The following is a 144,179-nucleotide window of genomic DNA, read 5'->3' as shown; positions in this document are numbered from 1 at the left end:
GAACTTAACATTTCATGTCATACTGGCTCAATGGTTGACCTCAGTCAGCATTGAAAGGCCCTTGTTGAATTAAACAACAGGCTGTTATTAGTGAATTTGTTTTTACCATGGTTATAAATGATATATACATTGCTTTTTAAAATTTTTATACTATTTTATTTATTGTTCGTTGCCCAAGGTCATGAATCTGTTGTAGACAACCAAATAAACTGAAATGATAATGATGATAAGATAGATAGATGGTAGATATGGATTTCGGGATTACAATATTTGATGGGAATTTTTTTTGCAACGCTTATTCCATCCCTCTAAATCTAAACTTAGATTATGACCTTATTTCGGATTAAAATATTTATATTAGTTATTCATTCTTTGATCAATCAAACATATGAAATAGGAAATCCCCCCGCCCCAAGAACTAAATTTTCAAAAGCTGGCAAAAGTATTTAGACTTTGATACTGTATGTTTCATATTTCAACTCTACCTTGTGATGTTGAGGGATACTTGAAAATTTTAGTCTATGATCTTTTTATGGTACCGCTATTCAGCTTTTCAAATTCTTTTTGTTGCCAACTAATTTATATTGATTTTTCATCAGGGACGGAGATCTACCCATGACACAGAAGGCAAACTGTTGGAAACCTTATAATACACCTGCATAGATTGTCCCACATTGAAAGAGATGAGAAATGGGTTATATTATGACCAGCCATATATCTACATTCCCTAGCCCCCGGTTCCAGACACCTCACCCTAGCCACCCAAAACAACCCTCAAGTATATCAATCTGGAAATAGCTTTTCTTCCTATTAATTGAAATGTATAAGTAGAGTTAATATCCCCTTGCTTTTACATATAATTATTTCCCCCTTTTGCAGATTGTAGAAACAAGTAGCCTTCCCAATACCACCCACCCACTTAGAATCACTGCAGTGCTAAGACTACCTTAACAAACCATCAAGGTAGTTTTAAAGGTGATGCAAATAAGGAGTAGACAGGTTTATGTTTCATCAACTGTGTCAGAAGTGATTCTTCCAGATCAGAAAGATTCAAAAATGCATCTGATAAGGAAGTGAAATTCAAAGAAAAGACAAACACATAAAGCTTTAGAGAATGATTATAAAATACTGGAAAAAGAGCTACAGAGATCTCCATTAAAAAAGATGTTAAAATAAAAATGGATACAATTAAACATAAAATGGATCTATTGGAAAAGGAAGAACTGACACAAAAAAATTAGAGGAACTAAACAGAACTACTTTGAAAATGCAAATAAGCCAGGCAGATAGTTGGCATATAAACTAAAAAAAGATACAGAAGCAATGAAAATATTATAGCTAAGAGATGAGGAAGGACAAATTCAGTATGAAAAAGCTGAGAAGAAGAAAATTATACAAGACTACTATGCTAAGCTGTATGAACAAGAGAAAATAGAAGAGGGAGGAGTTAAAAAATATTTACAGGACGCAAATCTTCCCCAGATATCAGATGAAACTAGAACAATGTTGGAAGGTAAAATAACAATGATGGAGCTAACGGAAGCACTTAAAAAACAAAATAATGGAAAGGCCCTGGGACTGGATGTATTACCAGTGGAATTCTACAAAACATTTGAAGAATCCTTGTCTCTCCCATTCTTCTAATGAAGTTATGAATGAAGTGATGTCTGAGAGTAGAATACCTAAATCATGGTCAGAAGCATACATTGCATTGCTACCTAAAGAGGAGACTGATTTAACACAAACCAAGAACTATAGACCAATCTCTTGCTTCACAGAATTTTATTTTATTTCTTTAAAAAAAAACACAAATATGTCATCATTTGTCAATCATTAAGACATTGAAGTACAATTTTTTTTGTGTGTGCCCCTCCCTCCCTCCACTCCCCACCCCCTCCTCCTTCCCCCCCCCGACTTCCCAGAACCCATACACGGTATGGATTTTTAACTAACACAGTCTAAAATCTATTGAGAAAAAAGAAATAAAGAAATTAATGACATTCTAGATTGACCTTAGCTTCTTCTTACTGAACTAACTTTTAACAGTTTAAATCATTTCTGATCTTAAGCATAGGCTAACTGGAATTTCTTAGTCCCGTATTTATTTTGTATATAGTCAATCCATTTTTTCCAGTCTCGTTTATATCTCTCATTTGAATGATCTTTGAGATATGCCGATATTTTAGCCATCTCGGCTAAGTTTGTTACTTTCAATGTCCATTCTTGGATTGTAGGCAAGTCTTCCTTCTTCCAATATTGTGCCACCAACAGTCTTGCTGCAGTTATCAGGTGCAGAATCAAATTAGTCTCTACCACTGTAAAGTCAGTATATATACCTAGTAAAAATAACTGAGGAATAAACTTTATCCTTCTTTTAAAAATATTTTGCATGACCCACCATATTTTTATCCAAAATGCCTTAACCTTTTGGCAGGTCCACCATATATGATAATATGTAGCATCGAGAGAACCACACCTCCAACATTTAGGCTGTACATTCGGATACATAGAAGCGAACTTTTTAGGATCTAAATGCCATCTATAGAACATCTTGTAAAAATTTTCTCTCAGATTTTGAGCTTGTGTAAATTTCACATTTCTTACCCAGATTCTTTCCCATGTATCCAACATTATTGGTTCCTCAATATTTTGAGCCCATTTTATCATACAATCTTTAACTAATTCTGTTTCCGAATCCATCTGTATTAATACATTATATATCCTCTTTATATGCATTAAGCTTTGATCTCTTATTTGTTTAAACAGATTATCCTCAACTTGGATAAAACCAATTTTTTGATCTATTTTCCACCTAGCCTGTAATTGCCCATACTGGAACCATGTTTGAACTACCTTCTCCTCTTTTAATACCTCTAAAGATTTTAATTGTAATACCCCCCTTTCCGAGGTAAAAAGCTGTCTGTAAGTAATTCTGTCCTGTTTTTGTGCTGTATTCATATTTTCAATTGCGTGTCTAGGAATTGCCCACATGGGTATCTTGTCATTTAATTTATATTGGTATTTCTTCCAAACCCGCAATAAAGCATTTCTTAAAATATGACTTTTAAAATTCTTATCCAATTTTTTGTTGAATAACAGGTAAGCATGCCAACCAAATACCAGATCGTGTCCCTCAAGACACCAATCTCTTTATTAAATTCAGATTATAAGTTATTTGCATCTATATTAGCAGAGAGACTTTAAAAATACCTAAATTGTTTTATCTACTCTGATCAAAATGTTTTTTTTTTACCAAAGAGACAAATTAAAGACAATATGGGAATGATTTTGAATACTTTGGAGTATTATGAGGCCCATCCTGAAAAACAAATGACTTTGATGTTTCTTGATGCACAGAAGGCTTTCGATAATGTGAATTGGCAAATTTATGTTCTTACAATTGGAACAGATGAATTTTGGTAAGAAATTTATTCAAACAATACAAATGATATATCATAATCAAACAGCAAAGATAAAGTTAAATGGAGAACTGACAGACTCTATTGAAATAAAGAGAGGTACGAGATAAGGCTGTCCACTATCACCTTTACTGTCTTAATTTTAGAAGTTTTAAACAGAAAGATTAGAGTAGAAGAAGAAATAAAAGGAATGAAAATTTAAAAAGAAGAATACAAGCTACAAGCGTTTGCAGATGATTTGGTTTTTATTCTTGAAGACCCACTAGAGACAGCACTCAAATTGTTAGAACAGAGGAGTACGGAAAAGTAGCAAGCTTGAAAATAAACAAAGATAAAACAAAGATTTTGACAAAGAACATATCATTAAGACAAAAGGAAGAGTTGGTGGAAGTTTTGCAGATTCAAGTCACAAACAAGGTTAAATACTTGGGGATATACCTATCAGGTAGATGCAGCACTCTTAAGAAGGACAATTATACTAGACTGAAGCAACAAATTGCGACTGACTTGATGAAATGGGAAAATCTTCAACTATCAATGATAAGAAGAATCTGTAAAATTAAAACGAACATTTTACCCAGAATCTTATACCTTTCCAGACAATCCCAATCAGATTGGGCAAGCACTTTTTTGAAGATCTAAACAAAATAGTTTTGAAGTTTATCTGGCAAGGGAAAAAAGCAAGAATAAAACTCAAATTGCTACAAGATGCTAGAATAAGAGGAGGATTGGTCTTACCTGACTGGGAGCTATATTACCAGGCAACAAACCTGATGTGGAGGAGTGGATAACTCTAAAAAATTCTAGATTATTGAATGTAGAGGGTCATGATTTACTGTTGGGATGGCATGTTTTTTTATGGTATAAGTGAACTAAAGCACATGGTTATTTTAGAAGACATTATATAAGGGAGGCTTTGTTATTAAATTGGGGAAAGGTTAAAAGATTACATTACTTAAAAACTCCAGTCTGGGGGAGGAGCCAACATCCCTATGGTACAGATGTGCGGACTCGATGTTCTGAGACCTCAGCCGATACTTTTGCCACTGGGTGGTCCAATCGGACCTAAACCGTCCCGAAGAGACAGTGAACAGGAAGACCACGTCTTGCTGATATCAGGGACAAAGCAAATCTCTGATTGATACAAGAGAAGGACTTCAAGCTGGTGACAAAAGGCAGCCTAGGCTGATGAAGTGGGGACGGCTAAGGAACAGAAGGAAACAGAAAGAGAAAGTGTGATCATCTAGTGAATCCTTTCTGTTTTGAAAAAAAAAATGCCCAAAAGAACTTTTTTATGTTTTTTCTTGCTTTATTTTTCAACTTAAGGATCAAAATCTTACTCCCTACTCTAACTAAAATCATCTATTATTTGCTATTAAACTCCATTTAAGAACTTTGTCCCTCTTAAATCTGAGATAATTTAAGAGAGTGAAGGAAAATAATTGAATTCTGCTACTCGGAGGCTAGAGGCTAGAGTTTATTTTTTGAAACTACACATTTATTCCTGCTTCTCCTTGGATTTCACTGTCTTTGTACTTCAAAGCTCCATAACTAAAAGTGATAAGAGTCAAGGGCACAAAGTGTTTACCACAGCTGTCCTTTGAGAGCCTTGTCGGCACTGTGTGTATGGGGGGGGGGAAATGGAACCTCTTTCTTGTGAAGATTGCAAATGATTTTGTGTTTAAGATATATATATATATATATATATATATATATATATAGATAGATAGATAGATAGATAGATAGATAGATAGATATAGATATAGATAGATAGATAGATAGATAGATAGATAGATAGATAGATAGATAGATAGATAAATGTAGATGTAGATGTAGATATAGATGATATAGATATAGATATAGATATAGATATAGATATAGATATAGATATAGATATAGATATAGATATAGATATATAGATATAGATATAGATATAGATATAGATATAGATATAGATATAGATATAGATATAGATATAGATATAGATTAGATAGATGATAGGTAGGTAGGTAGGTAGGTAGGTAGGTAGGTAGGTAGGTAGGTAGGTAGGTAGATAGATAGATAGATAGATAGATAGATAGATAGATAGATAGACAGATAGATAGATAGATAGATAGTCTTGAAAGCTAGAGTGGCAGTAATTTACAATTTGGAAACATGGATCAATTCAGAAGAGGAAACTTTAATTTTGCAAAAGATTTGGGATGCAATTCAAAAGTTATTGGAGGTAACTTGGGGAATTGACAAGAAGATAGAGTTTATATCAGAAAAAAATGAGGGAGATGGAGCTCCAAAAACTGAAGAGAAAAATGAACACAAAGATAAGAAAACTAATGATTTGATTTCTGAAGTGAAAGCGGTTGAAAGCGAAAAAATGGGAGTATCGAGAGGGGAATTCGATGGTCCGGAGTTCTACCCCAAACTTCAAGGCACAAAAGAAGAAGAAAGAGAAAAAATGATGGTTTTAAAGAGCAAAATTTTATCAGAAGCAAGATTGATAATCAAAGACAAATCAATTAAAGTAGCAAAAGGGTGCTGAGATTACCAGAGAGATCCAACAAACAACAAGGTGTAGACAGATGTCCATAAAAACTTTACCAAGGAAATAAACAGAAGATTAACTCCACAAATGGCAAAAGAAATAAGACTATATGCCTTCTGGAAGGACACAGGTTGATATATGAAAATTGATAATAATAAAAAAATAATTGCTTGGTTAAATAAATAGTTGATAATGGTAACAAGGTATATTTCTATGTTGGCTGGAGGTGAGGAAGCTGGATATAAGTAATAAATGATTTCGTTAACAAATATTAATGATAACAATAATAATGAAATGATAAGAGATATAGTTAACGACATATATATGTACTGGTTTAATATAAGGAATTTGGATATAAATTGTAAAGAGTGACTTGGAAAAAAGGCTTAGAAATGTTGTTAACTAATAATAAGAAATGTGTGTGTGTGTGTGTGTGTGTACATACGTACTAGTTTAACATAAGGAATTTGGATATAAATTGCAAAGAATATTTTGGGAAAAAAGGTTTAGAAATTTAATTAATTAATTCTTACTTTGAATATGTTATAAAGGTGTAATGTTATTGGATATATAAAAGCAGATAACAAAAATTTTTATAATTAGTAAGTAGTAATTTAGTAATATAGATTGTTATGTTAAATAAATAATTGATAAGGGTAATAAGGTATACATATATGTTGGTTTGATGAGAAGAAAATAGATATAAACAGTAAAGGGTTTTTTGTTAACCAATATTAATTATAATAACTAACAATGGAATGATAAGGATAAGGGATACAGTTAATGATATACCATAACAAAAGGAACCTGGACACAAATTGTAAACAGTGACTTGGGGGGGGGGCAAGGGCTTAGAAACTTTGTCAATTAATCTTTGTTTACGTTATAAAATATGTTATAAAGGTTTAAGGCTATTGGATGACTTTGTAATAATTAATGAAATGCCATTAGGTGGTTGTGTTTTTAACCATGGATTATTTTAGGCAAAAGGACACTAAAACAATCTCAGTCAAATGAGAACTATGATATGTTGATAGTAAGACTCATTAAGAATTTTTGACATTTGATATGAATGTAAGTAATGACTGTGGAAGAGATGCACGAAAACTAATTGTAACCAATTGACACACTTTCTACAAGATGTAATGTAAGATGATTATTTTGTCTGTGTGTTGTTTGTTTAATAAAAATAAAAAAATCCCAAAAAAACAACAACTCCCGTCTGGATATCAACCATTGAAGCATTTTCATATCCAATAATATATAAAAAGGAACGAACAGATATGTTGAAATATTGAATGCAGAGGGTAAACTCAAATCTATCCAAGAGTTGAAACAAGAAGGAATAGAAATGAATTGGTATTCATATGTGCAGATACACTCTAGATATAATGAAGATAGAAAATCAAAATGTCTTTAGAACAAAATAACTGAGCTAGACAAAATTTTAACAGGTACTGATGAAAAAATAATAAAAAAACTATATGGATATTTATTAGAGGTCAAACTACAAGAGGAACAAGTTAAAGAAACTATGACAGCTTGGGGGAAAATTTTTGAACATGGGATTGAGTTAGAGAAATGGCAGAAATTGTGGTCTCAAAATTATAAAATGACAATGTCAACTGCATATAAAGAAACTTTGTATAAGATGTTTTATAGGTGGCATCTACCCCCAACGAGAATTGCAAGAATGTCCAAGAATAAATCGGAAAAGTGTTGGAAATGTCATCAGGCACCGGGCTCATATTACCACATGTGGTGGACTTGTGCTGAAGCCAAAAGATACTGGACTAAAATTCACATGTGGTTGGAGAAAATGATACACAAACACATAGACCTTAAACCAGATATTTTTTTATTGGGAATCATACCAGAAACTTACAATAAAGACTTGAAATTTTCTGATTGTAAACGGTTTAACAGCAGCTAGAATCGTATTTGCAAAAAACTGGAAAAATGAAACAATACCAAAACAGGAGGAAGTTATTCGAAAGATAATGGAGTGTGCTGAAATGAGTAAATTGACATTTGAAATTAGAGAACAAGAAGATGAGTAATTCTATAAGATATGGGATTTGTTTTATCAGTGGCTTGACAAAAAACCTTGGAAATGAAAAATATTTTATTTATGTTTTAATTGAAGGAGATAAATGATAATATAATCATGTTGTTAAATACATTAATAATGATACAATGAAAGAATGACATATATATGAATTGAATAATTTAGAATAATTTGTTTTAAAATGAAGGATAAGGATAATAACGAATCTATGTACATTTGATAGATGATTGGTGATATTATGCATAACTCTGTAGTGATGTATATTATAAAGATATCTTATTGTTGATAAATAGTTTAATAAGGAAGTAATGAAAGATTGGTACATGTATGAAGTGAGTATTTAGAATACTTTGTTTAAAAATGAAGGAATAACATTTTTGCTTGAATGTATGATGTACAAGGACAACAATGAACATAAGCATAGTTGATGGATGATTGCCGGGATTATGCATAATGGAAAGTAGTGATGTATAAACATAAACAATTGGTAAATTCTTTTACACTGTAAAAATAATCAGAATGAGATAAGTGATTACATAAACGTATATTGTTATTAAATAGATAGTCAAGGATGCAAGGGAATTAGGTTTGCTGAGAAGAAAGAAATATTAACCGTAATTGAATATCTGATGTACAATGAAAGTGAGGTACTTAGTTATATTAGATGGAAATTTTGTGATTGTATACGTAATTGAAAATATGGATGCACAAATGCTTGTAACCAAACAACATGCTGTATGTAATGGATGAGAATTTTTTATGTTGTCTTCTATGTTTAAAAATAAAATAATTTTTTTAAAAAAATGCATCTGATTATGGGCCACACAAAATACTGGAGTGAAGAGTCATTGCTCTGAGCAAGATGTTTCCCAAGCTCTCATTTTTTTAGGAGTTATTATAATTCTATTTGTTTGTTTGTTTGTTTGTTCATTCGTTCATTCATTCATTCATTCATTTTATTTGTTTTATTTATTTAATTTATTTTGTTTGTAAAATATTTATATATCCATCTATTGTAGTGGTAGTTCTTGTTAACATTTATGTATTTATTTTGTTTTGTTTTGTTTTGTTTTATTATTTGTAAAACATTTATATACTGTCCATCTTTCAAGCAAGTCTGTTCACGTTCTAATATTAGAGTGATGATGGTAAGGATTAAATACAGCGAAAACAGAAAAAACAGAACAAGATCTTCTTCATCTGAATCCTTAGGAATGAACTGGGGCGGGGGGGGGGGAACCTATCCTTGCTACAGAAAATGGCTTGTATAGAAAGAAGTACCTGAAATTAATCACCCACTCTTTTTTTCAGTGTAATGCTTTTTACAGTATCAATTTTATTGCACAGCTTCTGATTTACCCTTTCAATAGTTGCACCTTTTTCTGCAAGACATTAGATGTAAGGCATCTGTATTAGGTAGTTCATTATGGTTTAGTGCACATCAACCCACAGCATCAAAGGCATTGTATGCTAAACACATGATGCAATTTTTTAAAAAAGGCAATGTGTGAAAAGTGCTTCAATTTTTTAAAGATCTCATTTCCTTAAAGAATGCTATAGTGAAAAACAAGGAAGTGGTTTTTAGCAACACATTTGGAATGATTCACGCACACACAGATACGCAAATGCTGCTTTGACTAAAACATACCCACCCTGCTCCTCATGCCATGGAAAAATGTTCCAAGGCAACAAACATACTTTAAGCTTTGCAAAATGAATACAAAAGGTACAGTAATGGAAAACAAATTTTGCCCAATAATTAAACCATTTAAGATGAACTCACAAATTGCTTTCTATAGAACAATATCGTTGGGAAGGTGGCCAAAGCCTAATTTAGCCAGGGCTTGTTTCTTCTCTTTGATTTTGCAGATAGATGCCCTCCCACCATCTGAAAGCATTAATGAAGTTGTAATTTAAGAAAACCTGGAGAAAAAAACCCCCACAATGATATACTATATAAGACCGTGATGGTGAACCTATGGTGCCTATGGAACCTATATTTGGTGACACGTCAGCACCGGCACGCACCGTTCCCAGGCTTCAGGAAAGCCTCCGGAGGCTGGGGAGGGCGAAAAATGGCCCCATAGGGCCAACAGGAAGCTTGGAAATGATTTGTTTCCGTGGGCCTCTGGGGGAGGGCTGGGGGAGGATATTTTCGCCCTCCTCGGGCTTCAGGAAAGTCTCCGGAGCCTGGGGAGGGGGTTGCACATGCATGGCCAGGGGGGCAGGCACATGGGCAGGTGAGTGGGGAGATTGAATGGAAACACGCATGTGTGCAACAGTGCGCACGTACACAATTTTGGCACGCCATAAGAAAAAGGTTAGCCATCACTGGTATAGGATGTTTGTTACAATCACCTTTGATTTTTTTTTAAAAAATGAATGTGGCTGTAACAAATAGATCTGATCTCAAGATCTCCAATCTTTGTTTGATCTAACTCTTATGTTGCTGAATTCAGCATAAGTATTCTATAGTATTTTAATAAAGTATATAAAATCATAGAGAAGGAAACCAATGTGTACACTGGGAGAAACTGTGTGAGGAGTAAAATGATATGGTTGCTGTTTATGTGATGGGCAGAATAATCCTATACATGCTTACTCAAATCCTATTTTATTCCATGGTCTTCCTTCTTTAGGGAGTATATTTAGGATGGCAACCTAAAACTACTACATAAGCTTGCATGTTTTGAAGTAAATAATGAGAGTGCAATCTGTTTACAAGACCTAGGAGAGTATTGTTTCTGCTTCCCAAATTTTCCCGGCCATCATTTTGGATACCATTATTGCCTCCAAAACCTGCAATTGTAGTGCCTGGAGGGGACAACATACCAAAACTAGATAGAGATGGGGGGAGGGTAGGAGATAAATAATTTCTAGAATTCTCCATGCAAGGTTCTAGAAAACTTGTGTGAAATTTAGCTAGCTTGAACCAGAGGGGGGGGGGGGGAATAAATCAGTGAATTCTTTCATCAGCATATACAAACAGATGCTAGGTGCTCCTTTTGATCTAGATCAACATCCTGGAGAGCAAATTGAGGAGAAATTGGATACACACTTGGATGTCCATAACAGATGAACAGCCACTCTGACCCAGGAAGAGCTTAATACACACTTTGTATCTCTAGCATATATGGATGCATATTTGGCTCAGAAAAACATGGTGGCTCCTTCTACTGGCTCTCAGGCTCTTTAGACTTTTTCCATCACTCCCCGAGGCAAACTCTGGGGAGAGTGCAGCTCCATTGATTGCCTCCTGCGAACTTCACGCTCTTCCCAGTCCTCTTCTGGCTCATAGCCTTTGAAGATTGCTAGCCTCTCTGACAGAGACTTTCTGTGAGGGAAGAAAGCATAATTGTAGAGCAAGGAAGCCACCACTGCTCCAACCATGGGCCCCAGCCAGAAGACCTGCACATGGAAATGACAACATGAGAGAGACTCAGAAGCTGGTAAGACAGCATGATTACTCTTGGTTAACACATACACACACAAAAACCAAAATAGCAATAGCAATTATATATCACCCCATAGTGCTTTACAGCACTTTCTGAGCAGTTTACAATGTTAGCACATTGCCCCCAACAATCTGGGTCATTTTGTAATCATCTCTGTACTTATCTGTTATCTATTTCATGCTTGATGAAATAAATAAAAAAGAAAGAAAGCGGGGTAAATCAGGATCCAACCCACGGCTGTGGGCAGAGTCAGACTGCAATACTCCATTCAAAGCACTATGCCACCAGCAAAGACAATTTTTTTCCTTCTCCTTCTAGTTTTTATTTTATTTTATTTTTATTAAATATGTTTGCTGCCCATCTCACCATTTTTGAAGGCCTCTTTCTACTTATTTCTCCAAATCACTTGCCTTCCTAGGTTTCTCCAGCATTTACAAAGCCATATTTTTTGGAAACTCCTGATAACTTTTCATCCTTGCATCTGGAATTCCTTCTCTGTGACCTCCAAACCTTTCCGCTTGTCCTGAGATATGAGTAACTCGATCAATAACAGCCAGAGATCCTTCTGCTCATAATTCAGCTCTTGGTGACAATGGGGCAGCTAAACTAATGATTACTAGTTAATATCTATCTATGGATAGATAACGGACAATGGGATTTATAGTTAAGCCCTACATTTGGAAAGCACCAGTTTGAGGAATGCGGACTATACAGAGTGCCAAAGTGCATCCAATGTATTACTGGAAAAGCAAACGAGGTATTATTTCTTATTATTCAGATGTCAGTGCTGAGTTATTTCATACCTTCCAACTAAAGCAACATAACTTAAGATGCTAACAGTACAGTTCCTTTGGTGGGGAGTTCATGGACAACTGCCAAAGGATTTTGCTTCCTTCATTCTTTCACTTCATTGAATATGAATGTTAAAAGTCTCCAAAAACATAAAACAAGAAATCCAAAGTCACGTCCAGTAACAAAATGGCCTGAAACTGGTTGAAACAAGACCCTGAAACATTCACATAGAACTGGAATGGGGTGCTAAACCATTGCCAAACCATTGAAACTTATCATTAAAAATTGTGTGCCAATTGCAGCCTTTCTTGGAAGGGGAAGCTCTGCTTTCAATCATTCATACCTTAGTTCCTTCCTACTTTGACTATTGTTGCTATTAGTTGTAAAGTCATGTCCAACCCATCACGACCCCATGGACAATGTTCCTCCAGGCCTTCCTGTCCTCTACTATCCCCTGAGGTCCATTTAAGCTCACACCTACTGCTTCGGTGACTCTGTCCAGCCACCTCATTCTGTCGCCCTCAATCTTTCCCAGCATTAGGCTCTTCTCCAGTGAGTCCTTCCTTCTCATTAGGTGGCCAAAGTATTTGAGTTTCATCTTCAGGATCTGGCCTTCTAGAGAGCAGTCAGGATTGATCTCCTCTAGGACTGACCGGTTTGACCATCTTGCTGTCCAAGGGACTTGCAGGAGTCTTCTCCAGCACCATAGTTCAAAAGTAATGTAATCTAAATCGGGCTGTCCTTGAAGAACATTTGGAAGCTTCAGTTGGCCTACACGTAACAGTACTGCACCGTTTAGGATGCACCTGGTCCAGGTAGCATCACTGCTTCATAAACTGCACTGATTTCCAATATGCTTCTGGATACAATTTAAATTGTTAGAGATCACCTGTAAAGCCCTACATGGCACTGAGCCAGATTATTCATGGCACTGCCTATTCTCCGTTATTTCCACTTATCCCACTGGATCCAATAGCGTAGGCATACTCTGGATCCTTCATCTGAAACAGCGCCATCTAATGGAATCTAGACAAAAGTACCTTTCAGTTGTGGTGCTTGCCACCTCCAAGATCTAGATGGCCCCGAGACTATTAGACATCTGCAAAGTCCTGAAGACTTGACTTTTTCTTCAGGCAAAGGAGCATGTATGGTTCTGGCACTGTTATTTTATTATTTCTTCTTTTTATGTTTTGTTTTGTGAATTGCTGAGATCACAACAGTGAGATAGGCAGCAATATTGTAAGGTCCTGATGACATGGTTTTGCCAGTGGGCCTGGGGAACCCAGAGTGGGATGAAGCCCATTAAATGGCTGATTTGAATGTGTGTTGTCACCAAGGGGAGTGTGTGAGGGTTTATTATTTTATTATTTTTTTATTATTTTTATTTCTTTCACATTGTGCTGTAAGCCGCAAAATGTTTTGCACGCCGAACCGGTAGTAATGCCGGCAGGAACCCACCCCTGCATTCATCCCTCTGTATTCAATCATTCCTGTGCACAGGCATGAATAAACCAAGACAAACGTCAAGTCTAAGTGAATCTGGAGACCTTGGTAGCAGAGGTGCTATTCAGCAGGTTCTGATGAGTTCTGGAGAACCAGTAGTGGAAATTTTGAATAGTTTGGAGAACCGGTAAATACCACCTCTGACTGGCCCCCACCCCCATCTCTTTTCTGCCTCCTGAGTCCCAGCTGATTGGGAGGAAATGGGGATTTTGCAGTAACCTTCCCCTGGAGTGGGGAGGGAATGGAGATTTTAGAGTATCCTTCCCCTGCCATGCCCACCAAGCCACCAAGCCATGCCATGCCCACCAAGCCACGCCCGCAGAACCGGTAGTAAAAAATTTGAATCCCACCACTGCTTGGTAGCCTTGTAATACTGTGGTGTCTCCTACAGTAAACAATATATCCCATCCTTATCTTCCCATCCTGCTCCTCACTTCTATTGGCACATGGATGTGAGAAGAGGGAGATTGTATTCTGAGGAATCACATCCATGTTCCCTGGTGTGAAAAGAAGGGCAGAAAAGATGTTTATTCATCACATTCTTGGTCACACTTGGCTAGAGCAAGGACATGGATTGTGTGGAATCTTCAGCTTCGGCCTCTAAGGCCCGCTTCTTCTTACATAATTTCTTTGAGACTCAGAATCTTAGTAAGGATTTGTTGGGGTAGGAAATCTTGATACTTCCATCTAAGAAATTTTAGCAAAAACAAAAATACGTTTTTTCTCCATCATTAATAGGAAGAAAGAAAATGCAATTCCCCTTTTAAAAAATTCTGAGGGAAGAGAGGATATAAGCTTGGCTTGTTCCACAAGAAGTTAGAGAATATCTGTCTATGTACATATGAGATGTAGGAAGTTAACACCTGGCCCTCTCCTAGAAAAATGAAACATCCTAGGAAATATTGAAAAGCCAGAATATTATATTTCTCTGGATGTGAAAAGGGAGAAACATGTTTTAAAAACAAAGTAGCTCCCTGCAGTTTCCTGTCCATCCCCCTTTGTCAATGAGCCATTAAGATGCCCAAGCCAGTCTATTCTACATAATAAAGAGTTTTCCCCTTCAGCTTCAGGGTGATGGGATCAAGGCATGATAATATTAGCCCTTTACCCAACTCACCACATGGCATCTGAGAACTCAATCAAACCTGGACTCAGCCTAGAGTTGCCCCTGCATGGCCTCATGGGAGTCTGACAACCAATCAGGATACATTTCTTACACAGGAACAGGAAACAGAGAGGTGGGACTGAACAGAGTATTAAAAACCCTCCTCTTGCTCTCTTCTTCTTCACCCAACACCTGGAAGCATGTGATCATCTTTTCCCCCAGGACCTCATGTGGTCCTGTCCCCCATTAAACCATCTTTCTAAGCAGCCTCCATATTTCCAGTGTCTTTTTCCCCACTTGGAACTGAACCCAGAAGGACATTTCTTCCAACAGAGAGACAAAAGAGAATATGCAAATATGTGAACCTGTCAACGATCAAGTTAATGAATATGCTTGCTTTTATGGATTATGGAATGTCCCCAATGGTTGAGTTCCGAAAGATCCCCCAATCCCCAAACATTGATATCCCTTTTTAGTGGTCTGTTGTAAGTATAGATTATCTGGAGCAGACTTTCTCAACCTTCTTACCCTGAGAAAAACTTTGAAATAATGTTTGGGTTTGCTGGAACTCCCGCATTAAAAATAACAAAAAATGTGATTACAGTGGATTTAATAGCATACACTATGTTTTCTGGTTTGCGGTGAGTAGAAAATCCCATTATTCCAAGTGTTAGCATTGCACTGTGTTTGAAATTAAAGAAAATATGTTACCCAATGGTGGTCAAATTCACCAAGAATCACAGCTGGGGCAAAAGATCTAGCAGGATTCATGGAACAGCCAGTGTAGTAGATCTAGGTAGAAAAAAATAGGATGAAATTAGTGATATATATGAGTCAAATGATGAAGAATGGAGGCTGGATGAAGACTGTTACTGAAGGATACAGAACGTAATATCATCTTCTGGTCCACTATGAGTTGATGGGGTGGTGGTGGCAAGTTTTTTGTCTGCCCAATCTAGGGCTGAGAGAGTCCTGCCAATGTCATCCAGCCAGCTTCCGCATTTAAGAGTGGACTACTGTCTGAGTTTTAGTTATTCATTTATTTTTCACATTTTTCTACTGCCCATCTCTCTCAGAGTTTTGATGCTTATGGTCGGCACCTTTACTATACTGCACTGCCGTGTGTATGCGTGTGCATGTGTGTGCACATGTGTATGTGTAGTTAATAGTAGAAAGAGATTGGATTAGACTAGTGGTCCCCAAACATTTGGGCGTCAGGGACTGGTTCTATGGAGAGAGGTTTTTCCACAGCTCGGAGGGGACAGGATTTTGCATACTGCCAGCATCCCGCAGATGGGGTTTTACTTTCTTGTGTGGCCCAGTTGCTAGAATGCCATGGCCTGGTGCCGGTCCACAGATCGGAGGTTGGGGACACCTGGATTAGATAATCTCCAAGATCCCTTTCAACTATTATATACTTCAATTCTTTATAGAAAAAAATCTAGGTTAAAATCTCAATTCAACTTGAAACTGATAGAAATATCTTGGACTGTTGATTTACTGCACAGCTTTATATAACAGGATTCTAATGAGGATAAAAATGAGAGAGAGAAAATCCATGTCTGTTGCTCCAAAGCATTAGGCAAATTAATGTATGAAGTCAGATCTTTGACAGTTTTCTTTTCCCTTATTTGTTTTTCCTGAGAAGAAAATAGCAGTGATATATGTTGATTAAGCAAATGATCTGAAGACCTTGAATACAGTTTAATTCAGCACAATGGCGTTAATGAAAACTGACTAACGGTAAGGAACATCATATAAATATGTGTCCAAAGCATCACTGAGACTGGGCAATCAGCAGAAAATGAGGAAGAATGAAAAGCAAGGGTGAGTAAAACTGAAGGGGATAAAAAAGTTTTAGATTTCAAGACGAGCCAAAATAATCAGGAAAAAAATAAAGTCTAATCACTCAGGAGGACAGGACTGAAACAAAAAATTAACATATACTTGAATGATTCGCCTATCTATGAACAGGATTTTATGCTGGGTAATTATATGAATATCTCTATCTTTATATGAATGTCTCTATCTTTAATAGAAGCTTGCATGCTTCTATTAAAACCAACATTTACTGTATTATTTTTTCAACTGAAAATCATATTCTATTAGACTTGTAATTCTTCTGTGGCTTATCTTGCTATCTGTAAATAGCAATAGCACTTGGACTTATGTACAGCTTCATAGTGCTTTTACAGCCCTCTAAGCGGATTACAGAATCAATCTATTGCCCCCAACAATCTGGGTCCTCATTTTGCCCATCTCGAAAGGATGGAAGGTGGAGTCAACTTTGAGCTGATCAGATTTGAACTCCTGGCAGTGGGAATACAAAGTTAGCCAGCAATACTGTATTCTAACCACTGCGCCAGCGTGGCTCATGGTGGCAATAAAGCCAGGATAGCAAAAGAATATAGAGTGGGATACTTGTTGGCAAAATGAGAGGACAATATCCTTCCTTGTAGCCACTTCTAAACCTATAAAATCTACTGCAGAGGACTGGAATAATCTTCGTGGGGAATTTTTTGAAAGTACAGGTTGTTCTTGACTTACCCATTGATATAGCGACTGTTCAAAGTTACAACGACATTGAAAAGAGTAACTTTTTTCATTTGTCACATGATGATTGCAGCGTCCCCATGGGCATATGACCAAAATTCAGATGCTCGGCAACTGGTTCATATTTATGACAGTTGCAGTGTCCTGGGGTCATGTGATCAACTTGTTCAATCTTCTGACAAGCAAAGCCAATGGGGAAGCCAGATTCGTTTAACAACCAGTGTCCTTAACAACTGCAGTGATTCACTTTAACGACTGTGGCAAGAAAGGTTATGAAATGAGGCAAAATTCACTTAACAGCTGTCTTGCTTAGCGATAGAAATTTTGGGCTCAATTGTGGCCATAAATTGAGTACTCCCTGTAATTGGACAGAATTGGGAAAGGAGGAAGGAAGCCCTCTTGTGCAAGCAAAAAAGCCACATTTTATCACTGAGATTGGCTTATAACAACATATCAGCGAGGGCAACCATTATGAGTACCACTGAACAGATTGATGCACTGAACTATTCAATTTGATCACTTGTACTCGCTGATCTAAGGATGATTGAATCCCAACTGATGACAACATCCTTGTAATAACATGATCTCAGATTGATTGCTATCTAGAAAAATGAGGGAGAAGCAACCACACAAACCCATTGAATCATGATTCAATGAGTAGATTCCTTGTGTGTCCAATCACACACTTGGCCAATAAAGAATTCTATAGGGGGAGGGGGGGCGAGCCATTAAAAAATGCTCTGATTTTCAGCCATGAGAAACTTCACCTGAAAAGGGCCACTCCTTCAACTCCAAAATTTGGGTTTTATTGACAATATTATCATCCACACCCCCCCAACCTTATTACATTTCAATTTAACATCCTTAATTTTGCACAGCAATCTGGTTACGCACCCCAATGAGGTGACCCAGGACGACAGAGAAACCAATGGACAAAGCTGGGGATCCCAGATTGTCGGTCCTATTATCATCAGTGGAAGCAAAAATGCACAGGACCAATTGAAAAGTGAGGAAAATCTCCATGGCGACAGCTTGTCCTGATGTTGTGTTATTTTGCACCTAGAAGAAAGCAGAAGAAGAGTAAAGCTCTTTTTCTGAAATCAGTTGCTTTCATGACAGCTGAAACACTTTTTAAAACCCTCTTCAGGATTTAGTATGTTGTATACAGTACTGTGCTCTTGAAAATTGAATTTGTTTATTCATTTATAATTTGTTTATTTCTTCAACATATATAAAAGCCTATCTCACAATTGTGGTTCTGGATGGCTTACAACAGGAGTGTCAACTCAATTTCATTGAGGGCTGCATCGGGGTTGTGTTTGACCTTGGGGGATCAGGATGAGTGTGGCCAGAGTGGGTAGTTCAACATCACTTGTATGGTGGCCCGAGCACTTTGCCAGTGAAAACGGGCTCCTGAGCTCAATTTTCAGCTGTCACAGCCTCCTGCAACCCTCTGGCAGTGAAAACAGTTTTTGCTGGCAGAGGCACCATAGGCCAATCCTTTGCTGTTTTCAGAGTGGTCCTGCGGGCCAAATCTAACCATCCTGAGAGCAGGATACGGCCCCCAGGCCTTGAATTTGATACCCCTGGCTTACAACATTAAAAAAAAAGAAGTACAGAAAACCTTAATACAAAACTTAAAAAGCAGGTGAGGAACCAAACCAAGATAAACCAAATCATAACCATATCATGAGCTTTCACTAACATTATTATTACTAGTTAAAATTAACTAGTATTCAGCAGGTTCTGACCAGTTCTGGAGAACCGGTAGTGGAAAGTTTGAGTAGTTTGGCGAACCGGTAAATACCACCTCTGATTGACCCCGCCCCCATCTATTCTCTGCCTCTCGAGTCCCAGCTGATCGGGAGGGAATGAGGATTTTGCAGTATCCTTCCCCTGCCACGCCCACTAAGCCACACCACACCACCAAGCCACACCCACAGAACCGGTAGTAAATTTTTTTGAATCCCACCACTGCCTCACTCTCATTGATTCAATACTATATGACTTCCCTGAGAAGAAATAATTGAATGAACTGAACAGATAAGATATCTATTGTTTGTTTCTGTTGCCATTCCAACTGCAGTTTGATTACATTTGAATGAATCTAATTCCATGGGGGAAGTGGCATTCCAGTAATAGCAGAGACACACCTAAGCAACTGAATATATCCATTGGGATCCACTTTGATGTTTCACAGTATCACACTTGGCCCTCTTGGAAATGGTGACTCCACAATGTACCAAAGATGCTGTACAAAAAGCTTCTTGGTTTGAGAAGTGAGCGTTTTCAAGGCAAAAAAACCAAGAAAGTCCAGTTGCCTTTTGAACAGCACCATTGGGACAACCATGACCTGGACGGTTGAGAATCTCCATAGATCTGTCTCCATAATGCAAGCCCGTAAAATCAATGATCCATCAATCAGAATGCAGCTCACTAATCTACTCTGGGTGGCAAAATATATGCTTCAAAGTTTTTAGTGCCCTGCCCAGCACACAGCAAAGAGGCCAGTGTTATTTTATCTTTGGTGGTCCAGAGATTGTGTTTGATCATATTTGACTTGCTGGGTTGTGATGTGCATCTAGGTTTTGTTGTAACTCCCACCTGCTTGATCATTGAAGGAAGTGGCCTCACAGAAGCACCTGCTTGATCATTGAAGGAAGTGGCCTCACAGAAGCACCTGCTTGATCATTGAAGGAAGTGGCCTCACAGAAGCACCTGCTTGATCATTGAAGGAAGTGGCCTCACAGAAGCATTGCAGTAAACAAATCTCCTTTGGTCTGACCAAAGCATAGTACATAAAATTATCTGCTACAATATCCTACCTGTCAATGACTACTTCAGCTTCAACCACAACAATACATGAGCACAGAATAGATACAAACTTAAGGTAAACCACTCCAAACTTGATTGCAGAAAATACGACTTCAGCAAGAGAGTGATCAATGCCTAGAATGGACTACCTGACTTTGAGGTTTCTTCCCCAAACCCCCAAAACTTTAACCTTAGTCTGTCTACTGTTGCCCTCACCCCATTCCTAAGAGGTCTGTAAGGGATGTGCATAAGCGCACCAATGTGCCTACCATCCCTGTCCTAATGTTCGTTTTTATTCGTATCCATTTCATGTATTCATAATCATGTTTATACTTATATATGTTATCTAATACATGCTTGATGAAATAAATAAATGAAATAAATAAATAAATAAATAAATAAAATAAATTAGGGAGTTTGTAGAAAAAAAACCCTTCTATTTCTCTCAAGGGCTATATTCTCTTAAGATAATCTCCTGGAGGCCGTGTGGTACATGGGCCGAAGTTATCAGTAAGTTTGTCAAGAGCTAAATGTGGGAGGGACATCAATTCTTTCTTGGATGTCATCGTTTTCCTCTTTTTGATACCTTTTCCCCCTAGAGCCGAGCAACTTTCTCTCCAGAGAAAGAGACAAATAACTAATAACTTCCACAGAGCAGGCTATGAGGAAGAGACAAATAACTACGACAGCAAAAACTTATCTCTTGCATTAAAAGTTAGGCTGAGGGCCATGAGAAAAATCAATTTTGCCTCTCCAAATGGCTTGTGAAATTCTGTTAAGGGTTATCTCTAGGCCGTAACTTTGTTATCTATAGAAAACATTACTGGAGAGTTTTAAAATGCAGCATCTGGTGCAGGTGTGTCCGCAGGAGGGTGAAAAGCTAAGATGGTGAGTGTGACTGCAATTAAAGCCCTACCCTTGCACATTAAAAGAGGTACGGCTTCAATTGCATAGTTATACCAATCGTCTTAACTTTTTAAATCCTCCCTGTGGTTGCCCTGATCTAGGACTCCATAACAAAAACCAGTTGCTCAGATACAGTTGCCGTCCATAAGGTGTATGCATAATTCCTGCTTTCAAGGAGCATTTCTCTCCCTCCTTCAAGTGCAATTCCTGTGGTTTGGGTCGGAATCTCATTAGGCAAGTAAATAGAGCCCATGGGGAAGAAAAGTTAACACAGAGCATTGCATCAGCATATATTTTTTCTTGACATGGTAATCTATCTTGATAGGCATTTCGCATTGGAAGACTTTTCAAAGCTGCATGCTTTTTTTTTTTGCCTCGTTTGACTGAGGAGCACATGAATCTCAAAAGGGTACTATGACATCTTTCATCAAAAAGCTGACATGGTGGGTGTGATTAATTATAGTATAGTGTACTTACTTATAAAGAGGCAAATGGAGGAAGGCCTCCCACATACCCACTTATCAGCTCTATTTATAATATCTTTGCCTTTTGCATGAAATTCCTAACCGGGCGAACTGGGAGTAATCCACCTCTGCTCTAAGTCTATTTAAGGAGCAACACAGTGAGATATTCTCCTTTATTAGATAGTTTGTATTGAACCTGGAAGTTATTATCCTGTTTCCCTCAAAATAAGACCTCCCTGGATAATAAGCCCAATTGGGCTTTTGAGTGCATGTGCTAAAATAAATCCTCCCCAAAAATATTGCAACACAGCAGCAGCCATGAGGTGACCATGCTCGCCACCTCCTGCACCCCAAAAATAATAAAACCTGCCCAAAAATAAAGCCAAGCACTTATTGGGGGGGGGTCAAAAGAAAATAAGATCCTGTTTTATTTTTGTGAAGGACCCCAAGGTAAAGCAATTCCATGGGCGTGTTAAGTTAAGGAAGATCTGGTTATTGTATATCTATTTTATCATAATTGATCTTTCTCTTGATCTAATGGAAACCTGTGGTAAAATAAATTTCTGTCTGGGGGATATTTATTGTCATGCAAAAGGCTTTCAACTTCTCCTTCTGGCTTGTAGAATGCTCTTTTTATGGTCTTTTTTTCAGCCTCTTTGTATAAGATAATTATATATCTATATCTATATCTATATCTATATCTGTATCTGTATCTGTATCTGTATCTGTATCTATATCTATATCTATATATGTATCTATCTATCTATCTATCTATCTATCTATCTATCTATCTATCTATCTATCCATTTTCGTTTATTTTCTGTATTCATTAAATCTTTTTGTCTGTGTACTTATTCATTCCGTGTACAGTGCCACTGTTCTTCCCAGACCTAAAAGTGGCATACGGTATTCTCAGCTTCCACCCACTCTTGTGTATCTACCCACACTTTTGCAAGGAAGGTAAGTTGGAGGATGGAGTTGGCTTATTAGATCATTTCATGGCTTGTGAGTTAGTTATAGTTGTACTATTAATCTAGAACCAAGTATTAGTGTACTTTTCTAACCACTGATGTTCTTTCTCATTCTTTTCCCCCTCAAAGGTCCACAAAGGGCAACATAATCTTAAAGAATGAACCAAATATAACAGCTAAATATATTTATTTTCATAGTTTCATACCATAGTGGTATCATGACATTTTCCTTTTGTTAATGCCAGTAAATTAAAATACATTTCTATAGAGTCACAAAAAGTTACAACAGAATCAACTAACTTTACCTAGTCACTCTAGATGTTGTATATCTTTGTTGCTTGATTGAGACTATACCAAATGAAGAATATTCTCAAAACTCAGATGAAACACCTAGTTGTTGAGCTGCAATATTAAGGGATCATGACAGTTAAGTTTGAATTACTCTCATACCTTTTTGCAAATCAGGCCTAGGTTTAACATTTTTATTGGGTTATAAAATAAAATAAGACATAAAATATCAAAGTAAATATCATACATCTGACCAGCCAGATTAAAACATAAAATCCAGTATCCAAGTAGGTCTTTTTATTATGTTCAGTCATTTAAGTATTTTTATGTGCATTTAAGTGCAGATAAAAATCTGATTATTGTTACAATGTTACTGGAATTTACAAATCAGTCTCTTGCCCTGTGGCAGAGATCTATTCTGCTATATCTTACACAAGATTTTGGCAAATAAAAATGCAGCTGACAATGCTAAAAATGGCAGATGGAATTGTCTCATCTTTGAAGAATGCCTGTCAGATTACCTAGCTAAATGTGCATTTAGATTACACTTGTAAAAACCTAATTTTATACAATTAGAAGTATGCAAACTTTCCTGTTCTTCTCCTGCTTGTGTGTTGTAAAATCACCAATAATTATGCATTAATTTAATTCCCAATAGGCAACTGTACTTTAATGGTTCTTGGAGGATGCCTTGATAGTCACATATCTCCAGGGGCTTGTAAATTATTCCTGAGCTTTATGACCTATGGAATGTTCCTGCAAACAGCTCCAATAAATCATCTTAGTAATCTTATTAGAGTAAATTGCCCTATTGGTCTTTCCCAAACTGATAAATTCCACAGAAATTGAAGGGTTCCCAGAATTCCTAATCAACAAAGTTAAGAAGTCAGGCTAGCAGTACAAATGATTTTCATGGTGATTAATGCAATCTTTTTCAAATACTAGCAATAGCAATTAGCAATTAGCAATTAGCAATAGCACTTAGACTTATATAGTGCTTCACCATGCTTTTACAGCCCTCTCTAAGAGGTTTATAGATTCAGCCTATTGCCCCAAACAATCTGGGTCCTCATTTTACCAACCTCGGAAAGATGGAAGACTGAGTCAACCTTGAGCCTAGTGAGAATCAAACTGCTGGCAGTCAGCAAAATTAGCCTGCAATACTGCATTCTAACCACTGCGCCACCATGGTTCTTTTTAATAAATTAGAAATTGCTGGATATCACTAATTCTTAAAAACAGAAGGAAGTTTAATTAACTAGATTAGTTTATGGATAGGCAAATGGAAAGGAAACACTCTTTGTTTATAAACAAAAACATCCACAATACAGTATTATAATAATTAATACAACCATTAAAATATTTTCAATTATCTTCAATGTGGATCAAATAAATATTTAAAATCATCTTTAAGGTGGAGCTGATTTAACTAACTAAAAAGGGTCTCTAGAATAATGGTAGCTTAACCTTAACCATAGGACGCAGTGGCTCAGTGGCTAAGACGCTGAGCTTTTCAATCAGAAAGGTTGGCAGTTTGGTGGTTCGAATCCCTAGCACCACCTAATGGAGTGAGCTCCCCTTACTTGTCCCAGCTTCTGTCAACCTAGCAGTTCAAAAGCACGTAAAAATGCAAGTAGAAAAATAGGAACCACCTTTGGTGGGAAGGTAACAGCATTCCGTGCCCCTTTGGCATTTAGTCATGCTGGTCACATGACCACAGAGACGTCTTCGGACAGTGCTGGCTCTTCGGCTTTGAAATGGAGATGAGCACTGCCCCCAAGAGTCGGGAACAACAAGCACATATGTGTGTGGGGGGGGGAACCTTTACCTTTACTTCACCTGCTTCTAACCAATAGGATCAGGGCAAACCTGGTTCCTTGTAGTTAGTATACAATATAAAAACCCTTATAGAAAAGCATTTTGTCCCATCTTCAGCAATCCTAATCTCCTGGTAGTAGGGAATTACTGTATCAGCATTTTCCCCAAGTTGCTCATGTTGGATGAGACAAATCTGGTTGATGGAGGTGATCTTTAGTACCAAGCCATATAGGGCTTCATAAATAAGCCTTTAAATCGCACCCAGAGAAGTACCTGCAGCCAATGCAGGGCACGTACCTCAGGTGTTTTATGTTATCCTGTGCCAGTTAGCACAAGGGATACTGCAATTACAGTTCTTGGGTGGTCTCCACAAAGTGCATTGCAATGAATCAATCAGGTGTTGATGACAGCATGAGTTGCAGGTGCTAGTTCCTGCTCCAGCTTATAATTGGTACACTAACTGGAGTTGGGCAAACACTCTCCTGATCACAACATGTATCTGCCCACTCAGCAGTAGCCATGAATTCAGGAGGAGCCCCCAAGTCACAGACCTCAGAGGCAATGCCACCCCTTCCAGAGACATCCCTGGAGTCCATAAAGATCTTCAATGTACAACCAGCAACTCTGCCTTCAATGAATTCGATTCCATCTGCTTGATCCTATCCATGTCTTAACAGCGTCTAAACACTTGGACCAAACCTTGATTGCATTTTGAGTGTTGGCCAGGGTTGCAATGTATAATTGGGTATCATGAACATATTGATGATACCAATTCAAAGTCTCCCATTAGCTTTATGCACATATTGAAAAGTTAACAGGGGAAGCTCAAAGTCTGCTGCGTGCCATACATCAAAGGCCACTGAACTGAAATTTCTTCCTCGAAGGCACAATGTCCTAGTCCCCAACCTTTACAAGTAGTCCAAAAATAGTCCATGTTTGATGGCATTGTAAATCCACTAGAAGATCTAAAAGAGCCAGAAGGCACACAAACACACACACACACACACACACATCTGCTAAGTTCTAATCTAACAAAGTAATCCATTATCACAACTAATGTGGTTTTTGTGCCATATCCATGCCTGAACCATGGACAGATAATCCATTTATTTAGGGTTTTATACAATTATTTTTCTACTATTGCCTCAAAAATTTCCCTAAAAAGGGAAGTTTGAAAACAGTTCAACAGCAGTCTAATTCATCTGAACCCAGGGAAGGCCTCCTAAAATACAGGTGCACTACAGTTTATTTCAAGACAGCCGAAACACACACACTCTGCAACAAGACATTGGCCTATCTCCTGAATCCAGTGATCACGCAGCTAGGAGGACGGAGATTCAGCCCAGAAGGGACAGGAGACGTACCCTAGCCACTTCATTGGTGTCCACAGGCCAAAAGGAAGACTTCGCAAGATATTGCCCTGATATTACTATGATCCCATCCCAAATGAAGACTGAAGACTTGAGCCAAATGGCACAGCTGCCAGCTGTTAGTCAGGAGCACAAAATTCTAATAAATAAAATTCTGGCTGACAGCTGGCCAATACAGTAAGAGATCAGAAGCCACAGTCTTATAATATTACCATTATAATTATGTTATCTATTTTTCTACGATCCCAGTTTTCTATTAATGACCAGCAATTTCAGAAATGGATAATACAATGCCCTTTGGCATTAGGGTGCCCATCTGTCATGCTAGTAACCTTGCTGGTTTAATGTTTAAAACTATTTCAATTTTATATATTAAAATATATAAAGGAAAAGTATGCACACTGCGAAGTGCCTTTATCTCCAAGAAATATCCCTGGCTCACTGGAGGCATTTGAAGAAAAAAAAGATGACTGCAACTCCTTTTTTCCCGTTGCCTAGAGAAGACCTTTCAGTGTTGGTAAATTGAGAGAGCCCATCCATGTGGGGTGGAGACAGGGGATTATGGGCTCATAGGAAATATCTTTAAATAATTATTATATCAAACACGTAGATCTTCTAGTATTTGACACAGCATGTCAAAAGATACCAGGCCCTGGAGCTTATGAAATGTACAAATAGGTATTTACAATGAAGGGAGGATCTGCAATATTTAAGCTGCCCAGGTGCCATTCTTTGCAATAATACGTGGCATCAGGAAGTACTTGATTTTTTCTGAACAAATAAATAAACAAATTGGCAATTGGGTAGCAATTTGTCATGCCAGCATCAACCTGGGCTTAGCACTGCTTTCACAGAGGAACTGGAATATGACAGGGAAACAAACCGCTCATCCCTTAAATAGCATATGGTTCTTGTGGGAGAATAGAAACCAGAAAGGTTAAGCAAGGAGTAAGCTTTCAATGCTAGAAACATGCAAAGATCATTGCTAGATTTGGAATCCATGTTGATAAATATATTATATTTATAATAACTAGCTTGCTCTAAAATGGATTGAAAAGATCTGTAGTAAAAGCTTACATGTCTTTTTGTGTGTGATGGAATCTATGTATCTTAAATATCTAGATAGTGGTCAGGAAGATCTGTTGGTAGATTTTTGGATGATTAACAATAGATCAGCCAAGTGATTTATCCATTAGAAAAGCAAAAGATAACCTTCCTCTTCTAAGTGAGGTTGCTAAACATCTGATCGGTTATGTCCATCAAGTCTTAGCAATCACATAGATTTTCTCTGTGATGACATGATCCTAACATAGTATTTCAGACCTTCCAATGATGCACTCATATTCTGCATCAGGTTCCAGAGAATGGAAAGCAGAATTCTGGTGAAAATACAAAGTCTTGCAAGACTGAAATTTCCACCATCAGTTTAATGGCAGTTCTACCCAACAAGAAAGCACATGTTTCATTACTGGCATCTTTAGTTAAAATGGTGTCAGTTGGAAGAACTGGGTATGGGGAGACCCAGAAGGATGAGCTGGTCCAATAGCTGAGTACCAATACCCCACCAGATCAAAAATTACTATTTACCAAATAGTAAATAGTAATTTACTATTTACTACTATTGGAATTTCACAGTGCGGTAAATCATAAGCAAATTGCCTATAGCTTAGCATGAATTGTGAACCATAAGCCACATATTGAGTCCTGCATAACATTAGACTATGATGAGTCAAGATGAAATCCAAATCCCATCCATCTCTTCTATGGGCCAATCATAGTAAAAATCTGGGTAATATCAAAAGCTCCAACTCTTTCCAACCATTTAGTGATAGTCCAGATTTTTGCAGTCTTGCTAACTATTATGCATGAAGTTTGGAAGAAAGGTACAATAAAAATCAACAGTAAGGGAAAGCAAGATTGCTGACCTCTTTTAACATAGATTTGCTTTCCTTTACCCAAGTTTCTCAAAAGGAAAGACTGTAATTCAGTAGATGTATATCTGCTTTGCATGTAGAAACTGTTAGGTTGGGAAAAATTCGATTTATCGAATTAACCTATCTTTCAACACACATAATACTATTAGTAATATACTTCCTATGATCCATTGTGAGGACCCAGAAAGCTGGAGTCCTTCAGCCCTTCCATTCCTAAAGACAGTAAAATCCTTACCCTGTTGATGGCCAAGCTGCCCCGAATATGAGGCGGCGTGATTTGATGCAGGAGGGCAGCCCCCGTCACAGCTCCTAGGATCTGTGCCACTATGTAGAAGATGGCCCTGAGGAAAGAGACTTGAGAGCCCACCAGGCAGGCCATGGTCACTGCAGGGTTAATATGGGCTCCGCTGACATGACCCACCGCTTGAACCAAGGTACCAATGGCCAAGCCAAATGCGAAGGAGATCTGGAGGACATTTGGTGGGGAAGCAGGCCAGTTCAGAGCTGAGCCCAGGCCGAAGAAGACAAAGAGAAGCGTGGCTAGGAATTCAGCAAGGATAGCTCGAGTGAAGGCCACAGAGCGGAGTTCCCACATCACGGATGACAATTGCACAGATTAGACTGGATTGAAACCTGTAGTTACACTTTTCCTTTCCAATGATGATACTGTATCCTGGAAAGATGGTGGGATAAAATCCGTTTGTATATGTGGACGTAGGCTTAGAGAAAGAGAAAGGGGTATATAGGTGTGTGTATATATATGTGTGTGTATGCATCGTTACCTGCGGAGCAGGTAAAAGTTATTTAAATGGAGGTGGGGTTTGGAAATCTAATGCTTTTTCATTCCTGTTCCAGTTGAGTTGTTCCGGTTTAGATTCTGCCTTCTCTGATAAACTGAAAAATTAACATTTGCTAGTTTTTCCTTCCCATTAGATCTTAACCTTTAATTTCATACTTTCAAACATATTTGGCAGCATGGTGGATTATTTTGACATTGCCTTTTTGACCTCTGCTTTCCTTTAAAAAAAAAAGCTAATAGTTTTTATCTGAATTTATTTCAAGTAATCTAGTGGGATATTTTGTTTGTTTTTTTGGCTCGGCTTTGAATTTCTAAGCAATGCCCAATAGTTGCACTTCTCTTGTATCCTGTACTCTCAACTGTTTAGATCTCCCAGTCTCTCTCATCATTAGCCATGCTGGAGCAGTGGTGAATTCTGGGGAACCATAATCTTTCCAGTCTGATGTGCCTAGAAGTATTGCATATACAGATGCAGGGAGAGGAAGGACTGGAATGTCCTCTTTCAAGGTTACTGTCCATCTTTGGAATTTTCTAACAAAACGTATTCTTTCTGGAGCCATACCACAAACTCCTGCTAAGCTTCTGTATCTGCAATAATATTCTTTAAATGGGAGAAACCTGATTGCTTGGTGCCTATGGCATCAAGCAACTGCTATTTCAACTTTCCCGCAGTGCAATTCTCTACAATAGGAAGTCTCCAAATATCTGACAGCATCTCGGGCCTATTCATAGCAGTTTGGCATCCTTGACTGATTTTGCGATCTCACCACATTGGCACCTGCGCCTTCATCTGCTATGAATCTACCTTAAAGGTAAAGGTTCCCCTCGCACATATGTGCTAGTCGTTCCCGACTCTAGGGGGTAGTGCTCATCTTTGTTTCAAAACCAAAGAACCAGCGCTGTCCGAAGACGTCTCTGTGGTCATATGGCTGGCATGACTAAATGCTGAAGGTGCACAGAACACTGTTACCTTCCCACCAAAGGTGGTTCCTATTTTCTACTTGCACTTTTACTTGCTTTTGAACTGCTAGGTTGGCAGAAGCTGGGATAAGCAATGGCAGCTCACTCCATTATGCGGCGCTAGGGATTCGAACCGCTGAACTGCCAACCTTCTGATCTACAAGCTCAGTGTCTTAGCCACTGAGCCACCGTGTCTCACTATGACTCTACCCTAGGTATGAACAAATTTTGTTCTGCCAGTAGCTGCATTTACACAATAATATTCCCATGTGGATTGTAGTTCATGCCAATAGTCGATAAACTTATAGAAAGATTTGAAAAGGGGATGAAAGTGTATGAAGTTAAAGTGTATGAAGACCCCCAAATTGAGGGTCTATTCCACAAGTAGGGATGATGATCAGGATAACTATAGAACAATGTTGCAGTGAATATTTGCTTGCTCTTTCACTTCCATCTTTTAAAATTCCATCTCATTGTCCTTGCTGGATCATAATCTACTCTTACCATTGTTAACCTCAGTTACAATTTTAGCATTTGTAGCTTTAAGCGATGTGCTTTTTATGCTGTTTTTAAATTTGAAAATGTTCTGACCAGTTCTGGAGAACCAGTAGTGGAAAGTTTGAGTAGTTCAGAGAACTGGTAAATACCACCTCTGGCTGGCCCTGTCCCCATCTATTCTCTGCCTCCCGAGTCCCAGCTGATTGGGAGGAAATGAGGATTTTGCAGTATCCTTCCCTTGGAGTGGGGAGGGAATGGAGATTTTACAGTATCTTTCCCCTGCCATGCCCACCAAGCCACACCACGTGCACCAAGCCACACCTACAGAATTGGTAGTAAAAATTATTGAATCCCACCACTGGTTTCTAGGGTAACTTTGCTACTCAAACTCTAAGAATGTTATCCTTTTTTCTTATGTTTTTAATTATTACTCCCTTATTCACTTTAAAATGCTTGTAATGTCTATCTGTCCCACCTGAGATCAGGCAGGCTTTCTCCATAATCCCTTGATCATAGATCGTAATTTCAGGGAATAGAAATGTTGGCTGACATTTAGAGGTGCAGATATGTGATTCTTAGCACAAGATCTTCCTAAGTATGCTTTACAAACATGCTTGCCCAGGAATCCCTACACCTGAGGGCTCCTGTATCTATATCAGGGGTATCCAACTGTGGCAACTTTAAGACATATGGCCTTCAGCTCCCAGAATTTCCCAGCTAGCCAAATTTGGCCGCTTAGCAACTGGCATGTATTTATGACTGTTTTATTCCTGGGGTCAGGTGACCACTTTTTGCGACCTTCTGACAGGCTGAGAAAGAATGATTGGCCCAAAGTCACCCAGCTGTTTTTTTCTATGCCTAAAGTGGGACTCACCTTGTCTGTTTTTAATCTGAGTTATGGATTTGAGGAATTGTATATCATTAAATTTGGTTGATTAGAACAATTTATAAGCCCTGTTTTATATCTGCATAGATTTTCTATGTAGCTTCCAGTTTTGGACTGCTACTTCTCCAGCATCTCATTCAATAAATTACAAATTCTTCTTGGATGTCCAATTATTACCATATTATTAAAAGTCTTACCAACAAAATTGTTTTGTCTTCTAATGGACCTTTAACCACTATAACTTTCAGTCTGTCCTCTCATACTACAGAACAAATCTATAGTATTTTTTCCCTTATTCATCACAACAAAATGGTTCTTCTCGTCAGAGTCACAACAATATCATCACAACAAAATGGTTCTTCTCGTCAGAGTCACAACAATATCCTGGTAATTCCTAAATAAATACTTAGCATTCCAGTTCATATTCAAATAAAGGACAATGGCAGAATAAATCCTTTTAAATGCCCACCTCTGAATAGGTGCAGCCTGCTGTGGACCATGTGGCTTGCAAACTTGCTATTAATTCTTTCCCTTGAGAAGATAGCAGTTTATTTATTGGAGAAGGTAAGCTTCATTTGCAACTGCCTTTTGTCCACAGAATTTATGGCAAGAATTATGAGATCATCTTGTTTTGATTGGGAAGAGAATGAGGTGTATTCTCATGTATGAGAAGTTTTTTGCAATTACTGCTATTACTTGACTTGATCACTAGGGGATGCTGGACTTAGCTACATTTGGGTGAAGTCAGATAATAAACGTCCTTGCTTAGATTCTCTACTTGGATGTCCTCATAGCTGTCCATCATATGGGATCAGAAGCAGTGGTGAAATTCATTATTTTTTACTACCGGTTCTATCGGCATGGCTTTGTGGGAGTGGCAGTAGAAGGACATTGCAAAATCCCCATTACCACCCCACTCCTGGGGGAAGGATATTGCAAAATCTCCATTCCCACCCCACTCTGGGGCCAGCTAGAGGTGGCATTTGCCGTTTCTCTGAACTACTCAAAATTTCCGCTACCGGTTCTCCAGAAACTGTCAGAACATGCTGAATTTCACCTGCTGAATAGGACTGACAGAAGTCCTGTTTCTAACTACAAATCCTCATTTGGATAATTAAAATATCAACTTGGAGGACTTCGGTTTTAATAAACTAGCACCATGATTTCATTGAGAAGGCGAGGAAGGATTTGCTGCTGTTGCTTGGGCATCAAGATCTGGTTGCTTAATCTTGACAAAAAGTGCTGCCATTTGGTTAAAGCCACTGCCCTCCAAAGTATTTTTGGAAGATTAAATCTGAAGTGTGTGCTAGTTAACAATACTGGGTTAGCCAGTTGGACTCTACATAAATCTGCTACCTGCAGTCTTAAACAGGAAATAAAAAACCACAGTCATCTGAGGACACTCTGTTACAACCTGTAAAACAAACATTCTTTAGCTAATTAGTTTAATCGGGGTTAACATCCGGGCTTAGAGATGAAAGATCAACAAGTTGATCCTTCATTAGCCCTGAATGAATTTAATTGACAGAAGGAATGAAATGTATGGGAAACCTTCAGCTCTGGTTTTTGTCAACCAAATCTGGTGAGGCTGAACCATTCCTTGGAAATAAGGTTGTTCGCCCATCCCGTTCAAAGAGGACCTTGACATCTAATTGAAGGGGTGTCAAGACTTGTGCGTGAATTGGATTAAAAAGAGGGAGAGGTGTGCAGAGTCAGCCTCACCCTCACTTCCCAGATTCCATCTTACTTCATTAGTAGGACAAGGGTCGAGACAGTTGGAGATGGGCTGGGCACAGTGGTTGACCAGGGCATCTTTCGTGTCTTAGAGTACCACATTGCTGGCAGAGACCGCCTTCATGACCGTTGTCCTATTCTAGTAGATTTCATCCGCTCAATCCACCAGAATCTGTCTTCTCAAGCTCGGGATAGACAAGTCCCTATTTCACCGAAGGTCAATGACCCAACGGCTACTCTCAACTTGGTTTGGCCAGCCTGTCAATAATAGAGGAAATAATAGAGGTTGGGAAAAAGCGAATACAGTGAGAATAAATTTAAAAAAGATAAGGATTGTGTATTCATGCTAGGTGTACAAAAAGTGGTCAGCTGAGCAAAAGAGAAGGTCTTCTCAGACCCTGCTTATCAAATCTCTTATCCAAGAGCCTCTCCTTGCTCTCATGACTATCGATTTTCCTCACTTAAGAATGTTAATTAGGATCTACAACTCCATTACTTAATAACACGATCAAAATGTGCAACATAACCTAAGCGCCGCCAATTTAAGATGGCAGTTGTAGTAGTCCCAGTTGACATCATTAAGGGAATCCCTTGTGTTTGCAACATCCTGGATTGTCATTTGTGACCTCCTGCCAGCTTCCCCATTGACTATGCTTAGAAATTGACAGTGAAGGACGCAAATGGTGATCATGTGGCTCTGAAGGTTGTTGCATTCCTTATAATTAGGAGCTGGTTGCCAAGCATCCAAATTGCAATCAGGTGTCCAGGGAATATGGCGATAGCTGCAACTACAAGGAGTCATCATAGGTCTCCCTCATTCAGCACTATTGTAACTTTGGTCACTGAACAAGGGGTTGTTCAAGGAGGACACCTATATGAGTTGTTTTGTCTCATACATTGTTGTTGAATTTCAGTATTGGAGTTCTCAGTTTCTTTGCATTTTGTCTTGTTTTTAACATTATTTTATCTAATATTCCCAGTGACTATTCAACACTGAACAAATGAGTAGAAGAATGGATAGATGAATGAATGATGGGTAGGTAGATGGGTAGATGAATATATATATATATATATATATATATATATATATATATATATATATATATATATATATATATATATATATATATGATATCAATATAGATATAGATATTGATATAGATATTGATTATATATAGATATAGATATAGATATAGATATAGATATAGATATGATGACAAGAGCCGAGGTGGCGCAGTGGTTAGGGTGCAGTACTGCAGGCCATTTCAGCTGACTGTTATCTGCAGTTCAGCGGTTCAAATCTCACCGGCTCAAGGTTGACTCAGCCTTCCATCCTTCCGAGGTGGGTAAAATGAGGACCCGGATTGTTAGGGGGCAATATGCTGACTCTGTAAACAGCTTAGAGAGGGCTGAAAGCCCTATGAAGCGGTATATAAGTCTAACTGCTATTGCTATTGCTATTGCTATTGCTATTGCTATTGCTATTGCTAGATAGATAGATAGATAGATAGATAGATAGATAGATAGATAGATAGATAGATAGATAGATAGATAGAGATAGAGATAGATAGACAGACAGACAGACAGACAGACAGACAGACAGACAGAATTAACTCTCAAAGTGTCTTGATTGGGATTAGTCTCAGTCTCCACAGATGAAACCACTTGGACTGAGTGAACATTCAAGTTTTTGCTTTTTGTTATTATTCCACAGACTCAAAAAATGAGATGTAAAAGAAATCTGAACCTGTACTGCTGTGCACACAAGAACAGATAATTCATACCCCTAGTATTTAAACAATAAATTAGACGGGAATAATTTCTAATCAGAATTTAAAAACAGAAGATGCTGGTAGAAACAGATCACTTCCTTTTTCTTCTAAGTAGTGATGTTTAGCTACTTAGTTCACAGGAAGAAACATCATCACATTATGGGATTCCATATTGTGACATCTTGCAGCCAATGAAGGGAGTATATGAGAAAGTTGAATTCTTTTTGCATTATTAAATGCTTTATAGGGCATTTTTATTTAGAAGTATAATGGTGTTTATTCCCTGGGAAGTATTAGACTAAGATGTATGAAGGGAAGGGATGTTTTGAATAAAGCGTCACTTCAGAATGCCTTTGCATAGCAACTCTAGGTTATTTCTGAGGTGAAATATTTATATAATCTGAAGAGAAACCAGAGGCTCCTCAATAGAGACCTCAGGAACAATGCAAAAAATATTGGCAAGATAATTTCTCTCACTGTTTTCCCTCAGTGAGGCATATGTTGAAGCCTCCATAATGTGAAGTGCCTTTTTGAGGCAAAATGAGGTGACTCTTGAATAGGACCTTATCCTGGATTGTAGCAAGGAAACTGCAGAGAAGGATTTAAAAAGTTGAGATTAAACACATGACTGCTTGATTGATGCCCTGCTCTTTTTGATATATATATGATTAAGGGGGGGGGCTTCAATTGGACATGACCTGCCATCTTGACTTTTATTTGACTTCTTGGACTCCCCCTCCATGGACCCTGCCCCTAGAATGGTGGAACAGGAGCAGAGCTATTTTTAATTGCACTGGTTGTTTTTGTAGAAATTTGAATGTAGTAGGAAGCCTTGTTAAAGAGTAGTAACATGTTGTAGCCTGCCAGTGGCCAGCAGAGCTGGCAACAGATTTGGACAGTGAGGAGGTTGGGGAGGAACATGGGCCAGTCCTGGAGTCTGGGGAAGCCTCTGATGACGGCTCTGTGTCAGAGGCAGAGAGGGAGCCAGGGCTGTCTGACAGTTATCAGCTGCCTTCAGAGTCAGACATCTGTGAGGCAGACAAACAGCTGGATCCTGTTCCCAGTGTGCGCATGTGCAGAGTTGCCAGACAAAGGGAACAGCAAAAGAACAGGGGTCGACTTGAGAGTAAGGTCACAGGGCTATGATGAATGGCCCTTCCCAGAGGAAATAAAAGAGAAGCGAAAGAGGAGTGGAATTTGCAGGAGACAATTAGTTCACTTAATTGATTTGTGACTCTCCGAAACTCCTTGCCAAGGAAGGAAGGAAATTTCCTTTGTCTCTTTAAACAAATAAGATTCATTTGACCAACCATAAGCTAGGTGAGAGATTGTAATGGTACGGGGATTGACCTTGGGTGACAGGTGGATGAGTCACAAACTAGACTCTGGTCTGATAAGAGGCAGTCAAGACTTTAGAAGGAATGTGGGCGTGGAGATTATCTCTAAGGGACCCTCCCTAGTTTCTCAGGCTGTAAATGCACAGAGGGAGGGGGAGATATTGTTTGACTTGCAAAATTCTGTTAATATAACTTTACAATAAAACAGTGGAAAGAGCTGGATCATTCCCAAGATCCCCAACTGGTTCCAGATGGAGAGGAGTAAAAGATTTAATCAGGGGGCCAAGTATGGTGGTGTCTCATCCTTCTATCACCACCAGTCTTCTTCTCAGCCAAAGTCACAACTGTGCCATGCCAAGCACCAATTGCAGACCATGTTGCTGGAAAACTCAATCAAATTGTACAACACCAAGTCTATTCAGTGATTGTCTGGAGACAGCCTTTTCTTTTCTCCACCTTCTTCCAGAAAACATATACATACCATAGTTATGTTCACAAAATGACTGTTCTCTCTCTCTCTGTCTCTCTCTGTCTCTCTCTGTGTTAAAATTACAGGACAAATTGAGAAATGGGCAAACTCAAAGGGCTTGAGCAGAAGTAGATGCAGTGGAGCAAAACAAACTGTCAACCCCATGATGAATTGTATGAGTGAGTTTTGCTTGAAGTGAAGCAGACATTCTCTAGCAGAATCAATAGAAAAATTGGTTCAATAATGCAGGAAGAACCATTCATGAGCTGCTGGGTCAAATCTATGGGACTTGTATGTCCAGCACTTGATTATTCAGCATGCTGTATTCTGAGTATAAAGACAGAATCGGTGATTTATACTATCTATCTATCTATCTATCTATCTATCTATCTATCTATCTATCTATCTATCTATCTATCATCTATCAATCTATCTATCTATCTATCTATCTATCTATCTATCTATCTATCTATCTATCTATTTATCTAACCACATACAGTATATATATTTTGCTGACAGTTTTGACAATAGTAAGAACTAATACCAAATGGAAATAGAATGAAACAAAAGAGAAAAGGAGAAATAAAAAAAAGCTAAAAGTGAAAAAGATATAAAGAAATTGCTTCTGATCTTCTTCCTAGCAGTTATAAGTACAATGATATTTTAACCTTTCTTTAGGTTACATCACATTGCTCTTCTTTCTATAATCTATCTCAGTGTTTTTCAACCTTTTTTGTGCAAAGGCACACTTTTTTCATGAAAAAAATCACGAGGCACACCACCATTAGAAAATGTTAAAAAAATTTAACTCTGTGCCTATATTGACTATATATAAAGTAATTTTCCCACGGCACATCTTACACTATGTCACGGCACACTAGTGTGCCGCGGCACAGTGGTTGAAAAACACTGATCTATCTTGTCTAATCATGAGAAACATAAATCACAAATTCATTTCCCCCCTTTTTATGATATTTTATTTATAAAGGAGAATATTTGTAGCTCAGGGTTGACATGAAGGGTCTTTGGTGCTCTCTGAGCTTTTCTTGCAGACGTTTCATTACCCAAACTAGGTAACATCATCAGTGCTAGTGATATCACTTGATATTTTATTTACCAAGGGACCACTGGAAATGTAGACCTTCTGTAAATTTCCATCATTTGCCTTGTAGGCTCTGAAATGAGGCACCTTGCCAAGACGCTGGATTGCAGTTTCAGTCTTTATGTAAACATCACACCAGTCCTTAATACTTGAAAGGAATGTTGGATGTCTTTCAATTTGGAAGTCAGTGCCTCCAATTACCTCAGGTAAAGAACACTATGCAGGCCATTTGACTATTCAATTGCTGAGTCATCGTGCTCTTGACCACCTTGGGTATGACAATATGATCAGTGCTAGAAGACAATATGAAAAGCTGCTCCAAAGTTTCAGCTTCTCTCCTCTGCTTAAGAGAGGCAGGTTTTTCTTCCCCCTTCTTAATTCTTCCCCCTTACCACGGAAAATGAAGGAAGTGAGCCAATGTCTAATGTGCTTTTGATGGTGGTTACACAATTCTCACTGATCAGAATCAGGTCAGGGAGACATCCAGGCTGCTCCAGCTCAAAAGGAAGCATAAACATCCACTGCCTCTAGCTGTGCTCTGCATAAACAGCCTGGAGAACCTCATTAATGCAGGTAAGTTCTCGAGTTACGACCACAATGGAGCCGAAAATTTCTGTTGTTAAATGAGACATGTATTACGTGAGTTTTTGCCCTATTTTACAACCTTTCTCGTCTCAGTTATTAAGTGATTCACTGCAGTTGATAAGTTAATAACTTGGCTGTTAAGTGAATCTGGCTTCCCCATTGACTTTGCTTGTTCAGAAGGTTGCAAAAGGAGATCACATGACCTTGGAACACAGCAGCGGTCATAAATATGAACCCGTTGCCAAGCATCTGAATTTTGATCACATGATCATAGGGATGACACAAAGATCGTAACGGTGAAACATGGCCCCAAGTCACTTTTTTCAGTGCCGTTGTGGCTTTGAACAGTCACTAAACATACTGTTGTAAGTCGAGGACTACCTGTATTATAAAGTCACTGCCATTTGAATTTGGTTTCTGGGATCTGTTTTCATCTATTCAGAGGCCAGTGGGGATCCACGGAGTTAGAGACCTGTCATGCTAGTTCTTTGTAAAGCAGTGTAGACACACCCAGATGATGTTATGTTGATTATGGTGATAGAGTTGTTTGAGAGTCAGGCTGTGACAGATAAGATTCCCTTTAAACTCTGCAGTCATTGAGATGCAAGATTCTTGCGATTAGAGCTCTTAAAGTGGGTGACCTGAGGCAATCAGGCCTTTTAAACCCGACAAGCCTTTATGATTCGGGAAAAGGACGCAAAAGAAATGGGATGGCCCAAGAAAAAAAAGGTAACAGATGGAAATGATTCTTTCCTCTAAATCAGGGGTGCTAAGACCTGGCCGGCAGGGCTGCCCTGGAAACAGCAAAGGACTGGGCCGCCGTGCCTCTGCCAGAGAAAATGGGCTCATGAAGGCCTCATGCAGTCCTCCTGCTCACTGGCAGAGGGTTGCAGGAGGCTGTCACAGCTGAAAACGGAGTTCAGGAGCCCGTTTTCTCTGACAAGAGTGCTTGGGCTACCACAGGCACCTCTGACATGAGTGACATCGAGCTGGCCATGTCCACCCTGGCTACGCCCACTCCGGTCCCCTGAGGTCAAGCAAAACCTTGATGCGACCCTCAGTGGAATCAAATTTGACACCTCTGCTCTGAATGGAAGAATAAGAATGAGAATGAGAATAGAATAGAATAGCAGAGTTGGAAGGGACATTGGAGGTCTTCTAGTCCAATCCCCTGCTTAGGGAACAAACCCTATGCCACTTCAGGTAAAGAGCCAAGGTGGCGCAGTGGTTAAATGCAGCACTGCAGACTACTTCAGCTGACTGCAGTTCAGCAGTTCGGCTGTTCAAATCCCACCAGGCTCAAGGTTGACTCAGCCTTCCATCCTTCCGAGGTGGGTAAAATGAGGACCCGGATTGTTGTTGGGGGCAATATGCTGACTCTGTAAACGGCTTAGAGAGGGCTGAAAGCCCTATGAAGCGGTATATAAGTCTAACTATTGTTAACTATTGCTATTAAATGGATATACAACATCTTAAAAACTGCCAGTGTTGGAGCATTCATGACTTCTGGAAGCAAGCTGTTCCACTGATTAATTGTTCTGTCAGGAAATTTTTCCTTAGTTCTAAGCTGCTTCTCTTCTTGATTAGTTTCCACCCATTGCTTCTTGTCCTGCCCTCAGGTGCTTTGGAGAATAGTTTGATTCACTCTTCTTTGTGGCAACCTCTGAGATATTGGAAAATTGCTATCATGTTACCCCTAGTCCTTCTTTTCATTAAACCAGACATACCCAGTTCCAGCAACTGTTCTTCATATGTTTTAGCCTCCAATCCTCTATTCATCTTTGTTACTCTTCTCTGCATTCTTTCTAGAGTCTCAACATCTTTTTTACATTGTGGTGACTAAAACTGAATGCAGTATTCCAAGTGTGGCCTTATCAAGGCATTATAAAGTGGTATTAACACTTCATATGTTCTTGATTCTATCCCTTTGTTTATGTAGCCTAGAATTTTGTTGGCTTTTTTGGCAGCTGCTGCACACTGCTGGCTCATATTTAAATGGTTGTCCACTAGGATTCCAAGATCCCTCTCACAGTTACTAGTATTGATCAAGATCCCACCTATACTGTACCTGTGCATTTCGTTTTTCTTGCCTAAATGTAGAATCTTACTCTTTTCACTATTGAATTTCATTTTGTTAGATAGCGCCCAATGTTCAAATCTGTCAAGATCCTCCTTATCTTAAGCCTGTCTTCTGGAGTGTTGGCTATTCCTGCTAGCTTGGTGTCGTCTACAAATTTAATGAGTTCCCCCTCTATCCCATCATCCAAGTCATTGATGAAGATGTTGAAGAGTACTGGGCCTAAAACAGAGCCTTGGGGTACCCCACTGCATACTTCCCTCCATGTAGATGCAGTTCCATTGAGGACTATACGTTGTGTGTGGTTGGTCAGCCAGTTACGAATCCATCTGGTGATGCTGTCTAACCCACATTTTTCTAGGGAAGGAAATGAATGAGATGGCTGTTTATATTGGCTCTATGCCTCGTGTCAAGTCAAACCCCTGATTTGCCTTGATTTGAGGCTCCAGCATTCTGCTGTAAGTCTCAGAAGAAGGCCAATAGGTTAGAATCCTGTGCTAAATAAGCTCACTGGTTATTATAATTGCATGCATATTCATTAGATATTATGGAAAATGTCTTCCGTTCCAATCAATTCCTTCAAAGGAAATCTAAAACTGGATAAGCCAGGTACCCCTGATGTTTTACACCAATTGACAGTGGTGCACAAGAATGTGCAACATAAATATAATTACCTACAACAGGTATATTCTTGATGGCTTCCCATTCTTTTAAGTCACTGTTCCCTTGACTCATATTTTCTATTTTTTTCCTCAGATGCAGTACAGTGTAGTGCAATGAACTTTATCTAGGATGTGCCAATCCATACATAAATGGGAAAAGCCCAAAGATGTAGCTTCCAGCCATGACATTAGCTACTCATTGGCTATATGTACTGTGTCAGAGATGGTATTCTATCAGTTCGTACTGGTTCACCAAAACCGGTAGCAGAAATCACAGGTAGTCCCACCCACCAGCTCTAGCTCCAGCTCTATAGCATCCTATTTAGGCCCTTTTTAAAGCCAAAAGTGCTTGCGTAGAAGGCTTAGTGCACGCTCACATTTGTGAACTGGTAAGGAAGGTAAGTAAAAACCACCCCTGCTCAATGTTTCTCCTTTCTCCTTTAGGACATCTCATGGTCTGAGTCTTTTTGTGTGTATGCTTCATCTTCCTCACTTTGACAGCACCAATGTTCTTGGAAAGGAAATGGAACCTTTTGGGATCTTGCCGCACAACTATCCAGTAAGCGCACCTGATTTATAAGGTAAATTGTGGTATACATGATTGCTGCAAGTTCCAACAGGTAACAATATTGTCTAACCTAACTGGTTCCCTTTGGGCAGGGAGGATTCAGTCTTCTTTGTGAAAAATTATTCTGGGTCAAAAACATAAAGTTGAACCGGGTAATCGGTTCCCATCACCACATGCCAAGTTTTGATCCATGCCAAAACTCTCAGCAGCCTTTATTTTCCCTAAATAATATCTGGCATATTTCCCAAAAATGTGCTTTTTAAATGACTGACTTTATTGTAGCTGACTTTAAACAGCACACCCAGTGTTTGAACGTGTTTTAAACGTTTCTTTTATATAGCCAACTTTATGATAATTGTTTATATATACTCACGGCACATCAGCAAATAAGGAATATTTTGCATTCATAAAACTTTTTTTGGTGCTATTGGCCACATATAAAATCTAAGACCTGATGAGAGCTCTGTGTTGAAGATTTCCTGAAGCCTTTCCTCTAATTGGTCTTGATTTGAAGTTTAAGGTAAAGGTAAAGGTTCCCCGCACACATATGTGCTAATTGTTCCCGATTCTAGGGGGCGGTGCTCATCTCTGTTTCAAAGACGAAGAGCCAACGCTGTCCAAAGATGTCTTGTGGTCATGTGATCGGCATGACTAAACGCCGAAGGCGCACGGAACACTGTTACCTTCCCATCAAAGGTGGTTCCTATTTTTCTACTTGCATTTTTTACATGCTTTCGAACTGCTAGGTTGGCAGAAGCTAGGACAAGTAATGGGAGCTCACTCCATTACACGGCACTAGGGATTCGAACCGCTGAACTGCCGACCTTTCTGATAGACAAGCTCAGCATCTTAGCCACTAAGCCACTGAATCCCTATGATTTGAAGTTTACTTTATCTCTATCTTCAGCTGTGCTATTTCAAATTTCAGGAAAAATCTCAATTCTTTGCTTTTCCATATACCCACTTCCTTCCACTTAGAAAACACAACTGAAGGGAAAGGCATGGCAGCATAGTCTTATTTTCTGCTAACATCCCATTTTCAGCATGAAACCCTGGCCAGGGAAAAGGGCAGAAGGGAAAGATATGGAAGACCCTGCTATGATATTTCCCTCTACTCATCATCTGAAGTGATTAGCTTAGGTTTATCTCTATGGTTATTAAAATAACTGTTCATATAATGATACAGATTTTGGAAGTACCTGTAGGAATGATTATGGATCTTTAAAAATAAATCTGCCTGCTGTGGCAACACTCTACAGTTGTAGACATCCCGAATGGGAATGTTTTTAATGGAACATTTCTCCCCTCAACACACATACACAAACATACACTAATGCCATCCCACATGATTTGATCAACTAAATGTTAAGGATGTTTTTTCTGCAGAAGCAAAGTCAACTAAAAGTCTGGCCAATGACTAGGAGAACAGCAGACCCTGAAGAGACACAGTAACTCCATTTCTCTTTGTCTTTCCCTTTTCGAAGGGTTCATGGAAGGAAAAGCAGGTCAGGTCAAACTAAGGTATGACACAAACCAAGAAAACCCTGCTTGAATGCAGCATTCCCAGCCAATACCACCAGTAGTTATACTGACTGAGAATTGAAGCATAGCAGGAGAGAACTGGGTTAAGGAAGGAGTGATTAGAGTATTGGCAAGACAACTGTGCAAAGGCTGGGGGAAGAGAGAGAAACAAGGGAAGGAAAATCAGAACAAAGTACTAGGAGCTTTTACTAAGAGCTTTCTTGAAGACTACAAATTTTACCTATAGTATCCAATAACTACTGTTATTAATTCTGGAGAATTGAATCTGGTGGACTGGAAGATAACTACGCTGTATTCTCAGCTATGAGGCTGTTACTTGTGCATATCCTCTATGGAGTTTTGAAAAGTTCTGAAAGTTCTGAGTCAGGTTTTGAGCATTCATCATGTCACAGACAATTCTCCCTTTTCAGCTTTAGGAGTCCTTGCCTCAGGACTTCCAGGCAATACTCGGCTTACTGAAAACTTAGACTCAAAAGAGACCTGACTGATTCTGAAGAATTTGTATTTCTGTTATTCCTCTTTCCTCTTTCCTGAGGGGGCAGTCCCAGTCAGTGGTAGTGGAGATGAGAGGTCTGCGTGGACACCTCTACTCTGTGTTCAACATTCTCTGCTCTCCCCATTTCTCCAAACATCTACATGAAACTGCTGGGAGAGGTGGTTAGTCAGCACGGGGCCAAATATCATTAGTGTGCTGATGAGATCCAATTCTGTATTTTAGTCTTACATCAAACGTTCTGTTGTCCACCTGAAATGTCATACTTTTCCATCCCTTTCCCCAAATATATGTTACAAAATAATATAATTTGCTGTTGCTTTATCTAACAACTGGTTCTGATATGTCGTTTTCCATTTTAGTTCCCTTTAAATAATGAAACAGATCAGTTTAGAGACAGCAAGTGCCATTGCAAATGGGCCCTGTCAGAAACAGATGGGAAATCCCCACATTGAGAATTGCCTCATGTGTGGTAATGTACACTCTTTTGCACTCTTGCAGTTCTGTGCTGTTAAACCTATAATTAACATGAGGAATATCCAGGAGTGGGCTTCAAAAATTTCAACAACAAGTTATCTGCCCGGTTGCTGGGTAGGTGTGGCCATGGTGGGTGTGGCCTAATTGACCTCCTGCATCATGAGGGGGGGCATTTTCACCTTCCCCAGGTTCCGGAGGCTTTCCTCAAGCCTCTGGGAAGATGAAAACTGCTTCCACTGGTCCTCTGGGAGGCCTGTTTTCCCCCCTCCCCTCTGCGCAAGCCATGCACTTACCTTGAATCAAAATGGGCTGCGTGGAGACTCCTGGGAGGGGTGGGTGGGTGGGGCCAGCCAGGGATGGGATTTGGAGGTTCTCCGAACCGGCAATAATGTTAGGTATGGGTTCTCCCGAACCCAGGCGAACCCAGAGCAAGCCAACCCTGGGAATAAAGACAATTCGACTTTTTTTTCCTTTGAAAATGTTTTGTTTCTTATCCGAGAAACTTTCTTCAGTTCTTTTCCTTACTTTACAGTTGCCATTTGGAAATAGTACTTTTGGGATAGTCAACTTGAGGACAGAGATCCATGCTTATCAAAAAGTTGGTATGAAAGGCAACCGCATACGGACTCATTTCTATAACCAGAGCAGACTCCTCTATTTCCTTCATCCTAATAATATTTGTATACATCTTTCCTCTGGGAAGCCAAGGCAGGGCCTACCATGAGGTAGACTGAGCTGAGGAGCTCTATGGTCAAATGTGGTCTTTTTGGCCCATAAACTGTGATCACACTGATACTAAGCATTCTTTATTTACTGTATGGCATATCATACATGCACTAGCTATATGCGACAAGCCTAAGGGGTATAGGAAGTTATCACCCAGCCCTCTCCCAGAAATATGAAATATCCTAGGAAATATTGAAAAGGCAGAATATTTCTCTGGATGTGAAAAGAAAGAAACATGTTTTAAAAGGCAGAATAGCTGCCTGTAGCTTCCTGCCCATCCCCACTTTGTCAATGGGCCATTAAGAAGGCCAAGCTAGTCCCTTTACATAATAAAGACTTCTCCACTTCAACTCCAGGGGGGATGGGATTAAGGAACTTTACCCAACTCACCACATGGCATCTGAGAACTCAACCAAACCTGGATTCAAAATACAGCCTAGAGAGTTGCCCCTGCATGGCCCCATGGGAGTCTGACAACCAATCAGAATGCATTTCTTACACAGGAACAGGAAACAGAGAGGTGGGACTGAACAGGGTATAAAAAGCCTAGCAAGCCCCTCCCTCAGCCCTTATCTTCTCCACCAACATTGAAGCATGTGATCGCCTTTTCTGTTCAGGACTCAAGCCATGTGGCCCTGTCTACCAATAAACCATCTTTCCAAGCAGCCTCCATGTCTCCAGTGTCTTTTTCCCCACTTGGAGCCGAACCCAGAAGGACATTTCTTTCATCAGGGGGAGATTTGGTGCTTTGGAGCTGTGGTGGCACAATGGCTAGAATGCAGTATTGCAGGCTAATTCTGCTGACTGCCTATTGCCAGGAGTTTGGCAGCTCAAATCTCATCAGGCTCAGCCTTCTATCCTCTTGAGATTGGTAAAATGAGGACCCAGATTGTTGGAGGCAATGTGCTGACATTGTAAACCTCTTAGAGAGGGGTGAAAAGCACCGTGAAGTGGTATATAAGTCAGGGTGGGTTGCTGCCAGTTTTACTACTGGTTCGCAACCCGCACACAATGCGCTCGCGCACTTGCTTCACACTCACTTCATAATTTACAGTGAACTGCGCACGCGCAGTCACTAAAAACCAAAATGGTGGTGGCCCAGCGGCAGTGAGGGATCCAGTTTGGGGGCGTGTCAGGCCTGGGTCACCGTCGATTCTGCGACCCAGGCCTGAATTCCACTACCGGTTCGGCTGAACTGTGCCGAAACAGGAGCAACCCGCCTCTGATATAAGTCAAAGTGCTATTGCTATTGCTTTTCAGTTCTTATTTAGCTCAAAAGTTCTGCTTAGGGGCACAGCTAAATAATTTGGTTATATCTAAAATTATACGTGGAAGTTGACCAAGCTGTGGGAAAGACTGTGAAATGTAGGAATCTATATACCTATCCTCTATTTTCTAAGTTGAGGATGGGCAACCTGAAACCATAAGAGTACATGCAGTCTCCAGATGACTTTTTGAAATCCCTTCTGATCTTAATTGCAGCAAAATCTTAGTTTAACAAGCTTGAAGTAAAAGAGTCACAGACTTGGTTTAGACTTCACTGCCATTTAATAAGCTAATGTCCATTAAATCAGGAATTTGTTAAATCAAAGTTTTACTACAGATGGTGCCAGCAATGTCCATTACATAATTATACTATCAAACCTCTTATAGTGGGATATAATCCAGCAAGATGATCATTAGTTAGGTTTATTATGCAAAGTAAGAGATTAATACAGATTCTTGGAAACTGAATAAACACTAATTGATTAATGAATTCATTTGGGCTGAATCTCTTAATGCTGTGAAACTGCCCTTTTCCGGATGCTAGAGACTGAAGTGTTGTTTTCCGATAGAAGCTTGAGGGGAGTAACTTCTTGCTTCTCATTAATAATTTTATGAGATGCTCTAATTTCTTAGAGGCTTCACATAAACAAACGATGTAAATTGAAACAATCAACCAAAAGTTGGATTTAATAACCATTCAGATTTAATTGATATTCCTGTGGGAGATGATCTTGATAGAGATATGCAGGGATTATTATTTAGGCAAAAGATGAGCAGCATACAAATCTAATAAATAAAATAGAGCTGCAGCTTTTTAAAAGTCCAGTATGACATAATATTTGGAAGTGATTCAGGCTGATGTTTCCCTAATTCACTGAACTGTAAGGAGGAAGTATAGCAGAACAAGACCTTCATGATTCTGTTATTGTAACCAATCTCAACGAAAATAATTTTAGCCTTCCTGTGAACTTGATTTCCTGGTCTGGTCAACCTAGTGACCGTGTGTTGTTGCCCCAGATCGGGCGAACTGGTAGTGGCGGTGGCGGGAGGCTCTGCCCACCCACCCAGACGTTTCTGCGCATGCTCAGAAGTGTCGGGCAATTGCACTAGCGTGCACGTGCACACAAGCAAACCGGTAGTAAAATAAATTGCAACCCACCAATGTGACACTTCCTACTAAACAGTCCATTAAATTATATTATATACTGTACTAAAAATCAGATTACTTTTTAATTTTGTTCTACTTTCTCAACACAGGAAACACACAACACACTAGTGCAGTGGTTCTCAACCTTCCCAATGCCATGACCCTTTAATACAGTTCCTCATGTTGTGGTGACCCCCAACCATAAAATTGGTGTCTCAGTTGCTAAGACCATCGAAAATATGTGTTTTCTGATGCTCTTAGGTGATCCCTGTGAAAGGATCGTTCGACCCCCAAAAGGGTCCTGACCCACAGGTTGAGAACAACTGCACTAGTGTACATTGTTAAACTCCCCGTATATAGATCCCCCAAAATACAGTCTCACCTACCGTACTTGCTTCCATCCATTGCAGTCCTTTACTTCTCAAAAATACAGCCTCGACCATCAGAAATGTTTTTACTTCATCCTAACCACAATTTCTTCCCTAACCATTTTGTGTGGAATACTTGTTTTTATGTCTCTATGCGAAGTTTCACTCAACAACAGTTCATTTCATTTACAACAGTTGAAAGTTACAACAGTCTTGGAAAAAGCAACTTAAATCTGCACTTTCATTTACAGTCATCACCTCACCTCCACAACCATGCAATTGCCATTTGGGTGGTTACCAAATGGCTCACATTTATGATCTGCTGCTACAGAATCTTGCAATCACATGATTACAATTGTGATTTTTTTCCCCCTGATTTCCAGCAAAAGGCACCCGTTAGAAAAGCTGGATTTGCTGAACAACTGCATGATTCACTTAACAAATGCCATAAAAACTGTTGCGAAATTGGGTCCAGCAGGATCTATAACTACAATGATTTACAAAAAAAATTCCAATCTCAGATATGGTTCTAATGCCTGTAGCTTTAAAGCTGCCCAAGTTAGAGCTGTATTGCTCTGAAAGGGTTTCTCCACTCATCCTGCTGCTTTTGAGTACAAGTCTAGTATTCTTTCAAAAGCGCACTAAAGGCATTCTTTAAAAAAAAAACAATTCTAATGCCATTTCACAAAAATCTCGTGCCCATATATAGAAGGGGCTCTTCTAATGCCCGATGGGTGTTTTCTGAAATATCAAGCACCTAGTACATATCCCTGCAGTTGTTCAGGCAGAACCACAGGTCAGCCAGTCACCTTTTTCTCTGGGCTGTCAGTTTAATGATTCAGTGTGTTTTGCCATCCTATAATACTGGATTAATTGAATGCAAACTATGGTTTAGTTCACAGAACTATTATGTATATGTGGTACCTTGTTCAATAGTAGTAATTGTGAGAGGGATCTTGGAGTCCTAGTGGACAACCATTTAAATATGAGCTAGCAGTATGCAGCAGCTGCCAAAAAAGCCAACACAATTCTAGGCTGCATAAACAGAGGGATAGAATCAAGCTCACACAAAGTGTTAATACCACTTTATAATACCTTGGTAAGGCCACACTTGGAATACTGCATCCAATTCGCCATGATGTAAAAAATATGTTGAGATTCTAGAAAGAGTGCAGAGAAGAGCAACAAAGATGAATAGGGGATTGGAGGCAAAAACATATGAAGAACAGTTGCTGGAATCGGATATGTCTAGATTAATGAAAAGAAGGACTGGGGTGACATGATAGCAGTGTTCCAATATCTCAGAGCTGCCACAAAGAAGAGGGAGTCAAGCTATTCTCCAAGGCACCTAAGGGTAGGACAAGAAGCAATGGGTGGAAACTAATCAAGGAGAGAAACAACTTAGAACTAAGGAGAAATTTCCTGACAGTTAGAACAATTAATTAGTGGAACAACTTGCCTCCAGAAATTGTGAATGCTCCAACACTGGATGTTTTTAAGAAGATGTTGGATATCCATTTGTCTGAAGTGGTGTAGGGTTTCCTGTCTAGGCAGAGGATTGAACTAGAAGACCTTCAAAGTCCCTTCCAACTCTGTTATTCTATTCTATTCTATTCTATTCTATTCTATTCTATTCTATTAACAAATTCCTAGGGGCAATTAAGAAATGAATACAAAAGGCTTCCCAAAAGCAAAGCATGGACGAAGCTTGTGAAGTTTCTACTGTCCCTACCATGTCATGATGTGATCAACGTTAACTGATAAGAGCACAGTGAATGTATAATTAATGGGAGGAGGAAAACTGATATGGAATCCTGCTAGAAAGTGTCATTTTTCACTTAATGGTACCTTTCCACCTGCTGCAATTGCACTGGGTGGAAAGGCCAAATTCTAACCATGAGCCTTTGCCCTAAAGCAGGGGGTTTCTCAAAATACTTTGGAGAAAAAGTAGAAAGAGGAATGTGTTAATTCTCAGAGTCTGTCTAGCTCAGAAATTCTCAGACAATAGTTAGCCAAGTGCTACAGGAAATTTCACCCAAAGGCATAATCATAATTTGATTACACAGAGCCCCCCCCCCTTTATCAGAGGTAAAATATTATAGCTGCATACACGAAATGGTTAAAAATTTCTTGTGTGTGTTAACGCAACTCTATACACAGGATTTTAATTGGGTTAACTAAATTGGTTTGGAAGATCTTATTGGAATCTGTGATTTTGATTCAACCCCCCCCCCTTTTGCGGCTTCCTGTTCTCACTGTGAAAAGGATGGGCAGGAAGTAGTGACAGTTCCCTTGTTCAGGCACCACCAGAGGAAGAAAATTGTGATAAACAGGATAGATCAGAATGCTTCTTGGCTATCATTCCACTAGCATGACAAAACCCCAACCACTTTTTAAAACAAAAGCATCCTGCTTGGAATAGATCCACCTACTCACAGTACGGTAAAGGTAAAGGTTCCCCTCATACATACAGTATGTGCTAGTCCTTCCCAACTCTAGGGGGCGGAGCTCATCTCCGTTTCAAAGCCGAAGAGCCAGCGCTGTCCAAAGACGTCTCCGTGATCATGTGGCCGGCATGACTAAATGCTGAAGGCGCATGGAACGCTGTTACCTTCCCACCAAACATGGTTCCTATTTTTCTACTTGTATTTTTTACATGCTTTTGAACTGCTGGGTTGACAGAAGCTGGGACAAGTAAGAATAGCCCTTTGGGCTCAATTTTGGTCATAAATTGAGGACTATCTGTACAATCAGGAGCATTAGCTCTTTCTTTATTGTAAGGTTATAATAACATAATCTAGCAAGATTGAAAATACCTCTCCCCACCCTTTACTTTGGGGAAAACTAGAGAGGGTCCCTGCGGAAGTGTTTCCCATGCCCTCCTTCCTTCCTTACACACTCGTTATACAATCTGGGTTCTCCTTCCTGTCTTCCCCAGACCGTTACAGGATTGTGTATATAATGATGCAGGAGGTCAATTAGGCTGGAAATGTGTATACCAGTCTAGATCATAGGTCGGCAACCTTAAATACTCAAAGAGCCATTTGGATCCGTTTCCCACAGAAAAGAAAAGATCGGGAGCCACAAAAACTACTGGGGGTCGAAAAAGCTCAATAAATTGCATGCCGGTGGGTATTGCACATTGGCGATTTTGATACAAATTTTGAGCAACAGGGAGCCACAGCAGAGGGATGAAAGAGCCACATGTGGCTCCAGAGCCGCAGGTTGCTGACCCCTGCTCTAGATAAGTGTGCATGTGATGTGGGGAGGGTTTCCCGAATGATCATAACAAAGCTTGATTATGCTGTGTAGATTTGACAGTAGATTGATATACAGGTATCTGTCTTCATTGAACAATAAAGTGATTAAAGTTCTCATTTATTTCCCATGCATTGCACACATTCATTCATCTCTTCGTTCTGACTTTTAGTATACAACCTTCCAACCTGTTATGCCCAAGGTGATTCACAACAAAATGATACATTGAGATAGGATGAATCAGTGCATACACAGAGAGAGACGGAGAGAGAGAGAGACAAAGAGTCCAAACCTATAAGCCTAGGGAGAATAAATAAAATAAGGAGGCACAACTTGCAGGGCATTCTTCAGGAGTGATGCAACAACTAAAGCTCAGCTTCATCTTTATATTCAAGAATGGCAATATTTAGATAAAATCTTACTTGATCACTTCAAAATGTAGGAAATGTAATCAGAGATGTTATGTTACTTTGAATCTTATACCACTTGGAGTTTTGACAATAAAACTCGACATGAGAACCAATGAAGAAGCAAGCAATGCAGTTCTTCAAGCATGGGAGAAATATGTTCTCAGCGTCATTTAATAATTGAATAATTTTTGACAAGCAATTGGTAATCCCAAAACACTTTTAGTGCAGAGGAAAAAAGATGAATAATTTCCAAAGCAATCATCTAAAAAAATGTCTGAACTACTGAAGCACCATCTAGGAATAGTCACTAGATTTCATGAATAACAAAGCAACAGGTATCCCATATGCATTTGGCAGAGAAAATGGCATTAAAGTTATGAAAGCAATATATTTTAAATTAACCCTTTCTGATGGACGATTCCTTAAAATCACAAGGTGGCCTTGCTGCCAACATCTAAATTTTGTGGCACATCTTTCTTTAGCTGAATACCTATCCTTGATTAATTGTATCTAATTTCAAGGTTTAATCACATGAAGTCGGTTAGGAAAAAGTGGCAGAATAATTAATTTTGGGGAGTGTCTTGTTTTAAGAATGAGGTTATATCATATGATACTCCACCTCATTCACTACCTCACGCCCAATCTGTCAAAGAACATTTATGTCTAGTTTTGATTTGGTGTATTGGAGTGGAATTAATATTCAAGAATTTAAAATGTCATCAAACAGCTTCTGTAAAATGAAATCTCTACAGCTAAAGTTTCTTGATTGAACAAAAGAGTAATGTTGATTGGAAAAGAAATTAAATACAACTAACAACATTGCACAGGTAGGGTGGAGATCAGGAAATGTTAATCCAGATTTTAGAAATGTAGCTATTAGAATCTATTAAAGTAAAAACAGCCAAGACTAATTAAAGACTAACAGATCTATTATGACTTACTGAAAGAAAGGCCTGTTCCCCATAGCTGTATTAAAATATTGTGAAATTTTCTAGTCCTTGAGTTGGCAAAAATCTGTGTTAGCTTAAATTGTTCTGCTTTGCTTGCTGAACCCTACATCATCTTGGGATGAGGCCGACAACTCCTGTTGTTCTTACAGATTTAATTCAGGACAAGATTTAAAAAAAACAATTTCTTCTTTATTACCTGAAGAAGATAGGGCTGGAGAGGAGGTGACAAGATGGTCAGACTTATCTGGTTTGCCAACTGTCAAAACCTTGAATACAGGACAGCTGATCCTCTGATGCTCTCTACCTTTTGCTCCCTATCTGGCTTAAAGGTAAAGGTTCCCCTTGCACATAAGTGCTAGTCATTCCCGACTCTAGGGGATGGTGCTCATCTCTCTTTCAAAGCTGAAGAGCCAGCACTGTCCGAAGACGTCTCCGTGATCATGTGGCTGGCATGAATAAAGACCGAAGGTGAATGGAACGCTGTTACCTTCCCACCAAAGGTGGTCCCTTTTTTTCTACTTGCATTTTTACATGTTTTCAAACCGCTAGGTTGGCAGAAGCTGGGACAAGTAATGGGAGCTCACTCTGTTACATGGCACTAGGGATTTGAACCTCCGGCCTTTCTGATTGACAAGCTCAGAGTTTTAGCCACTGAGCCACCATGTCCCTTACACTGACTTATTTCTCATTCTGTTTACACGTCTTGCAAGTTGTCTGAACATCAGGTTGCAGATATGGAGGTGCTTTGCACCGCTGACTTATTTGGCTATATCTCTCTTTTGTACCCCTTTTTCTCATTCATCATATTGTATCTCTGTTGTTTTGCTTCTTCATCCTCTCTTTGCCTCGCTCACTTACAATCTTTCCCTCTTTCTCTTGTGAAAAACCTGGCCCTTCTCCAAATCATTCAATCAGTTATTATCTTGGGCTGAATTTTTGTATTCTTGTGGTTTCATAAATTATTCTCAATATACTCCATGTGGCTGATTTGTGCAGTATTCATGTGGGTGACTTATTATTTGTCATTTCTGGTATAAGATTGTGGCCGGCAATATAGAACTGGTCTAATTAATAGTATGTACCAATCTCCTTTCCACTACTAATGGAAAAGTTGTAATCCTGGATTACACAACTAAATTTAGAATGAGGACAAAGCAGAAGTCTTCTTTATATCCTCTCTTTGTGAGGATTGTAAATTCAAGCCCTGTGTTTGATGAGGGGTGAATCGTGGTTTTTCCTTGGAGCATACTCTATGATTAAGCAAAATAAACCCAAGGTATATTCTAAGAAACACATTTTTATTGTAAAATAAATAACAAACAAACTTACTGGCTTTACCAGAACTTTACATTCTGGTAAAGTTCCTAGCCTACTCCTTGTGGCAGGCAAACAGAAAGAGAAAGGCAAAAAAGACATACTAGTAAGCTTACAGAGAAGATTCAGACTACCGTATGTCTTAGAATATAAGCACAGCTGGCAAAAAACAACAACATTGTGACACTCTTCTCCTCTCTATTTATTTATTAAAGCATTTCTTAAATGATCTAGGTCAGTGGTTCTCAACATTTTCTTCACCGCAGACTCCCTCTTATGGCCATGGACCTTGGCCACAGACCACTAAGACTTAACTCATGATTTAAATAATAACATTTCTTCAATCCTTTATGGATTTCCTCTGATGACCTCATGGCCCCCCAGTGGTCCACATACCACAGGTTGAGAACCACTGATCTAGAGCTATACAAGACATCCTTGGAGAGGCAAACCCTTACTTTGCCTGCATAGTCAAACAAATTTATCCTGAACTGCACTGAAGGACAAGGTGCTCTCTTGAGGGACAACTGTTGGGTCTAATGAATTACTGTTATAAGTGGTTAGAGATGTTGGTTTGAATATGCATTGGGTTGGATTCTGTCCTTGATGTGTGGCTAGCTTACACTTCCTTGCCCAAGGTTTCAACATTTAGTTCTGTAGCTTGTGGTGATGCACTGGATATTTTCCTTTTACTCAGAGGTGTTTCCTCTGGGAGGCGAGGCAGCCACTGGCTAAGCTTTTGTGTGTGTGTCTGTGTTTGTGTCTCTGTGTGTGTGAGTGCGCGGGTGCCTTTGAGTCAGTTTTTGACTCCTGGTGACTGGACAAGTTTTCTGCAATTTTCTTGTCAAGATTTTAGAAGTGATTTCCCCTTGTCTCCTTCTTTCAGAATGGGTGCATCCATCTGCTCATCACACATTCTTCCTCCTAACTAATTATGTGAGGATTTTAAAAAGTGTCGCTCTTCTCACCTTCCCCATTCTCATGCTAATGCTATAATTTTTCTAAGATGAGGAAATGAAATGCTTTCTCCATTTAAGAATCAGTCCAGACACGCAGCTGTTTAGTGGGCTGTGGCAGGAGCCTGATCCTGCTGTTGGATGGGTATCAGGGCCTGTAATTAAGCTTCAAAAACAGTGTGCAGAAGACTCTAGATGGCCTGCAAATTGCTCATAAGTGGATTCTCTGTCTCTGGAGCAATAGCAATAGCACTTATATACTGCTTCATAGTGTTTTACAGCACTCTTTAAGCCATTTACAGAGTCAGCTTATTGCCTCCAATAGTCTGGGTCTTCATTTTACCGACCTCGGAAGGATGGAAGGCTGAGTCAACCTTGAGCCGGTCAGGATTGAACTCCAGGGTGTGGGTAGTGAGTTAGCTTGCAATACTGCATTCTAACCACCGTACATAGCTTCATTTGCAACACAAATTTTGGAATAAAAATGAGGGAGCAGGTGAGATTCCACCCCCCCCCCCTCAATTGCTTGAAAAGATCTTTAGAGGGACAAGGATTCACAAATGGACTTTTGTATTTGTAATCTCCAAAACCAGTTTGGTAAAAAAAAAAAAAAAAAAAAAAACAACTGCTGGTCTAGAAACTGGGAGATTACAAGTTCTAGTCCTTCCTTAGGCACTAAAGCCAGTTGGGTGACTTTGGGCCAGTCATTCTCAGCCCTATATTAAATTATTGTTTTAAAAGAAACACTTTAGGAACATAGGTCGGCTTTTCATCCAACTTTCCATCCAACCTAACAAAGAAGTGCTCCTGTCCTATTTAATTTTACATAAGGGTCTTACAACACAGGAAAGCTTTCCTGGAAGAAAGAGATAGACCAAAAGGAAAAGAAATAGCTGTCACTGGCGTTCAAAGGCAATATAGCAATATGCCTATTTTTGATGGGAAAGTTGGAGTTTGAAAAGACAGCGTAACTACTCTTTGAGCCCCTTTCTTCTTTACTTTGACATCTTTTCATAAAGATGGGAAGGTTGACATAACCTCCAGAGGGAACACCATTCCAGAAAGGGGAAGCCATCACAGAAGAATCCCACTTCCAAATCCAAATTTCCTGAAGAGCTATCAATCTTCTGTGATGGAATGGGAATACTGAATGAGTTATTCTGACTGGAGAAAGCATGCCCGCAAGTTCCCTGGGATTAAGTTACTTTAAAGATAGACAGAAAACTTCGAATGACATCCAGAAATCGAAGGGAATCCAATGCTTTAGGTGTCACATAGCTGTAATGGCTATTACCTAACAATAAGAGTGGGTGAGGGTAGAACTGTATTCTGTACCAATTGCAGTTTATGAGTACTTTGCAAAGGAAGCTTCAGATAGAACCCGTTGGAAGAGAACAGCCTAATGTGGATGAAGATACCTCTTTATATAATCTAGTTGATTACTGATATCAGCTTAATATCAGCCAGGACTACACAATTAATTTAATTGCAATATTGGCAACAATTTTGCCTTGTCTCCAATTAAAGGCAGATCTGAATAACAGCCAGATGTTAAAATTTCAAAAAAAATATTGTTCGTTTGTTTGATCCCTGAAGAGTTACTCATTGGTTAATCATCACACTACCCCCAAAAAAGATAATGTTACCATCTAGCACTTTTTTGCCTTCTTGGTACTGTTCATGGGGTTTTCTGACTGCTCTTTAGAAGGCCAGATCCTGAAGATGAAGTTCAAATACTTGAGAAGGAAGGACTCACTGGAGAAGAGCCTAATGCTGGGAAAGATTGAGGGCAGAAGAAGAAGGGGACGACAGAGAATGAGGTAGCTGGATGGAATCACTGAAGCAGTAGGCGTGAGCTTAAATGGACTCCAGAGGATGGTAGAGGACAGGAAGACCTGGAGGAACGTTGTCCATGGGGTCGCAATGGGTCCGACATGACTGTCCGACTAACAACAACAAGCACTTTTTCTGCATTCCATCAAGTCTAAAATTCCATTGTTTTTGGCCTCAGTGGTTTGTATCTCTGCCTCATTAATTTGTTTGCTCTGTTATCTGTGAAGGTGAAGAATTTGAATGCTTGCAAACTGTTTTATGCCACTCTTTAGATTCTCTTCTTATGTCATTTTATGCTCATGTTGCTCTATTATATTGTTTGCGCTGCAGTTCTTTGAATGACATTAAAATTCAATGCGTAGCTACCACTGATAAGATCTCTGTTTAAATGTAAATAAAACACAGTCTCTATCTTTCAAACAAGATAACATGCACCAGGGAAATGGAAAAAAGGTGATGGAAAAAATAGGTATCGAAGAGGTCAGACTATATTGTTAACAAAGCACCTTTACACAAAGCTGGAGAAGGAGAAATTGTCTGTTGGAAGAAATATCTAGTTCCAGTTCTGAGCCAGAAGAAAGGTACTAGAGACAAAATAGAGGCTGGAGGCTGATTGGAAAGAGGGCCAATTTATTGATGAAGCAGAACCACCAAGCAGGTGTGATTCTGGGCAGCTGACCACATGGAGTTGAGAGTGGTGGGTATTTATGCCTTCTCTTGGGCTTTGCACTTGAACTTCCTGTTCCTGTACAAGAACCTGTATTCTATTGGCTGTTATCAGACTCCCATGGGGCCATGTGCAAATCCTAGGAGTTAGAGCTAAGTTTGGTTGACGTTTGCTGGGGTGGTGCCACTGAAATGATGCAATGAAGGGGCTTGTGTTCTGATGGTGTGTTGAGCAATTCCTATTGTGGCTGAGGGCTAATCCCACCTTTGTTGGATCTTGCTGCAGGGAATTTGCTTATGAATAGAGCTAGCTATCTCTTTAACTCTTAAGTGCTGACATCTGCTGAGGGCTATTAAGAAAGGTGGGGCTATTAAGAGTAAGTCCCCTTCCTGCCTCTACAAAAACATGTTTCCAGGGAAATATAATATTCTTTTTAAAAAAGTATTTCTCAAAATATTTCATTCTTCTAGGAGAGGAATGGGTGCTAACTTTCTACACGTCTAATAGTGTATTGCCTGAGATAGTACAGCAGTACTTGCCAACTTTTATGAGAACTGAAATCCATCACATCTGGTTGGTACCCTGTTGAAAGAGGTAATTCTTGACTTACAACAATTCATTTAGTGACCATTCAAAATTATAACACTGTAAAAAGTGACATGACCATTTCTCACACTTATGATCATAGTAGCATCCCCCTGGTCATGTGAATAAAATTTGGATGCTTGGGAACTGGCTCATATTTATGACAATTACAGTGTCCCCGGGTCATTTGATCGCCTTTTGTGACCTTCTGACAAGCAAAGTCAATGGGGCAATCAGATTCACTTAACCACATGATTTATAATTTAACAACTGCAGTGATTTACTTAACTAAAGTGGCAAGAAAGTTTGTAAAATGGAGCAAAACCCAGTTAACAAGTTTCTCGCTTAACAACATAAATTTTGGGCTCAGTTGTGGTCGTACATTGAAGACTACCTGTATAGAATTCATATAATCCCAATGATTTGGTGAAGAAACACTCAAGAATAGGAGCAGACTTTGAAAGCATGCTGGTCTTTCTCTTGTTGGATGGTGGATTGCTGGATGGTGATGGCTCACAGTGAAAGAACAAGCATAACAAAACCTACATTGTGAAGGCTAGGACACTTTGCAGTGCTACCTTTCTCCTGTCATTTTAGTTTGCTTCATCAGTTCAAGGAATTAGGACATGCTCTGGATCGCTTCTAACACATAATGTCACCTTGTTGCACTTGGATTTGCATCTTCTCAGTGGCAGTACAGTATCTGTTCTATGGAATAGCATCCTCCTGAAGATTCAGAGGCATCAAAGACATGGCTGTTTCCATAGAGGTCAGCAGGCTAGATGAGCGCTGTTGTTGAGGAAGTATGGTGTGGTGTTTTTTTGCTTTGGATTTTTTTTTTTTTTTTTTTGTGAGTGGGGTTATTGCTTATCCATGGAGACCAGAGGGTTATTTGTTGTGGTTTTGTGTTTCTAACCCTTGCACACCACCCTGAATCACCTGAGATGACAGGCCACTAAAGCTAAAGGTAAAAGTTCCCCTTGCACATATATGCTAGTCATTCCCGACTCTAGGGGGTGGTGCTCATGTCCATTTCAAAGCCGAAGAGCCAGTGCTGTCTGAAGATGTCTCTGTGGTCATGTGGCTGGCATGACTAAACGCCGAAGGTGCATGGAATGCTATTACCTTCCCACCAAAGGTGGTTCCTAATTTTCTACTTGCTTTTTACATGCTTTCAACTGCTAGGTTGGCAGAAGTTGAGACAAGTAATGGGAGCTAACTTAAGGTGACCAGACGTCCCGATTTCAGCGTGACAAGCACGCTTTTGTAACAATTTGTCCCGTTTCCCACCGCGTTTTAAAAAAGTCCCGATTTTCTGGCTTCATATTGAAAGCCCAGTGGATTTGCTTAAGAAATCCTAACCGGGGCAAGACAAAAGATAATCCCTCTCTCTGTCTCAGTACTTTCATTGAAGATATTAAAATGTTAAAGCAACAAAATGGACCTCCCCCCCCCGCGCCGCTTTTACCTCATTTTATAAGAAAAAAATGATCTAGTACCATAGAGCTGCAGGAAATGGCTAGAGAGGTTACTTCCTGGATTTTCCAGAGAGGAGGGCCACGGAGGTTGGAGGTCTGCTCCGAAAAATGGTGGCATTTTTCCCTGACTAATTTCACCATTTCAATTTGCTCAGTTCTTTGTATTAACATCTATATCATTCTGGGTTTACTTGGAGTGCAAGCCTGCTGGTAAGTGGGTTTTTTTCTTTTATTTTTTAATGTATTTTAAAATAATATTTTATTTTTGTGCATAGGATTTATTAAAACAATTCTGTGTGGATTTAAGTTAAGAACTCCCTGTTATTAAGCTTTCCTCAATTAATCTCTGAGTAGATTCCCACCAACTTCAAGATCCCAAAGGCACATCTTGGAAGCTACACCTCTGCTTAGTTTATAGATGTCTTTCCTTAAATATGAAAATAAATACATTTATTGTTCAAATGTGTACATCTCAATAGAAATGACTCTCAGGGGTGACAACAATCCACTAAAATAATAATAAAAAACAGTAATTACAAAAACAGGAGCAACTGTTATGAAAATTATTATTAAAAAATAAAGAATAAAAATGGAGTTATTAAGTATATTAATTGCAGCAACCACAATACAATACCTCGGCCCTTCTTTTCATTAAACTAGACATACCCAATTCCAAGGAATTAAAAGACGCTTGCTCCTGGGGAGGAAAGGTATGGCAAATCTAGACAGCATCCTAAAAAGCAAGGTGACCAGATTTTCAGTAAAGAGGGACATCTTTGACTGGGGGTGGGGGCTTGATTAAAAATTTTATACGGAGCAACAAAAATTTTCATACAATGCAAAAATAGTATTGTAATATTTTTTTTTATTTCAACATAACTACAATTTACAAATATAAATTGTAACTGTTGCCAAACATGAAAATTTTGATCACGTGACCATGAAGATGCTGCAATGGTCGCTAAGTGTGAAAATGGTCGCTAAGTGTGAAAAATGGTCATCAGCCACTTTTTTCAATGACATTGTAACTTTGGTCACTAAGCCCATTATACCACCTTTCTTGCCACAGTTCTTAAGTGAATAACTGCAGCTGATAAGTTAGTAACATAAGTGAATCTAGTTTCCCCATTTAACTTTGTCAAAAGGTGATTATATGACCCCAGGACACTGAAATCATCATAAATATGCATCTGTTGCCAAACATCAAAATTTTGATCGTGTGACCATGAGGATGCTGCAATGGTCACTAAGTGTGAAAATGGTCGCTAAGTGTGAAAAATGGTCATCAGTCACTTTTTTCAATGCCATTGTAACTTTGGTCACTAAGCCCATTATACCACATTTCTTGCCACAGTTCTTAAGTGAATAACTGCAGCTGATAAGTTAGTAGCATAAGTGAATCTGGTTTCCCCATTTGACTTTGTCCCCAGGACACTGAAACCATCATAAATACGAATCTGTTGTCAAACATCAAAATTTTGATCACGTGACCATGAGGATGCTACAACGGTCACTAAGTGTGAAAATGGTCACTAAGTGTGAAAAATGGTCATCAGTCACTTTTTTCAATGCCATTGTAACTTCGGTCACTATACCACCTTTCTTGCCACAGTTCTTAGTTCTTAAGAATCTTTTTTAAAAGATTCCATACAAAATACCAGCTGCAGTTATTCACTTAAGAACTGTGGCAAGAAAGGTGGTATAGTGACCGAAGTTACAATGGCATTGAAAAAAGTGACTGATGACCATTTTTCACACTTAGTGACCATTTTCACACTTAGCGACCGTTGTAGCATCCTCATGGTCACGTGATCAAAATTTTGATGTTTGACAACAGTTACAATTTATATTTGTAAATTGTAGTTATGTTGAATATTACAATACTATTTTTGCGTTGTATGAAAATTTTTGTTGCTCCGTATAAAATTTTTAATCAAGCCCTCCCCCCCACCCCGGTCAGAGGTGTCCCTCTTTACCAATCTGAAAATCTGGTCACCTTAAGCTAACTCCATTACGTGGCGCTAGGGATTCGAACTGCGGGCCTTCTGATTGACAATCCTAGCATCTTAGCCATTGAGCTACCACGTCCCTTAAATGTACATAAATGTACATAAAGTACATTGCTTATTTTATTTACACAATTGTAATGGTTGGCCATTACAATTGTATAAATAAAATAAGCAATGCACTTTAAGGGATTGGAAGTGAGTCCCAGTGAAGGTTGCCTGAAAGGAGTTGTTGATGAATCTAGGCCACAAAGCAATTGACCTGCGATTCTACAAATAAAAGGAGATGAATGTAGCTGTAACATTTAAAAAGGACTCCAAAGGAATCAGCTGGTCTGTGTGAGAGAAAGGGGGAGATATTTACTGAACTGAGCAGAGCAACAGGGATCTCTCCCCTGTCTCTGATGAGCAAAGCTTTTTATGTGCCAGAGAAATCTAATAGTCCCCGGGGCTGTGCTGGCAATTGCTCCCTAGGCTGCTGTTAGTAACACAGGAAAGCGGTGCCTCTCTGCGCATCTCATTTCATCTCACTCCCTACATCATCGCCTCCTCCCCTCCAGTTCCCGCTGCAAAATGCTGGACCTCGACCGTCTCCTGCATCCTGGCATCCACCGGGTTCTACCTTCGCACTGCGATTCTGCAAAACCAGGCCCAGAAAAAGCCTTTAAAAATAAATAAATAATAACAACGACTCCCCCCCCTCTATTTCTTCCTTGGCTGAGTCTGGTCTCCTCAGCATCACCCCCACCCCACCCCCGTTCAAAAGCTGGGCAATGGTATCGCCCCAGCTCCATCGGAGGGGAGATATGCTCTAGAGGTTGCTGGAACGTAGGAGAGTCCTCGCAGGCTGCGGCAAAGGCAGAAGCGGAGACCGCCCGTGAGAGCAACTCAGCTGGCTGCTCAAAGAGGAGACTGAATTGCCTCCCCTCCATTCCTCCTCCCTGAAGGGGCTTTATTCGAGCCGAGTGAGGAGCGTCACTGAAGGGGAAAAGATGACGCAGGGGAAGGTAGGTTCAAGCTGGACGAGGACCCTGTGCCTTCATTCACGTGGCTGAATGACCTCTTTAGTCGATTTGCCAATTTCCCATCGCTCTCTTTATCTGGAGGGCTTGTAAGCTATCTGCTTTCTCTGGATGCTGGGTGTATACAGATGGAAAAGAGATTTTTTAAATTATTCAGTTAATACAGGGCTGATTGCCCTGTCTCCCTACTCTCCCATCAAGATTAAGTTTCACAGCAGCCCCAGAAAAAATTACCCTAATTTAGACTACTCATAAACCATAAAGCATCTTTATTTCCCCAAGCAGGGAAAGGAGGGGAGGGAGTGACTTCCGAATCCATAAGAGATGCAGTTTCTCTATGCTTGCTTTGGTCCCCTCTCTCCCCCAATTAAAAAATCTGTTGCCCTGGAAACTTAGCAATAGCATCTAATTGAATGTTGAATTTTAGCCCCTGATTGGTATTAGGATTCCTGGATGGCAAATTATAGTATGAATGGTGTATTTAATAATGGTCTAAAAATCCTGTTGGTTGCAAGTTATAGGTGCTCCTTTATCGGGAGTCCCAACTTTGTCACTGGGGATGTCATAAGGACTAGGCATCAGGTCCTAAATCCAGAACCTGTAATTCAGGAAGCAGCATAAGTCTTCACTCAGAGAACTGCAGATTATGGATTCAGCAGCAAACATCAATTTTTGGACTGATATGCTGAATTCTATGTTTTCTTTTTTCATTTTTAAATTTGTTTTCAATCCTTGGGCTAGATATATACCGGTTTGCAGATGTCCAACAATATATCATTTTCTTCTTTTAAAAATAAATAATTCAACCTATTACATTATCAAATCAACAATTCAGTAACATTACTTAGGGTCATAATATGCAGAAGAGGAATTAGGTAACTTTGGCTTGGGCAACAGAATGTGTCTGGGGGATGTTGAAATTGTGGATTCAAATTGCATTCCTCTGGCTACCCATGGCATTTGGGAGGGATATGAAATGATGGTGTGTGTTCTTCACTACACAAAAGCAGGTCATTTTGGCTGGAGAGATTCTTTTTTTGTGTGTGTTGGCAACAATCCCTATTCATGGTTCTTCCCAATTCCCACCTTCCAACTCTCCTTTTAGCCAACCTGAGACCCTCCAGATGTTATGTAACTACAATCCCCGAAGGGTCTGATGAAAGGGAATTTTGGTTATTGTAATCCTGGTGAGCACCAGGGTATGTGCGTGTGTGTGTCCAAGAGCTTGTTCCTTTGCATTATATCATCCCTGCCTCAGCAGCACCACAATGACGCAGTTCTGGGCTACCCTCTTGTTGAGTTTCTGATTCTGAATATTTACTGATTGCCTCATCTTGTTCAGCTAAAATGTGTTTAATTATCATAATCTATACAGAATTTGTCATTTCATTGCTAAAAGTGGCTACAGGGAGGCTTTATGCAATCAAAAGCTTTGTCTGTCTTTATGCGGATGCTAAGTGATGGACAGTAGTGACTTAACCCAAACTGAATGACAAGCTTACAACTTTAGGCAGACTTAGTACTACCGTGTTTTCCCCAAAATAAGACAGGGTCTTATTTTTGTTTGACCCCCCCCCCCCAAATAAGCACGGGGAGGTCTTATTATTTTTTAGGTGCAGGAGGCGGCAAGCATGGTCACCTCATGGCTGCTGCTGTGTTGCAATATTTTGGGGGAGGGCTTATTTTCAGGAGAGGGCTTATTTTAGCACATGCACTCAAAAGCCCTATTGGGCTTATTATCTGGGGAGGTCTTATTTGGGGGGAAACAGGGTAGGTTTGAAGTCTGATTGAGATTAACAGGGATTTCTAATTTGAATCAGTTATTTACCCTGGAGATATCAAGGAGCACTGTCTATATTTTGAGAAATATATGGGTGTGTGGCTTTGCTATCCAAGGATCATTTTTGGACTGGCTGAAGAATCAGGTCATTTGTGTGTTTCCCAGCAGGCTTTGTTGAGCTATAACTCCCAACATCCTTAGCTAAACTGGAAATTGTTCAGTTATATGCAGAGAACCATTGTTCCCCCTTTTTGGGCCAACCTATAAGACACATTATGACATTCTCTTGGTTTCTGTTGGCTTTCTGAAAGGAGGAATAGAAGAAAAGACTCTTATGACTTTATAGCAACAGAATTTTGCAATCCAATCTGTTCAACTTTTTAAGTCTCTCATAGAATACTAAAAGCAATCTAGGAAATTAAAATACGAGCACTTTCACAAATTAAATGACAGTTGTCAACAGCAGTTTTATTCTGACATTCATATAATAAGCTGATTTTAACCGTGTTATTGTAATGTAGGTACTGATGAGGCAATGTAAGATTCTTGCCTCTACCTCCGTTCGTCTTTTAGCTGTATTGTTTAAATTAGTATAATAATAGAATTGATGCTTGGGAAGCTTATTTAGTCATAAAATAGCTGCCTTTGGAGATATATACACCTGCAAAGCTGCCATTTAGTAGATTATCAGATACCCCCCTCCAATTATTCTTGCACAATCTTCCACACTACCCCTTCTTTTGTTATTTTCTTGGCCTAAAGCCTTTTTTCCCCCCAAAGCAAGCCCTGGACTATTTTTCTTTCATTTTGTTTCCTAAAACAGTGTCTATGATTGAGAGGTGGGTTTGGGGTTTTTTGGGGGGGGGGGGGATTAAGATGATCTTGGAGGCTGACATTTTTCTTTGAGGCATCTCAGCATCATCATCCCTGACAGATAAACCAATTGTGCAAATTAAAATTTATCCATTACTGGTGTGTTTCAAATGGTATTTCGGTTAAAAAGTCCAGAGATGTTTTATCCAGAGGTGGCCTTATCTATGAGTCTATGTGGTATATTTCAGTGTAAGTTTAGGCATTAATTTATTTTTTGAAAAGTACCCATGGACACTATGATACTTGGGGCATTATTTGGAGACTAATATCTACCAGATTTGGCCTTTCTTTAATAAAAGCTTCAGGAGCTCCTTGAAGAAAGACATGAATTATGTCTAAAAAATAAAATAAATAAATTGCAATTTTCATGATTTATGTGCCTTCATTCAGCTGCTGTTGGCTGAAATAATTGACAAGGAATCTTATGAAAAGTTTTGTTTCCAGAAGGTACAGTGCAGTAGTGAGAAAGAAGCTACTGTAAATATCTATATTTGATTTCAGTCAGTATTTGTTCATGGTGATATATTGTCAGCAGTAGGTGAAATAATGTATTTATTTGAAAGGAAGGCAAGATATATATATATATAATATCTGTAAAATAGGACAGTCATTCCTGATAATCTCAGCAATGGAAACAGGGTTGTTATTTCAATTTAATCTTCTCCTTTGGAAGTATCTTGAATTTAGGCTTGTTTCCTGTCTGAAGCTAAAATTACAAGTCCAATTTAGACTTGGAAGCAGAGGTGATATTCAGCAGATTCTGACCAGTTCTGGAGAATTGGTAGCGGAAATTTTGAGTAGTTTGGACAACCGGTAAATACCATCTCTGACTGGCCCCACCTCCATCTATTCTCTGTCTCCAGAGTTCCAGCTGATCGGGAAGGAATGGAGATTTTACAGTATCCTTCCCCTGCCATGTCCACCAAGTCACACCCACCAAGCCACACCCCAGAACCGGTAGTAAAAAAAAATATGAATCCCACCACTGCTTGGAAGATCACTTGCTTGAGATCCAGACATATAGCAGCTGCTGTACATTGTGAACCACTTTGTGCATTACTAACCTAGATGATTTCAGGGATTTTCAATACACCAGAGGATTTTTTCTTAAAAATAACAAGTAACTAAGGAAAACAAAAGAGAAATTGAGATTGAGGAGCGAGAGAAGGTAGAACTTACCATGCAGGAGATGTTTCTCAAATGTTACAGCTCCAGAAGCAATAGGCCTTAATAGCTCTAAGCCAGGAAAGGAAGAGCATCACTGAACACCAAATCATATGACCGTGTCTTGTCTTGAGAATGCCCACTCCTAATGCCCATAGTCAGTGCATTCTGCTGGAATGCTTGAAGCAATGTAGATAAATTAATACAATATTGCTCTGGACATTCTTGCAGAATGCACTCTGGGCATTAAGGCTCCCCATTCCAAAGACAAGACAGATTGATTATTGTAAACCTCCATGTAAGAAGATGTATGATGGATCGATCAAGTGAGGGAAGGGCAGGGAAATCAAGAGCAGGTCAGAAAAACAGGGGGAAAGGTTTCTGCTCATGCATCCCTCCCCTGCATTTATTCCAGGCTAAGAGGTTTATCACCCACACATATACAGTTAGTCCTCGACTTACAACCATTCATTTAATGACCATTTGAAGTTACAACAGCACTGAAAACAATGACTTACGACCATTTTTTGCATTTTTGACCGTTGCAGCATCCCCATGGTCATGTGATTCACATGCGGATGCTTGACCACTGACTCACATTTATGTGATCATCTTTTGTGACGGGGGAAGCCAGATTCATTTAACAACCGTGTTACTAATTAAACAATTGCAGTGATTCACTTAACAAATGTGGCAAGAAAAGTTGTAAAATGGGAGCAAAACTGACTTAACAATCTTTTTTCACTTAGCAGCGTAATGCGGTCGTAAGTTGATAACTACCTGTACCTCAAACCCTGGACCTTATCTGCTTTTGATTCTCTTCTCCATCTCTCCCCATGTAAAATTTATAAGAAAAAATTATTATCTTTTTTTTTTAAAAAAATATTTTTTTCTTTCCCTTTTGCAGCTCTCTGTGAACAACAAGCCTGCAAATTCTGAAGGGCAGCAAGGAAATGCCGAACGAAAGGAACCCAGTGCCCCCGCAGTGCCACCAACCTATGAAGAGGCAACCTCAGCAGAAGGGATGAAAGCGGGGGCCTTTTCTCCCCCCCTGAATGTCCCTCTCCATCCCACTTGGGCGTACGTGGATCCCAGTGAGTTGTCTGATTCAAACAAAATAAACTCACTTCGTTTTGAAATTTGGCGACTTCTTGCCCCATATCATCTGTTCAAGTTGTAGTAGATCTGAAATTCAGATCAAAAAGTTTTTTTCTGTCTGAGAAGTCACACCCCCACACATAACCCCCACACATAACCTTTTGTTTGCAGGACAACCAAATATCTTTTCCTCTCTAAGAAAACAGAACCGTGTGGAATAGAAATGGGAAATTAGGAGTGTCCAGAGGGAAAGTCAAAAAAGTGATATGGTTGAAGTCCTTTGGATATGTTTAAGGTAAAGGTAAAGGTTCCCTTCGCACGTATGTGCTAGTCGTTCCTGACTCTAGGGGGCAGTGCTCATCTCCGTTTCAAAGCCGAGGAGCCAGCACTGTTCCAAGATATCTCCGTGGTCATGTGGCTGGCATGACTAAATGCTGAAGGTGCAGGGAACATTGTTACATTCCCACCAAAAGTGGTTCCTATTTTTCTACTTGCATTTTTTATGTACTTTCGAATTGCTAGGTTGACAGAAGCTGGGACAAGTAATGGGAGCTCACTCCGTTACACAGCAATAGGGATTCAAATTGCCAAACTGCCAACCTTTCTGATCGATAAGCTCAGTGTTTTAGCCACTGAGCCACCGTGTCTCTTTGGGTATATTTATACCTATACAAAAGGAGCATGACTGCAGTTATGAGGTCATAATTGACATCTTGACTATTCTGAAATACTCTCCACTCCCTCTACCTTGCTTAAGTTACCAGACTGGAAATAAGGGGCTTATCATCAGCCATGAAAGCTCACTGGGGCTGTGGGGTCTGGTCACTAAGATTATGTACTAGCTTCAAAATATGATTTGGAGAAAACGTTTTGGATTCACTCAAGCTCAACCCCCTCTCTAATGTTCATTAAAACAGCCTGTCTCTTTCTGGGCTTCTCAGTTGATTTCAGCAATGGTGGGATTCAGCCAGTCTGCACCTATTCGGTTGTTAACTTTCTAAACAGTTTGGAGAACCGGTTGTTGGAAGAAATCTTATTTTGTTTTTTTCCACTTTATAGGGCTAATCTTGTAAGGAAGGCAGGAAGGAAACATTCTGGTATTATTTGTAGCTTAATCTTTATTGCCCTGCTTACAGAAACTGCCACTCCCGTTAACCCTTATTACATTGTAACAGCTAAGGCGAAGCGCCCATCGACGTGAGTGATGTTGAGTTGGCCACGCCCACCCAGTCACATGACCACCAAGTCACACCTACCTAGCTGGCCATTAGGGCAGAGAACCGGTTGTTAAATTATTTGAATCCCACCACTGGATCTCAGAAATAGACAATTACAGTCTTGGAGGCAGCCTACAACCTACTTATAAGCAGGGGTGGGATTCTGCCAGTTCGGATCAGTTTGGGCGAACTGGTAGCTCCGATGATTAGCTGGGAGCGAACTGGTTCACCTCGACGATCAGATGGGCTCCTCCAACCGTGCTATTTTCCTACCTTTATCTTCTCAGCTGATTCGTGTGGCAGAGCAGATAGCCATGCAAGTCAGCTTACTCCTCCAAAGAAACCCGGAAGTGAAGATTTTTTTCAAACTCTGCACGTGTGTGTGAAGCGCAAGCTCACATGCAAAATCGTGTGATCACTGAACTGGTTGTTAAATTGGGAGGATCCCACCACTGCCTATAAGATTTTTTTTCTTTAGTAAGAGAGATCTCAAGAAAGTGAAAAATGGGACATGTTTGAACATGAATGATGGTAGAGAAGAAGGAGAAGCAGTGGGTTTGAATCCCAGATAGAAGAGGCTTTAAATTTCACCTTGTCTCACTCCTTGCTTCATGCTCCGCAGGGCCTTAGTAGAAGCTTGCAATGGAGGAAAGGAGGAAGCAGTGAAAAATGTACCATTATCTTCTCTGCTGCCACTATAAGCTACCACCTCAACATCAGCAATAGCAGCCTTTACCCAGCCCTCTTCCCCTCCATCCATCTTAGATGGATCACTTGGAAACTGCACAAGGAGAGGCTGGATTATTTGGTGGAAACAAAATACTCAGAAACCCCAGAAGCTTCCTTGATGCTCATTCCCTCTCCTAATCAAGGAAGAACCAACCTAGAACTAAGGAGAAACAATCAGTGTTAGACCAATCAGTGGGATGATTTGTCTCCAGAAAGCCCCAACAACTGGATGATTTTAAGAAGACATTGGACAACCATTTGTCTGATGTGGTACGGGTTTCTTGCTTGAGTTGGGGGGTTGGACTAGAAGACCTCCAAAGTCCCTTCCAACTCTGTTGTTCTGTCATCTCTCCTGGCTTGAGAAGGAATCTATGTAGAAAGACATCTAAGTCATCAACTGGGGGTGACTTTCTAAAGGAGGGAGGCATGTAAAGTGGATACATGTGCATCTGCATTCTAAATAGAAGTGGGGAAAAGGGTCCCCTGAATCGAACAACAAAGCAGAATGGAGAAGACATACTTTGTGTGATGATCAAGGAGATGAGGGAATATCTTGCAAGGGAAGAAATGACTGTAGGTAGGGGCTTCTTCCTCTTTATCTTTAATCACTGTAGCTTGGAGAGGGATCCTAAGGGCTTCTACCAGCTTCTTCCAAATCATTGCCAAGATGTGACTGTGGATATCTAGTCTTACTTGGGGGTCCCCATCTGAGATGGCCTGTGTAGAAGAGCAAATCAAAGTTCGAATGCAATGCGAAGCAAGCCAGAAGAAGTTCCATGCAGTTACAATACCAGAAAGTCATGCTGAAGCATTTATGAACAAATCATCTTATTATCCTAGATTTTTTTTAGTACATTAAATAATGAATAAGACACAAAAACAGTGCAAGAGCTTCAATACTTTTTCATGGTGCTATATGATATTCTTTTATTCCACTTTTTTTGCTGATTAGGAAACACCGGATCAGTACATTTATATTGGAAAAACATTGCCCAAATTCTTGTTTATTTTATCAATATTACATGGTACCATAAGTACTAAATCAGACTCCAAAAGCAGTAAGTATAGATACTGACCTAGTATTTTCAATCCCCTAACCTTAGTTAAGGAAGAGTGAGCATCTTATATATTTGTTTCCCTTCATAATTCTTTTTCTCATGCATTAAAGTCTGCTACAACTTTGTGCCAATTTTATAGAACACAACTCTGCAATACAAATATTGGTCAGCATAATAATATTGTAAATAAAATTAAGTACCCCTGCTAATATGTTGTGATAATATCTGAAAGGGATATCCAAAGAGCCGAGGTGGTGCAATGGTTATAATGTGGTAATGCAGGCTACTTCAGCTGACTGCTTTCGGCAGTTCGAATCTCACCAGGCTCAAAGTTGACTCATCCTTCCATCCTTCCGAGGTGGGTAAAATGAGGAGCCAGATTGTTTGGGGAAATAGGATGACTCTGTAAACTGCTTAGAGAGGGCTGTAAAAGCACTGTGAAGGAGTATATAAGTCTAAGTGCTATTGTTATAATGGCATAATGAATTAGCCAGTATGGTTAGTTTACTTTTGGCTGAACAAATATACCAACCTTATGGCCTGCCATTATGTGTGAATCCAGCCTTTATGGTTGCTTAATTTTTTTAAAAAGCAGCTTAGCTTTGAATATTGCCATGCCAGTGGCTATAACTACGCGGAGGAGAGCCTTCTCTGTGGCAGCTCCGACCCTATGGAACGAACTCCCCGTGGAGATTCGTACCCTCACCACCCTCCAGACCTTCCGCATAGCCCTTAAAACCTGGCTGTCCTGACAGGCCTGGGGCTAAAGACCTTCACCGTACCCGAATTGTATGAATGTTGTGCTTTTAATGATGTATTGTCCTATATGTAACTCGGTTTGTCTCCCCCTCCCCTTGAACTGTGAGCCGCCCTGAGTCCCCTTGGGGAAAAGGGCGGCATACAAATATTAATAAATACTAAAATACTAAAAAAAAAATTGTTTAGCTTATAGAAAAAAGGTTTTGTATTGTTTTGAAGATGGAAGGTGGCTCATCAGGAATAGAAGATCTGGAGGTGAAAGGGGCATTGAGAATATACCAAGAAGTTGGGGGTGGATGCTGAAGTAGACACTGGGAAAAAGCAGTGTGGGTTGGAAGATACCAGAAAGATTTGAGGAAGGGTAAATCCAATGCCTGCTTGCCTTTTTTAGATAACACCTTTGAGTCATAACTGACTAGAGAAAAGAAATTGAGCCCCTAAAAATCATGGCAACAGTGAATGGAAGATCCCATCAGTCTCCTGAAGATTACAGTCAGTTCTGTGTCATCACAATGCAGTGACTTGGAGGACAGGACAACTTTGCAGCAAAACTTTTTTCCCATTGCTCTTCATTGTTTTTGTTTTTATTTTAGCCGTTGGAGCCTTTCAATGCCTGTGGAGAAGTTTTTTCTGCGTAAAACAAACACAAAGCTGGAATCCCTACAGAAATACAGTAAATGCAACTGATCAATTAATTCTTAGCTTAGCTATTACTGTACAAATGGGCATTTGGAAAGTGGATTTAAAGTTATGCCAAAATGGAATTGTTGCCCAAAGGCCAAAATTATTGACCATTACCACAATGGCAAGTTGTGATGCTTGATTCTCTTAGCTCTTTATGGGAGCGATTTAATTTAATCAATAACTGTTTTTATAGGATATTGATTTTGAAATTTTATAGTAGCATAAGATTTTAGTAGAATTTGCTGGCAAATCTAGGCTTATTATATTTTGAGCAATAACGTGGATAAATCAGAATTATCCCTCCCCCTCCCCATACCCTGTTGCTTCCCTGACTAATAATGGTTATGTGAAATGTATCATATCAAGTAGATGGTGGGAATATTCAGTTTGGAGTTTTGATAAAAACGGGTAGCCCTAAATATGTGTCTGAGATTCCTACCTTGAGATATGTCTATATTATTATTAATATCTGTAATGTTTAGAGCAGTAATAGCTAACCTTTTCCAGACTGAGTGCCCCAAAAAGAAATGTGCATGCAGCCCCTGTGTATGCGCCCTGCCCCCCCACATGCATGCATGGCCCCTGCTCACGCCCCACCCCACACATATGTCCATACATCACCGCATACCCCCCTGCCGACCGATTCGATCGCACAGACTTGGCCTCCTCCGGATTCCTTCTGCCAGCCAATGCCGGCTGGCAACCCCCCCGGGGGAGAGCCTTCTCTGTTGCAGCTCTGGCCCACTGGAACAAGCTCCCCGTTGAAATCCGAACCCTTACTACCCTCCCGGCCTTCCGTAAAGCTACTAAGTCCTGGCTGTTCCGGCAGGCTGGGGGCTGTTGAAGTAGCCAGCCCCACTTCATCTGTGAATGTTGTCGTATTTTAAATTGTTGTATTGTCTTGTATTGTCTTTATCCCCTTTCCCTGTTTTATTGTAAGCCGCCCGGAGTCCTTCGGGAGTGGGCGGCATACAAAACCAATAAATGAAATGAATGAAATGAAATGCACCCCCCCCCACACACACCCGCAAGCACAGCAGAGATCTAACAACCAACTGGCCAGTGGGAGGTGCGCATGCATGCGCGGTGGAGCTGAACTAGGGCGACAACTTGCATACCCAGAGAAAGGTTCCTTAGGTTTGCCATCACAGGTTTAGAGGATAAGCATTGATAGAGCATAGCATTGATTTGGTCATTAACGTAGCATATATAGCAGCAAATGAAATCATCTGAGAAAACTTTTACATTTGTTTAAAGACCAGGAAATGTAATTCCCAATGTCTTCCTTATGGTAACTTATCCTGATACCAGAGGAGAGAGAGAATGACAGCTTACAGGCTAAAGATTAATTTCAATGATGAGTATTGTTGGAGCAGCCACTCCCAACCTTTTGGGCACCAGGGACCGGCTTTGTGAAAGACAATTTTTCCACAGACTGGGCGAGGGGAGGAGGAGCACACAACATAGATCCTTCACATGTACAATTTACAGTAGGGTTTACTCTCCTGTGAGAACCTAATGCCTGATGATCTGAGATGGAGCTGAGGCATTAATGCTAACACTGAGAAGCAACTGCTAATATAGATGGAAGCTTCACTTGCTCACCTGCCGTTCACCTGCAGCTGTGCGGCCCGGTTCTTACAGGCCTAGGGCTGATATTGGTGTTGGCCTGGGGTTTGGGGACCCATGTGTTGGAGCATAGATAGATTAGTCTATGTTTTAAGATAAGATGGAGCCACGTCCCTACTGAAGAATCAATTTTTGGTTTGTTCCTGTTCTCAGAGGAAACAGGGCTCGTGCGTGCTTAGGTGAAGCTATAACTTAGAATTTTTTTGCTCATTTCATCGGGTCTACCTGCCTGATCCTTCCCTAGGGCAAGTGCAACATGTCCTTGTTAACAGGTGAAATGATCCTGCATTGAGGGCAAAAGAAGAAGGGGACGACAGAGAATGAGGTGGTTGGATGGAGTCACTGAAGCAGTAAGTGTGAGCTTAAATGGACTCCAGAGGATGGTAGAGGACGGGAAGTTCTGGAGGAAGGTTGTCCATGGGGTTATGATGGGTCAGATATGACTTCGCAACTAACAATAACAACAATAAAATTCTGTTTTGTTTCCTCCTGTTTTTTGAGATATAGGTATATTAAGTGGAGCCTTTTTGGTGACAGAAATCAGCCTGGAGATCTCAGGGAGCCTTACTAAGCTGAATTCCCCCATGCATATTAGGACCAGATTTCCCAGAATTCCAGACAAACCTAGTTACTGGCCACGTAGCTAAGAATTATGGGAGCTCAGCTATAGTCCCAATTCATACAGAAACCATCAGGCTAGAGAAGAGTGCTGTAGAATAATACCCTCTCCAGTTACCTTACATATGTGACTGAGAGAGGCTTTAAAAAAACTTTTGGCAAGATTTTGTTGTTCAATTTTGTAGCAATTTCTTTTGAATGGCATTTTTATTATAACTGCTGTGCTTGAACTGGTTACTTCATTTTATTCATTTTATCTTGCTTTACTGGGGTTGTTGATAGCCACTTTGAACTACTGGGATAAAGTGTTTTAAAATGGTATATGTCTAAACTCCATAGGAGTCATCATGCTATACTGTATTACAGAATGTTTGTAGACTTCAATTATTAATTGAATATGTCATCATTTTAAATTGGGGGCTATGCATCCTACAGGATGGCCCTCTACTTGAAGGTTTCCTTTCATGATAAGTAGAGAGAAAAGAAAGAATCTTATCATTGTCCATCAATACCCAGTTCTATACCTAATAGAACTGTGTTTTGCAGGTGCAATTTGGTTTAGATTAGTATTATTATTTGAAGATCAGTCTCTCTCTCCCTGTTTCTCTCCCCCTCTATCTCTCTCTCTCTCGCTCTCTCTCACCTGTCTCTCTCTCTCTCTATTATCTATCTATCATCTATCTATCATCTATCTATCATCCATCCATCTATCCATCCATCCATCCATCTATCTATTTATCTATCTAAATTTGTATATATGTATTTTAAACAAAGAAATGCCTAGTTTTCTTCTTAATTGGATATGGTACGTGTAGTAGCAGTCCGATTGTTTATGAAATAATTCAGACTGTTATTGTAATTCAGAAGCTTGGGTAATGTTTTTCTTAATTGTCAGCTTAAGCAAGATACAACTGTTAAAAAAAATAAGGCTTGTACAGTGGAGACACACCTGTCTCTGGAGGGACAGAGTTTTCATCATAAGTGATGTCAAGGTGGATAATCTCAGGCAATTAGCTAAGGCCAAGGGAATCCATCTGCAGAAGGATTAATTATATTCAGGAGCTTAATATTCAAGAATAAGGAAAGCATTTGACCCATAGCTGAAAAATAAAGGCCGATCTAATATATATATATATATATGTGTGTGTGTGTGTGTGTGTGTGTGTGTGTGTGTGTGTGTATATATGTATATGTATATGTATATGTATATGTATATGTATATGTATATATATTAGATTTTTACAACCCCCGGTATACCCAAATATGGGAGGAAGATCACTACTTCCATTCTCTATCCTTCGGCTTGTCACAAGAGACCATCCAGGCAGAAACCCAATATTTTTACTGTTGCCTTTTTGTTACATTTTGAAATAGATCTATACTAGTCTCCCTTTATTTATTTATCAGCACAAATACATCTATCTATCTATCTATCTATCTATCTATCTATCTATCTATCTATCTATCTATCTATCTATCTATCTATCTATCTCTATCTCTATATCTATCTATCTATCTATCTATCTATCTATCTATCTATCTATCTATCTATCTATCTATCTATCTATATTTCACCATTTCATTTTATCTTATTGCTAGCAAAATGCTGCCTATTTGCTTTGGGAGATTATTTTTTTTACAGTTTTCTGGAGGTATAGGTATGGACGTACAACTATAATTGGTACTGGAATTTCTGTCATTAAGTCAATATGGTCATAAAATGAATCATCATCTTGTGACCAGTCCTGATTTTATTACTATTTTTTACCAAGTAAATCACACAGTTGTTTAGTGAACCGTGTGGTCATTAAGTGAATTCACTTTCCCCAATTGAATAGACTTGTTGGAAGCTGGCTGAGGAGGTCACAAACCCCAATTACGTAACTGTAAGACGCTGCAACTGTAGAAAATAAGATCTAGTTGCAAAGCACCTAAGTTGTGATCATATGACTATAGACATGTATGTGTCTGTGTGAGAGAGAGGAGGGGAGGGAGAGATGGTTGTAAATTTGAAGATAGATTGTAAGTCACTTTTTCGGAGGCTGTTGTAACTTTGAATGATTGTCAAAGAAATGGTCATAAATCAAGGACTACCTGTCCTACAATTTGTTTCTGTATCTTGCGCACCATCATATCAGGTGGTTGCTTGCTTGTCAGTCTTCCATTAGGGTTCCTCTTGCTGGATAAAGGATTTCCACTGAAAATCACTTATGAAACATATTTAAAAGCAGAGATTTCAACAAAAAAGATCCCTGGAGATCAGATAACAAACAGCTCAATAAAATTATCAGCCAAGCATGGAGTGGCAATCAAACAGACTATTGGGAAAAGGAGTGAAAATAAAAGAGAGTATTGTCATACAACAGTGTTATCTGTAGTGCAATTCTACAGTGCATTTTCTACAGTGGTAACTGTGTTGGCCTATGGCAGTAAAAACAGCAGAGAATTATATTTCACCTTACAAAATAATACTTTCTTTATGGCAGAGGCTATGATCCATGATAGATCATGTTATGATAAATGTTTGTCTTAAAAATATTGGAAATTCTTGGTGGTGGTAGTGATGATGGTGATGTTAATCTCCAATGCACTGCTTTTGGCTTTCTGTACATCACCCTAGACTAGCAACGCAACCATCCCTACAATTATATTGAGACATGATTCCTGAACATGGGTCTCCTAATATTGAGCCCCAATATGGGAAATTAATCAGTTGGTTTTGCCAACACCCCGGTATGTTTTCTCTGCCTAATTTCCCAGAATCCCTCTTGCTTCTTGACACAGAATTGTGGAAAAAGTTGTGGTGGCACCTTTTCAGATTAACAAATTGCATTACAAGGCATACATTTTAATGAGCTATAGCTCACTTCGTGCAATGGAGTGAGATGGAATCCCTGCCAAATGCCAATAGTTGAGGATAGTGACAAAAGAGGGTTATTGCTTCAAAATTTATTTGTGACATTTAATACATATAAAACCAACCCTCCCATCCACCCTGATAGCATTACGGATAGACCTCAGGTTACAACTGGTCACTTAGCAGCTATTTGAAGTTACGACAGACCTCCCCAGAGCTACTTACAAGCTAATATTGAAGTTCCAGTGGCTGCCAACCTCCTCATGGTCATGTAATCACATTTTGGAGGTTGGCAGCCGACCCTCACATCTCTTTGCATCATCCTGCAGTCATGTGATTGTAATTTATAATGTCTATTGCCGGAAACCAGTATTTCTAGCAAAAAATGCCCATTGGGTACATTGCCCATTTCAATGAACAAGAACACACATTCAGTTTTGTAGCTAACCAAGATTGTTGGATGAGCAGGCACAAAAACAGCCAGAGAAGTGATTGAAGCTGGGGAAACAGGCCCCTTATCAGTTAATAGGAGTGCTGAATTATCACCAGCCTATCAAATATTTAGGAGCTGAGGGCTTGGCAGCACAAGGAAATGACAGCCAATAGCCAGCCATCAACACACCAATCAGCCAATAAAAGACACCATGTAAACACAAATCACAGAACAGCCCAAAGCACGTATTCTGGTAGAGAAATTCCCTAAAGATGGGCTCCAGCATGAGTCCGAAAGTGCAGAAGAATAAATCTCTGGTCCGATGACCAACCCAAATTTGATTTCACACAATGGGTTTGCTTCATGATCACCATACTTGTTTAATGAAGGCGGAGTTTGCTCAATAACTGCCACAAAAAAGACCATAAAATAGAGCATGACTTAACAACCATAATTCCAGCCTCAATCACAGTCATAAGTCAAGGACTAGCTGTTTAGTGTTTCAATAGATAGAATGTAAATGGAATAGTTGAAATAGAAACGTGATTTTTGTGATACCAATCACATGACCGTGGCATGCAGTACTTGCAGTGTCACATGTCACCGGAGCCTAAACAAATTACGAAGCTGTTGCTTTTCTGTGATATTCTGTGATATTCACATGATCCCAAGAGGACAACATTGCCTTGTGGCCTTTTGATCCTGCTTTATAGTTCATGGGTCAGATCTTTCAGCAGAACTGGAACATGCAGTTTTCAAAGTCATTCCAGGTTCATCTTTGACATTTTTCTTTTTCATTAGATCTTTGACCTCTCATACTGTCGCCTGTGACATCTTTTAAAATTGCCCATCTAAGAGATGGGAACTTTCCATGCACTTCAGCCTCAAAAGTAAATTAAAGTTTGTTCTGTCTCTTTGTCTCTCTTTCCCTTCGTATGTCCAGGATTCAAATGTACACAACACACATAGCCCTGAAGCAAGCTATAAAAAAGGGAGTCTCTCTCTCTATATATAAAAAACTTCTAAAATAGACTTAATAGAATGGCAATTCATTAAAAACAACCTACATATCTTTCTTAGACAATACTTTTTAAAATATGTGTTTATCTCTTCAGAATGGTAAAATAGTCTTATTTATATAGAGATGATCAGTGGTGATTCTTTTTCCTTGCATGACTTCATTATTTTCAAGACATGTTCGTTCTGTCCTGTTTCTGCCTCAGTTGGAAAATAGCTGTTCTTAAAAATTCAAACAGTCATATATGTATCGTCAGAGGTGGGTTTCTGCTGGTTCGCCCCAGATTGGGTGAACTGGTAGTGGCAGCCGTGGGAGACTCCGCCCACCCACCTGGATGCTTCTGCACATGTGCAGAAGTGTCACATGAGAGAACCGGTAGTAAACATAATTGAGACCCACCACTGGTACATGTGCATGCATATTTCCAGGTGCAAAATATATCTCTCTGCAATTTCCCTTCACATTTTCTATGCCATTTCACTAGTTCACTCACGTTATATAGTTTTAGGTAGGCATTTTATATAAATTTGTGGGAGTTGGTAATCTAAGTTGCCGCAACTGGAGATGTTTGGAAATCCAAGTTTGGTTTCATTTGCACTCCTACCTGAATATAAGAATGGCAGATTCACCCAGCTCATACTGAAATGAGTATATTTTTCTCCCCTTCCCTGTTTATTACATTTGTTAGATGTTAGTACAGTATTGTGTGATATCCAATTTATAGGAATGAACATCTAAAAATAAAGTTCAGTTTTCTTTATTTGCCGCTTTTATAAGGTTCCTCACAGTCAAAAGACTCATGGTAGGTGAGATTATAAAAATAAAAATGACAGAAACGCAGCTAATGAAACTGCTGAAGTTGGGACAGCTCCGGAAAGGGAAAAGAGAAAGTATGTCGAATTGGTGAGGAAATTTTATTATTAGAGGAAGAGACTACCAAGAAAAAAAAAAAAAGTTAAGATTGAAGACAGAAGACTGTAGGCGGTGAGATTGATCTGCATTGAACTTAGTGTGTTATCCAGTTTCTAATTTTTTTTTCACGGATGGAACTTTTGCAGGGGCTCCCTATTTTTTAAACCAAATGGATTAATTCTTTCTTCTTCTTTTTTCACTTTTGCTTATACCTATGGATAAAAATTCTTCTTTTTTTAATAATGCTGGATTTGATTGATTGGATTGTTTTTGATCTCTATTTAAGAGCTTTTTTTCCTTTCTTAAGCTTGGAATATAAAGAAGATAATAAGAAGGATTATAAAGAGGGTTGTAACAACAGGAGGAAAAGCAGTTATACTGCCACTTAGAGGCTGGAGGCTGGATACATTGTTTTTTCTTCTTTCTCTTTGGTCACTTGCAATTCAAGGTTATTTCAGTTTGTTTACTGACAGTGATAGTAAGAAGAGCACAAGTTGTTTATAAAGGTGCCTTTTGGAAGGTCTATCACTAGCTATTGGAGGGAAGACAATATTTTGACTTGAAAGATAATAAATGAACCTGTTTGAAGTTTATTAAAATAGCCTTGAACCCTATAGTGGCAGTGTCTGCAAAATTGAAAGAACGGCTCACCAGGAAAAAGAAACTGTAACATTGCAAATGATTATGTTTGAAATTCAAAATCTATTAGTTGTGACATAGAGAATTGAAAAGCGATTGGAGACTATGGAATATAAAACAGAAAAATCTGAGGGAGAAACTTTACCAATGTTTACCAAATGAAGAAAGTGGAGGACAGAGTTCAAAAGATGGAAGAAAAAAATGAGCAAAGAGATATGAAAACTCTGGATACTGACAACAAAGTGAGTGTGGTTGGTAATGGCAAGAGCGGAATATGGAAAGGGGAGATAGATGGATTGGAACTCTACCCCAGACTTCAAAGCACAGAAGAAGAAAAGAGAGAAAAATTGACAGAGATAAGGAGAGAAATCTTGACAGAAGCACTAGTGATGACCAGAGATAAGCTGATGGAAAGAACAGATGTTGGGTTTCAAGCTTTTATGAGATACAAAAGGAATAACATGTTGCCAAGAGAAGTTTATACAAGATTTATTAAGAAAGTAACTAGAACATTAATGCTACAAATGGCAAGAGATATAAGACCGTACTATTACTGGAAAGATACAGGTTGATGCAATGAAAATGTATAATAAAAAATTAAGCTAAATTTAGTTTACTAGTAGTATGTATAAAATGAAGTGACAATAGCTATAGTTAAATAATGATTAATAATGATAACAATACATATAGATATATTAGTTTGATAATATGAAATTTTATATAAACAACACATGGAGATTATGAGGAGGTTTAAAAGTTATCTAGAATATGTTATAAAGATGTATTGTGATTGGATGATTTTAGAATGATTTAATGGAATGTTATCATATAATCCTATACTAGATTTTGAATATTATATATAAAATGACGTAAAAACAATTATAGTCAAATTAAGGTTGAGATATAATAATTGTGATATACATGAATATAGGTGAATTTATAATATGCGATTTGATATGAAAAGCAGGTGGTGACTATGGAAGAGATGCATGGAAATACTGGAGCCAACTGGCACACTTTCTACAATTTGCAATGGAAGATGGTTTTTTTAAAATTTTTATGTTTGTTTGTCCTTGTTCAAAAACAAATAAAAATTGCTTTTTTTAAAAAAAAAGAAGAAAGAAGAATGGCGTGTGGATGAAAGGAGGGAAGTTTTCATCAAAGCTGTGTTATGTAGTGGATAGACATCCCAGAATGAATGTGAGCTGCTGAAACCTGCCAGTTAACCAGCCCATAATATAGACGTCTATACTTTCACGGTCCCTATGGATGTATAATTTGCCTCCAATATTTTCTTTGATTAGCTCAGAAAAAAAAGCCAGATAATAATTCAAATTAAATCTGAAATTTTGTGTAAAATAAATATTCAGACCATAAATTTTAGTAGGGAAGAGCACAGTTCTCATCTTATATGACATACCCTTTGCTTAGACAAATTCTTTATTTTCCACCTGTTTCAGATTCCAGTCCTAATTATGGAAGTGGATACTCGGGGGAAACTGAGACCCTCACAAGTTTCAGCTGGGATGACCAGAATGTGCGCAGGGTATTCATCAGGAAGGTAATTTTAAAGCAATTAAGACCAAACCAAACTCAACGCTTAATCAGTAGTGAGGAAGAATGGTAGGTTGCAAGGGTTTAGTTCTTTTTATGCAGGTCAGAAAGAAGGACAAGATCAAGAACAGGTGTTAGAACAAAGACACAACATCACATAGAATGAATCAGAGGCTAAAGCAGATTCCAGAAGGAGTCCATCCTGAAGTGGGGCTTCAGAAATAATAATCAATGCCAAGGCCAATTGTCTACTGAATGAAATCACAACTGTTAATTTACGCTCAAACGTCAGCCCTCAGGCCATCTAAAATTCCTACCTCTTAGTTATAGATCTGGACCATCAGTTTCCTCCAATTTCTGGGACTTGAAGGTATTCCAACTAATTTTGACAAACTAGCCAGATAAAGCTTTGAGCCTGGAATTGTGTCTTGAGTTAAACTCAGGAATGTTAGACCTAAATTCCAGACTTTGTAGGCTCAGTGGCTGTCTGGGAGTTTCTGTCAGGCCCCAAGAACCAGGAACAACACAAGGAGTTATTTCTGAGTAGTTTTTTTTTATATTGTTGTTAGCCTACAGACATAAATCTTGATGGACTAAACCAATTATAACTATAGATGTACTCTGCGAACAGTTGGGGGGCGTCCATCTTCCTGCCTAACAGACATTTAAAGCTCCACCGGCTCTGGGAAAGAGCCTCTCCTTTCCTCCCTCCCATGAATCTGGATTCCATTCCACTATAGATTCACAGTGTGTTCTCTACTGATGACTCTTCATAGGAGGTAGCACCATCACCCACGGATCATGTTCTCAACACATAAAACAGCTCCTTCGTGTGGACACTTGTCCACATGAGCAACTCAGTATTGATTACATGGCCCTTAATGGAGATGGCTAAAACATGATAATCTAAGGAGATTACAGTACAATGCATGAACTTCCCCCGAAAAGAGTGAGTGGTAGAACTAGATTCAGATTCAGATTCAGATTTAGTTTATTTGTATGCCGCCCTTCTCCAGGAGGGACTCAGGGTGGCGAACAACTCAAAAGGGGGAAAAGGGAACATAAAACACAATACACGTAATTAAAATATACAAGAATCATACAGCCATACAAGTCGAGAGGGGAGGGGAACTCATCAACCCCAGGCCTGCCGGCACAGCCAGGTTTTGACAGCTTTCCGGAAGGCCTGGAGAGAGGTGAGGGTCCGAATCTCCGCGGGGATTTCATTCCAAAGGGCCGGAACTAGGTTGATAGGGTCTGGTTTGCTTTTTAATTATCAGGTCTTCAGAATAATTGCTGAGCATTAGCCAGGCTGATATTTATTCTGTTTCTTTGATATTAGGTTTACAGCATCCTTTTACTTCAGCTCCTTGTTACAGTCAGCATTGTGGCTTTCTTCACTTTCTGGTAAGTCTCTGTCCTAGTAACCCTGCCTAGCAACAAACCATTTGTCGCTGCTTTTCTTTTCTGGTCTGCTATTTTTTCCACTTATTGATGTTACTCCTCCCATATTCTTGTATTCCACATTTTACAAATGAGGAATTAAACGTGCAGAATTTTCTTATAAATATTATGCCCCTGATCATACATCTATACTGCATGACTCAATCATGTTTTAGTTTGGTCCATATTTGAAGCATTAAGGAAGGCCACTTAGAAATACTCAGATCATAGTATTTTTAATCAAGCACTAACATGCAAATTTGTCTTGATTCTTTCATAAATCAAACATAGTGAGTGTTCTATTTTGTTTTCTATGTTAGCCATAACCCGCATCAATTAATATCTGTTGTTCCTAGCAGGGTAGTATTTTATCATTTATTAAAGCATTCTTAGAAGGACAATTAGGTCAGTATTAAATACCTTAATCAATGGTTTTAGTGCTCCATATTTTGCTCTCATTCTTCTAATCTCTTGTGTTTTCCATTGCAGTAAACCAGTTCAAGGATATATCCAAGCAAATCCAGCCTGGTACTGGGCTTCCTAGTAAGTACAGATTTGATCTCAGAGATTATTTGTATGTCAGCCATCAAAGTTAACACAGCATCTTATAGAATAAGAAAAAACAAAAACATTATTTGCAAAATTACCATGTAGCTTCATTTCATTTTTTCCCAAGGATAAGGTGATGTAGACCAGCTTAGCCAACCAGGATCAAAGTGTAAAAATGGTGGTAGCCAATTATATTTATTTATTGTTCAGTTTGTTTGAAAGGGTTCAGTCTGGTCATCATATCTATACAGGTAATTCTCAACATACAACCACAATTGAGTGCAAAGTTTATGTTGCTAAATGAGAACTTTGTTAAGTGAGTTTTGCCCCATTTTACGACTTTTCTTGCCTCAGTTGTTAAGTGAATCACTGCAGTTGACTAGTTAATAACTTGGTTGTTAAGTGAATCTGGCTTCCCCATTGACTTTGCTTGTCAGAAGTTCACGAAAGGGGATTGTGTGACCTTGGGACACAGCAACGGTCATAAATATGAATCAGTCGCCATGCATCTGAATCTTGATCACATGATCATGGGGATGCTGCAAAGAACATAACTGAAAAACGGTCATAGGTCATGTTTTTCATTGCTGTTGTAATTACGGTCATTAAGCAAACTGTTTGTCAAGAATGATCAGTATTCTTTTATTTTACCTGCAGTCATCCATACTCAGTGCTTAAAATAGGTGAGGGAGAAGGAGAAAAGGAAATAGGACACATTTCCCCACTTTTTTTGCTATTTTTGTTTTGCTGCAGATTCTTTTTTAACACAACAAGGCAAAAGGGCAAAAGGACTAAAAATCATAATTTCAGAGGATGAACCTTGCGCTGTTCAATATGCCCCCCCACATCTTTCTTCTGTGCATACTTTGGCCACTCTTTCTAGGATCCTGTAGGGCAGTGATGGCTAACCTTTTTCTCATCGCGTGCCAAAAGCAGGGGAGAGCGCAGGGGGGGTCGTACACGGGTGTGTCCACACCCATAGTTCTATGCCCGTGACCCCTGCCCTCTCCATGCTTTTGGCACATGATGGACCCATTTTTCGCCCTCCACAGGCTCCAGAGGCTTTCTAGGAACCTGGGGAGGGCGAAAACGGCCTCCCCCGCCCGCCCTGGAGGCCATCCGGAGGGTGAAAAATGGCCCTACGGGCAACCTGGAAGTTCAGGAACGGACGTCCAGTTTTCCCATAGGGCCGTTTTTCACCCTCCAGAGCCTTCAGGAGGCTTCCCTGAATCCTCCGGAGGGCGAAAAACTGCTGAAAATGAAGGCCAAAGTAAGCTGGCCACCGCACCCATGTGCGCTGGAGCTAAAGGGCAACGCATGGCGTGCCCTAACAAATGACTCCATGTGCCACCTGTGGCATGTGTGCCATAGGTTCATCATCATGGCTATAGGGAATGGAACAGGATCATGCCCCTTTTGCATAACTGCTTCCTGTGATTAGAAGCCTAGGAAATCTCAACGCTGCCCCTGTCCAATTTGCAGGGCTTTTTTCAGAAGCTGAAGAAGAGGCCGAGCAAATCAATAACTAACAACAAACACTGGGGCACAATTTTGGCCCAAATTCATGCGCCCAATTTAAGCCATAACAAGAGCATGTTAAGAAAGGATAATGTATTTAAGCAAAGTGGGTCCCTACCAGTGGTGAGATTCAGCCAGTTTGCACTTATTCGGGAGAACCGGTTCTTAACCTTCTAAGCAGTTCGGAGAACCGGATGTTGGAAGAAATCTCATTTTGTCGTCCACCCCCCCCCCCCACTTTACAGAGCTAATCCTGTAAAGAAGGCAGGAAGGAAGCATTCTGATGTTGTTTCTAGCCTAATCTTTATTACCCTGCTTACAGAAACTGCCTCTCCAGTTAACCCTTGTTACATTGTAACAGCTAAGGCGAAGCACCCATCGACCTGAGTTATGTTGAGTTGGCCACGCCCACCCAGTCACATGACCACTGATCCCCGCCTACCCAGCTGGTCATCAGGGCAGAGAACCGGTTGTTAAATTTTTTGAATCCCACCACTGGTACCTACACTCTTTAGTCCTATTATTAAATGTTTCAAATAGTCATGCATGTGGGCCCTCAGAAGTGCAACTACTACCATTTCTGATCTATGTGAAAGAGGGATGCTGGGAATTGTAGTTCAGCAACATCTTCACTGCTCACTTGACTTTTCCTCAGATAAGAAAGGGGCCTGAAGAAGAACTTGTACAGACAGCAAGTGCAGCTTTCATCAGACCAGCTCATATGGAAAAACCAGTTCTTGAGAAGTTTTCCTTCCTAGTTTGGAAGTCAAAAACCCTCGTATTGGTCCGCATAATCTGGTCTAGCAGATCCATCTCCACAGACAAGTGTTTCTCCACTCTAAGTGCAAATTTAGATGCAAATGGATGATAGCTATGTAAGAAAAATGCAAACTCGGAGAAATTATAGGAAGGCTTTGCAGTATGAAAGAATCTTAAAAGGAAAGATCTCAGATCGGTCATAAATGAGCATACTGGGAAAAGAAAAGTGGGAGAGAAGAATTGAATGGCTTACTCTGGAACACACATGTTTTGTTTTGCTGCAAGCCTTCATCGTTTAATGCCAGATCAGGTATTTTAGCTTTCAGTGGAATCAGTCCCCGTGATGACCCAGGAATCTCAGAATCTCATGGACAAGGCATTTCACCTGAACCCTGATCGAAATTAAGCTCTGTGTGCAAACTTAGAATGCCAATAATTTTGGGGTGGTGGGCTCTTTGCCAGCTTTGAAACGCTGGCAGACACCTTGAATGGCTACAGTTCAGTCCCAGCCACCCAGTCATTTGGCATATTCAATTGCCAATCATCAAGAGGAAATCAAAGTTAGGGAAATGAAATGATCAGTATGAATGAGAGCCCTGTAAAATGATAGAGAAAATCCATTCCAGCAGGAAAAAGCTATGCAAGCCATGAATCCATTATCAAAATCCAATAGTAGCAATAGAAGATGGAGAATTTCTTTTACTATGAATAGTGGCCTTGAAGAGAGAATTTAGGCAGGTACGCATCTATATAGACACAAAAAGACTTATTTATTTGTTTTTTTTTAAAAAAAATCCTGCCTTTATTACTTCATTCCAAGATGACTGATACTTAATACTTCTCCCTCCTACTATTTTCTCCACAACAACAACTCTTGGACAGCCACTTGTCTGGACAGTCACGTGTCTCAAATTGTATAGGGTCTCCTGCTTGAGCAGGGGATTGGACTAGAAGACCTCCAACGTCCCTTCCAGGTCTATTCTTTGATTGAAACCCTGTGAAGTGGGATAGGGAGAGAGGGAGAGAGAGGGGAGAGAGGAGGGAAGGAAGGGAGGGAGGGAGGGAGGGGAGAGAGAGAGGAGAGGAGAGGCTGGCTCAAAGTCACCGAGTCAGCTTTCAAAGTCTCCTGATTTCTAGGACCTTCATCACTACACCCAACTGAGGTATTCTCTTCATTTCCCAAGACCCAATAATATTCCATTCTTCTCTGGATAGGTTTTAGGGTTAGGGCGAGGGAGTCAGTTAAACGCTCAAGAGAAGTGTAGGGTGGGATGGGGCAGAGCATTAAAAACCTAGGTTGCTGGATGCAAAAGAAAAATGACAGCAAGACTAGCTTGCGTGACAAGAGGCTTGCTGAATTTTCGTGTTCTGCATAACTATTTAAGGTGCAATACTTTTGTCCTCTTCAGCGAGTGCCAACTTTTCACAATTGCCTTGCTTTTTCAGCCTAATGGCATACCACCTGACTATTGCAAATGTAACTGGAAACCTGCCCTTCCCATTAACAAGCCAATTTCTTCTTTACCAGGCAGATGTTGACTGTCTGGGGAGCAGTTGAAGGTTACATTCTATTAAAATTTATCTCGTGGAAAAGTACCAGTGGAATGCTTAGGGAGCAAGGGTTAACTTTAACCTCCCATTCTCTTTTGAATCAGAAGCCTTGAGTCCTTAATAAATCACCTTTGCATTCTGCTAGTTGGCTATAGTACATAGATGACCTATTAGAATTGAATTGGGGATCAGAAATATCTATTTTCCACCTTGAGATGGGGTCTGGAGATTTCAACATAAAACTTAAAGGACTGAAGGCTAATTTTCTTTAGAATGATCAATAATCTCTTTTGGGCAATATATTACATAGAGAAATACATACTGTAGATGATAGATAGGTAGGTAGGTAGGTAGGTAGGTAGGTAGGCAGGCAGGCAGTGATAGATAATAAGTGTGTGTATGCCTTCTAGTCAGTCTTCACTCCTGATGACTGCCTGTTCCAGTCCCTGCAGTTTTCTTGGCAAGTGTTTTGAAAAATGGTTTGCCATTGCCTGCTTCCTAGGGCTGAGAGAGAGGGACTGGCCCAAGGTCACTCAGATGACTTTGTACCTAAGGCAGGACCAAAACTTATGGTTTCTGGTCTCTAGCCTGATGGTTTAGCCACTGCTCCACACTGGCTCTCTATATAGATACTTGCACATTCAAGTCTGACAATCTTTTGCTAGACTGTCTACAGATCATGGAAATTATAATCTAACACTTCTGGAGGACAGCTCAGTACAAGAAGCTGATATAAATGTATAGTATCCTCTAGAGCTGAACAAATCATTTAAAAGGGGTATTTTGGAATACCCAGGCACACATATAGTACAAAGCTCTTCTTTTCAACTCATGAAAGCAGCCATGTCTTTTGTCTGCCTTGTTCTGGAAGCCGATCCTGTTTCGGTTCTGTTGAATGTAGAGCCACACAGCACTTTCTCGCGGCTGTGGGGTCACATGTGTGGGAGATACTGGGAACAGGTTCCCAAAGCATGGCTTTTCAAATTGCTAAATTGTTCCAACACCTACATTTGAAAAATCTGCTTTGGCATGTTCCAACGCATCTCTTTCCAAAGAATTGTGCTGCCCTAATATCCACGTATTGTGGAACAATGCTGATCAAAATTGCAGAACTTGCTTGGGGTTCATAAACTGGATGAGAAGGAACACTGTTATTTTCTCCTCTACTATCACACAAGGACCAGACTTTGCACAGGATATATTTTCAGACCTGTTCTTCAAATATCCATCTTTGTTACTACAGAAAAAGTACCACAATGTTCACAGCAGTAGAGGACAACATTGTAATAAAAGGCAACATATGGATGTTGGGAAGGGCTTGTTTAATTTGAGGCACAGGAAGATATTGCTTCCTTCCTCTTTCCTAGAATTTGGTATCAGGACTGCAACTGGGCTAGGTGTACAAAACATCTGATTTGGTGGAAGGCCATTGTTGGATAAAAGGCTGAAAGCATCTATGTACTTAATTTTATGAGAGAAAGCACAGTGAAGTATTTAAGGACACTGTTAGGGAGGGGAACTTCTTGATCTTGGTGACACTACCCTATTTATGGGCTTTCTCCCTTGTTCGCATCTACATAGTTTCAACTTGGAATCTGTTTTACTGTGTTCTAGCAGTCACAGTAGATTGTGGTAAAATATTAGAATGTATTCTTGCCTTTGAGTATTCCACATGTTTTCCACAAGTTTCCAACCAATGCAATCCCGAGAGAGGGGCGTTTTTGAGATTATATTGGCCTGTGGAAGAAACAGACCATAATTTGCCATGCTGGTCCAATGCAGGTTGGCAGATATGATTGGTGTTAATCTGGGATATCTATCAGGGCTATTCACCTTGGAAAACCCTTCTGGACACATAGATGCCCAACAGCATAGTCCATACAAGCTCCTTTGTCTTATCAAGGTCCCGATCATAGAAGGAATTATTATGTCTAGCATTTATACAGTGCTTTTTTCCTCAGAATTTGTTAACCAATGATCATCTAAGAGAAAAAAAACTCTTAGAATTCAGAGTAACAGCAGCCAGGATTTTGTGTCTTCCTCTTGGTTCATTCTCTTTTTCTCTCTCTCTTTTCTCCTCCTAGTGCCGTTTTCTTTATTACCTATTTGATCCTTGCCTGCTGCTCTGGACCAAGGTAAAATTACACAGGGGGTTTGGGCCATTTGTGGGGGGTTGATTCTGTTTGTGGAAGAGACCGTGCGATTGTGGGAGTGTAGATATTCTAACCTCACTTGATCTAGCGTTGTTGGCCTGTCCAAAGAACCAAATATGGCCACCAATTTTTTATGGATGTGCTTCCTTCTGGGGGTTAGAATGTATTGTTGTTAGGATGGTTAAAAATGCAACAAATAGTGTTTGCTTACAGATGAACATGTTGAGTATAACAGGAAGAACAAGAATATAGACAAATGAGTCCTGAGATTTTGTTTTTTGATTAAATGTTTATGCCACCTGTCTCCACTAGAAGGTGATGGGCATCAGTTTTCAAAAAGGATGTAATTTTTTCTTTGACCAGCTTTCCTTGGCCTGTTAACCATAAACTCAGCCATCTGCCCTTGAGGGGTGGGAGGGGGGGATGAATCAAAACCATTTTATTGGTTTATCCCAAATTCTCAGAGTAGCAGTTGAATGCATCCAATGCATAGTTAGCAACCAATGCTCTTTTCGAAATGCCCCTTGTATCCATTCATGTTCAGTGAAGAAATGCTCTCATCTTTTTAATTATGAAAACATTTAACCAAGTCATTATCTTTTTCATCTGCATGTCTAGAATAAAAGTCACAATTCTACATGGTTCATACTCAGGACTTTGTTCTAATATATACACAAAGATATTCTGCAAAAGGGAAAATGGGATGAAAAAGGGAAATTTTTTTGGGGGGGAAATAGCAAAACAGCTTCACATAGTGAACATGACTAGCTCAGATTCTATCTTACAGTTGCATCAAAAGACATTTTCTATATTTCAATGCTACGTCTTGGCATGTTATGGTTGGGGGAAGTTGTCTACTGTATATGTCCACTGTTGATTATATATATTATATGTTATACAGCTGGTTTAGAAAGGAAAGGAAAAGTTCTCATTCACCTGATTACCGTACTTTGCTTGAAAGGACTGATATATCTCAATGCTGTAATATCTTGGCTAATATTTGATCCAAATTAGGGTCGCTAGCTATTAAATCAGTTCTAGTTGCCTCTTTAATAGCTGCCCAGCTCCATCCACAGCTATTAGGAGGTGAGAGTTAATTTTCATGCCATAAAAATGTTTCACTCAGTAACTCCTGTACTTTTAGGCTTAGCCACAATTGAAATGAACCCCGTGCCTTGATACCAGGCCCTTTTTTAAAAATATTTTTTTTTATTTACAAACATGTAAATAAACACACACACACAAAACTTAGACGTACACCACATTTACACAATACAATACAAACAGGAGCTTCCTGTTCTTTCTAATAGCAATTATCAATCGATACCGCTCACCTTATATTATTTTCCCTTCTATTGTATTTCATTTGGTTTTCACCATTCTTAGCCCTCTTATTTTACACATAACTATTATTTTTGAGTTTTGTTGTATTCCTTCATTGATTCTTGTTTCTTTCCTCCATCCACCTATACCATTTATCCCATATCTGGTAAAATTCTCATTCTTCTTTTCCCTGATACCAGGCCCTTTTGTATAACCAGGATTCTTGCAAAATTGTACAAGCTGTGGCCTGATTGTTTTAATTGCTCTGTTGTTCTTTAATGATCATATTATGCAAGTTAATGATGTACAGCTTTCTTTTCCCAATGATGCACTTTGGATAACCTGGTTCACTTGGCTCCCTTTCATTTAATTCACAGGAGGTATTTCCCATGGAACATGATCCTTCTCAGCATCTTTGTAAGTAGCCTAGTAGTCAGTGCTGGGACTTTTTATTTGCCCACTTAATCTGCAAATTCAAAAGGCGAAAGGTTTCTCACCCATCTATTTCCAACCACAAGTTATTATGGCACCCACTATCATTGGCACCCATCCAGTAGATCAATAAGGGATAGATTGTCAACTCCTAAAGATTCCAGCTCCTCATTGGTGCAGTAAATAAACCAAACACACCAATAAAATTAACAAGAATAGTAAGAGTTTCAGCCTATGAACCTGGCCTGCATGTAGCTGTTCAGTCTGAGTTGTCTGTGCAACACCTTCATTAACTTGCACAATTATCTAGTTAACCACAACTCAGGCCTCACATGTCCAGGTTCTTAGAAGAACCCCTTCTTTGTCTAAAACCTCACTTACTCTCTTCCATATTTTTCTACCACGAGATAAACCATAAAATGGTCAGATGGTTATGGAATATGGTGGACTATAGAATGTGGTCTTTCAGCTTAGTTGTGAAGTCTTGTCTTGAAGAATGAGATCCAGAAACATCCTTGTTTTACATCCTTGTTCCTTCTTAGCCTCCAGCTTTTGCTTCTGCAGTAACTAAAGATTTTTATTTTTATAGACGCTGTCCATGGCTTACCTGACAGGAATGCTCGCCAGGTAAATGTCCATACTAAGCACCTGAATAACATGCTGAGTATTTGTGTGTGTGTGTTTGTGTGTGTGTGTGTGTGTGTGTGTGTGTGTGTGTGTGTGTGATTATATTTTTTCCCTGGCATTCTGCATTTTTCTGCAATCAGTAGAAAATCAAGACCTATATCAAATGTATAATTTGATTTTAATTTCTAGACTTTCTAAGACTATTATTCTTCAGTTCTCCAATTGTAGCCCAATTCTGTAGCCAATAATCAGTTGCCTATAATTAGCCAACTTTTCCCAATAGGGTTGAGCATCATTTATATTGCATCTCCAACATTAGGGAAAGTGATATTTACTTAACCTAGCTGGCATGTAGTACTGTTGATGCACGACATTATGATACAATATTCTGTTTTCAGAAGTAAACCCACCCTCTTCCTCTATTTATCCCAACGCCTTTTCTTGAATTAGACTCAGCATCCAATGAACTGCAGTTGTTTGGCAGGCAGGAAGACAATCTATTAAAATAAGTCAATGGGACAGTCAAGCCCAATTTTCTGCTAACATGGACTCTTTTTCTGATTTGCACAGAAGCTAGCAAGATAGGAATAATAATAAGGTCTAAATACTAATACTATGCTTATTTATTAAATTCTCGATAAAACTCCTCATGGTTTGATACTGGTTAGCTAAAGTAAAGTTTTAAGATTAAGAGTATTTCTTCTTAATTGAAAAGAAAGGAAAATGCTACAGTGATTATTTTTATTTTTGTTCACTTAATTTTTCTTAGTATTTGAAATCATACAAAATTGTTTCATAACTTGAAATTAATTTAATCTTATTGATATAACTGGCAATGAATAATGATTGAAATTTTACAAGATTACTAAACCTCATACTATTTTGATGGACTATGTTCATTTTAAGGTACGATCTTGAGAACATTTAACCATCTTGAAAACCAGTGGTTTTTAACGGACTGGAGTACTTATGCATTGCCTAAGATCACCCAACCGAGTCCTCAAAATGTGGTCAATTGTTAACTTACAAATTTATTTTCTATAATAATATTTTTCTGGGAGCTCTGTCTGTCTGTTTGATAATGTACCTGTGCAGATGGGCAAAACAAAATAGCCAATGAACCAAACATCTACACTACTATATCTATATATACACTTCTATGTATATTCTGCTCTATAGTACAAGGTTTATAGCTTCACAATGCATGTCTTAAAAGGCTATAATGAGTGGAGAAGAAGTGTTGGCAGAAGGACTGTTCCAGTGTTTTACTCTTCAGAATATCATCATTTCAGGGAACCAAGATCAGGCTGATAGCATGCAACTGCTGTACAGTAGCTCTAATTCTGCCCAGAAATGAATAGATTGAAGTGGAGGAGAGGGGGAAGATGCTAGAAAGAGTCTTCTTTTTCACTCTGTCTCTGGTTTGGGTCTTGTATAATCCTCTCTTTGTTTCTGCTGTAACAATCTCATGTAGAGCAACATGATGAATTTCCATTGTTCCGTATTTATCAAAGGCCAACCAATAGTATGGGGAAAGCAAATGTGAAGAGCAGATAAGCAAATCTGTCACTCAAACATTCCAGATAATTGAACAGGGCAATAACCACTACGCTTCCCCTACCTATTCAGCAAGCGTTTGCAAAAGAATATAAAAGTAAATTGGGAGACTCAAAATACTGAACATATTTTTCTAGGAGCAAGTTCTATTAAAGTCTAGAACTTTGGATATAATATACTGATGGAACAGTGGGAAAATATGTTTTCAATTAAATGTTAAATATGTTAAAAAAATTGGGGTTTACGTTATAACATTGGAATTTGCATTGCTATAACTTAAACGAGATTTGTTACAAAATGATACACTCTTGATACATATACTGTATGACTGCAGAAAAATTGTCTTAGAATGTTTAAAGGTACTGATAGAAGACAATATTTGTAGATTAGGGTTGAACTGTTCAGAAAGTCATTGGTACTCTCTGAGCTTGGTGGTTTTCTTGCAGATGTTTCATTAGCAACAGGTAACTTCATCATGATGTTAACTAGTTTGGTAATGAGACCTCTATAAGAAAACCACCAAACTCAAAGAGCATCAAGGTCCCTATTGTATGAAATTACTTCAAATTTATTATGTGAACATGATGCTAGGTCATTTTATCATGCCTGGTGGACTTGTAAAAAAGCCAGAAAGTTCTGGATTTAAATACATATAATGATATAAAGGAGGTTCTGGATTAACATTCAACTGAAATTAGAACTTTTCTTGCTGGGATTAATTGGTGGTCAATTAGAAAAAAGTCCCACAGATGTTTTTCTATGACCTTGAAGATGGAAATTGGCCATTAGATTAACAAATGATCCATAGACAAATTTATAAATTTTAAACAGATTTTCTTATGATGTGTCTGATCTTGACTGCTTGACTCTTCTCAACAATGTCATGTCATTACTTCTTTTGCAGCTACTACAACACCACGTCCGTCCTCCTCTGCCTGGGGATTACAACTTTGGTTTGCCTTTCCGTCACCCTATTTAGCTTCCAGACCAAGGTGCATACATGCATTTATACCATAGTTCCCTGATTTTACCATTTCCTATGTAAGCAGATAAGTTTTTTCTTTGTTAAAATTAGCAGGCTGCAGGGATTGCCATTGCCTATTGCAGCCTCCGCTTGCCCCATTTTTGACCTCCACATCCCATTTTTGGCTTCCGCGTGCCCCGTTTTTGGCTTCTGCGTGCCCCATTTTCCATCCATTTTAATCCCTGCTGCCTGGAAAGGGTAGAAAATGGGGCACGCGGAGGTGGCAATAGGCTATGGCAATCCCTGCAGCCTGAAACAGCTGAAGTTTGGGAAGCCTGACAATCAGCTGCTTGCGCTAATCAGGCTGTGCTGAAACTGAAACAGGCTGTTTGCTGTATGCTGCAAGGAGGCAAATTTCTGGGAGGCAGATTTTTTTTCCTTGTGCTAATCAGGCTGTGCTAAAATTGAAACTGAAATGGTTGTTTGCTGTTTGCTGCAAGGAGGCAAATTGCTGGGAGGCCGAGACAGATTTGTTTTTCTTGTTTTTCTCCCCAAAAGTTAGGTGCATCTTATACTTCGAAGCGTCTTATATTCTGAAAAAATATGGTATTTGCAGTCTTAGCAAAAGGAAGATTTTACTCTAGAGCTGCGTTTTTCAACCTCAACAGCTTTACAATGTGTTGAAGATTCTGGGAGATGAAATCCACCCATCTTAAAGTTGCTGAGGTTTAGAAACCCTGCTTTAGAACTTACACCATTGAGCAAACTTACACGGCTTCTCCTTCCATGCAGGTAATGGTAGCTTTCAAAAAGCAACTTTTCCATGGAATTAGACTTGCCCCTCTGCCCTCCCCCCCTTTCCATATCCAAATTTGAGAATTGGCTCAAGAATTGCCAACCCAAAAGTTAAAATAAATTTTCTCCCACTGGGAATGAAATTAATTGGCAACTTTTTAGATGGAGAAAAAAAATGCTATTTGAGACCTTTTCAAACAGTATGATGAGTTTAAGAAAAACCCACTCCATCATCTTTCATTCAGAAGGACTTTATCAGGCAGGAACAGCAAGAAAAACTAAATATAATAGAATACTTTGAAAGAGTCTTTTGCCCTTTCCACATTGCAAGTCAAACATTTTCTATTTTTTGGCAGGGTTGAGTTCATGCTATGTTGACAGCTACTCTTGATCTGATCTCTATTTATGATTTTGCCCCTATGATTGGTATTGAGGGCTGCGTTGGAGTTTATAGAAAACATAAAAGGGAATATACAATATATAATATACATTAAGTTCAGAGAACATGTGGTAAAGGCTATAAATAGCAATAGCAATAGCAGTTAGACTTATATACCGCTTTACAGGGCTTTCAGCCCTCTCTAAGTGGTTTACAGAGTCAGCATATTGCCCCCACAGTCTGGGTCCTCATTTTACCCACCTCGGAAGGATGGAAGGCTGAGTCAGCCTTGAGCCAGTGAGATTTGAATCGCCGAACTGCAGCTAACAGTCAGCTGAAGTGGCTGCAGTACTGCACTCTAACCACTGCGCCACCTCGGCTCTTAAAGAGTCGAGTAAAGAATGGAAGTATGTCCCATATGGGTGCTAAATGAAGCAGCAAATATTTGGGGAAATTTTTTATTCATTTATGGGAGCCCCCTCAATCGTGTGACTTGAAGATTTGTTGGATATCAATTTCATTGGTGCTCTAAGGTGGCAGATTCAAGGCATCTGGTCAATATTAAGTTGGGAAAGGCAGATGTGGGCATTACTTAGGCCAGGGATCCCCAACTCCCCGGTCCATGACATGCCAGAAACCAGACTGCGTAAACAAGCAAAGCCCCATCCACGGGATGCAGGCAGCACAAGAAGCCTTATCCCCTCCGGTCCAGGGGAAAAAACCTCTCTCCCTGGAACTGGTCCCTGGTGCCCAAAAGGTTGGGGGCCACTGACATAGGCTATCCAGGAGCTAAGGGACTTTCAACTTTTAATCCATGCATCTTATACCTGTTTCCTCTTGTTTTCTCCCACAGTATGACTTTACATCTTGCCAGGGGGTGCTCTTTGTGATGCTGATGGTGCTGCTGTTTAGTGGGATCATACTGGCTTTTATGCTTCCTTTCCATTACGTAAGTTTCCTATTTTTGCCAACCGAATCCATAAATGCATCCTATCAAGTGTTATTTTGCCATGTCTAGCAGCAGAGGAGATGCAGAACTATCTTTCTATGCTCGTTATGCCATTTAGTTAGAAACAACAAAAAAGCACACTACAGGCAGTCCTGGACTTACAACAGTTCACTTAGTGACTGTTCAAAGTTACAACGGCACTGAAATAAGTTACTTGTGATCATTTTTCACACTTATGACCATTGCACCATCGCCATAGTCACCTGAATGAAACTCAGATGCTTGGCAATTGACTCGTATTTATGACAGTTGCAATGTCCCGGGGACATGTGATCTCCTTTTGCAACCTTCGGACAAGCAAACTCAATGGGAAGCCAGAATCACTTATCGATGGTGTTAACTAATGTTAAGAACTGCAGTGATTCACTTAACAAATGTGCTATGAAAAGTAATAAAAAAAGCAATGGGCCAAGCTCATTGAACAAATTTCTCACTTAACAACATAAATTTTGGGCTCAGTTGTGGTCGTAAGTTGAGGACTACCTGTATCTTAAATTTTTTCTGTACATTAGTTTTCCGTATCTGTATTACCTTCACTAATCAAACTACAGAAGGATCCTTTGAAAGAAAACATGATTCAAGAATGTGAACCTCACTAGATATTTGGGAGGGAAATCATTTCCTTTCTCCATTTTCACTAAACTCTTTAGGTTTGATTTATTTTTCTCCTCTATTTTTTTTTTTTTACTTTTATCACAACTGCTACTGGCATAGCTAGTGTAAGGCAGAAGGCTTGGGACAGATTGTCAGCCAAAAGGAGAAGTGTCAGTTATATGGAGGTGGTAAACAGTTATGGAAGATCTTGTTGAAGAGAGGAAAGTAAAGATGAATTTTTAAAAAAACTCTGCTGATCTTTTGTTCTGCTGTTTGTAGAATCTGTTCCGGGGGCTGCTGATTGCTTGGTATCTAATTGCCGTGTTCTCATCCTTTTTTCTATATATTCTCACCAGAGGTGGGTTGCTAGCGGTTCACACCAGTTTGAGCGAACCGGTAGTGGACATTGGGACTGGGTTGCTGAACCGGTAGGGAGGGCCAACTTGCCACGCCCCCCTCACCCATGCTGTTGCATATTTTTTATTCAATTTATAATGTTCTGCGCATGTGCAGAACAAGTAACAGGCAACTACGCATGTACAAGCCACACGCGGTGGGCTGGCGCATGAAGCGAACCGGCAGCAACCCACCCCTGATTTTCGCTCAGTAACAGAATAATACAGTAACAGACTTGGAAGGGACCTTGGAGGTCTTCTAGTCCAACCCACTGCTCAAGGAAACGGGAAACCCTATACCATTTCAGACAAATGATTGTCCAATCTCCAGTGTTGGAGCTTTGGGAGGCAAGCTGTCTCACTGATTAAATGTTCTAACTGTAATTTCCTCCTAAGCCTTATCTCAGTTTGTTTTGCCACATCAATTACCTGTGTTTTAGGCCTTATTATCACTTTAGCAGTAGCAGGTTGTGTTACTGGGTTGCGTTTAGTTTTGAGTTGCTTATGGGGCAAATATTTATTATGGGAGGGAAAGAAACAGGTAGAATGCAGGCAGGGAGGAAGGTTAGCATCTCTCCAACAACAGAGTTTTTATTCTACCATTTGTTATCACAGGAGCCTTCTAGATATTGAGAAATACTGATGGGGGGAAAAAGCGGGGGGTAAGCTTACGTTGGGCTGGCCTACATGGTGAGGCTCCTTTGATAAGCACACTTTGTTTGCTTGTTTTTCGGCTGGGTTGGGCTTCCCATTAACTTGGTTGGCTGGGATCATTTGTCATCGCTAATTGTTTCCCTCTGGAAACCATTTTGAACTTCCATTTACATTCTTCTGTTATCATTCTGCAGTAGCAGAAGACGTCATCTGCAGTGGAGGATTTTCTAATCTCAGTATAACATATCTAAAAAAAAATGCCCATAGGCTTCCGACAGTGTGTGGGAGAAAAGAGTTACATTATTTTATTGCTGGGATTTTTGAGTTCTGGGAGAAACAATTTCTTCTTCTTCTCCCCATAGATGTCCATTAAAAAAAATACTCAGGGATGGGCTGCTATGGGTTCACCCGGGTTCGGAAGAACCCATAGCTAATGTTATGGCCGGTTCGGAGAAACTCCAAATCCCACCACTGGCTGGCCCCTCCCACCCTGCCCCTCCTCTCCCCGGAGTCTCCACACAGCCTGTTCTGGATGTGAGGTAAGTGCAGCAGGGCCTGCGTGGAGGCTCAGGGAGGGAGGAAAACGGGCCACCCAGAAGTTCCGGAAGGCCAGAAACGGGCCTGTTTTCAGCCTCCGAAGCCTGGGGGAGGCAGTTTTTGTCCTCCCGGAGGCTTAAGGAAAGCCTCCAGAGCCTGGGGAAGGCAAAAAGGCCCCCACCGTGGTGCAGGAGGCCATGCCCACCCAGCAACCAGCCAGAGAACCAGTTGCTGAAATTTTTGAAGCCCTGAAAATACTGATGGATTGGAAATAGCATTTACCAACTCCTTTCACCATATCCAAGCCATTGAGTGTGACCGGCTTTCCTTTTCATTTGTTAGAATTAAAACAGAGTATGGAGAAGTATGCCACCCCCCAGAGGAAGCAGCAGACAAGTTGGGGGTTAGCAATGGTTTTTAGCCTGTTCCTCTAATCTTGGACTTCTGTATGTCTTAATTTTCTAAAGTCTAAATCTCTGATAGGAAAGACTTATAAGAAAACAAAAATTGGCTAGATGAAAATGCATTGTTTTATTTTCCTGGATGTTGAAGATGACAGTTGTTAAAAAAAAGACACACACCCCCAAAATGATTTTAAAAAAAAAAAAACCTTGCGTGTAAAGAATTGCCAATATTTCATCTTCTCTAAATGGCTTTCAGCACATTCTTGTTCTCTAGTTGTTTTTCCTGATCATAACTGTCTCTTTGGGCAAGTCTGCAGATTAGAGCAAATCATGACGTGAAGTTAGTTTCAATTGATCACAAGATGATAAATGGTATGCTTGAATGCATTCAAGAATGGAGGTTGAGAAACAGACAGGATACAGTGAACTAGCTTGACCCAGAGAAAGTTGTCCTCTTCATTAATGTGATTTCTGCTTGAAGAAAAGGTAGCAAGTCCCATTTTTATTTGGTCTTTGACCTTAAATAAATCTTTCTATAAAGATTTTTTATATAAAAGAGTTCCACTCATGTGATCCCCCATTTATAGTTGCTGCCTACCAATGCAACAAGCTGATAAAACCTTTACCATGTGATCTATGCAGATCCTTTTTACTATCCCTATAAAAACAACAAAAGGTTTCCAAAATACACACACACAAACCAACAAACACCCCCCCCACACACACACACTTATTTGAACATGTTTTAAAAAGTGATAACTATTCAAAATCTGATTGAGGGGAATGTATGCTTCCGTCATCTACACGAGGCCTGATAATATACAAATGAGATATTATCAGCTATATACAAATATATAACATTCCGGTCATACATTCATCTTAAATATTAACAGAAGCAAAAATGGGAAAAATAATATTGCTTGCATGCCTGAATTATTCAGGCCCAAAGTGAATTTAGTGGTGCTTTTTAATTACTGAAGAGAAGGACCAGGGGAGACATGATAGCAGTGTTCCAATATTTGAGGAGCTGCCACAGAGAGGAAGGGGTCAAAGTATTTTCCAAGGCACCTGAGGGCCAGACAAGGAATAATGGATGGAAACTGATCAAGGAGATTCAACCTAGAAATAAGGGTAAATTTTCTGACAGTGAGAACAATCAACCAATGGAACAGAAGTTGCCTTCGGAAGTAGTGGGAGCTTTATCATTTGAGACTTTCAAGAAGAGATTGGACTGCCATTTGTCAGAAATGGTGTAGGATCTCCTGCTTGGGCAGGGGATTGGACTAAATGACCTACAAGGTTCTTTCCAACTCTGTTAATCTGTTAAAATCTGTTAGTCTCACTATATGAAAACAATAAAGCTCCTTAATTACATATACATACTCACAGAAAGATAGAAATAGTAGAGACTAGATAGTGAAAGATGTAGCCTTAATTTGTTCTATTTGGATGAGAAGGCCACCAGTAGAATTCTGGAGGCACTCGTCCATAAAGAGATCCTGATGTCCTACAAGAGGCAGAATAATTGAATGACTAGAAAGATAATGGTTCCATCAAGGCCTCAACCCCATTAAATGCAGAATATCCAATGCAGGATGAACTACAGCATCCCTAACCCTGTTTGCTGTGTTAATCAGTGAAGGAAAGATTTGCGACTATTTCAAGAAGAAAACTCTAGGGCCTACCCTTAGTTAGAATCCGCTTCCCTATATTTTTCACCCAGAAGGCTACCTGTCATTATGCTCACTAGGTTCTTTTCCTTCTTCCAAAATACATTTCTATTTTGGATAATATACAGGAGACACATTCCTTTTATGTGTCCAATCACATTTGGCCAATAAAGAATTCTTCCTCTTCTCTTCTTCATTATTTGGGAATCAACTAAACCTTCCTTCTTTCAGCAGTCATTTGGATATTTCTGTCCTCACATAGATTATATTAAATTCTGTCCTATTAGGTTGACCCCAAAGCTCTGTCTCTTTCTCTGTAGGTGCCATGGCTCCAGGCCATTTATGCTGTTCTGGGTGCAGTTGTATTTACAATGGTAAGTCAGCATTGCTTGTATTGCCTAGGATCCTAGGGTCCTTTCAATGGATATGGGTCGTATGTAATTTTGCAGAGGGAGGGGCAGCAAAGGGTGAAAGTGGACTTGGTGATGATGCAAAGTGATTGGAATTACATCATGCACATAGACTAGGAGGTTCTGTTTTATGTGGGTTGTCAAGTAATTTTTAAAAAAACATTGTGAAACTTAATTTAATGTACATTAAAAAAGCGATAGGAAATTAACTTGGTGAAAAACGTGGGTTAGGGGCATTCTGTATCCCTAGGGCTAACGATTTATGGAGATTCTCAGTCATCCAGGTCATGATTGCCCCAAAGGTGCTTTTTCAAAAGGCAACTGGACTTCATTTGCTTTCACTTCTCATCCAAGAAGCTTCTTCAGTTCTTCAGTCCTTTAAGTCAGTGACTTAAAGAAAGAAAGCCCAGTTGCCTTTTGAAAAAGCACCTTTGGGACTGAAGTCTGTCAATATTTGGGTTAAAGTAGTGAGACCTGCAGGTCCCTTTTATGATATTACAATAACCTTATAGAAATTAGGTAGAATATTTTCATCATTCTTCAACTGCCTTCAAAAAGAAGATGAAGTCCTTGGACAATGTTGTTCTTCAGTTTAAGAATCTAAAGCAGAGTAAAGCATCCTGAAACATGCAGGCCAAGGAAAGCTAAAACAATATAGGCTACAGTGTGCCATAGACATAAGGCAGGGGTCGGCAACCCGCGACTCTGGAGCCGCATGCAGCTCTTTCATCCCTCTGCTGCGGCTCCCTGTCACCAGTCTGTTCCTCAATTGATAGGGTTTTCGGTTAGGACAGATAGAGGAAAAAGGACGCCATGCTAGGAGGAGACTCTATGGTGGAGGAACCGGACTTCCGATTGGCGAAGGAAGAAGGACGCTACTCTAGGAGGAGGCTCTATGGTGGTGGTCAGGAACAAGAATTCCGGTCAGCAGAGTAAAAAGGACGCTTCACTAGGAGGAGACTCCAGAATTGAATGGGGGGCTTCCAGTTAGGACCTTTGTGACTCTTCAAGTGTTTAAGGTTGCGGATCCCTGACATAAGGAAATTGTGGAAAGTATACTGTGTCAGTGATCAGTTTTAAGATGGTTGGTCCCAAAATAGGAATCTGTGGGTGGAAAGTATGCTCAGCCTGATTTTTATCCCCATAAAAAGCCAATATCCTCTCCTAGTCATGTTTTATTGTTTGGATTTCTGCACCAATGCAAAAGAACCAGAAATGTGAACTATTGTCAGGTAGATGAATGAATGAATGAATGAATGAATGAATGGTCTCAATAAAGCCATCAACTTTTTAAAAGGCACATGCTAGAAGCTTGTAGGCCACATACATGTATTGAAGGGATGTATAACAAGTGCATTTGTTGCAGCAGATTTGAGGTTTGCAATCTACTTACAAAAGGCAAGGAGCCAAGACCACAAAGGTTCCGAGAGAAGACAGGTTTATTGGACGCGTCCAGAGTTCAGTGAGATTGACACCAAGACTGAACTGCCGGGGCTATCCCCTGGCAGAGATTTTATACTTTTTAATTAAACATTACAAATCAAGAGGTGTTACAATAGGCGGATAGATTTTAGGGTCAAGACCCTTGCTGAGATCAGTAAAAGATATTTTTGGGAAAATTACAAATACAAGATTCTCATAAAGTTCCAAGTTACAATAGGGAAGCGAATCTTGGTTACTCATGAAGCAAGCAGGATATATTGCTAAAATATTGCTAAAATATCGCTGATTGAAGGTTAAAATATTGCTGACTTTAAAGCACGCAAAAGGCTGTCATGATTATTTTTGGTTTGTTCCTTACACCCATGCTTCCTGTTTCACTCTTGTGCAAAGCTTGCATTTACGTTCCCTTAATTTTTGCAATAGGAGAAAGAGGAAGTTTTAGGCCAGTAGTTCAAAAGTGAGCTTTGATTTTTAGTATTAAGCATTTTAAAGGTTATAATATTTAGCCTGTTAGAATCACCTAACCTGGTCAACCATTGGTAGGTTTACCTGTGCACCCCCTCCTGCATCACATTCATGGGATAAAACTGGCTGTATAGACTTTGCCCCTTCCCTATTCTGGGCTCTCCCAGGCTGAGAGAATGCAACATAGTCAAAGACCAAAGAAAAAGGCAGCAAGGCAGTGAACATGTTGTAGGCTGGTCTTACACCAGATCCTCTTCCATGTACCATTTCCCTGTCCACTATTATATTCTAAGGACAGATTCAGCCCACTGGGTCAGCAGGATTTCACGTCTCAACAGTTCAGCCCTATTTCTTTGTTCAGTAATCCATCTGATGGGAATAAACCTCCTTATTTGAGATATGTGCCTTTTGGGTGCTGGAACATTTCTCTCTGTTTGTCAGGGTTCCTGAAAAATCTTTCTGTAGATTTCTCTGCACACTTCTCTGAGCCACCAAAAGGTTTTCTTTTTTCTCTTTTTGGCCCCAACCCTCCCTCTGTTTCCATTTATCTTCTCTGCTCCTGATTCTGGACCTTTGAATGTGGTTCTTATGCAAATACTCAGCGATAGGAGAGATATACACATATCAGCTAAATGGGCCAGTGCCTTAAGCCAACAAGGTTATCCGGCCTATTCCTGTAATCCTGTTAACAATACTGGAATAAACCAGCTTACCACTTCCAATTCCAAACAAAGAAAAGCTGTTCCCCTTGCTTTCTGATCATGTCACTTTGCACCTTTGATAACCCAGGATTGCTCATGGCACTAAACCACAAATATAGAATGGTGGCTCCTGCCAAGCTTCATGAATGAGGATTTTAGGAAACAATCATGAAGCAAAGGAAAGAGGATGGAAAATAATAGTATTAGAAAATTAGTTTGAGGCTCCACTGGGTTGGTGTTGGAATGATGCTAAAATACAATTTGGACTTAAGCCTGTCTCATATACCATCTGGGATGAAGCAAAAACAAAGGGGAAACAGCATAAACAATTGCCAGGGCATGTTTTTGCAGCAGTTTGGTATTGTGGTTAAGGCACCAGGTTGGAAACTGGGAGACTGTGAATTCTAGTCCTATCTTAGGCACAAAAGTGACCTTGGGCCAGCCCCTCTGTCTCAGCTCTAGCAGCCAGGTAAAGGCAAACCACTCCCAAAATCTTGCCAAGAAAACTCACAGATGCAGTCTGCCAGTTGCCAGGTGACAAAGCCGACTTAAAGGGCTCTAAACCAAACCAAACCAAACCAAAAAAAGAGGGTTCAATGGAAAAAGCAGGGGCCTGAAATTTAAATCGTCTAGGCTTGATATGATTAATACCACTGCATTTGCAGCTGTGAAATTAGCAGCACCATTTCATGAAGCTCGTGTGGAAGTGACAGTAATGTGAAGAATATAACTCACAGATTCATTTCTAGCTTGAATTTTAAACTAATCCTCACCAGCCAACTTTTTGCCACTTCTGCAAACTACTGGGGAAAAAAAAGAGACTTTTATACCTTCTACCTCATAAGCTTAGGAAAAGGAAAAGTAGAAGAACGGTAGAAGTCCCCAGCTGGGATCCCAAAGAAAAGTTAGGATGTAAATCTAGTGCAGGAGTGTCAAACTTGTGTCATCACAGCAGGATCATGTGATGTATCTGGACTTTCCCCCCCTTTGCTAAATTGGTCCTGCGCATAGCTAGTGTGTGACTCATCTGGCCCGCAGGCCGCATGTTTGACAGCCCTGCTCTAGTGAATAGCCTACTCATTTTTTATTTAAATATTTAAATTCTGTCTTGCCAATAAATATACATCAGCCATAGTGTGCGGTTTGATTTTATTTAGCATATTGTGTGTACCTAGACACTCTGGCTTGTTTCGACAAACCACAGTAAAACTAAGCCTAGCTCAACAAGGCTAAGGAAATCAGGACACATCTACTGGACAGGATGATTCCTTTTCCATGTTCTTGCTCTGTCACTGAACCATACTGAAGCTCCGATTAGCCTATGGCTGGAGAAGATCCACAATTTATAATCCAAGCCAAGGGAACCTCCATAGTGAAGAGCAGAGTTAGGTAGGAGATGCTGAATATTCACGGATGTGAATCCAGCTGCACTTCCAAGAGAAGCATTTGGGAACACCCATGCACAGGACTATAGGTTTTGCACACATTTTTTCCCCATACATCTCTGTCAACTCTTTTCTTCTTACTTAACTTATGGGATTGGGGAGTAGGGATTGGGGAACCAACAACTTTCCAATTTTCTCCACCCAACGCCTTGGATACCAAAAGATTGCATTTTAATCACTGTCTGCATTTGCTTTTTTTTCTCCTTAGTTCCTGGCCTTTGATACCCAGCTGCTGATGGGGAACCGTCGCTATGCTATGAGTCCAGAGGAATATATTTTTGGAGCCCTCAACATATATCTGGACATCATCTACATATTTTCTTTCCTCCTTCAGATCTTTGGAAGCAGTCGGGACTGAGCCTCTAGGCCCTGTGTCTGATAAAACAGAAATATATTTAGAAAGAGAAAGAGAGAGATTTATAATAATACAACAAGCAAGAAAGGAGAGAAGGAAAGAGAAGTAACCTCTCTGTCCTTTAGCAAGCTTAATTGCTTCAAGAGAGCATTTGCTCACCCACTGGTCTACCTGAGCTCCCGATACAGTCGTGTGTGTGTGTGTGTGTGTGCGTGTGTGTGTGTGTACACTTGTGTGTGTATTTATATACACATGCTCTTAGGATAAACCGGTATATATGCTAGGCTTTCCCTTGCTTTCATAACTGCTTTCAATATGTATACTGAAATTAGAGTAATAGAGGAAAGAGCACTTAGGAGAGAGAAAAAAATACTATTGATTTTAACTTAAAACTGAACAAATGAAGAAACGAAATAGTCAGAAACTTAAGTTTGCTATATCCAAAGTGAGCAAGTTGTAAAAACGCCCGAAATGTATGTAAAGTTCATTTTGTTATTATGTGAATTGTTCCAAATTTCAGAGTTCTGGCACAATCCTAGTCTGTATATTGTTGTTTCTACTTAGATCTGCTCCCCCACAGAGAGTTTAGTAGGTTATATATAGTTCTTCTTGGTTATTTTTTTAGCCAATTGAATAACAAGATTTTATCTGCTGAAATTTCTTAGTACTCTTTCGGGGCCTTCATTTTGGCTAGATCATTTTTATCTGGCCTACCCATTTAATTTCCCGATTTCTAGCTGAAGATATCTTTTTTAAAAAAGAGTTATTTTGCAGATTTTTGTTTTGGCCCTAATCTCAGGCTAGCCAAAAAGGGAGAGAAAAGTGAACCTTATAAAAAATGAACCAAGGGCAATGTTGGAGTTGGTTATGCTCTGGTCCCAACCACTGGTAGAACCACCATTTGCTTTCCTTGCACATGTGCTTCTGCTACATCACATCTTCCACTTGTCCTTACTCTCTACTTCCACCCAAATGTTAAGTTCCTTGGGACATTGGTGGTAGTGCAGAGGAGATCTTTTCAAGAGCTTATCAGAGCCCAGAAGATGACAAGGCAATCAGCAAATAAGAGAACCATCATCGATTTGAGCACATTCTTATTATCCCATTATTTTGTGAGTGGGTATTGAGTGGGCTTTATAGAAGAAAGAGACACCTTTTGGCAGTTTCATAACATGTTGTAAATAACTAAATCTAAAGAGGATTTCTGAAAAGGGTTTATTCATTCTCTGTAAGAGTCTTCAATAACTTTGCACTCTCCCCATAATAATCCTTATGAAGATGAAGAGACATAGATGGCAACCTTATTTCTCCTACAAGACATTTTTGTAACCCTGATCACTTTTATCCATTAAAAAGTATCTTGCTACTTGTCCTGTGCAATAGTCCAGAACTACTTTTTCTACTTTGGTGTAATCATCGAGGCCTAAAAACATAATTTGCAAGTTGTCACTTAAAGCTACAGGTATGCAGGTCTTGGCGTATCACTTGCCATCTTCAGGCTGGTGCTTTCGGCTTCGTGCTCGTACGAGCTGCCGAAGGCACCAGCCTGAAGATAGTGAGTGGGACCTCGTCGAAAAGTCACCAAGATACCCTCAATCTTACATGGGAAAAGACCTGAATACGCCAAGACCGTGCTTTATTCAAGTATAAAGTATAATCTTTATTGTCATTGTACTTAAATACAACTAAATTGGTTTTAACCTCACTGGTGCAAAATTGTAGCAGAAACGAAAAAAGAAAGAAAAAGAAAAAAAACTAGGGTGTGCATGGAGTGATTGTGGTTGTATTTAAAAGTCTGACAGCCCAAGGATAGAAACTATATTTAAAACTATTTGTTTGGCTAGCTATACTTTGATGTCTTGAAGAAAGGCTTGCCACAAAAGTAAAAAATAACAAAAAAAAGCTTCTTCCAACATGTTAAAAACAAGAAAAAGGTTAAGGAAACAATTGGTCCATTGCTGGGAGAAAGTGACAAAAAGGTGACAAGCAACAGGGAGAAAGCAAAACTATTTAACTCATGTTTTGCATCTGTCTTTACACAAAGGGATAAAACAGTCCAACCTATCAAAAACAGCACCACAAAAATCAGATTAGGAACACAAATTGAAATAGGGAAGAATATGGTAAGTGAGCACCTGTCTACCCTAGATGAATTCAAATCACCAGGACTGGATGGATTACACCCCAGGGTTTTGGCAGACCAGATCTGAACCACTGAACTATATCTTTCAGAGATCTGGAGCACCAGGGAACTACCAGAGGATTGGAAAAGAGCTGATGTGGTTCCCATCTTCAAAAAAGGGAAAAAAGATCCAGGAAACTATAGACCTATCAGCCTGACCTCAATACCAGGAAAGATTCTGGAAAAGATATTCAAGCAACAAATTAGCGAACACCTAGAAGCAAACAAAGTAATAGCCAAAAGCCAACATGGGTTTGTCAAAAACAGATCATGCCAGACTAATCTTATTGCATTCTTTGATAATGTGACAAAATTAGTGGACCAGAGGAATGCCGTCGATATAGTTTACTTGGACTTCAGTAAGGCATTTGATAAGGTAGACCATAACCTACTACTAGATAAAGTAGAAGAATGTGGGTTAGACAGCATCACCACCAGATGGATTGGTAACTGGCTGACCAACCACACTCAAAGTGTAGTCCTCAATGTAACTGCATCTTCATGGAGATGCAGTGGGGTATGCAGTGGAGTATGCAGTGGAGTACCCCAAGGCTCTGTTTTGGGCCCAGTACTCTTCAACATCTTCATCAATGATTTGGATGAGGGAATAAATGGGGAACTCATCAAATTTACAGATGACACCAAACTGGCAGGAATAGCCAACACTCCAGAAGACAGGCTTAAGATACAGAAGGATCTTGACAAACTTGAACATTTGGCACTATCTAATAAAATGAAATTCAATGGTGAAAAAAGTAAGGTTCTAAATTTAGGCAACAAAAACGAAATGCACAGGTACAGTATAGGTGGTACTTTGCTCAACAGTAGTAACTGTGAAAGGGATCTTGGAGTCCTAGTGGACAACCATTTAAATATGAGCAGCTGCCAAAAAAGCCAACACATTTCTAGGCTGCATAAACAGGGATAGAATCAAGATCACGTGACGTGTTAATACCACTTTATAATGCCTTGGTAAGGCCACACTTGGAATACTGCATTCAGTTTTGGTCACCACAATGTAGAAAAGATGTGGAGACTCTAGAAAAAGTACAGAGAAGAGCAACAAAGATGATTAGGGGACTGGAGACTAAAACATATGAAGAACGGTTGCAGGAACTGGGTATGTCTACTTTAATAGAAAGAAGGACTAGAGGAGACATGATAGCAGTGTCCCAATATCTCAGGGGTTGCCACAAAGAAGAGGGAGTCAAACTATTCTCCAAGGCACCTGAAGATAGAACAAGAAGCAATGGGTAGAAACTAATCAAGGAGAGAAGCAACTTAGAACTGAGGAGAAGTTTCCTGACAGTTAGAACAATTAATCAGTGGAACAGCTTGCCTCCAGAAGTTGTGAATGCCCCAGCACTGGAAGTCTTTAAGAAGATGTTGGATGGCCATTTGTCTGAAACGGTATAGGGTTTCCTGCCTAGACAGGGGGTTGGACTAGAAGACCTCCAAGGTCTTCCAACTCTGCTATTGTATTGTATTGTCTTCTGCTCGATGGTAGAAGTGCAAAGAGACACTGACCAGGGTGTGAATCATCTCTGAGTATCTTCCTTACTCTGCTAAAGCAGCGAGATCTGGCAATGTCATCCAGTGGTGTCAGAGGGCAACCAATGGTTTCTTGTGCCGAATTGATCACGCTCTGTAGTGCCTTCCTGTCCGCAGCTGTTAAACCAACATACCATACTGTAATGTAATATGTGAGGACACTTGCTATGGTGGACCTATAGAAAAAGGTCATCAGCTGCTTTCCACCTGATTTTTTCGCAGGACTCTAAGGAAATGAAGTCTCTGTTGGGCCTTTCTAATCACCAGAGACATGTTGTTTTTCCAGGAGAGATCTTGACTAGTAAGCACTCCCAAGAATTTAAAAGAGGAAACCTTCCCCACACAGCCCCCCTTGATATATAGTGGGGCAGGCTGCTCTCTGTGCTTTTGGAAATCTAGCACCATCTCCTTTGTTTTACTAGTATTTAGTTATAAGTTGTTTCTTGAGCACCATGCGGATACCTTCTGGACTTCTTCCCTGTATACTGATTCATCCCCTCCAGTTATGAGACCCAGCATCGTTGTGTTGTCTGCAAACTTTATTATGATGTTGGATGGATCAGAGGATATCGACAAATTTTGGCACTATAGTTCAGATGGCTCTTGCTGATTGTTAAGAAAACTATTAAAATTGAACGTAAATGGTCTGGAGGAAAAATGGACTCCCTCTGGAGCCTGCCATGCCTTACCCTACTCCTCTCCCAAATATTTTCTGGTCAAATGACAGTGTTGATACTTAGCTTTGGTTTGGGTGGGGGTTCTAAGTAGCAGTGTTTCCCAATTTGGAGCCTTTGAGTTGTGTTTATCTAGACCGGGGCTGTCAAACTTAAGGCCCAGGGATCAGATCTGGCCCGCAGGGTACTTAGATCTGGCCTGTGGCGCCACTCTGGAAACAGCGAAGGACTGGCCTGCAATGCTTCTGCCAGTGAAAACTGGCTCCTAAGCTCCATTTTTACTAGTAAAGGGTTGCAGGAGGCCGTGGCAGCCAAAAACGGAGCTTGGGAGCCCATTTTAGCTGGCAGAGCGCTCGGGCCGCCATAGGCACCCCTGGCAGGAGTTATGTCAAGCAGGCCATGCCCACCCTGGTCCCTCCACCCCCTTAGGTCAAACAACCCTGATGTGGCCCTCGGTGAAATTGATTTGACACCCCTGATCTAGACTCCTATCCTTCCCAGCATGAAAGGTGGGCATTGGTGACCCATGAATCTGGAGAGCACCAAGCACAATCAGATTATTTTGAATGATTTTACAACAACAATATTTGGCGTTCCTTAGTGAGCTGAGTTCCTTAGTGAGCTGAGAAAATCATGTGGTTGAGAAAGAGCTGAAACCAGGTCTCCTTTACCACCTGGAATCTGCAGACAGATGCACTGTACGGGATGTTATGGTGCCTATTTCATGATTTGCTCACTGCTTTTCTTTTTAGACTGTCCTGCTTAGCCTCCGAGGATCTCTGCACATGAGGCAGAGCTCACCAGCAGCCTGTCATCCAAGCTGTGTTCAATTAGAATACCTGCTCACCTTTCCCAGTGTTTATAGCATATTGTGTTCCCAGGTGGCTCAGTTATTCAAGCAGGACATTCTGTCCCAGGTTAATGTATGCCTTTGGTTGCATTGCTTGAGTGCATCAGGTCCTGGTGCAGAGACATTAAGTTCCTTCGGCTCCCCCCTCCCTCCACAACTTGCAGGCTGATTTCAAGACTGGAATGAGCTCGTGTTTGTAGTCTCCATCAGAGCTCTTCGTGCCAAGTAAGGAAGTGTGCCAATGCTCCCTGCTCTAGAAAAAATACTCCCTGGTATCTAAGTGGCATGACCTGGAAGCCCAGGAAATTACACCTGAGGGTGGGGGGAGCGATACCAGAGCTGAGGTCAGCAACTAGCCATCCCCTTCCAAATTTCAGAAGCTAAAAGAGAAATGACAGCTGTGAGGTGTCAGTTGGATTGAAGAGATGAAGAAGACCTTTGAAGAGCTTTTAGCAAAAAAAAAAAAAAAAAAAGAGTAATTGTGACCAGGGGTATTTAGAGCAGAGGGATTTGGGGAGTGGGGGGGGGAGCAGGGGATGAGTTAAGAGGACTTTTGTTGCTAACCAGAGGGCAATCTCGTTTGGAAGAGCAGAGAGATGGTTTGCTTTACATGCCACCTCCCACCTCTGCATGTCTCCAGGCTACAGTTCAAATGAACTCAAGAGAGTAGCCAGAGTATCTTTTCATCTCCATTGGGCCCTTAATGTTCCTCATTTGGAAATCATACCAGTTATTTTCTTAACTGTGGGCTGAAGGCTAAGACCAACAGCCTGAAACTATTATTTAAAAGGCGATGCTTCCAGTTGATAGGGGTGGTTTATCTGAGATCTCCCTGAGAGCAGAGAAGGGAGTGCGTCATTGGGTGGTGTGTGGCAATTCTGGCCCATGAAGAAAAAAGGATTTCGCCAGCAAGGGCCCAAATCGCCTGTCCTGAGCACCATCCAATTGCAGCTGCTCTTCCAAGCACTCCTGCTTCTGCCATCCTTGTATCTCAAGCAATTGGCCAGTTAAAGCCATGGAAGGACAGAAAAAGAGAATTGCCATGCACCTACCAACAAAGGCTTTTTGTCCCGTTTCCCCCTCCCCCTTTTAACATTTCTATACAATTTGTGTAGGGAGACGGTGGCTCAGTGGCTAAGAAGCTGAGCTTGTCGATCAGAAAGGTCAGCAGTTCGGCGGTTCAAATCCCTAGTGCCACGTAACGGAGTGAGCTCCCATTACTTGTCCCAGCTTCTGCCAACCTAGCAGTTCAAAAGCACGTAAAAAATGCAAGTAGAAAAATAGGAACCACCAGGTAACAGCGTTTCGTGCACCTTGGGCATTTAGTCATGCCGGCCACATGACCACGGAGACGTCTTCGGACAGCGCTGGCTCTTCAGCTTTAAAACGGAGATGAGCACCGCCCTCTAGAGACGGGAACGACTAGCACATATTTACATTTCAAAGCCAGGCTGGAAAGTTGAAGATCAAAAGCACCTCCATAATAAAGGGGTGAAGCAGTGTGACTTGTGAAAGCAAACACACACAGCCAGTTGAGGAAATGGTCCATACTGATATTCTGACATGGGCAAACACTCATTTGTATCAAATGTAGGAGAGGTTGTTCAGGTGTGAAGAATTCTGTATATAGCCATGTCTACTTGTCTTTATGATGTGATTCTCAAATATTTGGCTAAAGTTAAACATGTGATTTATTATTAAATGAATACAGATCCAGCAAAGGTAATAGCTGATTACCACTGAAGGAGTAAGAGAAAAAGGAGAGGCACACCTGCTGCTCCAAACGGCTTGCCTCATCTCATACCTTCCAACCAAATTTTGCTTCCAAGCCCCCTAGAACAGAGGTAATTACTTCATGACCTGCGGACTTCAACTCCCAAAATTCCCAAGCCAGCCATGATGGCTGAAGAATTCTGGGAGTTGAAGTCCACAGGTCATAAAAGGCTGTAATCGCCCACTCTTGCCCTAGAACAACCTTTCTCTACCTGAGGCTTTCCAGTGAAATTGGTGAAATCATTCCAACCTGACTTTCAAGGCAGCTTCCTCAATCTTGTGTCCTCCTGATTTGCTCAAGATTAAAGTATGTACAATTCCAACGTACATACTGTAATCTTGAGCAAATCAGGAGGACACAAGATTGAGGAAGTTGCCTTGAAAGTCAGGTTGGAATGATTGGCGATCAACAATGTAGGAGCAGTTTCCATTGTTCTGTTTGGGGTTTCATTTCCATCATTCCAACTAAGATAACCCTAGTTCAGGGCCTCTGAAGAGGAGTAGCTTTCCTAACCTTGATTAAGGAGCTGTAGCCTTCCTCCAACAAACTTTCTGGGTAGAGGGTTAAATTAACAGAAGTTTGGATCTTGTATCTACTGGTAGTTCCAACTGCTTATTTTTGTATAACCCCCCCACACCTTTATTCCACAGAATTCAGTCATAGGTCACATTTGTAGGTAGGCAGAAATATTTGAAAGACGCTTAAATATTGGACTCTTCTGTACCTTTTCTTTAAAATGAAACAGACCTGGCAATGGATTAAACAGTTGTGCAAAATATTTGTTATGAACCTGCTACTGGTTTTGGATACTTACCTTCTAAATACTCCATCAGAACCTATCCTAAAACTGTTGAATTCCATAGAACAAGGGTCACTAACCTTTTGGATCTCAGGGGTCACTAAATTCATAATTTTAAATCCTGTGGGCCACTAATATGAATTTTTTAAAATGATAAATAGTATTTAGTGCAATATAAAAAAATGCAAATATTTTTTCTACGGACCATCAAAATTTTCTTGTGGACCCCCAGTGGTCCACAGACCTCCAGTTGGTGACCTCTGTCATAAAAGACAACAAGAGAACAGGAATAATCTGTAACTATTTTCTCTGAAGGCAGGGAATGAGGTCCAAATGATATGCCCTGCATTTGAAAGGGTCCTTGAAAGGTAACAATTTATAGATTTACTACATCAAACACCCCTCCAAACACACATTATCCTTAAAGCTATCCACTTTCACTGGGCATAGTGGCTCCTGAACCTGTACTTTAGGATTGACTAGGATGTGTCAAAAACTGGACACATGTAAACAATTTGAGATCCCAAAGCAGGGGTGGGTTTCAACCGGTTCGCGGCGGTCCCCACGATCCGGTTGGTCGCCGAACCTGGAAGTAAGTAACTTCCGGGAACGGTGAAGGGCCCCCCCCCGCGTGCCCGCGCGCGCCCGCTCCTTACCCGGTTTTGTCGAATTCTGCGCTTCCACGCATGCGCAGGATGCATACAGCGCCTGCGTGATCCTTCAGGAGCAGCTGGAGCATCGCACAGACGCTAGTACGCATGCGCACGCTGCGCGCGTGCACGCGCACACCGCGTGTATGCGCGAGGACGCCGCCAGCCTCGTTCCAACCGAACCGGTTGGAACGGGGCGAGAAACCCACCCCTTTCCCAAAGGATCAATCAGTAGATATGGAAAGAGCCCTTCAGAATAAAGATGTGCATTAAAACAATGGCTTTATTATGGAGAAGGTCTGCCTCAGAGATGGGTTCCTACCGGTTCGGTCGAATAGGTAGTAACTTGGCAGCCTGGGTCACTGGAACCGGCAGCGACCCAGGCCTGCCACGCCCCCGAACCGGTTCCCTGGTCACTCGCCCTGCCCACCCGCCCGACCCAGTCATTCCTCACCTCCCGGGTGACTTCCCTGCCTAAGTTGCCTAAGTTGCCTTGCCTGCCTAAGCTGCCACGTGCCATGGACTGCTAAATTGGCAAAATGAACAGCTAAATTGGCCACGCCCACCCAGTCACATGACCACCAAGCCACTCCTACCCAGTCACATGAACACCAAGCCACTCCCACAAATTAAGCCACGCACACAGAGCCAGTAGTAAAAAAATTCAAAACCCACCACTGGTCTGCCTATACAGTTGCTAAGAATTCAGCAAAGTGATGGTACATAATAAACAGTAGCATATAATCAAGCATTCTCAAGGAATATCTATTTCTCTCAGAAACAAGTTTAAACATAGCCATTCAGTCAAGACACAATATTTTGTTTTTTAAAAATTATTACTTCCAAAGACACATGAAAAGGGGCTTAATTTTGTTTTAAGATGAGGCAGGGGTGGGCCGCTGAGGGTTCGCAGGGGTTCGGGAGAACCTCTAGCTAAGATTCTGTGCAGTTCGGAGAACTCCCAATTCCCACTCCTGGCTGGCTCCACCCACCTCTCCCCTTCCAGGAGTCTCCACACAGCCCATTTTGGATGCAAGTAAGTGCAGGGTGCGCACAGAGGCTCGAGAACGGCGAAAAATGGGCCTACCAGAAGTTCGGGAAGGTCAGAAACAGGCCTGTTTCTGGCCTCCAGAGGGCTTCTGGAGCCTGGGGAGGCCATTTATGCCCTCCCAGAGGCTGGAGGAAAGCCTCTAGAGCCCGGGGAGGGCAACCCCCCCCCCCCCCGCTGTGGTGCAGGAGGCAGACTAGGCCACGCTCACCCTCACCCAGCAACCGGGCAGAGAACCCCCTGCTAAAATTTTTGAATCCCACCCCTGGATAAGAGGTATAATATTCTGCAGCTTCCTTTAAGAGCTTTTACAAAACTTCCAAGGAAAAAAACTTGCAAAAGCTCGGACTTTTTTCAGTGAATGTCTGACTTGCTGCTTAGGACACAAAAGGCTTGGTTTACTTAGAGGGGCAGCATTGGTTTCGGTGTCTGAGAAGGCTAACCTTTCCTCATAAACTCAGCATCTGAGGTCATCCAATTAAGCTCACCTACAGGAAATGAAGACTTAAGAAAAGGTAGGCCTTTTGACATTTATTGCGGAGAAAAGGGCTACGTGTTTTAAAAGTGGCTTTAGGTATATGCAAGAACTCCATTGAAGTTGGTGGGTTGCACTGTGACGTAGAACAGATTTTTTATTTATTTCCTTTGAAGTGAGTTGTTCCTCCCATTGCCCCCTCAGTTTGCACATTTGTTTTTTACAGACTCTACACAAAATTGCATATGCATCTTGCTGTGAATCTCCATCCTAACATTTCTTATATGTGCATGCTGGGTTTTTCCCCAGACAGCTCAAAGTAGCAGCCATGAGAGTGATCCTTCATTTTATACACACAACAATAACAGAGTGAAGTGGGTTGAGCAGAGAAAACAGTGGCTACATGGCTGAGTAGGAGCCTGAGGCTTTGGTCTCAATTCAACTCCTTAGTCATCCATGACCAGGAGATGTTCATGGACTATGTTAGAAGGCAGAAACTTTTTGATGGTCTGAGATCACATTTCCTTTCTTCCTTCCTTCCTCCTCCTTCCCTGCCTCCCTCTTTCTCATTCCCATATCCTTCCTTCCTTCCTTTCTTTCCTTCCCTCCCTCTGCTAGGAATGCAGTGAAAGGAGCAAGAAAGCCAACAGGGCAGGGTGAAGATTTCTGGGCATCTCTGGAAGATGGGAGAATTTAGGATTTTCTTCTCAGCCATGTTAAGTACATTATGGCTTACACATAAATCCATGGAGAGTTTCCTATCTCAAATTGGCAGGAAATTCTGTTAGGTGACTCTGTAAGTTGCCAGAAAGTGATCTGCCCACTCTTTTCCTAGTTCTGTAATACAGGGCTCCCCAACCAACGATCCATGGCCCGGCACTGGTCTGCAACATGCCAGCAACCAGTCTGTGCAAACACGTGAAGCCCCATCCGTGGGATGAAGGCAGCATGCGAAGCCTCCGATCCGGGGAAAAAAACTCTCTCCATGGAACCGGTCCCTGGTGCCCAAAATATTGGGGGCACTGCTGTAATACATACTTAATGGTAATTGTTTAAAAACTGAATCTAAAACATGATGCTGATTGGTGTGCAACTTCCCCCAGACAATCTTCTCCCATTAGCCTCTTTTAAACTAACTAAGGCACCATAGCAGCCAGCATCACATTTCAGTGTTGTTCTGAAGCACACAGTGTTCAGCTTATTCTTGCACTGTGTGTTCCTGGTTACAGTTTATAGCTGTCTATATGTGTGTTTGTGTGTGTGTGTGTGTGTGTAGGGGGGAATAAACCAAACATGCTTGCAATGAAAGTTAGGAAAGAATACAGTCACTGCCCCCTTGTGGGTTTTTTTTTCCAAATTCATCAGAGCGGTGTATGTGGTTTGGTTGTTGCCATCTTCTGTGGACAATTAATTCTCTATTCAGTAGCTAAACCTTTGCTGCAGTTTCAAGTGAAGTGAACAGCAAAGGATCTGGTCATTCAGTTTTCACTGTGGTGAAATGCAGCGATAGCCATCACCTGAAACATGTTTGGGAATGGCTTTTCATCAGAATCTTGTCTAATAAGAAAATTAAGGATCGAGATTTTTATTTGGCAGGTACTCTGTGTGTGTGGATTCTCCTTGTAGCTCCTTGCAGCTACCTTTGCTTATTTTCACTTTAGGAATGGAACGTAATTGACCCAACAATTTGATTTTGTTTTCATTATGAAAATATTGCACTTTTTTCATTGGTGTGGCTAACCAAGTGTTGCAAAATAGCAACTGAGTTGAAGGGTTCTTCATTTGAGGACCAGCAAAGACCAAGGAGCACTTGCTAATTGCTAAAGTTCATTGTTTATGTGTAGAACAGACAGTACAGTAGGATATAATCTAAGATTGATCCCAAGAGAGAATAAATGGTGATGTTTACTTCCTTTGGCAGTTTTCCCTCCCTCCTTTCCTCTCTCTGCTTCATACTCATAATAGCACTATAGCAATAGCACTTAGACTTATATACCACTTCACAGTGCTTTTATAGCCCTAAGCAGTTTACAGAGTCAGCCAACAATTTGGGTCCTCATTTTACCCACCTCGGAAGGATGGAAGGCTGAGTCAACCTTGAGCCTGGTGGGATTCGATCTGCCAAATTGCAGGCACTGGCAGTCAGTAGAAGTAGCCTGCAGTACTGCACTCTAACCATTGTGCCACTGCAGCTCAATGAATGTAGCACAGTCTTAGGACAGGACCATTGTGGTAATGTCTCTGCTGACCCCAAGGAAGGTTTCCTTCTCTGAGGTGATGTTGACTCTTGAATCCATCAGCTTTGCTTCTAAAATAGTTGGTATCCTTGCCGGCAAAGCTCGGATGCTTGCTATCAACATGGCATTTTAGTTTGTTCAGCTTCATAGATTCGGCTGATAGAACTTCACAACAAATAATACATTGCGGTTTCTCAATTCCTGCTGTAATTATTGAGGTAAAACCGTATTGTAAAAAATCCTCACTATATTTTCTTTTCTTAATGTTCTTCCCTACACGATCCATTGTCATTGGATAATAATACAAAAGATGATACATGGCATAGTTCAGTCAATACAGTTCATTAAAGTTTCCCATGATTTACCATTCTGTGTTGTTTTTTTACATACCTGTTACTATCACAAGGGGGCAGTATTCACACCAACCACAGCTGAATATAAAAAGACGGATCAGCATCCAGATTAAGTTCCTATGGTACAGATATATTTTTTTTGCAGTAGTTGACGATTTTACAGTAAATAATTTTACATTTATCCAGTAATTACAATTCAGGAAGTGTTGTTTTACCTCCAATACTGCTGCTTTCAACACAGCAGCTGCTTTCTACACAGTAGCTGCTCTCTACACATGTGACTGGTCCGCATAAGTACATTATGGCACCAACCCTGTCACATACACCTGTATTTGTACGGGGTGTATGTGATGTGGTTGGCGCGATGATGTCATCACACCAGGTACTCGTATGAGGTGTATCTGCATGTGGGCGGACCTGCCTGGAGACGGATAGAGGAGCAGTGTCTCGGTTCCTAAGACCATTACAAAATATGTGACCCCTGTGAAAGGGTCATTCGCCCCCCTAAAAGGGTCGCGACCCACAGGTTGAGAATAGCTGCTTTAAAAGAATAATTGCAAGTATGTTAAGTATCTGTGGGTAATATTTATAGATTATTACTGATCTGGTTGTTGGCTCACCTATGATGCTCTAAAAGGTTATCTTGCTCCATGGTATTTTGTGCTATACAATCATTTTAATACTATTCTATGGTATCAAAGCAGATGCTACTATTTTCGCTGTTACAAAATATTAACTGCTTTCAGGAAATCACATCTGCTTCAGCAGTGTTTGTTAAATAGGGGTGCTCTTGACTAAGAAGTCTGTGGAGGCTGCTTTGTGTTTGCTATCATGCTACTGAAATATCCACTGTGTAGCTATTAGCCTGCCAACAAAAGTGTGTATAGTCAAGGTTATAATTTTCCCAGTTGCAATGTATGGCTATGAAAGTTGGACCATAAGAAAGGGTGAGTGCCAAAGAATTGAGGCCTTTGAACTCTGGTGCTGGAGAAGACTCCTGCAAGTCCTTTGAACTGCAAGGCGATCAAACCGATCACTCCTAGAGGAGATCAACCCTGACTGCTCTTTAGAAGGCCAGATCCTGAAGATGAAACTCAAATACTTTGGCCACCTAATCAGAAGAAAGAACTCACTGGAGAACAGCCCAATGCTGGGAAAGATTGAGGTCAAAAGAAGAAAGGGACGACAGAGAATGAGATGGCTAGATGGAGTCACCGAAGCAATAGGCGTGAGCTTGAATAGACTCCAGAGGATGATAGAGGACAGGAAGGAGGAAAGTTATCCATGGAGTCACGATGGGTCGGACACGACTTTGCAACTAACAACAACAACAAGCCATTAACCCCAAGGCCCAAATAAGAATGGGTGAATCTGACAATCTCTCTCCTCCTCCCAAAACTTAATTTCTTTTCATTTCACATAAAACCTGATTCATTTTTATGCATGGTTCACAGATTATATCTAGAGATATTGTGCAATTTCCAATTTCTACTTATATTTTGAGATGATGTCTCTTTTACAATCACTTGCCTGCCAGGGTAAAAGAAATCATGTATTAGGAGAGCTAGACAAAATAGTCTTTAAACACACACTCACATACATTATCATCCATATCTAAATGTTCAATATCTAACCCTTAAGGATCTTTCCACAGATAGACAGACAAGCAACAAATCAAATCTTCAATCTGGGACCATGGATTCTGTGGTATTGTCCATAACTCACTGCTCTTAGTGTAGAATGAAATATTGTAGGAATAAAACCCTATCAAGGAAGTTATAATAATGAGATAGCCAGCTTTCTGGTGATCTGTTTTCAGCTTACTAAGTCATGCAAATAGATCCAGTCTCTCAGCTTTTCATGATGATTCAACAAGGCATGTTTATACCGTAGATGAGGAAAACAATGATTGCAGTAATGATTTCCATGCCTTCTGATGCTTCAGCACTTTGCAGGACAAGCTAACCAGGGATTTATTATCCTTCAGCCAGGTGTATTTTTATTAATTCAGGCTTTCTCAATCTGAGCAAATCCTAAAGGAAGCTGAGTGATTGTCTGGAGAAGAATGGACGGGCTTCCTGGCAGAAGCATCATTATGCCTTTAAGGAAATGGCTTTGTATAATTTTCAGAGCTTGGATGAAATCATTGTCGCAGATATCAGAGGTAGCTCCATAAAGTAGCTGCCTTAACGCCTGGAGCTGGGTGAGACGCCGTACAATCTCCCCTTTTGCATAATAAAGTATATTACTATTGCTGCTACCATTTGAGTGTAGAAATATGTTTAGGAAGATACTGTTCCACATATTTAAGATGCTTACATTTTTTTATGGTAAAATCTTGGACACTGGTCATTTTTCAAAAATCATATTTTCTGATTGTGCATACATGGTGTTTTTATTGACCAAACATAGATAGCATTCCTTTCAACCCAATTTTATGACAAAAAGCTTGTATGTGTCTGTAAAACCTCTGATATATTTTTGGATAAATTTTCCTTATTGTTGTTGTTGTTGTTAGCATATGGCTTTGCTACATTAGCAAGGAGACTACAATGCTTATGCAGAGTAGATGTTTGGCTGCTGATTTACTATGTACATGCTTGCTTGTGCACTTCCCAAGATGCATCACAGGAAGGCAAGCTAGCTTCACAGCAAAAAAAAAATGATCAGGGGCTCTTCCTGCAGCATATCCAAGTCCCCACTTCTTCCACTAGAGCTGCCTTGCAAATGGGCACCACAAATGGAAAGATTCAAAGCTGACAGGAATCTGACTGCCAGCACAGAGCTCATCCTCATCAGAGTGGTACCTATTTATCTACTCGCATAGACCATACTTTTGAATTCTTAGGTGGGCAACACCTAAGGAAAGTGGCGGGTGCTCACCCCGCCACACAATGCTGGTGCTCGAACCGCTAGAACAGAGACCATCTCCAGTGTCGTTAAGCCACTGAGTCACCACACTGCCGATATTCCCTATTATAATGTGTGTTTGTATATGATTTTCACCCAATAGAGAAAATTTTTCTGCATGTATTCCTGCAATATTATTATTGTATATTTTGTGAGGAGGGCTTAAAAATTACTTACAAAGGTAACAAAACTGTGAAGAACAGTTGCGTTTTGATTTATTATAAATATCTGAAAAATGTGAGTTAGGTACATTCTTATTAAAAGGTAAAGCAATTTTTCCCCAATCAGTATGAGCAGGTTTCTTGAAAATTTCAAAAATAAAGATTCCCCTTCTCCTCACTGAAATGGTTAGACAAAAGAAAGTTGCCCGCCTCCATTATTACAATCTCAGGGAATCAAAGACATTTTAAAAGCAAATTATTTGCTGAAAAACTCTAGTCTTCTTTTCTTAAATACAAGAAAAAATTTCCAAGCAGTGCAGTTGTATTTTTCTAAGGGATACCCTGGGATTCCTCCGCTCCATAAATTCTTTCAGTCAAGTTTGAAGCCTGGTGTCTTAATGGACATCTGATGATCTACATCTGGAAAGCTATCCAGATTCTGAGCAGGCAACCTGAGTTTGAGAACGTCAGCCAAATGCTGCCACCTGCCGGACTTGGAAATCAGATGACAAGGAGAAATAACATCAGAAGGGAAGTAAAAGCAAGCTATTTCCATATTCTTGCCAAGAGAATAGTATGAGTATTTCCATGTAGTCACCAGCTGAGTTATCATCTTAAATATAATCTTTTGTGAAGCTTCTTCTTAGGTAACATTGTACTACAAATTAGGGCATACAAAGCCTTTGCCAGACCAATTCTCGAATACAACTCGTCTGCCTGGAATCCACAATGTATATCAGACATTAATACAATTGAGCGGGTCCAGAGGTATTTCACAAGAAGAGTACTCCACTCCTCTGCTCACAATAGAATCCTTTATGCCACCAGGCTCGGAATTTTGGGCTTGGACAACCTGGAACTAAGCCACGTATGGTCTGACATAAGCATAGTACACAAAACTGTCTGCTACAACGTCCTACCTGTCAACGACTACTTCAGCTTCACTCTCAATAATGCACGGGGAAAAAATAGATACAAATTCAAGGTAAACCGCTCCAAACTCGATTGCAGAAAATACAACTTCAGCAACAGTGGTCAGCACCTCACTCCATTATTACATCCTCTAACCCTCACAGCTTCAATCTCAAACTGTCTACCGTGGACCCCACTCCATTCCTAAGAGGTCTGTAAGGGGGCGTGCTTAAGCACACCAGCGTGCCTACCGTCCCTATCTTACTGTCCCCATTTATCTGTACTTACTTCCTTTGTTCATGTTTATGTTCATACCTATACTTGTTATCTTGTACATGCTTGACAAAAAATATTTTAAAAAAACCAAATAAATAAATAAATTCATCTTTATTCATTCCTGGGCAACCTTCCAGAGGAATCTTGTCTCCACTGGTCAAGTTCCTCTAAAAAGGTGAAGACCAGCTTTACTAAATTTTCATATCCACATTAATAGAGCAAATTCATACCATTGCAGAGAATAAATGACCTAGGGAATCTGATATGCAGCCATGAAGGATAGAGGGACTGCAATAAATACAATACCGAATACAGAATAACAGAGTTGGAGGTCTTCTAATCCAATCCTCTACTCAAGCAGGAGATCCTATACAATTTCTGGACAAGTGGCTGTCTAATCTCTTCTTAAAAACCTTCAGTAATGGAGTATTCACAATTAATGCTTGAAACTAATGAAACTAATAAAACAGCCCTGGGCATTTTAGTTTTCATTAACAATAAATAAAGATGAACCATCACCTTTCTGGCTTTGATTGGGACTTGTGAAAAATAAGGCACCACACTATTTCACTACAGAACAGGAGCGGAAACTTTTAACCTTGTATTTTTTTAAAAAAAGTTATTTAAAAAGCTTTATTAAATCAGTGTGTCTCTAACATTCTGAAATTGGTAAGATGGTTTTAACTTATCTTCTATCTCTTCTGCTTCCAACCTGAGTAATCTCTTCTTCCACCAATGACTGGAAAGCAATAAGAATTTAAGAGAACATCTCCCCAAAATATGCTACTCCAAGCCAAAGAAGACTAGTACGAAAACCACCATCTATATTGATAGGAATAAGGAAACTTGTGATTGTCCATATGATTTTCCCACATCTATGGCTCTTTTTGTCACATTAAACATTATAGTATTCTGGCCTCTTTCAAATGTCTCACCTGGTTACCTCTGTTGTCAAGGGATTCTTGCTTGCACACAATTGCAACCAAAGTATGTTTTTGGATTCAGTAATTGTGGTGATAATATCACCCTGGCCTTAAAAATAGAATACGGTAGGACAGCAATTCAAAATCTAGCCAGGAACTATAAGCAGAAAGAGCAGCCTTTTGCTAATGATGTGGAGCAGTAGTTAGAATGCAGTATGGCAAGATAATTCTGCCAACTGCAGCAGTTCAATTCTCACCATTTCAAGGTTGACTCAGCCTTCTATCCTTCCAAGGTCAGTAAAATAAGGACCCAGATTGTCGGGGGTCCTTATTACCAAAAAGGATGAGTAACCGTGGTACAGTGATGAGAATGCAGTATTGCAGGTTACTTCTGCTGACCGCCGGCTGCCTGCAATTCGGCGCTCAAGGTTGACTCAGCCTTCCATCCTTCCAAGGTTAGTAAAAGAAGGACCCAGATTGTTGGAGGTCAATATGCTGACTATGTAAACCACTTAGAAAGGGATGTAAAGCACTATATAAGTGGTATATAAGTCTAAGTGCTATTGCTATTGCTATTGCTTTGCTCCCTGAATAGAAAAACAAAGAAAGTAAGTGTTCCTTTCCTCTTTACATATACTGTAAAAGGTTATTTGATTTCAACTATCCCTCATTATGTCCAGCATCAGGTGTGTTTTATCTGCTGAAATTTGTTCTTTTTGACAAATATCAAATGCTTTGAACATTTTTCTATTCAACAACTTTCTTGCCGAGCCCTCAAAAGTAAATGTAGTGAAAAATCCACCCATAAGAAAATGGCCAGAATGAGTCAGGGCCTTTGCCAAATTACCCCAGGAAAGGAAGATGCCACCTTTATGAAGGCCTTCTCTGTCCTAGAATCTCCCGATGCCATTTCTTAGCCTTCCCATAGAGCTGTATTAGCCTGTCAGAATTGGTTGAGAAACCCCTTTTATCAAAAAAAAAAAAAAAAAAAAAAAAAGCTCAGGTCAGCTTTTATATTATTTTGCATTCCCTTTTATCTTCATATCTTTATTTTATTTTTGCAAGCGATCTTGTAAGATAGCTCAGAAACAGTGGGTGGCCCAGGGTCACCCAGGGAGTTTCATGGTTTAAAGAGCTGAGAATCTAGAAGAACAGCTGACCTCAGATTCCTCTAAAAGGGACAGATGCAACCTGCTGAGAAACAGGTTAACAAGGTAGAAAACATAACCAATGCTTTCTGCCAGTTAAGTAAAACTGAAGGTTCGTTTTATTTGGAAGAACAGTATTACCTTCCAGCACATTTTCTTTCAATCTAATGATTTATAAGAAACTCAAAAAGAAGACAATGTGAATCAGGAGGCCTTCTAATACATTAAGTCTGCTTACCACTTATTTGTATCATGGTCAATAACAGATGGATTAATGAAAATTTTCAGGCCATCAAGAATGGCCTGAATGTTTATACAGCCACACAGAAATTGTGGATTGTGATAACGAAAGCAAAGCAGAGATGACAACTCTGAGAGCTGCATGTGCCAAAGTTTAAAGAGGGTTGGTAATATTCCTACTTTGGGGTCTATAGTGCCTCAAATTCAAAGGCAAAAGGGTGCTTCAGGTGCATTCATATGACCCCTCCCCCTGCAATGTCTTCAAGCAGCTTCTTCGGCTTTCCTGAGGCTGCTCCACAACTGCACTGCAATCCACATTGCTTGGTTTAAGGAGTTTCAGACTTGGGCAATATGAATGTCCCTGTGCACTCCAAATATCTTGTTGCATTTGAATCTGAAGCTTTGAGTACTCCACTTTCTCCATTAAAGCTTGTGTTCCCCCTTTCCCCAAACATTTGTTTTGGGAAACACAGAAGAACTATTGGGTAGATCTAAAAATAGAGTTCTTTTAAAAAAAGAACAAAACTCAAATATTGTGTGATAGATACAAAAAAAAAAAGGAAAGTAAGAGTTGGAAGCAATGTTCTTCTGGGTTCAGTTCCAAGTGGGGAGAAAGACACTGGAAACATGGAGGCTGCTTGGAAAGACGGTTTAATGGTGGACAGGATCACATGGCTTGGGGTCCTGGGGGAAAAGGTGATCACATGCTTCAAAATGTTGGGTGAAGAATGAAAAAGGCAAAGATGCTGAAAGTCCCTGGTTTTATGCCCTCTTGGGCCCCACTCAGAGCTTCCCATTCCTGTGTAAGAAATGCATTCTGATTAGTGGTGAGACTCCCAGGGGGCGGTCCAGGGCCAACTCTGTAGGCTGTGCTGAGACCCAAGCCTGTTGCCTTGTGGTGAGATGGGTAAAGGGCTAATACTATCATGCCTTAATCCTGGTGCTGAAGGGGGGATCTTTGTTATGTTGAATAGACTGATTTAGGCTTCTAATGGCCCATTGGCAAAGGTGGGGGCTATTAAGAGTGAGTCTGTTTTCTGCCTAAAAACACGTGTCTCCATTTCTTATCCAGGGAAATATAATATTCTGCCTTTTTAATATTTCCCAGGATATTTCATTCTTCTAGGAGAAGGGTGGGTTTTAACTTCCTACAAAAGGAAGGGTAAGAGACCCTCTTTCCACTTGAAGGCAGGGCACAAAAGTTGTTGCTTTACAAAGATGGTATGTGTAATATGAGCAGTAAAAGTAAGTTGATGAAATCTAGTATCAAGACTTAGCTCTAAAGCTTCCAGAGAAGACTGTAAAACCATCTTGCCAGAATTAAGAAAAAATGGGCAGGGAAAATGCCTAGATCTTACCAGAAACAAGGAGAGTTCATTTCTTCCAGATCTATGGTAAAATATTTTTATGGTTTCCATTTAAAAAAACAAACCAAATGAAGTATTTCCTTCCTACAACATGACAATTAGGAATGCTAAAGCAGAATATTCTTACCATGGCCTCATTCTTAAGCATATTTAATTAAAAACTTTTAAGAAAATAGCTGCTGAACTAACATGTTTACAGATTTCTAAAATAGATTTTGAGGCAGAGTCCTCACAAAGTAACTTGCATTTTTTAAAATGAAACTTAATATGAAAATCCTTAGTTCAAAATGCATTGTTTCCCTAAAAACGTATCCTAGCACAGCGAATGTTTAAAAATTCCTGAAACAAAAACATCTTCACATTTAAAAAATAAAATAAAATATGGCTTCAAATGGGGGTTTTTTTGGGGGGGGGGAATTGACCTTTATAGAGTCATTGCTGAAAAAAGGCCCGCTAGCTTTTTTTTCCTCCCTACATATCTCGGAATACTATTATTACAGAAATGACCTTAAAAATTAATAATGCAAAGACTGACAAGTATGTTGAACAAATATATAGAGTGCATACGGGTGAAACACAGGCAACTGTGCACCTGAGAAATAACAGTACTCAAGCAGGAGAACAAGGGAGCAAAAAACATGGCATGTCATGACATCATTATGTAACATTATTTGCACCAGACACCATGATACAAGTATGGAATTGTGGCATTTGGGAGATGACATCATCATGCACATGTCCTCATTTTGATATCACTGCTTTTTATCTTGTGTGCAAGCAGAAAGAGGAGGATGAACCCTTGTGCTAAATCCAATCTTTGCCACCACGAACTCAGGACAAAACTATTACTATTTTGACCTCCATTATAAAATAATTGGGTTTTTCTTACAAGCCTTGAAATCAATTATGTCTTAGATTAAGAGACGTAAAAAAAGGGGGAGGGAGACTTGAAGCCTGAGATGGGTTTAAAAGGCACTTTACATTTAATTCATGATAATTAAATCTAAGATAGCTACCACCTTTTGGGTATTTTGGAGAAATCTGGATCTTCAACCTAAGGCAGCCATAGATATAAGCAACAATCCTTTTCTTCGATATAATTTTCTAGCAAGGCTAAAGAAACTGTTTTCTCTCCTTGAATCCATCAAGGTGGCCTTCAAGATGATTCTTACAAAGAGACTTGATTTAAAAAGCCCTTCAAGCATGTATGCAGTTGACGTGGCTGCCTTTAAATCAGGACCATTAATAGCTCTAGATTGCTGTTCTCAGTTTACTCATTATCAACAATAATACTGATATGTAAACTGGGCTTATTAAAATGAAGAATATGAGGCCATTCGTTTTACTAGATAATCCAGTACTGGATTATCAAGAGTTTTCTGCTTTCCTTCTCCTCCTCTTCCTTCTTTATTTGAGTAATATAATAATTCTGTACTGATAGAAATTAGATATTTATATTTCTGGTGCATCCCATCTGCTGGCACATTTACAAGTTGTGACCTGCACCCTCACTGCATCTTTGATGTCTGTGATTAATTAGTGAATTAAATACAAATGTATTCAAAACACCATTATGTACATAGCATAACACTGAGTTGTTTCCTGTTTAGGAAATTAATGCAGGTAAACTATGGTGAGATCAGAGTTCCTTCCATGGTTAACATAAATAAAACTCAAGATGATGCATATATATGCTGAAATTTCATTTCAACTTATTTGTAGATAGGAAGTATAAAATTAAGGTCTAAATTGGATTCACAGTTACTCATACTAAAGTGTAAATTCACTGAAGTAATAAAACAACTTAGTCACTTACTGATTGTACTCAAATTCCAATCTTGCACTGTTGTTACTATCCGTGACCCGTCAAAAGCGCGTTCCACAAAAGCGCGGTCGACGAAATCGCGTATGTGACGTCATCACAACGCGACGAAAAAGATTGAAAAATTGAAATAAAAATTAAATTACAGCAAGCCGATTCACATAAAGGTAAGGGTTAGGTTAAGGGTTAGGGTTAGGTTAAGGGTTAGGGTTAGGGTTAGAGCGTTAGCGTTACGTTTAGCGTTAGGTTAAGGGTTAGCGTTAGGTTTTTCGTTACGTTAAGGGTTAGGTTTAGGGTTAGGTTTAGGGTTAGGTTTGGGGGGGTTAGGGGAAGGTTTTAGCTTTATTTTTACATTTTTTGATCTTTTTCGATCTTTTCCGTCGCGCTGTGATGACATCACATACGCCCTTTCGTCGACCGCGATTTTGTCCTCCGCGGTTTTGTGGTAGAACCGTTACTATCTCCAAGGCTGCCTTTGATCCTCCCATAACGTCAATGGTTCACTGAAGAGGGCATCTGGTGTGTGTGTGTGTGTGTGTGTGTGTGTCAAAAAAGGGGAGCCAGGCAACTTGCCTTCCCATCCTGACCTGGATTCTTCCTTTGTTGGGCTTGCTTTCTGCTGTCCAAAATTGAGCTTATTGCTGCAATGAATTAAATTCTGAATATGTTGGCATAGTCCAATGTAATGCTATAAATGTACAGCTAGGTATTTGGCAATATTATATGAGAACAACCAATGACGTTCACAATTGGCTGCAGTGGCACAAACTCTTTTTGAATCTTTGGTAACCCTAACAAGCATGGTGTGTCTGGCAAAGGCAGTTGTGTACTTCAGGTACGATTGACAAAATGTTGATGAGCAGAACCACCAACCACATGTATTTCTAGGCAGCTGACAAAATGGAATTGAGAGTGGGTGGATTTTATACCTTCTTTGTATTTGAGCTTCCTGTTTCTGTGCAAGAACATGTTTTTTGATATTCTGTTGGCTGTTGTCAGATTCCTATGGGGTCATGGCTGCTCTATGGGCAAAAGGGGAAATGCAGTTCTTAGGTGTTTGTCTGCTAATCTTGTCAACCTAACTGCTTATCTGGAGTTTCTGTCTGCCCCAGTCTTTCTGAATGGATTACCAAATCTGTATTTCTAAAAGCTGGCTGCCTCAGTTTCTGCTTGGGGCAGGGAAACTGTGGCTGGTTTCTGCCTCCCTTAAGATTTTTTTAATTTCTTCTTTAGGAAAAAATATTTTATCCTGCCTTTTTAATATTTCCCAAAATATTTCATTCTTTGGGGGGGGGGGAGGCGGGAGATGGACTTTTTGCAGTACAAAGTCCTACCTATCCCAGGAAGCCCCAGCTGTCCTCACTGCTCTGCACTCCACCACTCCAATTGACCTTCACCACCTTCTTGTTCCCACTGCTGATGAGGTGTGTGCCCGTCCTGGTCCTTTGCGAGGGAAGTACTGGCCATATGACACCATCTGCCTCATGAAGGGCCAGGCCAGGTATGCTTGGTCGGCAGCGGGAGCAGGAAGATGGCAAAATTCATCTGGGGTGGCTGGACCCGCTGGCTTCAAGGGGCCTAGATGGGAGGGGAGATTGACAAGTGTGAGGAGTGGAAATACCCCTGTGGTTAATAGAACAGGTGGGCTGCCAATCAATTGAAGTTTGATCATGTGATCATGGGTTTGCTGCAACAGCCATTGGTTCAAGGACCATTTGTCCGTCCCTTTGTTCAGCACCACCTCAACATCAAATGTTCAGAGTGAATGGTCATAAGTCAGTATATATAGTTTGAGGTCTACTGATCGTTTCCTTTCTAATAATGTAAAACAATGAAAAGGGAGGGATTGACACCTAGCTATGTAACCTATATTAAGGAAGAACCCTGCTTCCATCCATCCACCAGTTAGCACCTTAAAAGGCGTATACATATTATCCTTTAGTCTGTGCCTCACATCCTTCTTCTGGCACCACAATTTACAGTTCAGTCCCTGCAAACTGGGATGATGTAAACTGTGATGGTGATGTCACAAGAGCCACACATCAGATTGTTCCAGATTAGATTAGAATAGAATGGAATAGAATAGAATTCTTTATTGCCCAAGTGTGATTGGACACACGAGGAATTTGTCTTTGGTGCATATGCTCTCAGTGTATATAAAGAAAAATAAAACAGAATACATTCATCAAGAATCATAAGATACAACACTTAGTGATAATCATAATTACTAATAAGCAATCAAATTATACTAGGAAAGAAATAAACTATAAAATTTAAAGATACAAGCAACATGGTTATAGTCGTAAGTGGGAAGAGACAGGTACTAGGAAAGAGATGGGTACTAGGAAGGAAGGGAAGAATAATAGTAATATTGTTTTAGTAGATAATTTGACAGTGTTGTGGGGATTAGAGTGATGGCAAGATTGATGCATCTGTGCATCTGTTTTTATTTATTTATTTAGAGAATTTATATGGCTACCTACTCACTTTCAGTCACTCTAGAGCAGTGGTTCTCAACCTGTGGGTCTGGATATTTTTGGGGGTCGAACGACCCTTTCACAGGGGTCGCCTAAGTCCATCGGAAAACATTTTCGATGGTTTTAGGAACCGAGACACCAATTTTACGGCTGGGGGGTCACCACAACATGAGGAACTTATTAAAGGGTCGTGGCATTGGGAAGGTTGAGAACCACTGCTCTAGAGCCAGGCAGTTTACAAACAAACAAACAAACAAACAAATAAAAAGACTCCTCGGAGACAGCCGGATCCTTTGCCAACAGATCAGAAGCAAGCCCTTCCCACGTTGAATGCTTCTGCCGCTCACCCTTCCTTTTATGCCCGCTCCTTTAGGTCCCCAACTGTTTGCAGCCACCACGTAGTCGTCCGGTTTTTTGGGGGGAGGGAGCAACCCCCCCCCCCCCGCGTCTATTGAAACCTCAAAGCGAACGCACGCGGGTGTGTGTTTGTGTATGTAAGGGGTGGGAATCGTGGGGGAATTGTTTCGATTCCTTTCTTCCTTCCTTTTACTATTTAAAAGCTTTGCTATATTAACCCGTCCCTCCCCCCCCCCCCCCCCGCCCCGGAACCTCTGCTGCTGCTGCTCAGTTTCTAGTCGGAACGAAAGGCTACCGGCCCCTAGCATGGCAGCGCCCTTGAGCGCGCGCTGCAAGGTTCTTGCAGACGCCGAGCCCCCGGTTCTGCCCGGTGGGGCGGCGCCGTACGGAAATTTCCCCAACTATTCTTGCTTCCATCCGCCCGAAGGACGCGTCTGCCTCTTACCCGCGAGTCTTTTGAGCGAGTTGTTCCCAAGCCCGCGTGCGGGTCCCCTTTTGGGGCTGGATGTTGGATGCAATTCGGGGGTAAGAAAGAAAAAGGAGCGGGAAGTGAGGTTTCATCATTTCATCACCTTTGTATACACTGCAGTTGCTTCCCTGTTGGTTTCTTCTCGCTTGCAAACGGGTATTCAGCTCTTGCTTACACAATCATTTATTTTCATATTACTCCGGTCATTATTAATCTCGGCATCAATCTCTCGGAGTCCAGCGAACCCAACTGCAAAGCGTATCTGGCAAATCCGGGCTATCTATATTGGAAGAAATTGCAAAGCGGTTTTTGTAGGTCAGGCTTTCTCATCCTGGTATGTTCCAAAAGTGTTGGATCAGCTCATCAATTCCCCAGCAATAATTGACAAAAGACAGAGATGATTTGATATAGTTCAATTATACTTCATTTATAATCCCATAGGTGGCTCACTTCAAGAAACCTCTAAGAAATAGGATGCTTATATAGACCGTCTGGTTTAGACTTATATAGGCAGATGCTTATATAGACAATCGGATTTCCTTTATTAGGTTAGCCAGTTGGCCAGGATGGACTCAGCCAGTGTCCTATTGAATCTGAGTTGCTGGAGTCATGAACTATTCTTTTGCTGGACTTTGTTTAGTATCATAGAGGGGCAATTGCAGTTAGTCTAGGGGTGGGTAACTAAGAAAATGTTAGAGCAAAAGTTGAGATATTTCTCTTTTCCTCTCTTCAGGAACTCAGTGTTGGCCTCTATAAGCACCTCCTTGGCTTTAACCATAGCAATCCGGAACATTCTGTGGATGGAACGGACCTCCGCCTCCTCTGCTGTGACATTGATGCAGACCTAATTGAGAGAGCCAAACAACGCAGCCCTTTCCCTGGTTCTATTTCCTACATCACTCTCGATTTTATGGACGCCAGTGCAAGAGAGACTCTGCTGACCTCCTACTTGAACAACTTTGGTCGTTGTTGGTTTGACATTTGCTTCTGCATGTCTGTAACTATGTGGATCCATCTGAATCATGGGGATAGTGGTCTGGTGAAATTCTTATCTTGCCTTGCAACTAAATGTACGTATTTACTTCTTGAACCTCAGCCATGGAAATGCTACCGCGCAGCTGCTCGGCGCCTGAGGAAGTTGGGCCGGAATGACTTTGACCATTTCCATTCGCTCACCATCAAAGGGAACATGGCTGAGAAGATAACTCAGATCCTGACAAGAGACTGTGCCATGGAGTTTGTGTGTTGCTTTGGAAGCACTAGCTGGGACAGGAGCCTCTTGCTGTTTAAATCAAAAGAGAAAAAACATTTGGGGTAATTTAGGATTTGTATTTTCTTTTTGAAGGGGCGTGTTGGCTCAATGATGATGATGACATTGATGGTGTGATGGCTTGTTGAGATGGTGCGATGGTAACAGTGTTCTGTGTACCTTTGGCAGTATGGCCATTCTGGCCGTATGACCACTGAAAATGTCTTTGGACGATGCTGGCTCCCTCAGCCAAGAAACGGAGATGAGCACTGCCCCCTAGATTTGAACACAACGGGACAGGAAGACTTTTAACCTATATTCTTGCATTTAGTCAAAGGAAAAATGGCAAGTTATTGGGAGAACCAACTCTTGCTATGCTGTGATTGAACTGTAAGAATAACATGGGGCCAGAGAAGAGCAACAAAGATGATTAGGGGAATGGAGGCAAAACATACATAGAACAGTTGTTGCAATTGGGTATGTCTCGTTTAATGAAAAGAAAGACTAGGGGTGATATGATAGCAGTGTTATATCTCACTGGCTGCCACAAAGAAGAACAAGACAAGCTATTCTCCAAAGCACCTGAGGGTGAACAAGAAGCAGTGAGTGGAAACTAATCAAAGAGAGAAGCAACCTAAAACTAAGGAGAAGTTTCCTGACAGAACAATTAATCAGTGGAACAACTTGCTTCCAGAAGTTGTGAATAGAATGCTATGCTATTCTATTCTATCATAAATTTTTACAGTATATCAGAAATTATTTTCCAAATTTACCAATATATCTTGACTCATGGTGGAGTCTCAAAATTTTGGGGACAGATTCTGCACAGAGAATTCCCACTGGATAGGAACAAAGTTTAATGTTTTCTGTTTCTTCCAGAAACAGGAAAATAGATATGCTTGGTTTCTGCATCTCACCATTTTAATGATTCTTTTTTCATCACAGAAATTTGATTCCTATTATTTCCAAAATAAAGACTCATAACATTTTTGGGTTTTTCTTTTGCCTCTATACTGGCTCTATATTTTATGTTTTGATAAAATTTATATTTTGCTAATATAAACAGCAATGCTTTTTAGGGAGAACTGTAGAGGCATGCTTCAGAATTGGAAAGGGGGCTGAATGCTATTCAACTACTTTAATAAAACTTTTTTCCTTGAAAAACATTTCACCTCTCACCCAAGAAGCTTCTTCAGCTCAGTTTCAGAACAACCATGACCTGGATGATTTGAGAATCTCCATAGATATTGCTATGGAGGTAAAACCAGTAGTGGTATATGCAGGTTCTCTGAACGACTCAAAGTTTCCATTACCGGTTCTCCAAAACCTGTCAGAACCTGGTGAATTTCACCCCTGAGTCAGGACCAAACCTTCGCTGGTGTTGTTGCACTTTAAATATTTCCATGAGAAAAACTGTCTTGTAGCATATGAATATGCAGAATTATTTATGCAGAATATGCAGAATTATTTAACTTTCCAGAATGTATGTAAGATATTTATATACATCCTTGGAACTGAGGTAATAAAGTTGCAAGTTAAATCATATTGATGTGTGTGCCTCGCTTTCCTACTTAAATTGCCCAGCTGGTGGTAGTAGTGTACCACTGAAGGACTCTCTTAAAAGGAAAGGAGGAAGAGATCTCTCTAGGTCATTTCAGCCTTGCCACAATTATTGTCCTATTAAATCCCAAGTCCCAAATAGGAGGTAAAAGATGTGTGAAAGAAGCAGAAGTTGTACTAATCAAGAACAACCGTGTGGTGTGATGGTTATTACACTGTTTCTCAACCTTAGCCATTTCAAGATATTTGGACTTCAACTCCCACCTGCATTGGAGATTCAGAGTATCAGACTGAATGAAACCCCTCTCCTATCATGGCATTAAGTAACCGTGGTTACTTGCTATTTATTTCTAAATACCACAGGGTTGTTGTGATGATCAAAAGTGTATGTATCTCTCTCTGAGTGTGAGAGATAATAGGGATTGTTGTTGTTATTTGCGAAGTGCTGTCCGACCCATTGTGACTCCATGGACAATGTTCCTCCAGGCCTTCCTGTCCTCCACCATCCTCTGGAGTCCATTTAAGCTCACTGACTGCTTCAGTGACTCCATCCAGCCACCCCATTCTCTGTCGTCCCTTTCTTCTTTTGCCCTCAATTGTTCCCAGCCTTAGGCTCTTCTCCAGTGAGTCCTATAGGAATACATAAACCAAAAAGGCAATGTAGAGTTTCTTGGACGAAATATGAGGCTAAAAAAGTAATAGTGCTAATAAGTAATCAGACTTTTCTTCAGATCTTCAGGGTAATTGAGGAGTCAGTTTTGACCATCCTTTTATGATTCAGACAGAAAATATCCTGAGAAACTTTGTAGTCCAGCAGTTAGGGAGAGGTCCTGCATGAGGTTTTATGGAATCAGATTAAGAAGTAAGCAAGTATTAATTGTAGACATAAGCAGCAAGTTTTCTGACTGCTCCCCACAGCTCTTCTCTTGCGTGCACAACTGTTACTGCCTGCTCAACAAGCTGTTCTGCATGAAAGGCCAGTTTGGCAAGAGATAAAAAGTTGATAGACGTTTACTTCAACTGTCATCTCTTAAGAAGGCCTGGCATGTATTGCCATAAACTCTAGCTTTTTCAGATATCTTTTGAACATAGCATAAGGGAAACTGCCTGGTTCTGCAACATTGTTAGGAGCTAGTTCCATTCCAGGGAAAGGCGTAGTCCCGCTCAATAATTTTATTTTGCAAAAGCAGCCTGGTTAAGCAAAGGCAATCCACTAAGTACCTCTTACCATAAGTAAGGGCAAATCTGTGACTCAGCTCACTTATCCCACAGGAAGCTCAGTTATGCGGCCTGACCTAAGGATGCTCAGATAAAAGCAATGGGATCTCCATTAAGAGCTCAGCCTTCAACCTTTGTGATTATTTGGACCAAGTGTTGTTGTTCTTACCATTCCTTTAAAGCAATTAAGCTTCATACCACCCCATTGTGTGGTAATTGTTAAGTAAGCTCTCTGTTGGGAGAGCGAGTGCATTCAGAGAAGCGTTGTGAGAATTGTGTTGGAGAACACACAAACCAGCATACAGAGACACTGTAGTTTAAATAGGCTTTTACTTTCATGGAAATAGAGGTATCAGAGTCCATCAAACAGTCCAAGTCATACACGGATAAGACAGTCAGTCATCAATGTCTTTCAGTTAAGGGATAATCCAAATAACATAGTCCAGTATCATATAATCAGTTCAGTACTCAAAGTTTGCTAGCAGTTGCAAAATTTACAATAGCTCACAGCACTTTCTAACAGCCAGCTTCCAAAACACTCAGATCAGATCAGCCCAGCATCTAACGAACAGAGAGCTAACAGTCATTCTGGCTCCCTCTTATGGCGGATTGAGGAAAACAGCAACCAATCACATTTTACAGTATGTTTTAAGAAACATGTATAGCATTGTTACATGATTTATATATTGTCAACCCAACCGTTAGATTATATTCCTAACAGTAACTACTTATCTCTAGTTGTTTTAAGAGTGGGAAAGTGCAAGAAGCAACCAACTGCCCTTCAGAACCATTGGACATTGCAAGGTTTCTAGAGGTTTCTCCCCCATTTTTGAACCATGAACAGTAATGAGGTCTTGCGTGAAATTATATGTGCATTTTGCTTATATTGAAGATAAAATCTGGAAGCATACGCTGGAGTTGAAATGGCTTCTTTCTTTGTATCAGAATATCACTGAATGTATTCCATGCTATGATAGAGAGATAGTCATCAAGGTCTTAATTATACCACAGCGCTAACAGACAATAGTATGTAGGGGCAGGTTCCAAGTTGGGTGTTATATATGCCAGTTTTGTGGGATTATCACAATGCAGCAATAGCTGGACTCTTGCTCAACTGACCTTTACAACAGTTTATGTCAGCCAGATTCCCAAAACTCATCACACTGGCACTTATAGGTTTTCTGGCACCACACTCTTACGTACGAAGAATGCTGTCACTCAAAGAACGCATAATGGTCAGCCTTAGTTGAATTACTATTGGTACCAAGAACTTACTCGTCCCACTCAATCAGATAGGACCTAGTTCTCTTAGCATTCAATGCACCCAGATCCAATATTTTCTCTGAGCTCGCATAGGAGGATTATGTTTGTTTTGTTTGTGGGTTTTTTTCCTTCATTTTTTTACTACTGATGGAACTCCAGCCTGCCTCTGAGGCAGTTGTTTTTTCTTGCCTCCTGGTTGTCCACAATTACATGTAGGAAGGATGTTTTCTCAAGGTTAAGTAAATAGGAAAAGATTTATTTAGGGCTCCATGCCTTAGGCCAGGGGTCCCCAACCTCTGGGCCATAACCCACTATCAGGCTGTGGCCTATTTGGAACCAAGCCATGTGAACAGCAGGCCAGTGTACACAAGTTCAACCGCTCAGGCACATGCATGCTGGCCCACCGCTTGGGCGGCCTGGTTCACCTCTGCCCAGTGGGTTTCAAAACTTTTTAGAACCTCTTCTGTAGGTGTGGCCTGTTTTGTGGGAGTGGCTTGCTGGCCATGTGACTGGGTGGGCATGGCCAACTTGTGAAATGTGGTGAAACTCACTTAACAACACTCTTGCTCAGCAACCAAAATGTTGGCTCAGAAACTCTGGCATTGGAAGCACGCAGGTCTTAAAGCTGTCAAGTTACAAGATCCTTGCACCGCTAATCCTTTAGGAAAAAAAACCCAGGGGTGTTCAAACTTGACAGCTTTAAGACTTGTCGACTTCAACTCCCATAATTCCTCCTCCAGTCATGTTGGCTCAGGAACTCTGGCATTGAAGTGTGCAAGTCTGAAAGCTGTCAAGTTACAAGACCCTTTCGATTGGTCAAAACAAAAACTTTAGCTTCGTTCTTTTTCCTCTTTGGCTTTAAAAAAGAAACCTGTCCCTTTAAAAAAAAGTATACAATAAGTCTTCGGAACAATTTCATTTCATAACCTTTCCCCCCTCCTACTTCTTAGTCTAGTCACCACATACATAAATGATGCCATCTCTTCAATTGAACTATTATACGTACTGATACATTTCTAAGAGGGCATGGCATGGCATATCTATTCACTTCATTCTGTTCATGAAGTATCCTACTGATGGAGAACAAATAGCAAGTCCTCAATTTACGACCAGAATTGGGACCAGAATTGCCATTGCTAAGCAAGGGGGTTGTTAAGTGAATCACACATGATTTTTTTTTTTTATAAAGATTTTATTGGTAAAAAGAAAATACAACATCCATAACTTGTAACAAACAATACAACTACATTTCGAGATATTCCCATACTATCAAATCATTATAAACATCAAAGGTTAGGTATCTTTCCCTCCCTCTTTTCTTCCCTCCTCCCCTTACTTCCTTCTCCCCTGCCTTCCCTCCTTTCTTTTCTCCTTTCCTCCTTTCCTTCCCCGTCCTTTCTCTCCCTCGGTCCCCCCCTCCTTCTCACATACCTTTCCTCCTTCCCTGCCTCTTTCCCTCCTCCTTCCTTTTAATCTCCCTCCTTTCCTCCCTCCTTCCCTCCTTCCTTTCAACTCTCCTTCTCTCTTTCTTTCCCTCCCTCTTTCCCTCTTTACTACCCTCTTCTCTTCCCTCCCTCCTTCCTTCCCCAGTTTTTCCTCTTTCTCCTCTCCTTCTTTCTTCCCACCTTCTTTCCCTTCTCTTCTTTCTCTTCCTCCTCTTTATCCTTCCCCCCTTCTTCTGCCTTTCCTATTCCTCTCCTTTCTCCTCTCCATCCTGACTTCCCTACTGCCCTCCCTCCCTCCCTTCTAACCTTTATTACATTTGCATATTTCCCTCTGCTGAGGACAACCTGGTTTTCTTTCCCTTTCCTTGCTTGAAGAGGCAAGGATTATAAGTCCTCTCGCCTCATCTAAAATGAAGTTTGATCGCTAATTTCATGCAGGTAATTATAGCGGATTTCCTATCAGCTTTTTAAAGTTTTCCCAACATTGTAGCGTAACAAAATTGCTCGACGGTGGGTTCTCGCCCCTGATACATTTCTCCTTTCGTTTATCTCTCAGTTGTTGTATATTGTTCATTTGAGTTATTGGTTTAATCGTATTAGGTTAGTCAGCTATCTCTTTTTATGTCTAGGTCTTCACTGACTCATCAAGCCATTTGTATAGCTTCTCCCAGACTGTATAAAAGTCTGTGTCTTCTTTGTCATTAATTCGCATCGTCAGTCTGTTCATTTCTGCTAGTTCTAAAATTTTATTCATCACCATAGTGTTGGTGGGGGCATTTTCACTCTCCCAGCACTGTGCGTAAACAATCCTTGACGCTGTCAGAATATGGACTAGGAGGTATTGGTCAGATTTGCAAATTTTTTGATCTATTATTCCTAATAAGAAAGTTTCCGGCTTAAGGCATAGTTTAATTGAGAGGATTCCATTCAGCCATCCTAGTATTTGCTTCCAATATGCTTTGGCTACCGGACACGTCCACCACATATGGATAAAATCACACATGATTTTATAACCTTTTTTGCCATGGTTGTTAAGTGAATCACTGAAGTTGTTATGTAAATCATGTGGTCATTAGTTAGCTTATCAGAAGCTGGCTGAGAAGATTGCAAATGACAATCACATAACTGAACACTGAACCTATCATAAATACCTGTCAGTTGCCAACAACCTGAATGATCATACGACTGTGAGGTTGCCGCCACAGTCATGAGTGTGAGGATCAGTCATAAGTCACTTTTTTCGATGCCATTGTAACTTTGAACAGCCACTAAACAAATAGTTGTAAGTCAAAGACTATCTGTAAAATATGGAGGGGAAGTGCCTGTGAAATACAGAACCCTTTCCTTTCAGCCAAAACACTTGCTGCAAAAAACAAAAAACAAAAAAAAACCAGCTTCTCTCTAGTCTGTACAACTAAGATTAAGCGTTAGCAATGCAACTGAAATCTAATTCTTTAATGTAATATATCTTGGAAAACAGCACTGGGATAACACATAAAACACAGATTTATGTGGCAGCTCTTGTAACCGTTTTGCACTAAAGCTCAAATAAGCACAAAGTACAAAAGGTGTTTGTCTTCATTCACAAAAGGTATTGTTACTATTAAAAGGACAGCTTAATTGTTTTCAGGAAAAAATGCAATTGGCGATTGTAGCAGTAATTGGCTGCAATAGCAGTTAGCTCTGCTATGTTAATTCCAACTCTTTGGGAAGAATGGGAACTATTTTCTGAATTCAAAGCCAAACAAATTAATGCTGAACCCTCACACAATGTACTATTGTTGTGAAGTTAAAGTGCAATTGTTGTGGATTGTGCATCTTGAACATTCTTAAACCTTGTAGATTTTTTAAATTGAATTTATCAGTTACTAGAAAAACTACAGTCTCCTCTAATTTGCTTACTTAAAAAAACATCTACTCTAAATAATCAAAACATTATTTAAGTTTACATGCAAAGAACGGGTTGGTGTGATTTCTAAGACTGTAATAGTTAAGAGTTTGAGGTCTCAAAAATGGTCTTGCAGAGGATAATCAGGAATACTGGAGGACAAAACATAGATGAAGAACTTGGAAGAACAACTTCCAGCATCCTTCACCATCACGCATGAAGGTGTTGGGAGCTGAAGGCTTACAACATCTGGAGGGCACTTGCTTTTCCACCCCTGAGAGCAGCAGGTTGTTGGATGACGAGGTCTGAAATGAAAGAAAGCATCAGATCTCATTGATAGGAGCAGCTAAATCAGATAATGGTCTTGGGGAGGGGTCGGCAACCTTACACATTCAAAGAATCATTTGGATCTGTTTCCCACAGAGAACACCGGGAGCCACAAAACCTATTGAGGGGTCAAAAAGCTCCATAAATTGTGTGTAGGTGGGTGTCGCACATTGGTGGTTGTGACATATATTCTGAGCAACAGGGAGTCGCAGCAGAGGGATGAAAGAGACACATGCAGCTCCAGAGCCGCGGATTGCTGTCCCCTGGTCTAGGGAAGCCTGCTTAGATGCTGGAGTTCAAAAGAAACATATAGAGATCTTTGTCTTTATCCTTTCGCTGGATACTTTTAAAGAAATCAGTGACTTTTGGCTTTCTAAAGAAGTTTTAGGGGCTCATTTGGGGCCCTGAAACATTTTGAGAAATAAAGATGGTCCTTGAGGCCTGGTTTGCCAGGCAGCAAAACAGTTTCTTTGTGTCAGTGTGTGGGTGTGTTTAACTTAACATAAAAAGTGAAGTGGAGAAGATCCTGATGAGTACCAAGGGAGACATTTTAACAGAATATTCAGTATTGGGATATACTGCAGAGTTGTCGTCCATATCCACAGGTTACAAAACTGATAAGACAAATTAATTCAGAAATGGAGAAAATTAAGGTATTATATTTTTAGTAGTGTTGCAGATTTTTGAAGATGTTATAAGGGAGTCCCCTAGTGAGGAACCAAATGCATTGCAACATTCATAATGAAATCTTCAATATTGTATAGGATGCATTGCTGCTCTCTGAGCTTGCTTGTTTCTTGCAGACTTTTCATTATCCAAACTAGGTAATATCATGAGTGCTGATGATTTTTACCTAGTTTGGGTAATGAAACATCTGCAAGAAAACAAGCAAGCTCAGAGAGCATCAAGGACTCCTCATATCAACCCTGAGCTACAAAATAAAATTTGTAACAAACTTGGTAACTGATTCAAGATTTAGCGGAACAGTGTTTGATATTGCTCTGATTGAATGTACAAGGCTGTTGCCACCTGAGAGGTGTGGATAATTTAAAACCTCCTTGATCCAAGCAAATTCTGGGCCTTTTTAAGAAGCATTTGGGTAACTTGTAGCTATTTGATTACCCTTTTGTCACAATTTGCAGAGTGAATGGGAAAAGATTTATTTAGGGCTTCATGCCTTAGGCCAGGGGTCCCCAACCTCTGGGTGATGACCCACTATCAGGCTGTGGCTTATTTGGAACCAAGCCATGCGAGCAGCAGGCTGGTGTACACAAGTTCAACCGCTCAGGCACATGCATGCTGGCCCACCGCTCGGGCGGCCTGGTTCCCCTCTGCCCAGTGGTGGGTTTCAAAACTTTTTAGAACCTCTTCTGTAGGTGTGGCCTGTTTTGTGGGAGTGGCTTGCCAGCCATGTGACTGGGTGGGCGTGGCCAACTTGTGAAATGTGGTGAAACTCACTTAACAACGCTCTTGCTTAGCAACCAAAATGTTGGCTCAGAAACTCTGGCATAGGAAGCACGCAAGTCTTAAAGCTGTCAAGTTACAAGACCCTTTAGGAAAAAAAACCCCAGGGGTGTTCAAACTTGACAGCTTTAAGACTTGTCGACTTCAACTCCCATAATTCCTCCTCCAGTCATGTTGGCTCAGGAACTCTGGCACTGAAGTGTGCAAGTCTGAAAGCTGTCAAGTTACAAGACCCTTTGTTTTGATTGGTTAAAACAAAAACTTTAATTTCTTTCTTTTTGCTCTTTGGCTTTAAAAAAGAAACTTGTCCCTTTAAAAAAAAAGTTTTCAATAATTCTTTGGAACAATTTCATTTCATAACCTTTCCCCCTTCTACTTCTTATAGTACTTCCTTGTACTGTACCTCCACCTGTATTCCTGGGAAGTGCTGCAGTCAGCACTTCTTTCGAACCAGCCAAAGCAAGTCTTTACATCTTGAGCGGAGGAAACACATACACACACACACGCATGCACGCACGCTCCTGCACACACACACACTCACACAGAGCAACTACCAGCCAAGACCTGTAGCCTTGGCATGGAATGTGTAGCCTTTCTCAGTGACAACATTACTCAGATATTCCAAGCAAGAGAGGGCAAGGAAAGCAATATGCTTGTGTTAACTGAAAGGCTCGTTTCATATCTCTGAGCTGCTGACTTTAGCCCTAGACTCTTTTGCACCCCACCCCCCCATTCTTAAGCCAACCATTTCTGTCCCATTCCAATTTTATTTACCATCCAACTTTTTTATTTATTTATTTATTTTGACTAATGTGCGAGTGTGGTTTGGATCAAAAAGACAAGAATTAATTAAAGGGACAAAAAGATCCAATAAAGTACATAGGCACACTATTCTATATAAATTTCAGAAACCCACAGAATAAAGAAGGATTTCTAATATGTATAAAAGTTACATTGACAGGACTCAAGGAAATTATCTGGAAGTGCCAAATCTAGGGAAAACAACCTGGTAAGATGTATGGGACCAGATTCCTCATCTTACAATGCATGTGAAACCCGAAATGTGAAATTGTTCTCTTGTACTCAAGTGATTAAAGGAATTGGCATTTTCTGGTGGGGGGACAGTAAGCTACATGTCTATCATACCTTAATGAAATGATGCAGGCGTAGAGCAATCAGAAGTTTAGCAAAGTCTGTTTTCCCCCCTGCAGCAAAGCAAAAATAAGTTAAAACAAGTAAAACTAGACTTTAGGCCAGGGGGTGTTTTGGTTTTTTCTTTTTCCTGAAACAAAATCTGAGTGTGCTATCTTCCAGTTCTGTTAATCTGTTAATCTCCTACTCAATACCATTACTTTGCAATTTAATATGACTGGTATAGTAAAATAACTGGTCTAGGAAGTTCTGCAGGTTGGCTTAATGATGGACAGTGCCCTGTTTGAAGTCACAGTCTACTCTAGGGGTTGCCAGTTCAAACTGGACTTAAGCAATGGTGACACAGTGGTTAAGTGCAGTATTGCAGGCAAACTCTGCCCACAACCAGGAGTTCAATCCTAACAGAGCTCAAGGTTGACTCAGCCATCCAGCGTTCCGAGGTCAATAAAATAAGGACCAGGATTGTTTGGGCAATATGCTGACATTGTAAAACACCCAGGGAGTGCTGTAAAGCCCTATGGGGCAGTATATAAGTCTAAATGCTATTGCTATGAAAGAAATTGACCTTCAACACTCAGATGGCAGATTGAAAAGGCTGGGAGGGGACATGGTTGCAATTTTCTCCACATTGGTGAGATAACTATCATAGTTATTTCTACATTTGCTATTGCACATAATAATCAAAATATGCAAATTCTTGGCCGCTATGGCAGCCAAAATAGAAGTGCTGAGTGGTGAAAAAGCACAACAAGCTGAGCAAGAAAGTTCCCGATAATCCTACACAGGAAACTAGAGGTCAAGCTGGGACAAGGACATTTGTTCTACTGACCAGAAAGGACGAAGCTTCTTAATAGCATTCGGTGAAAGCTGGAGTAACAGCAAGGTAAGGCAGTGATTGATGTACAACTTGTAACGTAAGCATCAGAATGAGGTGGGCAGCCAAGTTTTAGATGGTGCCATCTGATTTTTACCTGGTTTGTTATTTTAAATATATATGAATCAGCAGATTCATGGGGCCAGGTTCTTTGTGCTCTCAAACTCTGGCACATCAATGAAAGAAGGGGCATCCCTCTCTTTCTGGCCTGCTCAGGATTTCTAACCCCTTATTGTGCTACTTGGATAGAGCAGACTTTACCACAAACTACATCCGGCTTTCCCAATCTTGGTAAGTTTGAGACATGTGGACTTCAATTTCCAGAATTTTGGCTGGGGAATTCTGGGAGTTGAAGTTCACAGGTTGTTAGATATGTTAATAGGGAGTGAAGCCTGGAACGTAGGCTTTACTCAGGTCCGCTTTCCAAGCGGGAAAGTGGGAAGGTTTAAATTCATTGGCTGACACCACAGGGGTGTGTGTGTTGGAGCAACCTGAATGGTTGGGCTGCTGGACAGCTTCCTTTAAGAGAAGGAGCTGTCTGACAGCCGGCAGCAGAATGTACCAAGCCTGCAATAAAGAGTTGTAGTCACTATTCTGAGTCCTACCTCTTCATTTGACCCCCATTTCTAACACAGGATTTAAAGTTGCCATGTTTGGGAAATCCTGAACTACGTAGGGAAAGGGCCAATACTTTTAGCAAATGTATTCCTTCCTAATCTCCTTTTACCCTTAAATGATAAAGTGATGACCGTTCTGAAAATTAGGGTGGGGAATAATAACACAGCTATCGAAAAATTCTTGTGGGAAAGTTGTGTGTGTAAGAACATCTATCAAGATGTGACAGATTTGACTTGCCTGAGGGAACAACTTGCCAGTGACATGTCAAAAGACTAGGCAAATAGTTGGAGGCTTGCCTCAGAGATGAAAAGAAACAAGTCATACCTTATCTTGATTTATTGGTAGAAACTCGTCACTTAGTTC

At 40.1% G+C, this 144,179-nt stretch overlaps 3 protein-coding genes across 3 annotated transcripts; 2 read left to right on the top strand and 1 right to left on the bottom strand.

Moving 5' to 3' along the window:
• Positions 1 to 11,221: 11,221 nt before the first annotated feature.
• Positions 11,222 to 28,597, bottom strand: AQP2 (aquaporin 2). The gene is made up of 4 exons (XM_032210977.1): positions 28,238 to 28,597; positions 18,332 to 18,496; positions 15,596 to 15,676; positions 11,222 to 11,437 (listed from the first exon to the last, which is right to left on the bottom strand). Exons 1-4 carry the CDS (start codon positions 28,595 to 28,597, stop codon positions 11,222 to 11,224), a joined length of 822 nt encoding a protein of 273 aa, XP_032066868.1.
• Positions 28,598 to 61,919: 33,322 nt separating this feature from the next.
• FAIM2 (Fas apoptotic inhibitory molecule 2) lies at positions 61,920 to 105,106 on the top strand. The gene is made up of 12 exons (XM_032211788.1): positions 61,920 to 61,934; positions 66,674 to 66,860; positions 80,878 to 80,978; positions 82,314 to 82,378; positions 82,904 to 82,957; positions 88,876 to 88,926; positions 90,645 to 90,684; positions 91,289 to 91,326; positions 93,788 to 93,875; positions 95,875 to 95,970; positions 100,605 to 100,658; positions 104,957 to 105,106. The coding sequence occupies exons 1-12, from the start codon at positions 61,920 to 61,922 to the stop codon at positions 105,104 to 105,106; spliced, it is 939 nt and encodes a 312-aa protein (XP_032067679.1).
• Positions 105,107 to 130,585: 25,479 nt separating this feature from the next.
• On the top strand, positions 130,586 to 132,556 carry BCDIN3D (BCDIN3 domain containing RNA methyltransferase). The gene is made up of 2 exons (XM_032210927.1): positions 130,586 to 130,814; positions 131,492 to 132,556. The coding sequence occupies exons 1-2, from the start codon at positions 130,596 to 130,598 to the stop codon at positions 132,074 to 132,076; spliced, it is 804 nt and encodes a 267-aa protein (XP_032066818.1). The 5' UTR covers positions 130,586 to 130,595; the 3' UTR covers positions 132,077 to 132,556.
• The last annotated feature ends 11,623 nt before the right edge of the window (positions 132,557 to 144,179 follow it).

Source organism: Thamnophis elegans, chromosome 2 (genome assembly GCF_009769535.1).
Source record: "Thamnophis elegans isolate rThaEle1 chromosome 2, rThaEle1.pri, whole genome shotgun sequence".
Taxonomy (NCBI): Eukaryota; Metazoa; Chordata; class Lepidosauria; order Squamata; family Colubridae; genus Thamnophis; species Thamnophis elegans.
The sequence above is the reverse complement of the archived record's forward strand: the minus strand, read 5'-3'. Positions and strand labels throughout refer to the sequence as shown.

Coding starts and splice junctions, on each gene's coding strand:
- FAIM2 (XM_032211788.1), top strand. Junction 66,861..80,877: donor TTGGGCGTACGTGGATCCCA/GTGAGTTGTCTG, acceptor CACCTGTTTCAG/ATTCCAGTCCTAATTATGGA. Junction 100,659..104,956: donor GTGCAGTTGTATTTACAATG/GTAAGTCAGCAT, acceptor TTTTCTCCTTAG/TTCCTGGCCTTTGATACCCA.
- AQP2 (XM_032210977.1), bottom strand. CDS start 28,597: ATGTGGGAACTCCGCTCTGTGGCCTTCACTCGAGCTATCCTTGCTGAA. Junction 15,677..18,331: donor TCCTGGGTCACCTCATTGGG/GTGCGTAACCAG, acceptor TTTTCTACCTAG/ATCTACTACACTGGCTGTTC. Junction 11,438..15,595: donor GTGAATTTGACCACCATTGG/GTAACATATTTT, acceptor TTCCATGTGCAG/GTCTTCTGGCTGGGGCCCAT.
- BCDIN3D (XM_032210927.1), top strand. CDS start 130,596: ATGGCAGCGCCCTTGAGCGCGCGCTGCAAGGTTCTTGCAGACGCCGAG. Junction 130,815..131,491: donor ATGTTGGATGCAATTCGGGG/GTAAGAAAGAAA, acceptor TCCTCTCTTCAG/GAACTCAGTGTTGGCCTCTA.